The sequence below is a fragment of the Lygodium microphyllum genome, chromosome 12 (assembly GCF_053477565.2).
Source record: "Lygodium microphyllum isolate KBCC chromosome 12, Lygodium_microphyllum_v1.1.10, whole genome shotgun sequence".
Classification (NCBI taxonomy): Eukaryota; Viridiplantae; Streptophyta; class Polypodiopsida; order Schizaeales; family Lygodiaceae; genus Lygodium; species Lygodium microphyllum.
The window spans coordinates 141,328,768-141,472,946 of NC_141146.1; the positions used below are offsets into that span (position 1 = coordinate 141,328,768).

General features: G+C 41.2%; 2 protein-coding genes across 4 annotated transcripts; both read left to right on the forward strand.

The window, feature by feature from the left end:
* The first annotated feature begins 7,760 nt into the window (after positions 1-7,760).
* On the forward strand, positions 7,761-80,928 carry APG5 (autophagy protein Apg5 family). 3 transcript variants are annotated; one of them, XM_087690182.1, is made up of 8 exons: positions 7,761-8,054; positions 24,577-24,617; positions 47,207-47,273; positions 73,043-73,129; positions 79,292-79,379; positions 79,558-79,689; positions 79,871-80,020; positions 80,125-80,928. In XM_087690182.1, the coding sequence occupies exons 1-8, from the start codon at positions 7,950-7,952 to the stop codon at positions 80,481-80,483; spliced, it is 1,029 nt and encodes a 342-aa protein (XP_087546308.1). In that variant the 5' UTR covers positions 7,761-7,949; the 3' UTR covers positions 80,484-80,928. The 3 variants fall into 3 exon arrangements, with proteins under 3 accessions (XP_087546308.1, XP_087546309.1, XP_087546307.1); XM_087690181.1 differs by having other exon boundaries at positions 7,763-8,054; positions 24,493-24,617; positions 80,125-80,921; XM_087690183.1 differs by lacking the exon at positions 73,043-73,129 and having other exon boundaries at positions 7,762-8,054; positions 24,493-24,617; positions 80,125-80,927.
* Positions 29,379-31,133, forward strand: LOC148028363 (uncharacterized). Its single transcript, XM_087689041.1, has one exon. The coding sequence runs from the start codon at positions 30,199-30,201 to the stop codon at positions 31,093-31,095; it is 897 nt and encodes a 298-aa protein (XP_087545167.1). The 5' UTR covers positions 29,379-30,198; the 3' UTR covers positions 31,096-31,133.
* Positions 80,929-144,179: the final 63,251 nt, after the last annotated feature.

Consider the following 144,179-nt stretch of genomic DNA (forward strand, 5'->3'; position numbering starts at 1 on the left):
AACTATCTAGCCCTGTCAAATCCCACCCTCTTGAAGGCCTCAAACCCTCTTACGAGTGGAGATCTATTCTTACACTGGCCTTTGATCTAGCTGCAAACACAGGGGATGACTTAGTCACATGCATTTGACGCTTGGATGCTACCTTCACAATCCTCACTAAAAGCTACGAATGATTCGACCTAGGCCTCCTAGACGACTCTTTAGCAATTGATGTACTCATGATGCCATGTACTTGGGAAGAATCTGAGTTCATATTTGTTAAAGTCCCCATGGTAGTAGCCGAGGAATTGATTGCCACCGAAATTTATCGCAAGCAAGCTCGTAGAAAAAGGCTAATAACCTCCTATAGTAAGAGCAAAGTCTCTACCATAGACCAAGAGCTAGAGGAACTTAAAAGGCTGGTTGTCACACTAACTCCTCCTTTCTATGCAAATGGTATGCTCTTCGTCTTCAATGGGAACAGGAGGGTTTCCCAATTATGACCACTATCGAGCAAAGATGCACCATCAAAACCTCTCAACATGACCTGATTTATGTGGCTTCTACCTCCTTTAGAGTATTGGTCATCACTTGCAATTGACCCTTAGAGGATCATAGCCTGGCCCATCCCTATTTAGATCGAGTCCTTACCAAGGAAGAGCAACGCATTGCCAATAGGATCAACTTTGGTGACTTCCTCATTGATGTCCTCACCTACATCACACACATAGGCATTAGACCTCATGACATGGACTGCCATGCTCACTTGGAATATAGCCCACATTTCTATGCCTAGCTACTACAACAATAAACCATCGCAAACCTGTGCTTCATGCCCTTAACCATTCACTCTCCAATCCTAAGAAGGATTCCTATCATTCCCAAGGGGGAGGAGGTAAGGTGGAAAATAAACATGTCTCGAACCTCAACCAATGGTAAAAGAAATAAAACCCAACTTATGATTGAGGGAAAGTGTCATAATTCCTTTTGGATTGCGTGGACTGCTTGAAGCCAAAGTCTTTATTATGTACTTAAGCATTTCGCCTCTCCATAGCTTACGATCATTATCAGCTTATTGTTTTGCAAGAATTATCTTGAGAAAACTAATGGTAAGTTGTGTATTTGACAGGAACCTATGATGACGGGCCAAGACAAGGCAAGCTTCAATTCATAGAGAAAGAACAAGCAAAGTACAACCTAACAATGGAGATCAGGGCCTTTAAGCGATTCAAGTTCAAAAACATTGTTAGCTTCAATGACTTGGTTATGGAAGAACCAGTCGTGAAGTGGGTTATTGACCAGTGCAACCTCGAAAAGTACATGGAGAAAGTGGGAGGTTGTAGTCTACAACATGTGCACAGAGTTCCTACAGACCTTCGATGCCAATAGGAAACATGGCACCATAACAGAATGACGAGGAGAAGAACCCCACAAGGTCGAGGTGGAGTTGATCTCAAAAGTGGTGGAAAAGGCTTTGGGCCTACCCAACAAGGTTGAGAGGCGATCGAAGAGGGGCGTCTATGGCATACTAGGGGTGGATAAAGCCCTAGTCCACACTAATGATGGCATCAGCCTAGCCAACATCTTGGACCCTAAAATCATGTTGCAGGCAAAGGTGATCCATGCATTATTCTTTAGCCAAAGGTACAATGCCCTAATGAGCAAAATTGGAGTGCCCCTACTACAGAGCCTTGCGGCCAAGTCCCTGGATGAGGTAAACAGGAATGGCTACGTGCAAAAAAAAATCAAAGCTTTGGCAAAGGCACTAGCCACAGGGACAAGACCAACGGGTGGGGAGTCCCCAACTTCCACAGTGGGGATGGCAAGGAAGAAGTCATCATCGAAGGCATCCATCATAGGGTTTGGCGGGGTGTTGACCGCCATAATCTAAGAGGCTATGGGGGAGACAAAAGGTGAAGAGGAACTAGGGGAAACACTAAAAATGTTGCCACACTAGGAGCAAGAATAATCAAGCGAGAGGATGTTAAGCGAGGGCAGAGAACCAAAGGTACCATCTAGCCAAGGAGGGCCTAGGAAGCCAAAGAAGACAACCCCTAGAAAGAAGCATCAAGAGAAGAGGGAAAGGATGACAAAGGAAGAAAAGGCTGAGTTACAAAGGGTGCAAGTAGAGTCGAAGAGGCTTGAGGAAAGGAGGAGAAAAAAAGTGGAGCAATTTAGAGTCGAAGAGGCTTGAAGAAGAAAGGAGGAGAAAAAAAGTGGAGCAATTTAGAGCAATGGTCACATGAAAGCTAGGGATGCTATTGAAGTGGCATAGATCCAACAAAAGTGTGAAGTGAAATATCTTTCCCTCACAAGTTGGTATGATCAACACCTTGACATTGCTTGTAATGGCAATCAATTAATAACCAATGTGGAAGAATGTTGTGTTGTAAAGACCTTGCACCATGACCCAACCCACTGTAGTAGAATTTTGCTTTGAGAAATTCTTATCACCCACAATCTACCTTACCCCTATGAATTGGAGCAACACCCTTATTTAGATAAATACATTCTATAGAAGAATTTCATGCGATGAGTCACCTTGAATCCCCAAGATTGTTTAGCATACATAGTGACCTATAATTGCAAATTTCCATGCAAACTGTCTAACTTGCACATGCTTGCCAAGCTATGATTTAATTCCAAATTTTTCAAATCTCCTAGTAAGGAAGAAAAGTATAAAGGACCAATGAGAACTCCTGCTATCTTACAAAAATGAAAGAAATCACCAAACCTCCCATAATATAGTCTCTTGTTTAGTGCTATCATAGTGGTACCTCATGGAGGACATACTTGGTGAGTGAAGAGATTGTAACTAGAGATTTGAATGGTCTCTAGAAAGAAGTAGTTTAAAAAACCATTGTTAATGCAAAGAAAGTACTCATTGAAGCTCTTGATGCAAGCTTCTTTGATCCAAAAGGGATTATCATCAGCTTTGTCAGTGCACTCATTAGGGTAATCACCATAAGATTAGGACTCTTTGTCATCATCGATGCACCACCTACCCTAGGAATTGTTACACCACAAGGTAAAAGTCAATACTTCAAGAGATACAACGTGAGAGTAATCACAAACAAGAGGATATAGAAAACGGGAGGGAGAAAAAGAAAAAGAACAAAGAGAAAGATCTAGGAAAAGACAAAGGGAGCAATAGGAACAAGAAAGAAGAAATCAAATGTGCAATAGGAAATAAATAAGCCAAAGGGGAAAGAAGAAAAATAGAGAGACAACATAGAGAGTTCATCCACCTTAGGCTCTAATGAAGGGGATACCTCAAAGAAATAAGCAACAATCCATGCCACAAAAAGAAATGGTAAGAAGGAGGCAAAAATGATAAAAGCCAAGATGAAGGAGCACATTGAGGATGTTTAAAATACCATTTTGCAATGATTTATTAAATAGAGACATGAAATGAACCACATGCTTGTCCAACAAATTTAAGAAATCATCATGATAGAGAAAGAGGAAGGTAGCTCAAAGTAAGAAAAAAAGAAAAAGCTATTGAAAGTTCACAAACCTTAACTCAAAAATTCTTCAGTAGTAGCAATAGTAGGCTGATGGCACAAAAACATGCCTTACAACCAAAATCACCAGTTTGGAGAAGATAAAACCCATTGAAGAAATCACGCCCACTTCACAAGGTGACAAGCAACACCATGCATAGTCCATCTCAAGCTCACACAAGCATAGTCTAGCACTGAACATAGTAAGAAATCTAGGCACCCTAAAGCTGCTATGTGATGAACTTTAGAAAGATAAAATGGAAGCACTTCAAAGTTCACAAGTGACATCCAAGAGGCCTATGGAAGGTTCATAATTCAAATTAATCATTAGTTTCTAGGACCTTAGGCATGACTAATAGAAAAAGACTTGGCATTTGAAAAATAAAAGATAATGAACTAGAAGAGCTAAAGAAGAAACAAAAGGAAGTGCAAGCTCAAGTTGCACACCCTAGGATACAGTTAGAGTAGGAGAAGCTAAGATGACTCTATGTGAAAGAGAGTAGGCCTAAGAACGATTGAGCATAGCTTGCACTAGTCTATAATAGATAGCTAATACAAGTTTGATCGACACAGTCACTTGAACTAAGAAGAAAGTGAGGAAAAACTTGAGGGAGGCATTGAGAAAGTTGATGAATAAGCTAGCAAATTCACTAAGTAGAGAGAGTCATCTTAGAGTGCAGGTAAATGTGTATAAGTTTGTAATATCACAACAATAAGAGCTCCATAGAAAGACTATCCATATAATTTCCACCACTGGTACTAATGACATAGTTGAGTTGAAGGCACATTTGAGCTTGGCCAAATGCAGCATTGAGTAATTTGGATTTTGGCCAAGTGCTTAACCCTCCAACCCCATCCAAATTGGAGAAGCACTTAGATGTTGTTTAAAGGGCATTGGGTACGAAGAATAAGGGTTGGAAGTTGTAGGACTAGGAGAACAAGAGCCTCTAGATCAAAGTTGTCCTTTCCTAAGGAGCCATTGGAAAATATGTCTTCCTCAACAAACTTTGTGGAGCCCCAACAATTTTATTAGCTAAGGGAGAGTGTAGGTGATGTGCCTCAAGGACCATGGCCACTAGTGGAGGCACCAAAATTGTAGGAGTGTCGTTTGAAGTTATTAAGTGCACTAAAAGCTCCTACTCAAAAGGTGATTGACCATCTTCTCGAGAATAGGGGATATGAAGATTGGCAAGAAGATCTACATGGACTAGTGAAGAAGTACTAGGAGGCAAAAATAGGTCATAGCGTTTGATTTCAAAGTTTTGAGGAAAAAAAGCTTTGGAAGGCTCAACCCCCAAGAACTATACGATCACGGATTTGGGCAAGTAAGAGTATTGCCAAGCAACGGAAAGAGCAACAAGATTAAAACACCCTTTGGAGAAGGCAAAAGCCAAGATGAGTATTTGGGATTTTAGTCACAAGAAATCTGAAAGCTTAAGCTAGAATGGTAGTATGCTATCCTATAAATTGATAACATCACAAGGTCGGCTTTTTGCTATGTTCAAACTTATGAAAGAGCAAATGAACTTCATTGCTCTTACCCTAGGAAGCATACACAATGTGAATATAATCCGCAATACCATGGCTGGTACAGCTTCGCAAATATTCCCAATATCAATGCCATTGAACGTTGTACTTGTTCTAACCTTGAGACCTTTGATCCTCATTCTATAGGTTCCTTGACCACTTCACTAATTGCCCTAACCCTGCCTTCATTTCACCACTGTAATTGTCTTTGGCTTTTGGTCAAGCTATTAGAGCAAGACCCTATTGCTTATGAAGATGGAGTGTCCCCCTTTATTCTTGGACATCAACATAAGCATAGACAGAGTGGCCATGATTCACCTACATCTACATGCTACACTCTTTCCATCCTACTACATCACACTATAGGAAGGCATGGTGGACAATCAATTTGCTGTTTGTACCCACCCCTTCTACCCACAATCATCCATCAAGCTATGAGACGTAGTAAAAGACTACAAGTTTTTAAGGGATGTCTCAACCATACTTGAAATCACTTCTAGAGGAGTAAAGTGTTTTTATAAAAAAGAAGAGAAAAGCAAAAACTCTAATTTAGACAAGTGCATAGCATGAACACTACACCAGGGGTCCTTAAATAAGGCACATCTAGTGGCCTCGATCAATCGGCTCCACTTCTAACCCCCTACTCCTTTCCCCCACAACACAATCTCGATGCATATCAAGGGTAGGACACCCCAAGCTTCCTAGGATGACTTGTCACCCTAAGACTTCACCCCAAAATAAAACCTCAATAAAACCATCCACTAACTGGGTCCTCACCCCTCGCCCATCCCGAACAATATATAATTGTATGGTGTAATTATATGTGTGTGTGTAATTATTGAAATGTGCAATTAATCTCTCTCACACACACACACACACACACACACACACACACACACACACACACACACACACACACACACACACACACACACACACACACACACACACACACACACACACACACACACACACACACACACACACACACACACACACACACACACACACACACACACATAAAGTTAGTTAATGTAGTAATATTATTGTGTAATATAAACTAGTAGTTATAATTACATTAAATCTACTTTATATTAGTCATTAGTTATGTCTACAATCATATTTATAATTATGTTAATAATATATGTTATTTAATTAAATAATAGTATAACTATGACAATACTTGCTTTATCATTATATATACAATATATATACATATACACCTTAAATGTTATAAGATGTAATATATTAATATTATACATATAATATAATTATATCATTAATGTAGTTATATAACATATAAAACACATCAACACTAGGCAAGTATATAACATACATAACACAATTAAATGTAAATAATATACATTTAATATATGTCGAATATATCATATGTATATAATCATTTGATATAATCATTCATGTATACATGTATATTATGTGTGTATGCGAATTATATGGGTGTGTGTGTGTGTGTGTGCGTGCGTAAGAAGAAGGAGAAGACGTGAAAAGTGAAGGCCAATTGATCCCTAAATGCCTATAGAAGTCCCACATATTGATGAGTGGGGTGGGGGTGGGGGAGAGAGGGGGGTTGAGGAGGAGGAGACATCCAAAGTGAAGGCCAACCGAGCCTTGAATGCCCATAGAAGTTCCATGAATTCGAGAGAGAGAGGTCAAATCAATAGGAGAGATAATGAGCAAGAGATTGTGAAGATAGAGAAAAATAGAGAAGGTGGGGGGCCTTCAATGTATGCTACTTGGTAGTCATAGAAGTACCCTCAGAAGGTTCACTATATGTAAACTCTCTATATCACATGCATTTCAAGTCTATTTAAAGAATAACCTTATCTTTAAATGTTCTCTAAATATAACACATCTCTTTTCTATTTAATTTGTGAATAACACCTTTATTTAGCATCCTTTTGCATCCCCTCACTTGCACAAAGGGTGTTAGTCACAACTAAGATGCGAAGTACCCTAACTGCTATTGATACTAGTGCAAATCATCGATAAAACCTAGGTGCTTTGAGTAGGCCACCATATGACAACCATATATGCATCTCTTATAATGCCATGTGGCAGCCTCCTCTCTTTTTCTTCCTCCTTGCCTCTCTTGGTTTGCAGATTAGAAGCATTTGTGTTCTTTCCTCCTTTGGGCTCTCGCATAAAGGAGGCGGTGGGGATGGATAGGGAGAATGAGAGCCTACTACCCTATTTTTAGGATTTAATGGATGCCCACCCATCTAAGGGTCTCCAACCCATCCTACAAATGGCAAAATAATATGAAACTCTTCACTAGATCGATGACTTAGAAAATTGCCAATCTATACAGAAGTGTGAAATTTCTGGGTAAACGTCTATGTATGGGCAATAATGAGGAACACTTGTCCAAAACTAAAAGCAATTTAGAGCATATAATATCATATAATGAAAAATGATATATTACTTGTAATTGTATTAGATATTTTTGTCATATTATTTGCTTTATATCATATCATGAAGTAGTACAAACATCAATATAAGACATGTATGCTTAGTGCTTATTAGTGCTTACAATTGTAATTGTGGTTTGCATATTTTGGTTATATATTTATGTCTGTAATCATAATAGCATAAAAAGCGTAAATTTACGATGATTGCCTATGGATTTGCAAGGTTCGAATTTGCGGTTGCATGTCAAATCCTAACACTGCCTCTACCCCTTAACCCCGGCCCCTCTAACATAATGGAGGCAACATAATACTACACTATTCTAACTCTTATAGCTGGTCCAAGCATAGAGAGAGTGTGCGTGTGCGTGTGTGTGTGTGGAGACATTGAGGTACAAGTATACGAAACGTGAGAAGAACACTAGCGTGAAGCATCCTGGTCGAATGCTTTAACGAAGACGTGCAGAAAACAGAATAGAGAGAGAGAGAGAGAGAGAGAGAGAGAGAGAGAGAGATGGCATCGGAAGCACGCAAGCTTGTATGGATGGGGTCCATTCCCTTACAACTGCACCTTCACGAGTCCGAAGTCACAACCTTACCACCACCTCCTCCTCACCTGGTATGTGGTGATCGCTCTGATCCTTTCTTCTTTTCTCACGCTTCCTGTTAGGGTAAAGATTAGTGCGGTAGCGGGGGTGCAGACAATGGCTAGTAACCTCGGGAGTGCAGACAATGGCTTTTGTTTCGGGCTAGGAGACTTAAATTTAGTACATTAATGACTTAAACTTAATACGTTAATGGCTGAATAGTTAAATTCTTATTGTAAGTTCAATTATCTAGCTGACAAGAAAAACCTGCAAAAGCATTGTCCTCAAGCTCTTTACAGCTGGCTGCTCAGCCGAATTGCAACAGTTTGAGAAGCTTGCTGCTTTTACAATGTGTGCTGCCATGAAGTTCCAGTCATTAAGATGAGGGAGAGCTCAGGCTCATTAAACTGAACTTGTGAGTACATTGGGTTTGCAAGCTCAAATTTGATGGGTCTATTGATAGGCACTAGGCAAGGTTGGTCGGGAAGGGATATGCTAAGAAAAAGGGCATTGATTATGAGGAGACATTTGCTCTTGTCATGAGGATGTGTACTTTGAATGCCTAGTTTTGGCATTATTAAGTTGTGCACATGTGAGGTGCTTGTGAAGTGCAAGCTAGTTAAGTCACCGTGATGGCTCAAGTAACCCAAGTCAATAGATGATATTGGTAAAAGTTGTACAAAGTTATGCCAGGTAGCTACTTGTGGGTACTTGGTGTTAATTTGGGTCCCAGGCCATTAATTGAGCCATTAAATGTCCAGTGGTGACATTGTGTGACTAGCCATTAATTAATAAATTAATGATAATCCAAGGCCAATTAATGTTGGGCTTGTTAAATGTCCCACGAGTTTTAGCATATTAATTATGAGTGGGCACTAGCTAGTTCTTAGGTAGGGTGAAATGGATAATTAACTATTTTTCAGAGTTTAAATTCTTAAAATTAAGTAATTAAAGTTGAAAATTACAATTAAAAGGCTACCAAGTGGCAAAAGAGGCTGCCACGTGTCAAAATTACCATGCAAGCCGAGAGAAGGTTGTTTGGGGGTTGGCTGAGGGTCATTCTAGCATTTGAAGTTTAAGAAGAAAAAGAAGCTACCGTTGGATGAGCTTTGAGAGAGGCAATAGTTGATTGTGTAGTGCAACAAGACAGGGGGAGTAGGTTTCCTTCTCCACCTCAATGATGAGAGGGGGTGATATAGGAGGAGTGCTTGTTAATTACATTGGAGTTTTATTCTCCTTTCAAAGTTGTTGGTGCCATTAGAATTGCCATCAGAGCTACTGTTCAAAAGATACTCCTTTTAGTTAATTTGCTCTCTCATCCTTTGACATTATCTCAACAATTCTCAGGATATTCTAGCCATTGGTGAATAGCAAATGTTGTTGAAACCCTAATTTGCAGCAGCCATTAAGGTTTCCATAGCCATCTTTGGATCCGTGCCCAGTTATTGAAGACCCAGGTACTTGGTGTAGTAGTTGAAGGCATTAATCTATAGCTAATCCGGGGGGTAGTCCATTCCCAAATTATTGTGGCTTGCATGCGAAAGATTGAAGATGCATATTGAGCCTAGATTGTTGTACAATGAAGGGGCAATTGTGACCAAGTAGTGCTAGTTATTAATGATAGCTATATGTATTGAAGATTGAAGGAGATCAACTGATATCTTATTGTACTTCAATCTTATAGCAATATAAGATAAAGTGCAAGGGGCACTAGTTGTTGGGGCCAAGTGGTTGTCAAGTGTCCAAGATTAAGTGATAAAGCATGTATTTCCAGGTTTGTGTATTTAATGCTTGTTGTAATTTGAGGTAAATCATGTTATCACCACCATTGCCAAGAAGGAAGGCTGGTTTCATAGTTCCATTGTTGGGATACATCAACTCCTTTGAGTATGTGGACCCAAGGCACTTGTGTGCAAGTCAGAGAAGTTGCATTGTTGCTGAAATTGTGATCAATTGAGTGCATTACAACAAGCATGTCTTTGTATAATGAGATGGGATCATGCAGTGATGATGTCTCTAAGTCTAAAAATGAACATAATGAAGGGGGAATTACAATGCGTGATCTTAGACAAGGCACAAAGTTTGGGCAGCAAACTGAAAATGTGGGTGTTGAGTAAGAAGTGGGTTTCTCTAGGCCACAAGATGTTGATGATCAACAAGGAGATGAAGAGTATGATGACCGGTTTAAGGCTCGGTTGAGGGCATACATCTTTGCCCAGTTGGCCAAGGATCCACAGCTCACGAGATATTTAAACTCTCTAAAGAAGGACAATAAAGGGCAAGAAGAAGAAGACGTCCTTGAAAGCTTTGGGATAGCAAGACGCTCCCAAAGAACGGCCACCGCAACCTCAAGATGTACCAAAAGTTGGTGATGAGCAAAAGCAACTAGTGACAGTGCGGCAAGGCCATCTTGATAGTGCCAACTTGGTGGATTTTGGATAGGAAGGCATGCATGCAAATATGCGGCACTTGGGGTGCTTTGGTGGTGGTACAATATTCCATGCTATAGCTAGTCAAGGATAGTATATGGGGATGTATGGTACAAATCCATATGGTATGCAGCAACCAATGCATGGAATGCAATACCCAATGTATCGGGGTATAGTTAGTGGTGTGCAAAACCCTATATATGGTAACATTGGCATGATATTTGGAGCACAAAGTGGCATGTATCGTAATGCATCTGCATCCCCTACTATGTATGGGGCTCAAGGAACGAATGCTGGTCATGGAAATGCTTCATATGGTGCTGGCTATAATGCAATAAGCTATCTTGATAAACCATGGGTGTGGATGATGAAGAAAAGGTATCAAGAGTATGTAGCAAAGAAAGCAAGAAGAGTGTCTTAGAAGACTACCATGGGAGTTGCCATGAATACGGTGGATCCATAGCCGACTATTCTCTGATTGAAAAGGGATAAATGCGTATTTTGTTTACAAGAATAGAATGCCAATGCATGGGGCAATGCAAATCGTCATGTTTATGCAAAATGCCATTTAATAGTGCCACTTGAACAATGTTCTCGTAGGGGAATTGTTCACTTGCCCTAGCATCCTTTTAAAATCATACTCATCTTGATGATGTGGATGATGATACAAAAATTCAAAGAATAATAATGTCAATGAAGCAATCTGTACAAAATTTTGTCACCACCAAGAGAATAAGGCTACCCCCTGTTAAATTGGAAGGGAAAGCTAGAGGGAACCCCTCTTCCATCAATCTAAAGTAGAAGGGGAGGGTAGCCCCCACATTGATCTGGGGTAGTAAGTATTGAAGAATTGATTTGTTATCTCGCATGATTAGGATGTTTGCAAAATTATCTGATGATAGCAGAGCTCTAGGGGGATGATGCCTAGCTCAACCTGCTCTCTGATGAAGTGGGAATGCACGCCAATATGTCTCATCTGCTGATTGATGATGGGGGTTACCAGCTAGTGCTTTAGGAATCCGGTTGTCGTAGAAGATAACAGTTAGTGTTGCACATAGGAAATAAAGTGCCGCCAGCGAGCTCCTCAAGTACACAGTCTCTATGGTGCCATTCATAGAAACATGAAATGGGAAATGGGAACGGAGATGGTGAGACGGGGATGCTAAACCTAGGGAACGAGGACGTGGAAACGGGACGGCATTTAAAAAATTAAAATTCATGAAATTTTTTTAATATTTCACTCATAATCCATGTGGACTTTGGAGTGTTAAAATCAAGGTATATAATCCACAAGGACAAATCATTTTAAGTTTTAACTTTAAGATATCATGCATCATTCTAAAACTACTCAGCTCAAGAGGTAAGCTATTCAATTATAAAATGTATAATACATATGCCATAAATAATAAAACAATGAACAATGAATAATGAACTAAACTTTAAAGTCTAAGCTGAAAAAATATGCCGATGGTCTCGTTGTAAAAAAATTTAAAAGATTATAAATATGAAGTCTAATCTTTGAAAGAACATACTCATTGCCTCAAAAAAGACAACAAATATAAAGTCTAATCTCCAGACTGAAGCAAAATGAAGCATGCCAAAATAGCCCAAAGGGCAATTGTAAGACTGATATAATGTCGGCATGGCACAACAGCCCAAGTGTCATACTATCATCAATGATCATAATATCATATACAATGTACATGTGTCATGTATCATGAGACTCATGATAAGTAAACTAAATCAAAGATCATCATCATGATTTAAGGCTGCTCTAGCTACTCCTGAAGTGCTAGCCTCATCATCATGTGTACCATGAATTGTTGCATCTCCCTCAACATTAGCATGTGACTTCTCTTTTTGCTGCATCTCCCACTCTGTGAATGGATCGAGCTTTGTTGTCATACTGAAACCAGCCTTCCTTCTTGGAATGGGTGGTGATAACCTGATTTAAGAGTTAATTATAGCAATAAATAAATGCATATAAAATAAAATACACACTTTACCATAACATTCTTGGACAGTAGACACCTTGTTGGCCCCAAAATTGGCGCCCCTTGCGGTATTTCTTTAGCTTTCATTCAATTGAAAGGAGTACAACTCGAGATTCTTCAATCTCCTCCTGCTAACCAATTGCTCTTGCTGTCATAAATGACCAGCAGCCTTTTGGGTCGTTTGCCCCTTGATTCACCCAGGACTTCTTCTCCAATTTGACCCTTGGCTGGCCAAATGCTGCCCCAAATCAATTCGGGATGGGCTGGCCCTTGAAATCCCTTGATAATCTTCAATTATCAGCTGCTGATTTCAGTCCCTTGAGCCTTCAATCTCTGGCACGGATCTCAAGGTGACTGCTAAACCCTAATTTCTGCTGTAAATTAGGGTTTACTGCAGAAATTACAGATCAGCCCACCAAAAATGGCTGAGATCTCCTCCAAATAGCTAAGAATTGCTGAGAATGGCTGAGCATAGGCTGAAGGAAATGAGAGAATGCTGTAGAGAGAGAAAATTCTGAGATTTGTTGTGAAGAACTGATCAAAATCAGCTGCTGCTCTGCTGTACCAGCCCCAAACGGATGCATCAACAACAATAGGAGCATCAGAGACTGTGATCTTCAGGAGAAAGTGCATCAACAACAATTACCAGCTTCCCAAGGTCAAGAATATGCAATCTCCATCACCAAAATGGTCTCCAATGACTGGAAATTGGCCCCAAAATCTGGCAGCAACAGCCCAACACCTCTTTCCAACAGCTCCAAAATGAAAAAACGAGATTTTCCTCTCCCTTCAACCCTATTTAGCCTTTCCCCCACTTGCATGGGAAAGTTTTGCCAAGTGGCAGCTTTCTTAATCCATTTTTAGTAATTTCCAGCCATTTAATTAATTTTTAAAATTAATTAATTTTGAAAATTAATTTAGCCCTTAATCCATGCCCAAAAAATTGACCTTGCCCATCCAAAAATTAATTGGCTAGGCCATTTGCAACCCAAAGTGGTCCCATGCATTAATTGACCCTTGGACAAGCATTAATCCATTAATTAATGCCTAGTCCCTAGTGTCATCACACTGACACTTAATGGCCAATTAATGGTCCTAGGGGCAAACCAACACTAAAATTCACCTAGAATCTAACAAGTGTAACTTGTTACAACTTTTGCCTTTGACACCCATCTTTTTCACAGGGTCCTTCGGCCTTTAATTGTGAAAAAGTAGCTTGCACCTCACATGTGCATCTTTTAATTGCACATTTGATTAATCCTTTTATCAAATGCCAATTAAACATAAGCAAAGCATCAAATTTTCACGTCCTCGTGACACATATTGTTATATAACATTCTTAAATTAGCACTAACGAATACTAGATCGTTTGCCCTCTCCACATCAAGATAGTTCCTCTTCTTTAAAGCAATGTGAGCGTATGTACTCCGCAATTGTTCCAAACAAGAGGAGCTAACTAACTGACTCAAAATATGGATGGCTAGTTGCTGCAACCCAGGACTATCCGAACCATAGTCCTCCCACGACAAAGCTGCCCTAATCTTACAGCGATGCTCCTGTGCATCCCCACAACCCAAAGAACCCTGAAAGGTCCTATAACATGAAAGCTGGTCTCTGATCTTTCGTCTAGTGCCATGATTAGGCACTAGACAAGACAATATAAGTCTCCATGCATCCATAACCTCAGTGTCATTCTCCTATCCCTTGCCGTGCAACTCAGGATTCACAACAAATGCAGTTGCATGCATGGGTGAGCTATAAGAGTTTCACCTCGTCACAACTAAATGGTGTATCTCCTTATATGCCTCATCATTTGGTGCCAACTCCTGTAGCTTTTCATTCAGCCTATCCATAGCCTCATATACCTTGCCAATGTAAGGTTGCATAGCATCCATAACCCTCAATAAATATACAATAGGTGATACCATAGCATCTATCCGCTTTACATCATCCCAAAAAGTGGAGTTATTTGCTTTCTCCAAGTATAAGATACATGTAGGAGTATCTGCCAACGTTGATGAGGTGAACTCATCACTAAGAAATAACTACCTCAAGGCACCACTGCATTCTCTTAATCTACCTAGCATCAAGAAGTTAAAGGCAAATTTGGTATCAGAGTATTTTAAAAGTGTCTTCTTCAACCGTAAAGAGAATTGATGGTAAAGAAATTGGTGATTCAAAACAAAGCTAACCATTTGAGCTCCTTGCTCTATGATGGGTGCAATCCATAACAGGTTACCAATATCCTTTAGTAGGTTGTTCAAGCAATGAGCCATACAATATGAAACCGTGATATGCGGATAATATCCCTGGATAATAGCACCTGCTGCTCTATTTGCGGGCTCTCCATTCGTAACAAATCCCACAACATGCTATGGGCCAATAAGCTCAATACCTATAACCCACTTTGCTGTAAGTATATCTGTTGACTTTCCTGTCCTCGATGCATCATGTGAAGATATGAAATACATTTCCCCACGAGAATAAGCAACCATACCATGAATGGATCGCTTGCGTGTATCACTCCAACCATTAGCAATCAAAGAAACTCCATTTTTACCCCACAAGCTCTTTCTAGTCACTGTTGCTTGCTCAACAAGGCGCTTTTCCTTGTCGAGCAAAGTGGTGTGTAAGGTCTTTGATGATGGAGGTACATACTCAGGGCCATACTCACCAATCTTCTTGCATATCAATTTAAAATACTCTGACCTGGCTGCATGAAATTGAATGTGGTCATGATAAAAAAAACTTGCCATTGATGTATCCACCTCTTCCTTCTTCTTGGGATCCCAACTAGCATCAAGTGTGCTCTGTCTATGTGCAACATGTGTCATTGTTGATGCCATGGCCGATGCAATGCTTGTAGTAGGTGTGGAGGTAGCACTTTTTGATACTGACCCTGCTCTAGACACATCTGATGGGGATGGTGTCACAAAAGTTGCAAGGTTAACTGCAACACGTCGTGGCCTAGATGCAAGATAAGCTTGTTGACTTGCCACACGGTCACGAAGCTCCCTTTACTTCTCCAAGGTCACATTCAAACAAAACTGTACCTCTGAATTTGACTCAAGTAAGAGATGAGCTCGGACCTAACTATGTAGAAAACGGAACAAGTGGCAATTGGTATTCCATATTCTAATATTTAAGTAACTTTGAAAAATTAAAATCAATAAAAATTCGAAATAGAAATGCTCAGCTCATTGGATTACCTTGTTTGCTCCACTAGTTCGCTTGTATGGGCAAAGCTTGCAAGCCCATGGTTGAGATCCTCCACCACTCAATGGGCGATCAGCATTTACTTCTTCCCACCATGACCAATCATTAGACCTTCTTCCTTAACCACCAGCTCGACCAGCGGGGCGGGAAGATGAAGCCATTTCAGGCTGAAAATTGAAATAAAAATGGCTCAAGAGAAGTGAGAACTCGAGTCTGGAGAGAAGGGAGAAGGCTCAAGAGTCAAGAGTCAAGAGTCAAGAGAGAAGGGAAAAGGAGAGAAGGGAGAAGGAAGAAGAGAAGAGGCATGAGGAGAATGGGGAACTTGGAACTTGGAGAAGGAAGAAGAGAAGAGAGGTTGGAGGTTGGAGGAGACGGGGGGACTGGCGGCTGGCTGCTGGAGCAATTGGGGGACTGGCTGTTGCAGTAGATAGGAGGCGGGCGGGATGTGCAGATAAGAGGCGTGTGGGAGCGTGCAGTCGATAGGCAGGCAGAAGCGTGCAAGTCCTAGGATCGACAAGTGGGCAGGAGCAGCAGGTGGCCGAAGGTAAGTGGGATGCCACGTGGCGTTCCCTAACCCGTTTCGGACAGAGAATGCAAAAGGGAACGTTTTGGACAGGGAACGTTCCACAGTTTTGGAACGGGTGCCATGACAGCTTCGTGCCAGGGATGGCAATTCGGCGTGCGAGGGGGTCGTTCCGGTTGTTTCCTGTTTCTGTGGTGCCATTGAAGAGGTGCTTGATACTTTGTCTTATAGATGGAAGCAGCTACCATCTCCTGGCTTGACCATGAAATGGCAGCTATGCCCAAACACTAGATGTAGCCACCATGGGAACATCAGGTGTTAGGATTTCTTGCCTAGTAAGAATTGATATAACCCTACAAATCCCAACCATGACCATAAGTGAAACACTGAACATATCTCAACACATGCAAACAAGTAGTCCAATGTGATATTTTTGGTGTATTGAAATATTGACTAAGCAAAGACACAGAGTAAACTAAATCTTGTTAGCATTCATGTGTCTTGTGTGGTCATCTCCTCCTTGTGAGCCTCAGTTTGAGCCAGGACGAGGACATTAGGAGCTTTGACATTGTCTTTGTCTGTCATTTTATGTGTTTTAGACACTTTAGATGGAGGGCATATTAGTGCATTTCTTCTTGTGCACTTTTGGCTATTTTTTGATGGTTTGATCACATTTAGGGTTTTCCCTCTTTTTTGCCTATATATAGGCAGCCTGTCCTCCCACTTTCATTATCTATCATTGATCCTTCGTGATCAGCCAGCCCTCCTCATACGCTCATCCCTTGCTACCGTATGGCGCCCACATTGACACATAGAGTTGCGTGTTGGGGCTGACTGTTGCAGCTTTGTACCTTCAACCATTGCAGTCACATTGTTCCTTCTCTTTCCTGCGTTGTCTTTGTCTCCTCTCTGTGTTCACTTTTCTCTTTCCGTTGCGTACTCACATGGTATCAGACCCACATGTGAGAGCTGGAGATTTGGAAGAGGAGCACTTTGTTCCGGTTCTAGTCATCTTCATTGCTAGTTTTGGGGAAACAGACTTGCGTTTTGCCTTCTGACAAGCTGGGCAGCCTATTGTCAGATTTGCATTTTGCAGGCAGCCCCCCTCCTGCACACGTGCAGCAGGTTTACACCTGTGTTTCAGGCAGGCAATACCCTACTCTTGCTGGGCGACATGTTTTCTCTGCTGGGCGGTAGCTCCTCGTGTTGGGCGGCACTTTTTTACTGCTGGGCAGCAGCTCCTATCTGCTGGGCGGCCCTTATACAGGTTTTGCTTGCGTTTTATACAGGTGACCCCCCTCCAATCTGCATTTTGGGCAGTCTACAGCCTAGATGACCTGTTTTTAGGGAGGTGAACCATTGCCACATCGGCGTTTTTGTACTTGCAGGGTAGTCTCTAGCTTTGGGCGGCTTTATACACCCTGGGGAGACCTTATCTAGGTTGGACAATGCGCTTAAGGCTGGGCAACATCTTTTGTGTACTAGGGGTGTGTTTTTACAAGTGAACAAACCTTACACTATATTTTCTATTGGATGAACTCTCTCTTTGCCAAGTGGCCTCTTTCTTGTCTGGGCAACATGTTTTTGACCTATTTTGACTGCATTTATTGCAGCCGTATATGCGTTTTGCAGATCTGCCCCTATGCAGCTTATGGTGCCTTCGATAGTTTCTCACTATTGTCTCATAGTTGGGTTCGAGGCTTGGCTCACCCATTCATGAGTGGGGTTTTTTGGAGTGATCCATTCGAGGCCTCTCCGTTTCTATTGCCCTTGGGTGGCCTTCCATTTGATAAGATGTTTATATGGAGAGGGGGTCTTGCTCTTTGGCTGGCTTTCTTTATCAACGGACTACATCGGCCTTGGCACTCTTCTTGCCACCCTTGCTACCTCATCTCCTTTGGCCTTCTGCCACATCCGGGATTTGAGAGGGGATGTTAAGTAGTCGTGTGTCTTGTGTGGTCATCTCCTACCTATGAGCCTCAATTTGAGTTAGATGAGGACATTAGGAGCTTTGACATTATCTTTGTCTATCATTTTATGTGTTTTAGATACTTTAGATGGAGGGCATATTAGTGCATTTCTTTTTGTGCACTTTTGGCTATTTTTTAGTAGTTTGACCACATTTAGGGGTTTTTTTTGCTTTTTTCGCCTATTATAGGCAGCCTGCCCTCCCATTAGAGATGTGGCCATTGGCCATGTCCGATCAATGCAAAACTGTTTAACTAGCTAAAGTGTATACTTTTGCTGAGATCTAACTACCTTTATCCCAAAAAATAAGACATTTGAGTGAGATCAATCATCACAAATGTAGAACTAAATTGGGCCTTAATATCTACAATGGTAGTAGAACTCGAGTGTGTTATGTGTAAATCATCAACATATAATAAGATGTAGTTGATCCCTCCGAAGTAGATCGAATATGTAAGTTTGGGTCATAAAAGATAGAATAGAAGCCATGGGTTCATAGAAACTCATCCATTTTATGGAACCATGATTGTGGTACTTGCTTCAGCTTGTGAAGAGCTTTTCGAAATAAACAAAAGACCTATCCTTAAGGTTTTCAAGAGAGAAGCCGAGAGGTTGCTCCAATAGACTTTCTCCTTCACATAACTTTTCAGAAAGATGCTTTTGACGTCCATCTGATAAATTGGTCAACTATGAGCGGCTAGTGTGACTAACTGACAAGATGATGTCAGCTGCGGTATGTATGCAAAGGTCTCCTCATAATCTGTGCCATACCTTTGTCAAGAACTTTGCACTACAAGGCAAGCCTTGTATTTATCTAGAGTTTTATTAGATTTCATTTTGGTCCTAAAGATCCGGTTAGTCCCAATGACCTTTTTGTAGCTTGGACAATTCACCAAGGTCCAGATTCCGAATGCTCTCAAGTTCCTTTTCCATGGCCTCACAACATTGGGGATGCTTTAGGGCCTCCTGCGTGTTAAGAAGACTGCTAGGGTTTGCACTGAGGACACATAGAGTGTACGACCACGACAGAAACACAAAGACATAGACACAAACACAGAGGGCAAAACTCAAACCCTAAACACAAAACTCAAAACTCAAACCCTAAACGTAAAACTCAAAACTCAAACACAAAAACTCAAACACAAACAGAAGAAGGGAGAGAGAGAACACAACTCTGAAGTGAATGAATGCTGTAAATGAATGTAAGAGTGTACATTGTGCTCAAGTGCAGAGCAATGTCGGAGTGTGACGTCCACCGAAGACGGATCCCAAGTCTATGACCACCAATCGGAGTGTAGGAGCGCTGAATAGTGAATGGCAGCAGGCTGGTCACCAAAACGCAGCAGTCTGGAGGCTGGAAACTGGTAAATGCAGCAGTGTACCACCGATCGGGGGCTGGAAATTGTGCACAGTCTGTTGTAAACAGCAGGCTGAAACTGTGTCTGAGAGTGTCAGGGCCTACAATGCTGAAAATGCAGGCTGGTTGACCTTGGAGATGATGGACAGCAGGCTGAACAGCAGTCTGGGACAGTTTGGAGCAGTCGCCAGCAGCTGAGAGCTGTCGCTTACAGCAATGGACAGGCTGAAGATGATGTGGCTGCAGTCGATGATGGCTGGACAGCAGATGGAGGCGGGCTGCAGGCTGGAAACTGGGCGCCAACAGCAGCAGAGGGTGTGTGAGCTGGTGTAACCTGCAAAACAAGGATGATCGTTGAATGGGGGCAGCCTGTCTATTTATAGATGTGGAAGGGCACCCCAAAAATTAGGGTTTTCACTAAACTTTCTCGAACCGCTTCCCGTTTTAGGGTTTCCACTGAACTCTCTTGAACCGCTCCCCGTTTTAGGGTTTTACTCTAAAAGAGCATTTTTAGTGTGTTTTGGGGCTGTTTAAGAGGCTAATCAGCAAGTAATGCATATTTTAGCTCAACACTGCCAACTCTCTAGCTCATAATAGTCTATGTAATCTATTATAAAGAAAAACACAAATGAGATAGTAGGTGCAAGCGAGACAAATCTTCTCTGGTCCTCCAAGAATCTAGAGGAAGGATCCTCGAATCTCGCATGGTTTGTTGGTATTAGTAAGGTAATGGATCCTTGGAAAGAGGCTTAGATGTGGAAGACTCTACAAGCGGATTAGGAGTAGGTAGTGGACCTGACTCAGATGGGACTATCCTTGATGAAGTAGGTTGAGAAATTGGCCCAGAGGCCAGTGAAGTGGACTGCACTATATTCCTCTCATAAAAAATTGCATCTCTTTGGGTAAGTACCTTGTTTGTTCAAGGATTGAACATGTGATAGGCTTTCTCCTCGGAGGAGTATCCTACAAAAAATCAAGAGATTAGCGCGGGGATTGAGCTTTCCTCTCTTATCATTAGGCATGTGCATTTAAGCATGACATCGAAAGGCTTTGAAGTGAGAGATAAGAGGCCGAGTGCCAAAGAATGCCTCAAAGGGGATCTTTTGAGGAATTGCCACCGTCGAGCACTAGTTGAGGATGTACACATCAATGTACATTGATGTGTTGATAGCCCTAGTCCATAGGCACTTCAGGAGCTTTGCTGTGAACAGCATAAAGCATGCCATATTCATCATAGTCCAGTTTCTATGCTTTATGATTCCATTGTGAGAGGGGGAGTTGGTAGAGGTGAGTTGGTGAGAAATATTGTGCTCATGCAAGAACCTAGAAAACTCATGGTAGCTGCTATCACTTCTCATGGTTCTTATGCGACGACCAGTTTGATTTTGTACAAGACGTATGTGAAGCCGTTAGATACATGCTTTGGGAAATACACCCACATATATCTTGAATTGTCATCCACAATAAGAAAGAAGTAAACCAGCAAAAGGAGGCCAAACAACTACATAAGATTATAAAACACACACCTCAACTTTAGTAGAAAGTGCAAGTGGGTGCTATGTACCAGTGGAAAGGGATCACGGTCAGTATCACAAAGATCTAAACTGGAGGAAGGCTTCACAATTTGCTGGGCCAAAGAGTCTTTGGAGAAAGTGGGCTCAAGTGCTTCTGGTTGCGTACTAGAAGTAGAGGGCAACTCTAAGCGGAAAGGGTGTTGAGCTAAAATATGTATTACTTGTTGATTACCCTCTTGAACAGCCCGAAAACACACTTAAAAATGCTCTTTTAGAGTAAAAACCCTAAAACGGGGAGCGGTTCGAGGGAGTTCAGTGGAAACCCTAATTTTTGGGGCGCCCTTCCACATCTATAAATAGACAGGCTGCCCCCATTCAGCTTCATTCCGTCTGTGCAGGTTTCTCACTCCACGTGCATATTTCAGCCATCAGCCTCCTCCCACGTGGTTGTCCAGCCCTCGAGACTGCTGCCACTCCATCCGTGTTTGCTCTTGCTGCTGGCGCCTTCATCCATGCTGACATTAGCTGCTGGTGACATCATCATTTGCTGCGATCTGATTATATAGTTATCGCTAGCCACATTAGACATTGTTTCAGCCTGCTGTTTACAGCAGACTGTGCATAGTTTCTAGCCTTCGATCGGTGCTACACTGTTGCGTTTACCAGTTTCCAGCCTCCAAACTGCTGCGCTTTGGTGAGCAGCCTGCTGCCATTCACTATTCAGCACTCCTACACTTTGATTGGTGGTCACAGACTTGGGATCTGTCTCTGGTGGACGTCACACTCCGACATTGCTCTACTCTTGAGCACACTGTACACTCTTACATTCATTTACAGCTTTCATTCACTTCAAAGTTGTGTTCTCTCTCTCCCTTCTTCTGTTTGTGTTTGAGTTTTTGAGTTTTGCGTTTAGGGTTTGAGTTTTGAGTTTTGCGTTTAGGGTTTGAGTTTTGCCCTCTGTGTCAGTGTCTGTCTCCTTGTGTTTCTGTCATGGTCGTACACTCTGTATGTCCTCAGTGCAAACCCTAGCAGTTTTCTTCACAAAGGGGACTCATAAAGTTTGTCCTCAAGAGAGACAACACATGCTTCTCTACTATGGCTATGGCATTTCTGCTCTTCCAAGAGCGACAAACCTCATATGGAAACTTGCGAGGGTTAGGTTGGAGTTCTTATTTGAGGACAAGTTCCCATAAACCTTGGGAATCCAAAACATACCTCATCAAATTGGACCAAGTGGTAAAATTTGACCCATTAAAATGAGTCTTGTTTGAAAACGCATGCTTGGTTGATGAGGATGAATGGGATGTTGGTGGGGGATAGGTAGGTGGTGTAGGATATGGAGGTGGATAAGGTGGTGGTGGATAAGAGAGTGATGGATTAGGTGGGTAGGTGGAAATAGGCTGTGAGTGCCAAAGGAGTACTGATTGATGCAAAGGCATTGGAATATGAATGTTTCCACAAGGTGCCGATGTTGGAGGTGGAGGCACTAGGACAGGTGAGCCTTGTCCAAATGTTGGTTGGGGAATAGAAGAATGACCAGCCAGTCCACTAGGTAATGCCATGGAGGCAAACTGCGGTACCAACTGGGGCACACTTCGGTATGTTTGGGATGCACTCCCAAAGGGATAACCTAAAAGTGTATGTGGGGATGCCGAGCTTCCATCACAGGTACGTGGTCTGGATAGATGTAAGGAGGTGTTCTAAAGGTCGTGCCTAAGTGTGCGGAAACCCTGAAGGTGGTGTGTGGTGCACTTAATGGAGGTTGAAAGCAAGGTGCAGTGGAATATGGTGGGATGGGTGGGAGCCCAAAAGGATTTGTGATTGGTGTGGAAGTGGGAAATAAAGTGGGTTCCTTTTGTCCATTGGAGGAACCTACTTCTATTCTTTCAGATAGTTAGAGTGCTGTTGTAGTATTAGGGAATCCAGTGTTTCATACTCGTACAAAACACATTGAGATACATTATCACTATGTCAGAGAGATCACATGTAGGGGAGATCAACACAGTCTTTATTTCTACATAGGAGAATGTCGCATATATTTTCACCAAGGCATTGTTGTGTGAAAAGTTTGAGGAATTTCAAAAGTCCTTAAACTTGATATTTTTTGGTGATTGATTTACTCCTTGTACATCATCACACTAGCACTGCAGGGGGGGTGTTAGAACTTAGAATTAGTCAATTCTAGGCAGTGTCCAATGCTTTAGTGTGTAGTGTGGACACAACTAAGTAAGTTATGCCACTACTTTTTAGAATTAGTTTAACTTTGGTTGAGTTAAAGATAGGTGTAACTTACTTTAGACCTATTGTAATTTCATTCTATCATTCTAGTACTTGCATCTATTGAGTGTGGGATTGATGTCCACTCTAGCTCATGAGTCATTGCCTTGTGTTCAAACTCACACACACACACTCTCTTTCTCTCTCTCTCATATATATATATATATATCCAATAGTACCCAATGCTTTAGTGTGTAGTGTGGAAACAACTAAGTTGTATCACTACTTTTAGAGCTAGTTTAACTCTAGTTGAGTTAGGTCTAACTTACTTTATACCTATTATACTTTCATTCTATCATTGGAGTACTTGCATCTTTTGAGTGTGGGACTGCTATCCACTCCAACTCACTGCACATGGGTGGCAGAATGATGATCAGGGACAGAATGGTAGTCCCCTAAAATGTTCCAACCTGCTTCATCGAATAGAAAAGATTGCGTACCCTGTTAATTGTACAATTTTCTACTTTTGCCTACTGCTCGGTATTGCTACTGTTCCTTGTTCCTGTTAATGCAAATTGTTGTGCATTTGTTTCTTGGGTATTTGGGGAACATCCTTTCTCTTCTGCTGCGAGAAAGTTTGTGCGAGGGAGGGAGGAAGTTTAAGTATTTCATCTGTCGACTAAAGCAATCCTGAAACAAATTTCTCCAGGGTAAATTGCATGCTCATACAGCACGCTTGGGATCTAAGTTTTTTGAAATGTTGATTCTTGGAATTGGATTTAACTTGTAGACTCTAGTTTTCACTGAATAGTCATGCATAGTATAGGGTGCATGGGTCGCTGATCGTGATGCAAGATGGGCTGAAGATTTTGTATCTTTCCATGGGATTGTCTTGTATTGGTTACTGAGTGATGTGTGTGCTTGAGGTGAATTGTAACTGATTCTGGTGAGTATATGTGGGCTGGTGTGTTCACTTTTCTATATACAGCAACCTTAATCCAAGTGTTAAATGGAGTGCCATAATATTAGAGCACTTCAATCCAGTTGTTCAGCATAATTGTTCACATATCTGTAGTGATTTTTTCTCGTCATAGGAAACATTTTGAGATAGAGTTTGGGCAGTGCTGGCTGATATAAGCAACAATAAAAATATCAAGATCTATCTATTATACTCCAAGCTTATGATTTCTATGAAAAAAGCAAGTTTAAATGTTATGATTTGGTTGCATATTCATGCAAGCACTCTCTGCAGATTCTTGCACCTCGTAATGGATATTTCCCACTGCTTGTACCACTTGTTAAGCCACAATTTCAAAGTGCTTTGCCAATTGGACAGGATACTGGCTGGTTCGAATATAAAGGTTTGCCACTAAAATGGTAGGTGGCCTTTTCTTTTCATTTTTCTCACATGTTTCATAAATCTTGGGCTGGTTCAAATATAAAGGTTTGCACTAAAATGTAAGTGACCTTTTCTTTTGTAATTTCATTACATGTTTTACATATCTTTGGCTAGAAGGTTAATATGGGGTCATAGAAATGCGTTGGGTGTTATGTTTTTGGCTTGTTTTTTGGCGGGTGGGAGAGAAAGAGAAATGAAATGATACATTAACTTTTGCAAAAGGCCAAAATGACCTATGAAACCATGAGTTACAATCATCTGTGTGGCGGTACAACTGTCTGAAAAAAGAACAATAAATGAGAATGTAATAAGCCGAACAAGTAGACTAAGGGCTATAAGTAAAGAGAGCTCTAGCTGACAAGTGAAAAGTTCCAGCTTATATGATCTCATGGGGATGTAGAAGGCTTGGCTCTATTGTCAGAGTGAAGCAATGCAGAAGCGAATGACCAAGAGAAAGAGTGAATAGAGAGAGGAGAGAGAGAGAGAGAAAGAGACAGTGACCTCTTTGTTACTGCACTTGGTCGGCTCCTGGAAAGTGATGCTCCAAAAGGCCCGTTGGCATCCTGTGGGGGACCGCGTGCAGACTAATTCTTTTCAGCTGGAATTGTTGGCAGTGTCCAGATTACTTTCATGGGAAGATAAACATCAGCTTAGACCAAGATTTAACCGCATGGCCCGTTTGGGTGTGACTTCGATTGCGGATGCTACCCTTTCTTCTCGCAATGTCTTTGCATCGTTTCGGACTGCTAGGAGACTTTTCAGGATCCCGCGCGGATACCGTGATTTATGGGGGAAGCTTTCCTCGGAACTTCAGGGTAGGCAACTCTTTCCTGCCCTGGCTATGGATCGCCCCTGGCAGGACTGGGACCTTGCAGGCCGGTTGAGTCTGGAAAAGGCCTCTACTAATCAGGTGTATCATCTTCTCATTAAAGATCACCAATGGCTGGGTGTGAAAGTTAATAAAGTTTGGGGCCTGCGGAAATCACTGTCATGGTGGCAAGCAACGCTGATGGAGGGATGGCAAAATAAGACACCGTTCAAATGCAAGGTCTTTCTGTGGCGGGTAATGATTGGTGGTCTTCCTCTTGCCTCGGCCCTTTCCAAGCGTCGAATCTCGAATGGCAATTGCTTCTTCTGCACCACTTCGGTGGAATCGGCCCGACATCGTTTTCTTTCTTGCCCGCTCGCCAAGAATATCTGGTCACTTTTGTCGCAAATCTGGCACGCGGTGGTGGGGTCCTCATTGACTCCTTTCGATTGGGTTTTTGTGCGCCCGAAGTATCCCACACCGCCACCGTTAGACATGAAGATCTTATTCCATTTTTTCAGATACTGGGGATGCTGGCACATTTGGACCACCCGAAATGCTTTTCTCTTTGATTCGGCTTCTAATGTCCCGCGACATATTGCAAGGCTTAAAGGGCGCTTGCATTGGCAGCTAGATCTCATCAGGCACTCTGACTTGCTCCCTCGGGAGGATTTGCATTCCTAGCATTTGGCAATTGCCTCTGGGTCCTTCCCATGATTGGTGTAACCTTTTAGTACCCTAGTCCGGGGATTTCCCACACGTTGGCCTACGGCCCTCGTGTCTCTTGTACTCGTGTAATCATGTAATCTTGTACTTATTTCGTAATTAATACAATTACCTTTTACGAAAAAAAGAAAAAAAGAAAAAAAAGAAAGAGACAGTGAAACATAGAAAATCTGCAGTGAAGAATGCTGTATAAGGATGCAGAAATATACATAGGTGCAGAGAGAATGCTTGTGTATGTCTCCACCTCAAAGATCTTGGTCTCTATCAGCCCCGAGGGTAGTCTCCACAGTCTGCAGCTAGAAATCTAGGAGCACAACTGTAGAAGATGGCTGAAATTAGGGCCAATAAATAGGCCAGCCAAAAAGACCTAGAATGCAGCCAATTGGTCAGCAAATTGGCAATACATGACAATCCTTGCTCTAAAAATATGTACCCATGTAAAAAAAAACAAGTAGATGATATAGGGTACCCACCAATTATCCCAAGGTATACTAAATAATATAGGTATACTAAAGATGGGTACCTTCATCTAATGGATTTACATTTATGTAGCATCTGTAGGGTACCTTTTCTATGCAAGATATCCTTTTGATTAGAGGGTTACTTTTGTAGGGGTAATGTATGGTGTCAACGGGTTACATATAGTGCCAATATGTGGATATTATAGAGGGTACACATTACTTTGCACACAATAGATTACCACATGTATATGGTACCTTCTCTTACCAACCCTCTAACTTATAATATTCTTTTTATATAGTATCATTAGATGGCTATAGCACATTGTAGCAAAAAAGAAAAGGTAAATATGTATTCCTTGAAAGTATGAGAGGACCATGTAATAATGGAGAAATGGAAGATTACTGTGGTATAATTAACAATATTTTAAAGATTGACTATAGAACCTTCCACATCTTTGCATTGGATGTCAAGTGGTTTAAAGAACCTTTATGCAAAGGGATAGAAGCAAATGTGAAGAGGCACCCAAGTGGAATCATGGCCATCGACTCTACAAGGATTTGGCAAGGAAATAAGTACAATATAACTTCCTTACCACCTTCAACTATCTCAAAGGGTGCCTTTCCTGTGGAAGAATGCACTATATTGTTATATGCATACTCAACCAGAGGCAAATACTGCTCCCATTTTGCTTTGTGCTCTGACACATAGCACTTCAATAGATCTAAGACAGTCGAATCAAAGTAGTGCCCATATTTTCAAAGATTCCTTGCCAAAACAAACTTGTCATGTGAGGATCACGATCGCTGACAATAGACTGTGGCATACCATGGTACTTAAAAATATTATGCATAAAAACTTTTGCCATCTGATCTGGTTTTATCTTCTTCCGGACAGGTATAAAATGAGCTTGCTTGCTAAACCTGCAAATGATGGTCCAAATTCCATCATTTCCTGTCGCAGTTCTAGGAAGATCAAAGATAAAATCCATGGCAATCCTTTCCCATGGTTTGTCAGGTATGGGCAATGGTTGTAACAATCCAGGTGCACTTTTGTCTATCAAACTTGACTATCAAACAATGCATTGTCTGACAAAGGCATCCACATCTCTTCTCAAGGTAGGCCAATAGAAAAATGTCTCAACCGCCTTGACAGTAGCTTCAATGCCACGATGGCCAGCGGAGCATGACTTTCAAGCATAACTTTTGCTCGTAATGGCCTAGTAACACAGAGCTTTCCATGCTAGGGTACTTGGTACTAGGTATTGGGTACTACATACTAGTGTACTATGGTATAATGTGTTAGGTAATAGGTACTAAGTTAGTAAATATACTAGATACTCAGATACCATGTGCTACATATTAGGTAGTATGTGCTAGGGTATATAGTATTAAGTATCCTAGTACCCTGCACATAGTATTATAGTAGCTAGTACATAACTATAGCACCATAGTATCCTATGGTACCCTAGCATCTATGATACTAGGATACTAGGATATTATGTTTCAGGTAGTAGGTATTATATACTAGTCTTCTATGATACTATATGCTAGGTACTAGGGTACTATAATACTATTGTAGACTCTAGGATACTATGATAGTGTGAACTAGGTACTAGGTACTTGATTCTAGGATACTATGAGGCTATGTACTAGGTACTATATATTTGGTACTAAATACTAGGGTACTCAATACTAGATATTGGAAACTAAATGCTAGGGTACTCAGTGCTAGCTATTGGGTACTAGATATAGTGTACTATGGTATTATGTGTTAGATAGCAGGTACTAAAGACTAGGTACTAAGTATCTAAAAGGGACTATGACCAAGGTATTTTGTGCTAGGTACTAAACACTACCTTTTAGATATTAGCATACTATGGACTCAATACTAGATACTACAATACTATGGTACCTATTACCTTGCACAAAGCATCATAGTACTCTAGTTTCTAGTATCTAGTACTCAGCACACAGTATCAATGGTTATTCATCAAATTGCTACCCAAGTTATGGCAAAATTTCTAGCCTAATTTGAACTAAGTGCTAATATCTAATATAGCAAAGGGAATGATAAAGCAATTACGGTTTTATACTTGGCGTATCCAAGTCATTGGGATCCAAGGGATTGGCTTGAAAGTGCCCATTTATCCACCATATTTGGTGTGTTCAATCGCTAGGATGGCACTCGTTTTGGTATCTAATGCCTTGAATGTGCTCAATAACTTAGGTGTACCCATGGTCTATTGTGTCCCCAATGGCTCTGATGTGCACATTGGCAAAAGTTAGGACAAGTTCAAGAGTGTGTAGAATATGGTCCCTCATTCATAATTAAATATAGTGGGTGCCAAGGCACTAGGAATATCCAAGCCATTGGCACACACACAACACTAGGCACATCGATGATAGTGGGTACATGGATGATAGTGGGTACATCCAAGCTACTGGGCGTATTCATAATTTAATATAGTGGGTACATGGATGATAGTGGGTACATCCAAGCTAGTGGGCGTATTCATAATTTAATATAGTGGGTGCCAAGGCACTAGGAATATCCAAGCCATTGGCACACACACGACACTAGGCACATCGATGATAGTGGGTACATGGATGATAGTGGGTACATCCAAGCTACTGGGTGTATGCAAGTCGTTGGGATCCAAAGGGATTGGCTTCCAAATATCAATAGTTTATTTTGTCCCAAATGGCTTGGATGTGCTTATTGGAAAAAGTCAGGGTAAGTTAATGATGTGCCCAATGCCATGGATGTGGTGATTAACTTGATGTACCAACTGTCTATCGTGTCCCCAACAGCTTGGATGTGCACATTGGAAAAATCTAGGAGATGTTGATGAATGTGACAAATATGATCCTTCATTCATAACTTAATATAGTGGGATCCAAGTCACTAGGAATTTGGGCGTATCCAATGCATTGGGATCCAAGAGATTGGCCTACAAGTTTCTAATTGATTTTATTTATCCACTATATTAGTGTGTTAAATGGCTAGGATCACACTCATTTGGTACTTAATGCCTTGGATGTGCTCACTAACATAGGTGTACCGATAGTCTATCGTGTCTCCAATGGCTTGGATGTGCACATTGGAAAAAGTTAGGGGAAGTTGATGAGTGTGGCAAATCTTGTCCCTCATTTATAATGTAATATAGTGGGTTCCAAGACACTAGGAATATCCAAGCCATTGGGACACACGCAAGACACTAGGTACATCCAAGATACATCCTATATAGTGGGTACATCTAAGCTACTTGGCATATAGAAGTTGTTGGGATCCAAGGGATTGGCTTGAAAGTCCCCATCTATCCACCATATTTGGTGTGTTCAATTTCGTTTGGTATCTAATGCCTTGGATGTGCTCACTATCTTAGGTGTACCCACGGTCTATCGTGTCCCCAATGGCTCTGATGTGCTCATTAGCAAAAGTTAGGACAAGTTCATGTGTGAAAAATATTGTCCCCCACTCATAATTTAATATAGTGGGTGCCAAGGCACTAGGAATATCCAAGTCATTGGCACACACACGACAGTGCTCCGATACAAATCCCTATGCGGAGGGTAATGTATTGGGTGCAAAGTATTGAGTACCCTTCCACTCAGCAAACAGAATATAGCATCCATACTTTGTCTAATGACTCGGTTAGACAAAGTTTGGCTGGATATATGCACTGTCCTCTTGATCAGCTTGGAATCTTTCACAGGTTACTCTTGACAAGCATGGGACATTTTCCACTTGGTCAGTGGTTGGGTGAAGGTGCCACAAGCAATGTTTTTGTTGTGTGCATCAACAAAGATATCAAATGTGCTGTTAAAGTAGCCAAGGAAGGACACAGTCTTTCTTCAGATGTCAAGTACCTTACAGATTTGAATGGTATCAAGGGAATTCCTTCGATTCTTACTGAGTATTCACAGCCAAGCGCTGTGTTTATGACACCTGTGTGTCAAAAATTTGATTTGAAGCTTTTCTCCAGGAAGACTCTGCTGGATTGCCTGGGGAACCTAGTTGATACATTACAGGCTGCGCATGACAAGTGTATAGTAAATTGGGATGTTCGGATACAAAACATTATGGTTGCTGAGGACCAGTGTTTCATTGTAGACTGGGGGTATGCTGCTTCTTCACAGGAACTTGCCTGTTTTGCAGGCACTACGAATTTCGCATCCGACAGGGTTCTTAGCTACCTGGAGAAAGGTTCTTATAAGTTTATCTTTGACAGTTCTGATGATTTGGTGTCATTAGTACGAAGTCTATATGTGCTTTCACGGTTGACTCCGGAGCTGCAGAGGACTTTGACTGGCATCAACTGTGATTGCTATGCAGAAATTCGCAAATTCTGGCAGGAAGAGATTCAGGGTTTGAAATCGTGGGCTATGGCTGAAAAGCTTGCTGCAGAAGGCAGATATGCTGACCTCAAAGATTGGATACAGAACAATGGTTGTCTCTAGTGTTTGAATGATTCGTGGAACAAATGATCCTTTAGATGCCTTGTTTGACATGCTACACGCACACACACACACACACACACACGGGAGGATGGCATGGGTATCCTGATGTATACTTGGATAAGAATAAGATTTTGGATCTACTATGGAATCCCCAATTCTTGTTCACAATTCTTGTTTGCCTTTTTATAAAAAGAGGGGTAAACTGTTTTAAGGCTTTTTACTTGGAGTCTTACTTGGGAGTAAGACTCCGTGTAAAAAGCCCAATAGCTGGCAGTGAGTACCCTAGCATTTAGTTTCCAATATCTAGTACTGAGTACCCTAGTATTTAGTACCAAATATGTAGTACCTAATACATAGCCTCATAGTATCCTAGAATCAAGTACCTAGTACCTAGTTCACACTATCATAGTATCCTATAGTAGCCTTGTCTTTAGTACCTAGTGCCTAGTACCTAGCACATGGTGTGATATTACCCTAGTACCCTAGCACCTGCTACATAGTATCATAGTACTGGGTACTTGGCACTATGATACTAGAGTACACACTATCATAGTACACACTATCATAGTATGCGACAACAGTACAATCCTCTGGAGTCTTTTCAATTCGAGGACAAAGTACCCCATGACCAGGTACCTGCTCCTCCTGACCAGTAACAGTAGACCGAGTCTTTTCAATTGGAGGACAAAGTACCTCATGACCAGGTACCTGCTCCTCCTGACCAGTAAGACTGAGTCTTTTCCATTGGCGGAGGTGGCATGTTGATGGGAGGCAGAGGCAGCCTAAGGCACCCCTGTGGAGTCATTTCCATTGGCTGCACAGCAGTAGACCGACCCATCTCTTCTAGCACAGCAATAGCTTCTGATTTCGCGACATCCCCATACACATTGTCTTCCTCATCACACCTGTTGTTAACAGTAGACTGACCAGGTACATGCTCCTCATGACCAGTAACAGTAGACTGAGTCTTTTCCATTGGAGGTACATCAACAAATTTTCCCCTAAGATCCTCTTCGCATAAATCTTCATGACCATTAGATGTGCCCACATGATCACCAAAAAATTTGCCCCGATAAGATGTGCCCCCATTAAATTTGTGGGCACCAGAAGGAAGATCATCAAGATTTATACCACTATCATCAGAAATGTCCGCATGCTTTTTGACTGCATCAATAGAAATGTCCGCATTCACTTTGAGTGCATCAACAGAAATGTCCGCATTCTCTTTGACTGCATCAACAGAAATGTCCACATTATCTAGCTTTACTCTTTTACAATGTTTCTCAAACAGGTCATTTACAAATGCCTCAATCCTCTTTAAACTAGCACTCTCGTTAAGCCTCATCTTTTCGTTGCAAACACCCTGCATTTCCATGCATTTTGCCATCATCCCAGCACATGTATTGCTTAAAAGCTCCCACCTCTCATACATCCCCTCCCAATTATCCGCCATCTCTTCCCAAACCCTTTTGTTCGTCATGTTCCTGATGAGAGGGCGATTGATCAGGAAAATCATATATCGATTGCTTTGCAGCTGTCTGGCCGTTCCTTTCACCACCCAAATTTGCTGACGGGGCCACAAAATTTTCTTTTCCTCCGAAAAAGAACTTTGTGTTGTTCTTGTTACTAGGGGCTCCAAATCTACGAGGGCGATTCGGAGCCACAGAGTTTTCTTTTGTGTCCTTCGATGTGGCCACAGGATGCTCATTCTCACAATATGCCCGGTAGTGAATCTCACACTGGGAGAGCAGTTGTTCAGTGACCTTATCACCTGACTTCATCTTTGGATACACATACTTCCCTTCATGTGCTGATAACATATGCTCATTGAGCTTGGAGACATGATAGAACTTCCCTGGGCAATTATACCTACAGCGAAACAAGCCTTTTCCGTGATCCCTATTTGTCTGCAGAACCTTATGCAGCTCATACAACAAGGCCTTCTCTAACCCGTCAGCCATCCCAGAACGCAGGCGCAGAACACAGGTGCAGAACCTTACGCCCGTGTAAAGCTAACAGTACATTCCATTTTAAACGAGGGCATACATACAAAAACACACACACACACACACACACACATATATATGTGTGTGTATACATATATATATATATATATATATATATATATATATATATATATATATATATATATATATATATATATGTATATGTTTGTGTGTGCATATGCATATGTTAGGTGTGTTTGTCCACCTTAGCTTTAGTGAAACTGGGCGGGAGGATGGTGTGACACCTCAAATGTTGGGCGTAGCAAATGATTGGTTCTTTTTAGAGGGGAACCCCATACCCCTCTAGACCGACAAGGGAAGCGGGGCAGCCTGTTTTGCATGTTGCCTTCGACTTATAACAGCAGGTAAAACGGGAGTGGAGGGTAAGACAAGGCTACTATGAGAGTGTGTGCTAGATACAGGGCACTAGGTACTAGCTACTAGGGTACTTTGCTACTAGGTAGTAGGTGCTAGGGTACTAAGTGCTTTGTGCTAAGTAATAGGTAATTGCATGTCCGACCTGCAAACTGCTGTTGCCTAACATGTGGTAGCTGTCACATGGCACTCCTGCACCAACCGCTACTTGGGAACCTTGCTACCTGTTCGGGGAATGACGAGCTGTCTAGCTCTAACACCCCCTCTGAGATCCTACACCAATTGCTGCCTGGGAATCCTGCTACCTGTCCGGGGAATGACAAGTTGTCTAGCTCTAACACCCCCTCTCAAATCTTGGACATGGCAGAAGGCTAAGGGGTCTGGAGTGCTGTCGAAGTAAAGCTTGAGGAAGTGCCTTGGTAAACAAATCTGCAAGATTGTCCTTTGTCTTGCAATAGACTAGGGAAATGGTCTCATCTAGAATCTTCTCCTGAATGAAATGGTATTGGATCTCAATATGCTTCGCCCGAGCATGAAACATAGGATTCCTAGCCAAGGCAATGCAACTCTCATTGTTGCACTAAAGAACAATAGGACCTGTAAGCAGACAGCCAAGCTCCTCTAGGAGCTTGCGAAGCCACACTATCTCATAGAGTAGAAGATGCTGTTCGATACTCTACCTCATTGGAAGATAGGGCAATCGTGGATTACTTCTTGTTGCTCCATGAAACAACAACAACACCCAAGGTAAACAATAACCTGTCATGGATCTCCGATGATCCATATCACGAGCCCAATTGGAATCACTTCATCTTGTAAGTACCAAGTTCGTAGCACCTGTACCAGCGGGATAATAGGTCCCAAGATTAGGAGTCTCACGTAGGAACCGGAAAATCCTTTGAGCATCCTACCAATGCACCATCTTGGATTCACTCATGAACACGACCGGCACACCTACAATATAACATAAGTCAACACGAGTATTAAGAAGCTAGATCAAGGAGCCAACCAACTATCTATATCGGGTAGCATCCATCAAAGGAGAATCGGAATGAGCTGTAGCCTTCTAATTCGGATCCATAGGAGTCGTAAGAGACTTTCATCCCTCCATCTCACACATAGTCAAGAGCTCCTGTACATACCGTTGCTGGGAAATAAAGATTCCCTTGGAGTCTGATAGATCTCGTGACCTAGAAAGAAGCGAAGAAGTCCCATATCCATCCTCTCAAACTTCTCATGAAGTGCTACCTTCGTTTGCTTGACCATTTGAGTATGGTCACTTGTCACACTCAAGTGGTCCACATAAAGGACAAACAACACACTACCTCCACTTGAGGTGTGTACATACAGGTGGGGGTTGGCTTTGGAACGCCAATACCCCAATTTTTGTTGGAGAAACGAGCCAATCTTCTCATTCCAAGCATGAGGAGCCTAGAGTGCCTTCCGCAACTTGTACACCTTACCATCAGAAGAAGCGAAGCTTGGAGGCTACTCAACATTGATCTCCTCCTTTAACTCCTCATTCAAGAAGGCAGACTTCACATCTAGTTGATAGACCGGCCATCTCCTATGGCTAGCCAAGGTAAGAACCTCAAGAATAGTGGTCATCCAAGCTATAGGGGCAAAAGTATCAGGGAAATCAACACCCGGGCATTGTGCAAAACCTTTAGCAACAAGGCGGGCCTTGTGCTTGTCCAACGTGCCATCACTGTGGTATTTGGTCTTGAAGATCCATTAGATGCCAATGAGCTTCTTATGAGGAGTCTTCGACACAAGATACGAAGTGCCATTCCTCTTAATCGACTCCAAGTCCTGCTCCATTGCTTTCCGCCAATGATCATGCTGTAAAGCCTCCTTCACGGAGGTGGGCTCCTGATCGTGCAGGACACGAGTCATCAAACAGTAATTAGTGTAAACAAGCTCGGTGTGGTGTGCTTGGTTCCTCTGAGAATGCTATGGGCCATCTTGCGGCTGCCACTCCTTAGGGACCCTTTCAATCCTTGCATCACAAAGAGTGTCACGATCCCGACAAGGAGAAGGCCGGATCTCGCCTTGTCGCTCACTATCGGTTGAAGTTTCTGGAAGGTCTATGGATAGCAGGGGAGCAATCGGTGAATTTGGTGGCTAAGAACTAAGCTCCTCATTCGAAGAAGAATCCTCAAGAGGCACATGCTCTAGGGAAATAGTCGTTGGCGCTCAACTATCACCAGGATCTCCAAGAATAGGGTGTTTCTTACCTCTCTTTGAGGCTGGAACTTCCACGAACCGAATATCATGGCTCGTGTAGACATTCCGCTTGACAGGATCATACAATCAATAGCCTTGAGGTTGCGAGCTATAGTCCACAAACACCTATCTTTTGGAAGCTGCTTCAAATTTGTTACGCCGTGTCTTCGGAATGGGAACATAGGCATCATATCCAAAAACCTTGAAATGTATTTCATGCTAATTGTGGATGATTACAGTAGGATGCCATGGGCTTATTTCTTGAAGCTGAAGTTGGAGGCTTTCTCCAACTTTAAGGATTGGTTGCTCTTTGAGGAAGACCGATCAGGCCGGAAGCTAAAGATCTTATGATCAGATAAGGACGGAGAATTTATCTCTAATGAGCTTTCTCATTTTTGTGTAGATCATGCTATTCACCAGGAGTTTGCCAATACAAACACCCCTCAAGAGAATGGCATCTTGGAGTGGAAGAATCGCACTGTGATCGAGATGGCCCATACCATGATGAAGCACCGTCACACACCTCAATGTCTATGGGTTGAGGCTATGGCTACTACAGTTCATATCCTTAATCGATCTCCTACTTCCACTGTTGTCGGTATGACTCCTTATGAGGCGTAATTTGGGTCTAAGCTGGCCGTCAACGCAGCATGAGAAGTCATCAGGGTCGAATCCTTAACCACCTCCAAGTGGAGGAAAGCAGCTAATGAGGGAACAACCACCGCTCTGGAATCCTTAGAAGATTTCTCCTTCTTCTCCTTGTTGGGGCAATCCTTCTTCTAGTGACTTGTTTTACCACAAATGTGACAAGTAGACTCCTTTTCTTTCTCCTTCTTGGATTTGTCCTTCTCCTTATTTTGGTCCTTCCCCTTCTTTTGAGCGGGCTGACCAACCAAGGCCTTAGTTTTAGAAGCATTGGTCCCTTTCAATTGCTCCTCTTGGTCCAAGACCATAAGAACCAACTATGTTGGGATAAAGGCCCGTTTGACCTCCATACACATTATTTAGCTATATATGTGAATGCACCCTTATATGTCCTAAGTATAAATACATTTTATTCTTTGTGTACCAACACATTGTTGGTACACTAAAATCTAATCGTACTTTTACTCTCCCTCTTAGACTCTCTCTATTTGTCACTCTCACTCCTCGAATTGCTGCACATTCATAGTTAACCTCCAACAATTGGTATCAGAGCACATAGTGTACACTTCCCGAGATCTGACGGGATTAGCTGACGGAGTTGATGACCAGCAGACAGGTGGAGTTTCTGGCGACCAGCGTGTCGGGCAATGTGGCAAGTGAATAGTCCAGGCGGCAAGTCCAGCGGGACGGCAGGGGACCACACGGTACAACACGGAGCAATTGGGCGATAGGGCAGTCGCATGATGGGGCAGATGACTGGCAAACATGACCAGCGCGGGGCTGACGCAATGCGTAGCTGATGGGCGTGGCAACTGACGGGAGCCACACGGCAAAACAGGCGTCGCCAATCCTGATGGGTCAACGGATCCATCATTCCGTTTTTCTATATATAAAAAACCATTATTTTCTTTAAAATCCCTTTGAAATTCCTTCCTCTAACCGGGGTTCATGCAGTGGAGGCACAGATCTTAGATTTGTGCAAATTCGAGCTCGGAGATTTGGTGCTTTTCTCGGGTTTTATCTCGTCCATGCCTGGCAGTGACATTCAGGTCAGAATTTGCAGACGTTGCGTGTGGTGACCTTAATTAAATTGGGAATTTTACCAAATTTGTCAAAATTTTGCTATTTTGAGTAAAATTTCTTGACATTGGATCCCAGAAATTTGGGGTTTTTCATGTATCGGTAAAATTTTGCTCAACTAGGTCAGATTGGCTGACATTTATGCACTTTTGGACCTGAAATTTTGGGCGTTTGTGTAGAATTTAGTAAATTTCTGCATTTTTGCCCGTGTGGTGGCTGGTTTATGTACAAACAGTAGAGATTTATTTCTGGTTGAGGAAGAACAACAATGTGCTTGCTGGTTCAGCTTGTGCTTTTGCAGTTTAGGGGCATTTACTCTTGCAACTTCTTCCAATTCTCAGACATCAAGAGTTTGATGGAAATCAAACGGTTTGATGGTCATGGCTTTGACCTTTGGAAAGACTATATGTGGGGCATATTGTTTCTAAAGGATTGTGAGGATGCTTTGCAGGAAGATAAACCCACACTAATGTCTGATGCAGATTGGGCCAGAGTCAATAAAAAGATTGTGGCTTACATTAAGATAGGTGTCACTGATGACATCTTGACAGACATTAAGGGTTTAGATATAGGTTATGCAAAATGGGAGAAGCTGAAAACTACCTATGAGATCACCACAGCTGTTAATCAGGTGCATTTAATGTGCAAGTTGGTGAATATGCGAGTGGATGAGTCAAAGCTTGCAGCAGCTGAGCACTTGAGTGCATTTACAGGCATTTAAAACCAGATCAAGGATGCAAATTTGGATTTTGATGATAAGTTGAGGGCAATCTTTTTGATCATGACACTGCTTGACTCTTGGGAGACTTGGGTGGTTTCTCTCAGCAATAATCCCAATCTCTCATATGATGGGGTGAGGGGCTCAATCTTGAATGACGAAATTAGATGTATGTCTAGTGGAGAAGGCATAAACTCAGCTTATAATGTGAGAGGCAGGACTAACAAGAAAAATGCAAATGCAGGACAGAGAAACAGGAGCAAGAGCAAAGGAAAGGAAAAGAGTGACATTACTTGCTATCATTGTGGTCGGAAGGGCCACAAGAAACCTGATTGCAGGTATTACAAGAAGGAACAAGAGAGAAAGAAGAATGTAGGAGATAAAAAGGAGGAGGATAAGACAGATGCATTTGAGGCAGCCAAAGGCAAGGAAAAGGCCAATGTGGCCTCTAGTGTGGTGATAGAGGAGCTTTTGGATACAGAGGCTGATGTATTATGTGCAGTGAAAATTATTCGCAATCATAATGTTGTGTTTAATGAGGTAGAATTGCTGAAATGTACTTTAGCCTCTAATGAAGATATTAAAAAGGTCAAATTTTAGAGTTTGCAGCCACCTATTACTTCAGAAAATGAGTCATGGTGCTGTACCACAAGCTGAAAGTGATGATCAGCCGGTTATTTTTGAGCCAGATGATGATGGACAGCAAATAGGAGTACAAGGAGGTCATGGACAGTAAGATAGATTTGTTGATTATGAAAATGCACGTGCTGGTAATGAAAATGAAGGTGTTGTACAGGATTAACAGCATGCTGAAAATGACTTACAATAGCCAATAAATGTTGAAAATAACATACCTCCAGATGTAGACCCGATTCCTGAAAATGTTGATCATTGGGTACGTAGGTCTACACGCATAAGAAGGCAACCACATAGGTTTTACCCCTCCTTGCATTATGTGATGCTTATAGATGAGGGTGAGCCTCTTACATACAAAGAGGCCAAGTCATGCGAATTCAGCAGTAAGTGGGAGCTAGCTATGCACGAAGAGATTAAATCTCTATATTCAAATGATACTTGGGATCTTGTGTCGTTGCCCAAAGGAAGGAAGCCTCTTCCAAACAAATGGGTGTATAAAGTAAAGACAGTTGATGGAAAACCCAACTACAAGGCAAGACTGGTTGCCAAAGGGTATGCATAGAAGGAAGGGATTGACTTCTAAGAGGTCTTCTCACTTGTTGTGAAGATGACCACTCTATGTGTGCTTTTTGCTCTCACTACTGTATTGGACTTAGAGCTATATCAAATGGATGTGAAAATAGCTTTCTTGCATGGTGACATTGATGAGGAAATCTACATGAAACAACCCGAGGGCTTTGTAGTTCTTGGAAAAGAGAAAATGGTGTGTAAACTAAAATGCAACATGTATGGGCTGAAGCAGGCCCCACAGCAGTGGTACAAAAAGTTCGACACTTATGCTATCTCATGAGTTTACATGCAGCCATGCAGATCATTATTTGTACATGAAAAAGGATACAGATGGCAGCCCCATCATACTTGTTTTGTATGTGGATGATATGTTGCTAGTTGGGAAAAGAAAGACTAGCTTGGATGCTCTCAAAAATCAGTTGAAATCAGCCTTCTTCATGAAAGATTTGGGGAATGCAGAGCATATTTTGGGCATGAGGATTCGTAGAGATAGAATGCAGAAATTGCTATTTTTATCTCAAGAAAGGTACATTGAAAAGATACTGGACAGATTTAACATGGCTAAAGCTAAGCCTTTTGGGGTACCCTTACCTCCTTATCTTAAGCTTAGTAAAGCTAACAGCTCAAAAGATGACGTGGAAGCAAATACTATAAAGGGAGTCCCTTATGCATCAGCTTGTGGCTCTTTTATGTATGCTATGATTGCTACTTGTCTAGACATTGCTCATGCAGTGGGAGTTGTTAGCAGGTTTATGTCGAATCTTGGCAAAACACATTGGGAGGTTGTTAAGTGTATTCTTCGATACTTCAAGGGTACACAAAGAAAGTGTATTTGCTATGGGCAGGGTGCACTCAATTTGCAGCGTTATTGTGATGGAGACATGGCAAGTGACTTGGACACTTGTAGGTCCACTAGTGGGTATGTCTTTACAGTTGCTGGTGGGGTTGTTTCTTGGTGTTCTAGGTTGCAAAACATCGTCAAACTGAGTACCACTGAAGTTGAATACATACGGAAGCTTCTAAGAAAGCTATATGGTTGAACAGACTTGCAGAGGATCTTGGCATGTCTATGGATACTGCAGTTTTGGGATGTGATAGCCAGAGTGCTATGTATTTGGCTAAGAATGCCATGTATCATTCACGCGCAAAGCATATAGATGTGCGATATCACTTCATCAGAGAGATTCTGAAAGATGGTCTCATCACATTGACCAAGATCAAAACAAATTGGAAAGTAGAGGCTACAAATGACAAGTGTAGGGACAATTGTCTCTTCAAAATGACACATGTTCTCTTCTAGATGCCACATGTCACTTTTCTAAAAAAAGAAGCTTCCAAGCCCTCTACCCTTAAAATCTCTCAAATGGTTAAGAATTTGAGATAGCTATTGGAGACAAAATTATTTCTTGCAAAATTTCAGATCCTTTGACACAAATAAAATTTTCATTTGAGCAAATTCGAAAACTAGTAACCTCTTAAGTTTTAGGAGTCGCCAAATTAGCTTCTGGAGGGCTTCATTGCGTAGGTTTACCGGTTTATGTTTTGTTTTCTCGATCCTAAGCATTTGGTTTCACTTTTGAAACCACTTATTATATGGGTTCTAGTCAATGTGATTGACTAAGTGTAAAAGTCTTAGTCATTTGAGCTTTCTAGTTAATATGATCGCTTGACTAAACTTTTAATTTCTCTTGGGCATGTTGTCAATGATGACTCAAGTATAATTATAGGGTGTTCTAATCGTTGGCTACCCTTAATTAGAAAAATGAACATTTAGTATCGTCAATTAGTGGAGGACTTTGGATGGCTCTTCGGCACAGTTTTTTGTGCCTCCTTCGTGGATGTAGTGACAGCTGCAAGAGTCCTGAAGGTATGGGTGGCTGTGAAAGATACAAAGAACATACCTAAGTTTCTGGAGATTGAGGCAGACAGACACTCCTTCAGGGAGCAGGTTATTGTGACTGGGCAGCTAGGGTAGTGCCTGCGATGCCATGACTTTGGGCATCAGAGAGCAGATTGCACGCGCTTTGGAGCCAAGGCGGCTCCACCAACAGGCACGTAGGTGGATACTGACGGTTTTACATGGCCAGCATTGACAAAGAGGGAGATGGCGCCATCAGTCTCTTAGACATAGCCACGACAGCAAAGAGTAGGAGGGCGAGCGATAGACCCCCGGCAGAGCACCCCGTAGCACTCCCCTGCTCGTCCCACCTAGAGGATCACACACCTCCACCTCCACCACCCACGGAGACGTCATAAGCTAACCCACCCGAGATCCCACAACCCCCACACCCACCCCCTTCTCGTGGATTCCCTCCCGACCCTATCCCACAACCTTCCCCTTCCAAGGCCACCCGCCATCCCTCGATCTTCCTCCTCTGATCACCCCACCATCCCTCGACCTTTCTCCTCCCCACCATCTGCCCCGCCAATCAGTCAGTACATGTGGATCCCCCCTTCCCCTCCCCCCCCCTACTCACAGAGGGTGACAAGCCTTATACGCCAAGGTCCCACATGTGAGCATTATTTTTTGAGCCCCTCCACAGTGGAGAGCACCGATGGAAGTGATCGAGTGGCCCCTTGCACAGGCTATCCACTTCTGCTAGTGTATAGAGTCATGCCTCTCAGCACGGCTGATAGATGCCCTGGTGGTATTGCCTGGAGCATCTATTATCCCCATGGTCCGTCCTAGAGCCACCATGGGGGAATGAAACTTACCTTCCAGGCTTGCAGCAAAGCGCATTCGCATGCCCCATAGCTCTTCTTCTCCATTAGCAGCTTCCACACTGAACATATGCCTGTTCAGTCAGTCACAGGCTTCCCTATTAGTTTACATCTAGCATCATGGAATGTGAATAGCCTCCACTAGTGTGGGGCACGTGGTTCCAAGAAGTTGATTGTTCAGCAGGAGTTGCAACTTGCCCTTCCTGGATGGATTGACATCATACTTTTGCAGGAGCACAAGTTCACCTCCATTCATGCCCATCGGGTAGGGAAGGTACTTCCAGGCAGCTCATATACCTACTAGGAGTACTCCATCGATGCCCATGGCAAGAGTGGAGGCGTATGCACCTCTATTGGCTCGAGGCTTACCGCCTGTGTGCTTGTGAACATGGGATGATTGTGGAAGGGAGGGTCCTATGCAGAGTGGACATGGGGGACTCATGCCTTGGAGTTCTCAATGTCTACACTTCTACGGAGGTTAGGGCACGCAATAGGTTCTAGATGGAGATTGTAGTAGGACTTCCAGAGGTGGACTTTTGGATTGTTGGAGGAGACTTCAACAACTTGGAAGCCTTAGAGGACCAGCAGGGCAGAGGCAGAGACTACCAGGGTATTGCAGAGGAGGAGTAGGAGGCATGGGAAGTCTTCCTCCTCGTGGTAGGAGCACGTGATGCTTGGCGGGACCCAACTTTTCATAGGAGGGAGAGGTCGCTGGACTTCTCTTGGGGATACAGACGGTTGGGGGGAGCTCTCTTGGAACGGCTAGACCAGTTATATGTGGGAGAGTGGAGGTGCTCTCAAGGAGGCCAAGTAGGGCAGTTGGCTGGCACCACCTTGTCTGATCATTACCTGGTTCTCATCACACTTGATGCTCTAGCTTCAGCCCTTGACACGCGATCCTGTTGGATCCTTGACTCGATCTATAGGAGGGAGGAGGTGGATTGAGCAGCTCTAGACAAGGGAGTGTGATAGGAGGGACTAGATTGCAGAGGAGGTTGTAAAGGTCTTAGCCGAGTCGAGTAGTATCTGCCAGGAGGTAGCCCTTCAGGCCAGGCAGCAGAGCTGGGAGGAGGAGAGAGCACACCGGCGAGACCTAGCAGCCACGCAGAGACTACTCCAAGAGGCACCAGGGGATCCCACTCTCCACACGTAGGAGGTGTGTGCATGGGCAGCCCTCGCCGGTCTGGAGGACAGGCGCTCGGAGTTTTCCTTCCACACCTCAACAGCCTTTTGGGAGTGGAAGGGGGACACGATGTGCAGGGAGTTTTTTTAGGTGCATCAGCCTCGCAGCTTAGGAGACGCAACCTCCGTGATCAATATGGGAGGATCATCTCTGGCCTAGATGAGGTGATGGAGATTGCAACTGACTACTACGAACACTTGTTTCAGTAGGAGGCAATCTCAGCCAGAGGACAACGTTGTAGACAATAGGCCTGGGATTGCATTCTGTCCCTCATCAGAGAGGAGATGGGACACTTCCTCCCAGACCCCTTCATAGATAAGTAATTAGCGGAGGCTTTCCATGCACAGGATGGGCAGAAATGCCCGGGTGAGGATGATCTTTCTAAGGCCTTCTTCACTACTTATTGGGAGGTGGTGAAGGACCCCCTACTGCTGGCCTTTCAGGAGATTTTCAGCTCAGGACGGATGCCATGGAGTCTATCGGTAGGTCTTGTCAATCTTCTCTCCAAAGGGGGAGACTGGTTGGAGCTATCCTAGTGGAGACCAATCACCTTGTTATTAGTGGCCTATAAGGCACTGGCCAAGATGATCGGTAGGCGACTTTGCTCTGTGCTTTCAGACATAATTCATAACACATAGATAGGTTTTGTCCAGGGGATAGGAGCATCCTAGATAATGTTTTATTAACCTTCTTTGAGGCAACCGAGTGGGCCCGGCACAATGGTTAGGGATTGGATATACTTCTCTTGGACTTTGAGAAGGCTTACGACAGGGTTGATTGGGACTTCTTACAGGGTACCATGGTGAGGTTGGGCTTCCCCCAGGCATGGATCTGTGGGGTTTCTACACTTTACAGATCGGCCACTAGCAGGGTTCTCGTAGATGGTAGGAGGGGGGAGGAGTTTTGGTTGGAGAGATCTGTCCGGTAGGGCTATCCCCTTGCCCCATATCTGTTTTTACTCTTTGCAAAGGCGATGTCCTACTTCCTTCAATCATGTGTGAGCAGGCTATGTGGCCTTCGACTTCCGGTGAGGGAGGATACAGTTGCTAGATTCAGAGTGTACAGATGATACCGCCCTTTATATAGAGGATGATGAGCTAATGTTGGAGAGAGTGAGACTAGCTCTGGAGGGGTTTTGCACTGCAACTGGAGCGAAAATCAATTGGCAAAAGTCGGTTGGTTTTCTTACAAACCCAGACTCTAGCATGGAGTGGGGCATCCACTTAGGGTTCAGATGGGTGTGCAGGGGACGTCTGATACCTAGGGTTCTAGGTGGGACTCGACATCACTCCTGCCGAGTTTCTTCCAGTTCTCGACTCTATCAAGTGGAAGCTAACCTACTGGAGTATGGTTTGCCTTTCCTTAGCGGGCCGAGACCTGGTGGTCAACCAGGTCCTCCTAGCGACGGCTTGGTACATTGCCTCGTGTTGGTGCTTCTCCTTGTCTTGTGTGGTTTAGCTTCGCCGCCTAGTGTGGAATTTTCTTTGGGCTAGCTCAGACAGTTCCAGGGATTCTCGGGCCAAGGTGGTGTGGGCAACCATCATCCGGCATCGGTTTGAGGGAGGGCTTGGGATCATAGACCCAGAGTTCTAGAGCCTGGCCCTTTTGGGCAAGCTAGTAGTCCGTGGACTCACACCAGGAGGGCAGACCTGGAAGGTCCTTTTGCAGGAGAGTCTCTAGGAGTGCAGGTCGAGGCTTGGTGGTGGTTGGAGGCCATCCTTGAGATGGATCTTCACGACTGCCCAGATCATGCCACCCAGATCTCCCTTCCTTTGTAGCCTACTTCATGTGTGGTACGGCCTCCGCAAGGCCCTAATTCAGAGGCCCCCAGGATGCCAGGAGGAGATAGACTGCCAGCCAATGGTCTGCAACCCCCAGGTCAGAGATCGGAATGGGATACAGATTGGCGAGCGTCCCCCACATCCAGTGGGTTGGATGGGAGGCTGGCCTTGCTCGTACTATCAGGAGGTGGCGAGAGGTGTACAGGATGGTGGATTAGGAGGTGTTGTAGCGGGCATCAGGTTGTTAGCGAGTAGAAGAGAGATTGACTCAGTAATCCCTCAGGAGTGGCTTGATCCCCCGATTTGAGAGCTGGTGGAGCCTGGTGAGGTGTGGGCCGCTAGATTCTCATCGGCAGGTATCCCCCTACAGGTGATAGGTAGAGTGGGCGGCGCCCTGTGGGATTTTCTTCACCGTGCAAGATGGAGGGTGTTTGGTCCTTGACAGAGGGCAGCATGATGAGGAGATCGTTGTCCTTCCTTGGAGGAGGATTTGTGTGGTTGGTCTCCAGGGGAAGACCTAGCGTCTGGACCCTTATGTGCTCCGGGAGGAGTTCCCGGAGTGGCACCTCTGGATATGGGAGAGCAGGCCACTTGATGAGCTGGAGTGGGACGCCGGAGAGTGGCTATGGCCGGCCACTGCGGTTGCCAAGAAGCCACTGAGGTTCTTGGAGTACACACCTGGGATTGGTAGACATGTACTGATGCAGGAGGACATGGATTGGGCGCCTTTGCGTATCAGATACTGGGCGGAGCACAACATCACTGATGCCTTTCGTCAGACTTTCTGGCGCCGCCTATGGGAGAGCTGGAGGCCGAGGAGAATGTCGTATTTCCTTTGGATTTTGGCACATGGAGGTCTGGCGTTTGGGAGTTGGCTGGCCTAGATGCAGCAGGATGGAGGGTGTAAGTGCAGCAGGATGTAGCGGGAAATGGCTGAAATTGATTGTTGATTGCTTTGATTATCCCAGATTGTTGTCGCCTATTGCTAGGGGAAGTGCCTAATTGCTATCGCTTGCATTGTAGGCATCATAAATGTTGTCGCGTGTAGCAATAGGGTCTCCTGTAGTAATTGTCAGCCTCGTGAATGTTTCCATAGCAGGAAAATTAAACCAGGAGCTCTCTCTCTCTCTCTCTCTCTCTCTCTCTCTCGCATAGCCTCCAAACTTATGGAATGGCTGAGACCTAGCCCCCAAAAATGTTTTCTTAGTTTCCATGGGTATTTTTGCCAAGTGGTAGCCTTCTAAACCCATTTTCTAGCATTATCTAGCCATTAAATTAATTTTTAGAATTAAATAATCTGAAAATTAATTTAAGCTCTTCTGACCTTGTCCAAAATTGGATATGCCCATCCATAATTAAATTGGCTAGGCCATTTGCAACTTGGAGTGGCTCCCAACCTCTGTTGATCCTTAGGCTGGTATTAATTAATAAATTAATGCTAGTCCCTAGTGTCACCATTGAAACTTATTGGCCAAACAATTGTCCTAGGGTCAAAATTGACACCGACTAACCACCAAAACCCAATTGGCATAACTTATCACAACTTTTGCCTTTGACACCCACTGCATCCTCGGGGTCCTTAGCCTGTTATCATGAAATAACTACCATGTGCAACACGTGCTAAACAACCTTGCACATTTGATGAATAGCTTAATCAAATGTTATCAACAAGATAAAAGCATCTCAAAATTTCACATCCCCGTGGCATGCCACTTAGATATAGGCCAATTGGGGCCAAAAGTGGCAAAACCCTAAAAAAAAGGCCAAAAGTGCCCAAAAAGAAATGCACTAATGCGCAATCCATCTAAAGTGTCTAAAACACATAAAATGACAGATGAAGTAATGTAAAAATGATTATTCAAAATTTGACCTTGTTGTCACTATATCTGAAAATTAACCTTCCATGAGTTTTTTATTTACTAAAGCTCACTGGTAACACACACACACACACACAGAGTATATTAACATCTCTAAAAGGCCAATGTGGCCTATGAGAGAATTCTATGTAGGTGTGAGTTTGGGTCAATGCTGATGTTGAGGAACTATCTAAGCAAATCTTAGCAAACTGTTTGTGTTTTTCTATGTTGCCTTTAGTGTTGAGTAGTAAATAGTGGTGTTTTGTATGCTCTTGAAGATGAAGCTTTCTAAAGTTCATAATTGGTGCTGACAGGCATTTTCCAATCGGAGTTCTTTTTGACCTTTTGTGTGTAGAACCTGAGAGGCCATGGAATCTTACGGTAAGCCATTAGAACAAGTGTCTGTTGTTTGCTGGCTCGGTAGTTTCCCATTCATTTTCAGCAAGCAGTTGTTTGCAAGCAACTTCTTAGTAGCTAATTTATGTGCTTAAAAAAAATCTCGATCTGATTTCAGTAGAAGTACTCATGTTCCTATTGAAGATAAGACTATCGACCAGTAAGAAAGTTCCATTTCAAGGTTACGAAGACCAAGACCTGTTTGCGTCTAGTAACTTGAGTAGTGAAATATAACTCAGCATTATTTTCTTTACATAATAAATTAGGTCCCATTCTTATCTGTGTATTGATCAAGAACTGTAAGTGCAGAATGCAAACACGTCTTTTGGAAAACTGTTCCAAAAGTCCAGCATTTTACTTATGACTTGCCTTTTAGATGCATTATCTTCTGTGGCTGTTCTGCCCAAGTGGGTCTAGTATTCTTTTTCTTTGCTACCCGAATATCTCTCACTGGTTTTATCATTACTCTAGCAGGAGGTCCCATCTCTTGGAGCACCAAACAGCTCTATCATGCATAGAATAGGCCAACTTTGCCAAAATAGAGCAATTTCAGCAAAACCCCCAAATTTTACCAAGTGTTGGTGTGCAAATTGTGTGGAATTCAACCTACATGTACATAAAATGACCAAATGTTGCACAGATTTTGCCCAAACTGCAAAAACCCCAAATTGCACGGGATCCAATGTGCATCAATGTCGAGAAATTGTAAATTTCAACCCAATTTGTGCATGTACATGAAAAGCCCCAAATGTCAGAGGCAAGATTTCACAAATTCTTGCAATTTCTGAGACAAATTTGCTTGTCCTGCATCACATTCCCCAAATCTGGGAGAAGCCCCAAATTTTCTGGCCAAGATTGCATAGATTTTAGTGAAATTGACTCATCCAAGAAAAATCACTTGCATTTGAGAATCCCCAAAAGAATTTCTGAGGCTTGTGCATTCAATGTCTGCAATTTCTAGTCCAGAGAACACTGCAATGTGTGTCGGGCACACAAATTTGGGAAAACCCCCAAATTTCCAAGACATAGATTTGCCTTCTGTGCTTGCAGGTGTGAACACCCGGTAACAGGAAGAGGAATTAAAAAAAATTTGAAGGGAAAAAAATGTTGGATGACGGATCCGTTGACCCGTCAAGGATGACAGCGCCTGTTTGTCAGAGTCAGCTGCCGTGTTTGTCGTCAGCCCTGTCAACCCGCCATGCATGCCACACAGTCCTGTCACACAGGATAGATGCCCATCAATCGCATGATGCAGACACCTGTCAGTCCCTGCTGGTCGTTGCCATGCCGGTCAGCGCCCCACTGCCAGCCATCGCCTCATTCGCCAGTCCAATAGTCGTTCGTCAGCTGGAGCCTGGCATTGTCGCACTCTCCACAGCCCGCCTTTTGCAGCTCACGACCTATTCAATGGCTGCCTGCACGACCTGTCGCCCACGAACTCACAACCTGAGCTTGCTTGTTAGGTCCTGCTCGAACTCCGAGAAGTACTAACGCCTTAACCACAACTTTGATACCAGTTTGTAGTGACGGGTTAGGCACGAAGATCGAGACAGCAGGCGTTAGTTGCGCGCGGAGAGATAGCAAGAGTGAGAGAGAGCAGATCAGAGAGTGTGCACGTTTTTAGATACAATGACGAGTGTGTACCTTTAGGTTTTTAGATAGATATACATGTGTAAGTACAAGTGCTAAGGGTGTGTTCACACCCGAGCACATTTAAAGGCATGAGGGCCTTTATTCCCAACAAGAAGACCAACCTTGTGTATGGAAACTCAAGTAACACATTTTACAATGCCTCCAATGTAGAGACTCCAGTCTGCTTTAAGTTACTGTTCTCCAAAACGTAGAAGTGCTATGTTGCTACAGATGGCCTTCCAAAACACAGGTATCTCTGGCTATTACATGTTGCTGTCCAGCAAAACCAAGCAGGGCTGAAAGTACTCCAATGTCATAAAATGCTAAACTAGTGCCACTGAATGGGAGCAAACAAGACCCCGACTGTTGGAGAAGTCCATTGAGCTCAAAATGCAGCAGGTATGCTTGATCAGGGCCGAAAAATTGTTGCAGCAGGTCTAAAACAGCAGCAAAAATGTGGCCAAGCACAGACTACAGTAGATGCCTTGAGACAGTAGAAATGCAACTGGAGAGGAGTGCGCATGGAAAAAATGCGGGGACCATGGCAAAATGCAGCTTTTGTAGGTGGCTTTCAGTCAAAAAGTATGGTCCGATGCTGCAATGTAAATATAGATATTGTGTAAGGCTTTTTGTTGGGGGTTGGGGGTGAATAGCCAAGGACCCAAAGAGGGTGTTTGGAGGCTGAAAGTGCAGAGACTGCACAGGAAACACAGATGGCTGTGCCAAATTGAACAAGTTATGAGGAAATGGTGTTGATACTATGGCCCTTGAGACACTGCTTTGATACGATGTTGCTGAAGCAAAAAGGCACAACAGAAAACATGAGCACGATGAATGATGGAGGCTGAAATAAGAGTCCTTGCATCTTTCATAGTCCGTAGCTGCAATGAGGGCATTGGGAATGTGAAGATTGGAAGGATGGGAAATAGAATGACTTGAAGAGCTGTCATCCAACTGACTAGCTTTCCTACATAGTTATACGACTTATTGTAGTTGGCACTAAATGTGTTGTGAAATGTGGTCAAGGCCATGGCCCCAAATGACATGGGCAGGTCAAGATATTGGCAAAAGATGGAAAAAACTGGACCAAATAGGATAAAACGATCATGATTGGACCAAAAATCTTAATATCCCTGATTGATGTAGTTGTAGGGCTCACTAGGAAATGAGTATGGTAGCTAATAGATGCTACTTGACATTTCTATGCTTTGGGATTAGAGGTATGGTCATCTTTCTTTCTCTTGATTAAGCTTGAGCATTTGCAATGAATGAGAGGAATTGATTTACACAAGTCGAGAAGTTTTGTGGGGACATATATGCATCAAGTGCTAGTTTTTCATTCCTTATACCCTTGAGAAAAATGCGGTGGTTGAGTCGAAGAACCGGACCATGATATTATAAAATTTCGTCATTCCAAATTACCAAGAAGGCTAGTTGAGTATCCTCATGCTTGGATTCTCCTTTGGGTATCCGTGTTCATCTAGTGTCTTATGTAAGTCGTAAAAAAGATCTTGGAACAGGGTGAATTGATTATCCCGATTGAGGAAGTCTTGTGTTTGGAGGATATGACTAGTAATGTTCCACTCAAACCCACATTGATCCTTGACTAGTAGGACTAAGCAATTCCTTTGGATTGGTCATATGGAAGAATTGCTCGAAGGTAGAGATTACATAGGAAACTATATGCTTGCTCAAGATTTTCTTTCTTTACTTTGTCCTCAAGGATATTGATGAAGGCAATAATCATTTATAAGGGGGGAAAGTGTTGCATCCTTGGACATTAGGATGGGCATGTGAAGAAAACTGCTAGGGTTTGCACTGAGGAAACACAGAGTGTACAACCATGACAAAACACAAAGAGACAGACACATACACAGACACAGAAAGCAAAACTCAAACCCTAAACACAAAACTCAAAATTCAAACCCTGAACGCAAAACTCAAAACTCAAACACAAACAGAAAAAGGGAAAGAAGAACACAACTCTGAAGTGAATGAATACTGCAAATGAATGCAAGAGTGTACAGATACTCAAGGGCAGAGCAGTGTGTCGGAGAGTGATGTCCACTGGAGACGGATCCCAAGTCAGTGACCACCAGTTGGAGTGCAGGATGGAGAGGATGCAGCAAACACAAGTCTGAGGAGGTCCTGGAGCACCAAATGCAAGCTAGATATATGACAAAGAGGACTGGCAGCTATCGCTTGGTGTGGAGGAGCTGTTGCTTGATGGAGGAAGTCGCCTGATGATGGAGATGGGTTGCTAGCTGTCACGTACACATTGGAGAAGCAAACACAGCAGCAGGTGTGGCAACAGTCTCTTTGGGGCTGGACAGCCACGTGTGTGTGGACTGATGGCTGAAATCTGCACTCAAGGTTGTGAAACTTGCACAAACAGAATAAGGCTGAATGGGGGCAGCTTATCTATTTATAGATGTTAAAGGGTGCCCCAAGAATTGGGATTTTTGGGGGACTACCGAAACTCTCTCAAACCGTGTCTCTTTTTAGGGTTTTTCATTAATTAATTGTGTTTTGGGGTTGTTTAAGAATGCTAATAAGCTGAAAAGTGTGTTTTAGCTCAACACCCTCTCTCAAGCCCAAAACGGAGCCGAAAGATTAGGCCAACCACTTTGATTTTTACTGACTCCAAGGCGTTCCATTCCAAAGCAGCCAGGGTATTGGACAAAAGGTACACGTCGGTTGCCCAGTGGCCTACCAAGACTACAGAGGTGATGGTTATCTTACCAAGGGAGTCTAAGTAGTCACCCCAGAGAGGACAAAGCATTTGACAAAGGGTGCACGTTGGCTGTCCAGTGGCCTACCAAGCCCTACAAAGGCGGATGGAACCACATTGAACTTAAAAATAAAAATAAAAATAAAAGTGAGAGTTAAATTTTATGGGATGTGGTTGATTGAGTAACAGTGACCTAGAAGACAAGAGTAGGGAGGGTACACCCAACACATCACAAAACAGTACAAGCTTACCGCTCCGCTCAAGGGTGTCGATGATGAGGAAAAATATGATGAGGCAGTATGGTGGTGTGGTGTTAACAACCGCTGGTGGAAATAGCTTAGGATCCACTGAAGTGGTGCTCTACACAATGAGATGCAAAGTATGCTACATGCTGAAGAATGCTCATGCAACAGGTGCCACTTGGACAGTGTTTCTCATGGGGAAATTGTTCACTTGCCCAAGCACCCTAGTACAAAGATGATGAAATCATGCAATGCAAAGGGTAAGGTACAACAGGGGGAAGAAGTCGATGTCGAAGACACAGTGCTGAAGCTTATAGAATACCAAGAAGGGTAGGAACCCCCTCTCAACCTGGATGTAGATGTCGAAGAAGGAAGAGGAGCCTGATGTCGGTCTTTGTGGAGTGTTGAGAACCATAAGGAACGAAAGAAGATGAAGTAGATGAAGCACCCCACTAGAAGGGCAAGGTAGAAGTCATTGCCATGATAGCGAGTGAGATGCTGCACGATCCGCCTCGGGAGGGGAAACCGCCATGCTGGAAGAAGAGCAAACACTCCTAGGATGATGAAACCATGAAAGGAACGGTGCACATCCCCACGTCTCTAGCCTAGGTAGGACCAAAGCAATCTGCAAGTTAGCCCTACATTGAAAGACAAAACCCTGCAAAAGAGGTGAGAATCTGCAAATACAGAGGTCAGTGGTGAGATGCTCTAAAGGAAAACATAACAAAAAGAAAATCTAACTGAAAAGACAATGCAATGAATGTGTATGGGTGTGAGTAAATGCAACGGAAGACTTAAGAATTGAAAAGCTAAGGACAATGAATCCTATGGGCCTGACTCTAAGAGTGAAAAATGGATGCTAGATTGACCTAGGGTATCCTAAAAGACCTAGAGACATGCTAGTCTAAGAAGGTGTCTACCATCACGTATGTCTAGTAGTAGGGGTCTGCCAAGGGAACGCGTGACGAGGTGGAGAAGAAGGTGAGATGGATGCATAAAATGCAACGGGATCGGGATTTGCAGACCAATCAGCTAGTCCCTCAAGAGTAGTGAAAGAGACTACCTGCTGAGGTTGTGCTTGGGCCACATGTCCAATAGCAACAGCGAGTGCTAAAGGAGCAGATGAAGCAGGAGCAGAAGGCATAGTCCCATTGGACTGTGCAGTTGCAGCGATCTGTTGAGGCTTTTTAGGTGGAAGACCTTGGGCCTTGGAGTGACACTCTTCGTCCACATGGCTTGCTCTCTGTCAGTGTGTGCAAAACCGATTTTTCTTAGGGAGTTGCTACCAGATAGGTCTAGATTCTTTGGTTCCATCTGAGGAAGAGGAGTCACCCTTTGATGGGCTTGCCTTCGCATCTTGCGAGTTCTTGCTATTGTTGGTTTTTCCTCTCAAAGAAGAGGCAACTAACCCCCTCTGCTCTGAGTAAGGTTGTGATGAGGATTTCTTGTGGACTTGATCATGCAACCTCGCGTAACGCAAGAACTGGCACTCAAACTTGTAGAAGGTTGGCAATCGAGATTGTGAGATGATGTGCTGAATAAAATTGACGTATTTTTCGGGCAACTTATTCAAGAAGAACGTAACTTGATCGTTTCTAACTTTGGAGAGCCAGTAGTAGCGAACATGGCGAGTAACTGTCTATATTCAGCCAGCTTGACTTTCAGATTATCCCCTTGTTTAATAGAGAACTCTTGAAGCTCAAAGTCGAGATTGATGCGCCGAGTACGATCACGAGCCGCATAGCAGTTGAGAAGGTGACTCCAATGCTCTGACGTAAGCGGGAAGCGCTGCAACTGAGAGTGAAACTCAGGAAGCAACCCCTACATCAGCTCAACATTGGCTGTGGCATTGCGGGTTCTCCATTGATGGATGGAATCAGGGTGAGCTAGTTGAGGGTCCGACATAGGCTCTAGACCAATGACAAGGTCCCAAAGACCCTGAGACTCAAGCACTTGTTGCATGAAATTAGACGAAGTGGTGAAATTTGACCCGTTAAAACGTGTCTTATCTGTGAATGCATTCTTGGCTGTTGCAACAGGAGTGGTAGTGCTCGGAGATGGATAGTGTGAAAAAGTGTAGTGGGGGTAGGATGGGGGAGTGGAGTACACTTGGGAATGGGCCCCAGAGTACCCACCAGGCATGCGGGTAGTGTACAAGGTGGATCCATAGGTAGGGATGGGCTTACTAGGCATGGACATGGTAGCTGTATGAGTAGCCCATGGTGGAGGTGGGATGGGAACACATGGAGTAGAAGATGGAAATCCTTGCATAGGTGTAACCCAAGGTAAGTGGGATGACGCACCATAATTGAGGCTGGAATCCCCTGCGTCTGAGTGGTCATGTGAGAGGTGAATCTGGGAGTAGTGAACGGGATGCCCATCATAGCCATCCCAGGTGCTATGGGTATGCTCATTTGCAGAAAGGTGAGAGGCATTGTGTTAAAGGGTGGCATTCCCCCTAACAAAGTACCATGGTGCAAAGAGGTAGAGAATGGGGTAGAGAAGGTGCTAGGAGCGGAGATGGAAGATCCAACTCCTAGTGTGTGTGAAGCGGATGTAGAGTGTAATTCGAGATTTTGGAAGGATAAAGAGAGATGATCAATGGTGGTGGCAGAAGAGGGTGGGATGGGAGGGAAGTGAGAAATGTGTGTTACATGCTCAAATGAAATAGAAGCTATAGATGTACTTGAATTCCGTCTACTTCGTGAGTCCCCTCTATTAAAGTTCACATCTGCAAAGCCATCCGGATCCTGCATCTCAAAAGAAGAAACAGACGAGGGTTTTGATTCATTTAACTCAAAAGGGTTGTACAAATTTGACATTGGATATGGCTGAAATGATGAAGATGGATCGCCAGACGCTCCAAATGTTGTATGTTCTCCATGATTAGAGAGGTAGGCAGCCTCACCAACCGGTTCGAATGTGGTAGCAAAGCTTGTAGGAGGGGTGTAAACATTACCGTGTTTGTTGCGATAATACTCCTCAAATCCTCCTTTTTCATGTTAGTGAAATCTGGTATAAGAGTAGAAAAAGAAGGTGAGGGTGAAAGTGGAGTGTCGTCCTCCTCATCGAGTCCATAATGCCGTCTTAGGGCCTCCAATGATGGAGAAGCCTGATAGGACATCATAGGAACTGGAGACGAAGGTGTCTAGGACATTGTAATTGTGTTACGAGTTGTATTATTTGCCTCGCACAAAGACTAGCTCTCCACAATATCCGCAGGATACTCTTTATAAGAGCACCGGCTCTGATACCATGTGAAGAAAACTGCTAGGGTTTGCACTGAGGAAACACGGAATGTATGACCACGACAGAAACACAAAGAGACACACACAGACACAAAAAGCAAAACTCAAACCCTAAACGCAAAACTCAAAACTTAAACACAAACAGAAGAAGGGAAAGAAGAACACAACTCTGAATTGAATGAATACTGCAAATGAATGCAAGAGTTGTCAAAAGATGATGTACCAACGAGACAATAGGGTTTGCGGGAAGGAACACTGAGTGAACTCGACAAATATGAAGAAGAGAAGAGAAGAGAGAATAAACTCTGATGAATGGAATGATGAAGATCTGAATCATGGAGTGAAGGTGATACAAGGGAACAAGGGTGCCGTAGCACAAGGAAGATGATGAAGACAACCACGAACCACGAACCGCAATGTCCTCTTGAAGGGGTGTGAGGGTAGTAGAGAGGTTGGAGAGAAGAGGTGACGGACTGAATGAATCAGCCGTGAGGAATGAATGAGAGAGTGGCTTATAAATAGACACAGTCAATCTAGGATGGCACTCCTTTTTGGGGCTGCAAACCCTAAACGCAAAACTTATAAATGCAAACTGCGGGTGAAGGGTTTCTCAACACCCCGTCTTAGACCCATAAAGGGGAACAAGAGAAGAGTGAGATGGAGATGCAATGCTACATGTTGAAGAATGCTCATGCAACAGGTGCCACTTGAACAGTGTCCCTCGTGGGAAAATTGTTCACTTGCCCAAGTGTCCTAGTACAAAGATGATGAAAATATGCAATGCATAGGAGGAATGTCAGACTTTGTGTGGTATTGAGAACCATAAGGATATGTCCGTACTCAATCTCGGAGTTGGCTCCATGCTGACCAAGGGCCGAAGAAGATCCACCCTGTAATCTGAGAATACCACTTGAAAGGAGACCTTTGAAGATAGTCAGGAGATTGGATAAGCTGTAGAACGTGAAACTCAACCTTGGGAGAGAAACCACTAGCTTCGTGACTCCATGCTGGAAGGAATACGAAAGCCTAGCCACCAAGTCGCTGTTGAAGACCCAAGGGCCCCGATCTAGGTAGACCCTCTAGATCCTAGGTATGAGTAGAGGAAATGACTGCTCAAAGGAGAGCCACTCTTGGAAAGTGAAAGTTGGTGGTGTGTGAAGAACTTCATGGCACACAAGGTCCATCTCTGAATTTGAAGGAATAGAAGTAGGAGCCCCCTTTGAAGCCGAAGAAGAACTGGAAGCTCCCTCTGAGGGCGAAGTAAGAAAATTCCCCTCTGAATCCCAGTCTGAGAGAGAGGGAATCCAACCACTCATGGCTCACGAATTGTGAAGCATCAGATGATGAAGGAAGTGCCGTTGGTCGTGCCGAAGAAGAAGCTGGAAAACACCCAGAAGTGGCCTCTCGAACCAGAGTGGAAGAGGGTGGAGAAGGAGGCTCAGGATGAGCCAAGGGCGGGGAACAACCGCGGGCTCTCAGGAGAGTGGACTGTGGAGATGTGGGCCGTGGAAGCCACTATATCCGGAAGAGGGTGGGGGAAACCCCCGCGTAGTGGAGTGGTTTGTAGGAGGGCTTACTGCCTCATAAGGTCTTAGAGCCTCCGTGTGCTCGAAAGGACTTAGTGTACGTTGGGTGCAGCTTATTGCCTTGAGCATAATACTTTGATAGCCGATGTAGAACGATCTCTGTGACCGGGAAAGGAGAGGTGGCACAAGGAATGCTTGGTGGAAGACGCATATACTCCGGAGGGGTGGGGAGCAAAGGTTGATGTCGACAGTCTTCGGTGGGATGACCGTTCGTGCCGTAGTAGGAGCATCCAGTAGAAGGGCAATTTGTTGCTGGAGACGCCATGGTACCGGTGTGGTAAACTGGATAAGGGAGGGTGGGAGGGAGAAAAAGGATATCTCCCAATGCACAATAGTAAAATGTGGCAGTAAAACATCGCAGTAAAATGCATTAGTAAAATACTGCAGTAGAACGCAACAATAGAACACCACAGTAGAACGTCGCAATAGAATGCCATAGTAGAACGTCGTAGTAGAACGCCGCAGTAGAACGCAACAGTAAAACGTGGTAGTAAAACACAGTAGCAGAAGAAGAGAAGTGGATGCCGAACCCGCTACTGGTCTTTGCCTTCGTTGGAGCGGAGGATCTTTGCTGCTGTTTGAGCAGATCTAGCTCTAATACCATGTCAAAAGATGACATACCAACGAGATAGTAGGGTTTGTGGGGAGGAACATTGAGTGAACTTGACAAACATGGAGAAGAGAGAAGAAACTCTGATGAACGGAATGATGAAGATCTGAATCATGGAGTGAATGTGATACAAGGGAACAAAGGTGCCGTAGCAGAAGGAAGATGATGAAGACAACCACAAACCACAAACCGCAATGTTCTCTTGAAGGGGTGTGAGGGTAGTGGAGAGGTTGGAGAGAAGAGGTGACGGACTGAATGAATCAGCCTTGAGGAATGAATGAGAGAGTGACCTATAAATAGGCACAATCAGTCCAGGATGGCGCTCCTTTTTGGGGCTGCAAACCTTAAACACAAAACGTAAAAACACAAACTGGGGGTGAAGGGTTTCTCAACAAGAGTGTACAGATACTCAAGGGTAGAGCAGTGTGTCGGAGAGTGACATCCATCGGAGATGGATCCCAGGTCTGTGACCAACAGTTGGAGTGTAGGATGTAGAGGATGCAACAAACACATGTCTCAGGAGGACCTGGAGGACCAAACGCAAGCTGGACATATGACGAAGAGGACTGGCAGCTGTTGCCTAGTGTGGAGTTGTTGCATGATGATGGAGATGGGCTGCCAGCTGTCACCTACACACTGGAGGAGCAAACACAGTAGCAGAAGATGTGGCAGCAGTCTCTGGGGCTGGACAACCACGTGTGTGTGGACTGATGGTGGCTGAAATCTGCACTCAAGAGTGTAAAACCTACACAAACGGAATAAGGCTGAATGGGGGCAGCCTATCTATTTATAGATGTTGAAGGATGCCCCAAAGAATTAGGGTTTTTGGGGGACCACTGAAACTCTCTCGGACCGCTCCCCTTTTTAGGGTTTTTCATTAATTAATTGTGTTTTGGGGCTGTTGAAGAATGCTAATCAGTTGAAAAGCATGTTTTAGCTCAACAGGGTACCCCTAGCATTGGCCATTGACCATTGGCCATTGGGTCACTAGTGGCACATGTAACCAACCTTCCTTCCGTGGATGGGTGGTAAATCCCTGATTATAACTTAATTACAGCAGCAAATAATAAATGCAAATCTGAAAATACAAATTTACCTATTGATCTTGGACAATGCACACTCAATCGGCCCCAAAATTGGCGCCCCTTTTAGAATTTCTTTAGCTTTATTGAAGAAGAAGTTGATTTACAATGGGATTCTCCCAATCCCTTTCGGTATTCCAACTCCCCTTGCAGTGATGAATCATCGGCAAGTCTTTAATTCGATTTGCCTCTTGATTCGGGCAATCAATTGGTCTTCACCCGCTTTGATGGAGATGGAAAATGCCCCAAATTCAATTATTTGCTGGTTCCTCCACTTGAATAGGCTGAAAAACAGCTTCAGCCCTGTTGAATCCAAGTTTGGGAGCTTCTAATTTTTGGCATGCTTCCCAAGGCTGCTGCTAAATCCTAATTTCTGTTTGCAGATTAGGTTTTACAGCAAAGAAATCTGAAATTTCTCACCCTCCAGGGGCCCAAATGCTGAGATCTTCGTAGCAAGGTTGTAAAATGGCTGGGAGATGATAGGAAAAGCTGTAGAGAGAGAAGATTCAAAGTTTTGTTGCGAAGAATGATTGAAAATTAGTCAAATGCAGTTGCTGCCCTGCCACAACAGCTTGTAGATGCAAAGACCTGAAGGAAATCAGTCATTTACTGCTGCTGCCCTGTCCCAACAGCCTGTAGATACTGTCTCCTGCTGTTGATTGGTCTTCTCCTGCCCTTGGTAGCCTCAAAAGATTCTCCAATGGCTGCAAATGAGATCAGCAGCCTCCCCTCCCTCTCTCTTGTAGGGTGAATTTATTAAAATGCTTCTCTCTGGCCTCTAAAGACTTTTTTCAGTCTTACATGGGCATTTTTGACAAGTGGCAGCCTTCCCAAGTGGTTTTTCCAGTATTTTCCATAATTAAATATTAATTTTCAGCCTTTAAATACTGAAAGTTAATCTAATAATTATTTCGGTGCCCTGAAAAATAATATGACTGGCCAATAATTAAATTGGCTAGGAAACTTCCATTTCCGAGCGTTTGTACGCCTTCTTTGACCATTAGATTGGCGTTAGGTACCATTAAATGCCACTTTTCTAGTGTCACCAACTAACACTTATGGCCAAATGAATGACCTAGGTCAACAACTGGCACCAGATACTACCAAGTATCTGTGTAGCATAACTTAGAGCAACCTTTGCCTTTTACATTCCGTGATTTCTTCGGGTCTCGGGCTCGTAAATTTGCTTTAATCCCAGTTTCACCTCACATGTGCAACATTTACTTAATCATGTGATTAAAAATTAATTCACATGTTAAGTGAGGTTTCAAAAATACATGTCCTCATGACAACCCTTCTGCTTGAAATCCTTGCAATCGTCCTCGATTGCACTGCCAAATGCATCCAAAAGCAAAGTACTACACTGGAATTTCCATAGGGCATCATAGTCAACACAACATTGTGCAGTGTTGTTCAACCATTCCTATGCCCAACATATGCTGAAAATTACCAGCCAACATAACATAGCATAAGACTCACAAAGAATCTCATAAACATTGCTAGATTATCATGTGACACGTCCATTTTTCATAAGTTCAACTCATTTGGCAAAACCAACCCATAGCATAGCATAATCAAGCATAAACCATGGCTAAAACATCAATGGCATAATAACATATGTTGTTGTCCATGGAACTAGATGTAAACCATTGAAAAGTGAGCATAATCTGATCATAAACTGATCACCTACTGATCTAAGAACTGATTACAAATTGCTGCAAATGTGACCCCAAACTGATCACAAACTCATTGCAAAAACTGACCAACAATTAGTGCAAAAACTAATGCACAATTGATCCAAAAAGTGACCATAAACGGTTCTCAAGCTGATCAAAAACTGAGCTGAAACTGATTAGAATTTTTGTCTCAAAATTGAGGTAAAATTCGTGCTACATTGATCATAAGCTGATGCAAAAGTATAGTTCTAGTGCTCGGGTGAAACTCATACTCATCTGGATACATCTCACAGTGACTAGTACACTAAGTAGTGATCTTATGGCAAACATACTGTTAGCGCAGTACCTTGGATGCATACTGAATACATCCGAGATCCACTACATACGGGAGTTGTCCATAATTGGAGGAGTGGAAGTGCTACCTCCCCCTTGAGTATTAGGCAATACTCTGGACCCTTGCTTTGTTGAACCTAACGGAGCCCGAACTAAACTTGGCTCTAATTGAAAGGCATCTAGGTAAAGCTGTAACAACTGAGGATGGTCTGCCAAGTCACCCTCTTCCATCCATTTGGCATCCATTGGTGAATAATTCTAAAATTTCACCGAGTATCTTCTGAAAACTTTACCTTTGACCTTTTCTTATGTGCCAAAATCTGTTTAGGTACCAAAATCTCATCTGGCTTCTCAACCTCAGGCTCAATTTCAGCAGACATATCCTTTGGCACATCACCATGAAAAGGCCTCAACAAACCAGCATGAAAGGCATTGTGTATCCGCCAATGTGGAGGTAATTTCAACCGATAAGCCACATCGCTGATCTTCTCCAACACCTAGAAGGGCCCATAGTATCTTATACTCAACTTTGGATACAATGTTTCTCTTCCTTTCATCTTTTTCAGCCTTGCCTTTTCAAAATGCAGCAATACATAATCACCCTCTGCAAATTGCAAAGCAATTCTGTGGCGATTAGCTGCCCTCTTTTGCTTTTCTTATGATTTTTGAAGTGCATATTTTATCTTTGCATAGGCTACATCCAAGTTTTCCACATAACGATCAGCCTCAAAGATCTTATCCTTAGTTTGCAGAATAGGTGGTATCTTCTTGCCACCCTCAACCACCTCAAATGGAGCTTTGCCCGTAGAACTATGTACTGTGTTGTTGTAAGAAAACTCAACCAAGGGCAAATACTGCTCCCATTGTGTCTTGTGGTCTGAAACATAGCACCTCAAAAGATCTAACACTGTGGAATTTGCTTCCTCAGACTGACCATCTGTCTGCGGATGGAAGGATGATGAGAATTTCAACGTTGTATTCATATTCTCAAACAAGCCCTTCCAAAATAAACTGGTCATCCAAGGGTCTCGATTACTAATGATCGACTCTGGCATACCATGATACTTAAAGATGTGCTGCAAAAACAATCGTGCCATAGGATCAGCCTTTATTTTCTTCCTCACCGGAATGAAATGGACTTATTTGCTAAACCTGCAAATGATAGTTCATATCCCATCATTCCCTGCAGGTGTCATAGAAAGCTAAAAAATAAAGTGCATTGCAATGCTCTGCCAAGGCCTATCTGGAATAGGCAAGGGCTGCAATAAACCCGGCATCTTTTGCCTATCATGCTTTACCTTCTGGCATACGATGCATGTCTTAACAAACTGTTCTACATCATGACTCAAAGATGGCGAATAAAAGAAATGCTCCACTGCCTTGACCGTGGCATCAATACCTTTGTGTCTTGTATACGGAGGAACATGACTTTCAGTGATGACTCTAGGCCTTAACTGCTTTGTGACACATAGTCGTCCATGCATCATCAGAAATCCATCTCTTAGCACAAAGTGTTCATGCCTTTGGCCATTGCAAAGCTGATCATAAACATTAGCAAAGTCCAGATCAGCAACATATTGCTCTTTCATGGCATCCAACTGAGTGTGATAAACCATGCTGACGGCTGAAATTTGTGGCTTACTTGACAGTGCATCAGCCACAACATTCTTTTTACCATCAATATGTACAATGTGAAAATGAAACATAGAAAGAAAATTTGCCCATCTCATATGCTTCTCTGACAACTTTGTCTGCGTCAGAAAGTACCTCAAAGTTTGATGGTCTGTCTGCACTGTAAAATCAGCCCCGAACAAATAATGTTTCCACGTGGACGGTGCATGAATTACAGCCAAGAGCTCTTTCTCATAGACCTGCAAACTCTTTTCTGCACCATGGAGAATTCGGTCTCATAGGCCACAACTCGGCCATCCTGCATAAGAACAACCCCAATGTTGTTATCACATGCATCACATTGAACTATGAATGACTTCCTTAGATCAGGCAACACAAGCACATAATCTGAAGTCATCTTTCCCTTCAACTTTTCAAATGCTGAAATTTCCATTGCTGTCCATCTAAATGGCATATCTTTCTTCTGCAAGGCATGCAATGGAGATGCAATTTCAGCAAACCCGCGTACATACTTTCTGTAGTAAGAACATAAACTTAAGAAGCTGTGGATCTCATGCACATTCCTCAAAGGTGGCCATGATCGTATTGCTTCAACCTTTGCAGGGTCCATGCGAATACCATCAGCCATAGTTACCTGGAACGGGAATGGGAATGGGACCCCCTGGAATGGGGGAAATATCTAAGGTGGGGAAACGGGAACAGGGGGAACGACACATGTCTTAAGTGCCCCAAATATGCCCATGCCCTGCATGACCAAGTTGCCTCAAAGAATGTCCCTCTAATTGCCCCAATACCCCTCAATGCTCCAAATTGATCCGAATGTCCCAAAATTGACTCGATTATACCCATAGCTCCAAATTGCTCTGAATTGCCCTAATTATTCTAGTTTCCCTTGAAATTGGACAATATAAATGGATGATTGCCTTGGAATTGAGAATAGGCTTAAATTTGATTGTGATTTGCAAGAGTTCATAATGCATCAAATTTGAACTTTGCATGGACTCTTTGATTGGCTCTTGTGGGTTGTCTTGACACTTTGAATATTCAATGTGTGTGTGAGAGAGAGAGAGAGAGAGAGAGAGAGAGAGAGAGAGAGAGAGAGTTAGTGTGTGCACATTAGACGATGGAGATGGGTGAACATGTGGTAGGAGTGTGATACAAGCAAAAAGAAAAAAGGTGAAAAAATGTAAATTTTTGGTCAACAGGCTTGGAATGGCCGTTCCAAATAGGGAACGGTTGGGGGAACTGTAGGGAATGGCCTTGGGAACGGCAGGAAATGGCAGGGAACGTTTCTTGGCCGTTTCATCTCCTCCAAGGGTCTGGAACATGTTAAATCGTTCCTATAGGCCGGAATAGCCATTCCCTGTTTCTATGCCATTAGCCGATACAATATACCCCAAAAAGCGGATTTCATGCAAGAAGAATTCACTTTTCTTGTCATTGCATTTCCCCCTTCACCATGTGATTGAACAAGGAGTGATGCATCCTCTCTGCTTGATCCTGTATCACCATGTGAAGACATGCTTGTTGTAATTTACTGCTGAGAACAATTTCAGCAATAATGCAATAGTTCCAAGTTGCAATCAAGTACCACGGGCCCACCAATTCAAAGGATTTGATGGTATTTGGGCAATGGAACCATGTAACAAACCTTCCTTCCTTGGATGGGTGGTAAATTCTTGATTATAACTTAATTACAGCAGCAAACAATAAATGCAAATCTGAAAATACAAATTTACCTACTGATCTTGGACAATGCACACCCTATTGGCCCAAAAATTGGCGCCCCTTTTGGAATTTCTTTAGCTTTATTGAAGAAGAAGTTGATTTACAATGGGATTCTCCCAATCCCTTTCAGTATTCCAACTCCCCTTGGTGTGATGAATCATCAGCAAGTCTTTAATTTGATTTGCCCCTTGATTCAGGCAATCAATTAGCCTTCACCCGCTTTGATGGAGATGGAAAATGCCCCAAATTCAATTATTTGCTGGTCCCTCCACTTGAATAGGCTGAAAAACAGCTTCAGCCCTGTTGAATCCAAGTTTGGGAGCTTCTAATTTCTGGCATGCTTCCCAAGGCTGCTGCTAAACCCTAATTTCTGTTGCAGATTAGGGTTTACAGCAAAGAAATCTGAAATTTCTCACCCTCCAGGGGTCCAAATGCTAAGATCTTCGGAGCAAGGTTGTAAAATGGCTGGGAGAGGAGAGGAAAAGCTGTAGAGAGAGAAGATTCAGAGTTTTGTTGCAAAGAATGACTGAAAATCAGTCAAATGCAGTTGTTGCTGCCCTGCCATAACAGCTTGTAGATGCAAAGAACTGAAGGAAATCAGTCATTTACTGCTGCTGCCCTGTCCCAACAGCCTGTAGATGTTGTCTCCTGCTATTGATTGGTCTTCTCCTGTCCTTGGAAGCCTCAGAAGGTTCTCTAATGGCTGCAAATCAGATCAGCGACTTCCCCTCCCTCTCTCTTGTAGGCTGAATTTATTAAAATGCTTATCTCTAACCTCTAAAGAAGTTTTTCAGTCTTGCATGGGCATTTTTGACAAGTGGCAGCCTTCCCAAATGGTTTGTCTAGTATTTTCTATGATTAAATATTAATTTTCAGCCTTTAAATACTGAAAGTTAATCTAATAATTATTTCGGTGCCCTGAAAAATAATCTGACTGGCCAATAATTAAATTGGCTAGGCAACTTCCATTCCCGAGTGTTTGTATGCCATCTTTGACCATTAGATTGGCGTTAGGTACCATTAAACGCCACTTCTCTAGTGCCACCAATTGACACTTATGGCCAAATGAATGACCTAGGCCAACAAATGGCACCAGATACTACCAAGTACTTGTGTGGCATAACTTATAGCAACCTTTGCCTTTGATATCGAGGCGAAGTAGAAGAAGAAAGAGAGTAAGAGCTGTGAGTTGGCACAGTAATCGAGGAGTTTTAGGACTCAGAGCTGAAGAGTGTTTGACAGTGATAGAATGAGAGCGAGTCGTCGAATGGGTGTGTACCAATGTGGTACACACAAAGAATGAAATAATATATTTATACTTAGGGTACGGTACACTTACACCCGTTAGGGTGGGTTCATATGTGTGAAGTAATATATACACGGGAGAGCTCGTACGTAAAGGGCGCGTAAAGGGCCTTTACACCCAACAACATCCCACTTAAAGGTCCTAAGCGAACCTTTAACCAACTCCCACAAGTCGAATGCAATGCTTATGTGGAGCCTTTGCAAGACTTTTAGTGAGAACATCTGCAGGGTTATCTTGTGATTTGATCTTAGTCAGGGTGACTAGACCATTATCCAGAACCTGTCTGATAAAATGATACCGAACATCAATATGTTTGGTACGTGCATGAAACATGGCATTCTTAGCCAGGCATACAACGCTTTGGCTATCACATCTAAGTACAGGTGTTTTTGTGGGCAGCCCAAAATCCTTGACCAAACGACCAAACCAAGTTGCTTCTTTTGAAGCCTCAATGGCTGAAATATATTCAGCTTTAGTGGTAGAGAGTGCTACTATTTTTTGCAATCTAGAGCACCAAGAAACCGCCCCACCTGTCAAGGTAAAGATATACCCGGTAGTAGATTTGCGAGTATCCAAGTCACTTGCCATGTCTGCATCGCAATACCCCTGCAGATCCAACGTACCCTTGCCATAGCATTTTCTTTGTGTGCCCTTAAGGTATCGTAAGATACATTTCACTGCTTCCCAATGTGCTTTGCTAGGATTGTACATGAACCTGCTTACAACTCCCATTGCATAAGAAATGTCAGGTCTAGTCACAACCATAGCATATATGAGTGAACCCAAGTTGAAGCATAAGGGACGCCCTTCATGGTATTGGCTGCCTTGTCATCTTTTGGGCAATTTGCTTTGCTAACCTTAAGGTAGGATGGAAAAGGTACACCAAGAGGCTTAGCATCAGACATAGAAAAATGATCAAGTACTTTGCTGATGTACTTTTCTTGTGATAGAAATAAGAGTTGTTGCTCTTTATCTCGTGTGATACACATGCCCAAAATATGATCAGCTGCACCAAAATCCTTCATAGAAAAGGTTGAATTCAGTTGCCTTTTCAATGCATTAATCTAGCTTTTATGCTTACCAGCAATAAGCATATCATACACATAAAGCACAAGTATAATAAGGCTTCCATTATCAGCCTTCTTAATATATAAGCAGTGATATGCACTACTTTTAAAACCATGTGAGAGCATGAAAGCATCAAACCTTTTATACCATTGTCTAGGAGCCTGTTTCAAACCATACAAGCTTCTCTTAAGCTTACATACCATATGCTCCTTTTCATGTATAACAAAGTCTTCAGGCTGTTTCACGTACAGCTCTTCTTCCAGATCATCGTGCAGAAATGCAGTTCTAACATCCATTTGATCAAGTTCAAGATCCATAGATGCTAAAATGGCAAATAATACTCGAAGAGTGGTCATTTTGACAACAGGAGAAAACACTTCCTGAAAATCAATGCCCTCCTTTTGTGTATAGCCCTTAGCCACAAGTTTTGCTTTGTATTTAGGTTTGCCATCCATACATTTGATTTTATAGACCCATTTGTTAGGAATGGCTTTTCTATCCTTGGGCAATGCAACCAAATCCCAAGTATCATTCTGATACAATGACTTCATTTCTTCCTGCATAGCTAGCTCCGACTTTTTTCTTTAACTCACATGATAAGGCCTCTTTATACGTAAGAGGCTCATCTTCATCTGTGAGCAAAATGCAGTCCAAAGGAGGATCAAACCTTTCTATAGGTCTTCTAACACGTGTAGACCTTCTTACCCAATGATTTGTGTTATCAGGTAGTGGATCCACATCCAAGGGAATGTCGACGGCCTCATTGTTTGGTTGCTGAACTGCATGTTCAGGTTGCTGTAATACAATTTCAGGCTGCTGTAATGCATTTTCAGCATGCTGATTTTGGTGCTCAAGCTGATGTTCGGCATCCCCTTGCTGCCCATTTTCATCTAGCTCAATAATGATACGCTGATTGTCATAATCAGCATCAAAAGGAGCTGAATTTTTAGTGGCTGATGGCTGCTCAAGTAACTGATCATGCTGAAATTTAACTTTCTTTTTGTTTGAGTCATTAGATGTGACATTTTTCAGCAGCTTTGACTCATTGAATATCACATCTCGACTGCGTAGCACCTTTTTGATGCTTGGAACCCAAACTCGATAGCCCATTTCCCCTTCATCTCCATAACCCATGAAGATGCCATTATGAGATTTCATGTCAAGTTTGGTTATGCTATCAACAGGTGCATGCACATAGCATTCACAGCCAAAGACTCTTAAGTGGTTATATGAAGCAGGTTTGCTAGACCAAACCTCTTCAGGAATGCCATTGTCAAGTGCATGATGTGGAGATCAATTGCAAATATGCACCGCGGTTTTAAGTGCCTCTCCCCAAAACGATTGCGAGAGATTAGCTGTGGACAACATGCACCGAATCTTCTCACATAACGTGCAATTCATTCGCTCAGCCACACCATTAAAAGATGGATTATAAGGAGCTGTAAGCTCTCGTTTAATCCCATTGTCACCACAAAACTTATTGAATTCTTTAGATACATACTCTCCTCCATTATCTGTTCTTATGCATTTTAACTTTAGGTCTTTTTGAGTATTAACCAATGCATAAAACCTTTTAAAAGCATCCAATGCCTCACTTTTCTGCTTAAGCACGTAGACCCATAGCTTCCTAGAGTGGTCATCAATAAAAGACACAAAATAACGGAAACCACTATGAGTTTTTATTGGCATGGTGCAAACATCAGAATGGACTAAATCCAAGATACATGCCTTCCTAGAGGCTTCATGAGAATAGGGACTCTTTACATGTTTACCAAAAATACAATCATCACAAAAGTCAAGCTTTGAGCTTTTCACATCAACTCTTTAAAGTGAAGAGAGTGCTTGCAAACCCTTTTGGCTCATATGCCCAAGACGCTTGTGCCATAACTCCACGTGTGACTGTACTTCAGCAATTGCAATAAACTCTCCAGGAAGTGCCTTGCAGTAGAGATAATACAGAGTCTCTTTTTACCACCTCTAGTGACTAGCATAGATTCTTTCTGTATTTTCCACATGTCACCACCAAAAGTAGTGAAGTAACCTTTGCTGTCTAGCTGTCCAATTGAAAGCAAGTTCTTTTTGATGCTAGGAACATACCTAACATCATGAAGAATCAATTCTTGACCATTTTCTAGATCCAGGTGTATGGTGCCCATTCCTTCAATATCACATGCATGATTGTTGCCAAGGTAGACTTTTCCAAGATTACCTTCTGCATAAGTAGAAAAACACTCCAAAGATGGAGTTACATGAAAAGAAGCATCGCTGTCAACAATCCACGATTGTGACAAACCATCATGAGCTGACAACAAAGTATCTATCACATTTGTTTTAGTGATATACATGTCCTCCACTGTCATACCAAGCAGATCTAAAAATGCAACTAGCAAATCATCATCTTTATCATCTTCTATCTCCTCAATAACAACACTAGATACCACATTTACTTTTTCTATGTCTTTAGGGGTAGAAGTATCATCCTTATCATTCTTTTTGCCTTTTGCATTAGCCTGCTTCTTATGTTCTTGTTGCTTTTTAAAGTATCTGCAATCAGGCTTTTTATGCTCTTTGCGATCACATTGATAACAAGCTACATCTTGCTGTTTTTCCTTGCTTTTGCTGTGATTTTTGTTTTTATTTGCAGCATTATATATTTTTTCAGGTCTTCCTCTTATATTACAAGTTGATCCACTGTTTTTCCCACTTGCCTTACGTCTAATCTCTTCATTCAGAATAGAACCACACACACCATCAAATGTCAAATTGGGGTTATTGCTCAATGACACAACCAATGCTTCCCATGAATCTGGCAAAGTCATGAGCAAGAAGATAGCCCTGAATTTAGGATCAAAAGCTGGCAAACCTACATCCTATTACTGACTAAAAATACCAGTGAAAGCATTCAAATGCTTTGAAGCAGGTTTGGACTCATCAAGCTTTAAGTTAACCACTTCTACATGAGATGTACCTGATTGACAGGAGTTGTATTCTCCTAAGTAGCCTTAAGCTTTTCCTAGTCTACATAGGTAGTATCAAGCCCTTTTATATCAACCAAGGTGTCATCTGTGACGGCCATTTTAATGTAAGTAATGGCATTTTTATTCATTTTAGCCCAATCCTCATGTGACAAAGCAACAGACTTATGTTCTTCTAAAGCATCATCACAATCCTTTAGAAAAAGTATACCCTGTATATGATCTTTCCAAAGATCAAAACCATTTCCGTCAAATTTACGAATCTCAAAGAGATTCTTTGTGTTAGATGTAGATGCACTGCCAATCATTTTCAACAATACACTATTGCAATAAGGGTCTGAATGCTTTCAGTCAATAGCAAGGTTTCTGAATTATAACAGCAAGTACACACTCTTGTACTTCCAAAGTGTCCAAGAAGCAGATGTTTAGCTGCAAATTTCAGTTTCAAGTACTGATTACAGCATGTGCACGAATCAAATCTGATACATTTGCATTAAGGATAGCTCCCACTTCAGTAGTACATCACCAAAATTCCCAAATGCAATGACCCAAATGCTGTATTTACCATTGTTTCACTGCATAATGAGCATTCAGCAATCAGCAATGCATGTACCAAGAGAAACTGCCCTTTTTCAACATTTGAAGCATTCAAAACTCTAAGGACTCCCACTCAGCAATGAATTTGCCGCAAATTTCACTGTCCAGTCTCAAAACAACTCAAAAATACATCACCAATGTGAAAAGCCCTAAAATTTCTGCAGTGAATCTGCTCCAATCGCATAAATACATCTTCCCAAGCTTCAAGTACGGACTAATGTTGCAGAAATTTCTCGATTTCTGCAAAAGCCCCAAATTTCAGGGTCCAATAGTGCACAATTTTCAAGAAATTGGCTCATTCAAGCAAAAAATTTCATTTGCATTTGAGAATCCCCAAAAAATTTCTGAGTCCTGTGCACTCAATGTCTGCAATTTATGGTCCAAAGATCACTGCAATATGTGTTAGTCACCAAATTTGGAAAAAGCCCCAAATTTTTAGACACAGATTTGCACAGATTTGCACTCCGTGCTTGTATGTGTGAAACCCGGTAGAGAGGGGAAAGGAAACTTTAAAAAAAATCAGATTTTTTTTTTCAACGTTGACCTGCCGTCCCATCTGCTGCCTGGCTCCATCAACCCGTCACGCGTTGCCCATCTGACGTTGTCGTGTGGCCTGAACCTGTTGACTCCGCGTGCGTTTGACGCATCTTGCTGGTTATGTTGTGCGCTAGTTCTAGACACTGATCCGGGTCGCGTGAAGATCGCGAGTGCCTTTTGCCCTCATGACAATCTGTCGCCGATCGCGCTCTGGTCAGTCCATCTGGTTCTGATGACTGTCTTTGCTTACCTGTCGTTTGCCTTCGGTGTTACCTGTTCCCCGCAGCCCGCCAGTCTATTATGTCTACAGCAAGCATTATCACAGATGCTGCCTATTGATCCCAATGATGATGACTGCAATGTCTGTAGTGACTGCCAGCCTGCACCGTCGTGCTCTGATACCAGTTTGCAGAGGCAAAGCAGAAGTAGATAGAGAGTGAGAGCTGTGAGTTGGCACAGTAATCGAGGAGTTTTAGGATTCTGAGCTGAAGAGTGTTTGACAGTGATAGAGTGAGAGTGAGTTGTCGAATGGGTGTGTACCAGTGTGGTACACACAAAGAATGAAAGAATATATTTATACATAGGGTACAGTACACTTACACCCGTTAGGGTGGGTTCACGTGTGTGAAGTAATATATACACGGGAGAGCACGTATGTAAAGGGCGCGTAAAGGGCCTTTACACCCAACATTGTGATTTCTTCGGGTCCCGAGCTCGTAAATTTACTTTTAACCCCAGTTTCACCTCACACGTGCAACAATTACTTAATCATGTGATTCAAAATTAATCTACATGTTAAGTGAGGTTTCAAAAATACATGTCCTCATGACAACACATCCTACAAGTTGGGACGATTAAAGGGCCTTTTGTGTAAAAGGGTCAGGGCTGTTCTATAAATCAAACCTATGGCTCATTTGCACACTTTATTAGTAGAGGCTTGGCCCATTTGTTGGCTCCCAATCTCAAGTGGAGCTTGCTCAGTTCTATGGTTGGGAGGTGAGTTGAATTTCCATCTTGTTATGTTTCTTTCTATGCTTGTGTGGCTAGTGCCACGTCATGTTTGCAACCTCTATGTGGGCATTTTAGAAGCACTAGTTTGCTATGGCTTAGATGCACAACTATTGGATAGGGTGGATTAGTCTTTCTCCCATTTCTTTGCATCTCAAAGTTCTAAGTTGAAAAGCTGTTTGATGTATCTTGGGATCCAAACTACCTCCCATTTCTTTGCATCTCAAAGTTCTAAGTTGAAAAGCTGTTTGATGTGTCTTGGGGTCCAAACTACACAATGAATCATGTGGTCAAGACCACATGTAAACATTGATAAGGTCTTACTTTTCCTCTTAGATGTGTAACCGGAAATGTATTCTGCTTCAAAATCACAAATCATCCTCCAAGGGAGTAAGGTGTTCTAGCAATGTGAATCTAGACCCAGAGGTGTCATAGAAATTTAAGCCACCTATATCCACATCTAAGTTTGTGTCACTAGCTAGCTAATGTTATGCTTGTGCACATACAACACTTGTGAGATGACTTGCTGCAAGGGGTACAATGAAATATGTTTGGGGACTGATGCAAAAAGTTTGAGTAGGAAGGGTTCTACTTTACTTTTATACTTACTAAATGATAGCTATGGTTAAACTATTGAATTGAAGTCCTTTTGGATTGATTGCCAAAGCTTGCAAGTAGGTTGTCATTTCCTCACTTTCAACTTGAAGAGCCACATGCTGAGCTTGTTCTTGCTTGACCATCAAGTGCTTGCTGACACTTTGCTGTCATCTTTACACTACTCCTTGGTTTTCTCTTGTTCCAAGCCTCCTAGGGTGCGCTCCTCCACTCTATCCTTAGGGTTAGCTTGGCACTTAAAAAAGTGTTGTTTAAGGGATGCTTGTCATGGGTCATTGGTCATTGGTCATTGCTTAAGCAATATTGTGGCATATGGGATGCCATATCTTATAAGTAACCCTTTTTTTGTGTTGTTTGTTCAGTGCTATATGCATCGTTTCTGCAAGGCATTTGGTGTCTCTACAGCCCTTGCTTAAATGGTATCCCATAGCAATGCACTTTTTGACGGCTTGATTTTCATTAAGAGAACTCACATGTTACATCCCAAAGCCCACCAAAGGGCCATGGCCTTCTTTGAGCGTTGGAGCTCTGATACCATCCTTATATGTGTAAGCTGGTACCGGTGGGCACCTTGGGTCTCTTTAGTGAACCTTCTTTGAGCCTTCTTTAGAGAACTCACATGCTATGTTCCAAAACCCACCAAAGGGCCATTGCCTTCTTTGAGCCTTGGAGCTCTGATACCATCCTTATGTGTGAGCTCGTACTGGTGGGCACTTTGGGTCTCTTTAGTGAACCTGCTTGATTAATGCTTCAAAGATTTTTGAACAGCAGAACTGAAATGAATAGTGAAGGAAAGAGCGAGAACTCCTAATGCTGAATTGGATCCCAACAAACCTCTCCTCCCCTTCCTTGTGTCTGAGATGAACTTCTTTAATTTGGTGGAGAGTCAATTACAAGATTAGAGCGACCTGTTGATGATTGGAGTGGGTGAAGAACTCAAAGTGTTTTTTAGGCTACCTTACAACATGCCACACTCTTGGGATTTTAAGATCAGGTGATCAATTCCAGTTGCTTTTCCTTTTGCATTTCCTTCCAACACATCCAGGCAGTTCCTTTGAATTTTGCACAGTATTTATGTTCATGTTGCTTGATATCAAAATTTTTTGTGAGAGGATCATGATTCTTACATCCTTGAATGTTGAAAGCAGGTGCATTTTAGAGGATATCCCCCTGAACTTCTTCCATATGATGGAGAGGATGCTATTAAATGGGCTTTCATAAACTCTTTAAAAGAGGTGAAGTTCTTCTGTCAAGTGCTGTAAATGTGGTTTTCTCAGATAGACATATGTCTCCTTTGTCTGGAACTTGTGTCTGAAGCATTACAGACTTGTTTTTTCATGTGCTTCTTTGCTGTTTGTTTGGAACTCATGTCTCAAGTATGTTGGAGTTGTGAAACATAGCGATGTGTCGTGTACTTTTCTTACTTTTTCACTTACAGTGGTTAAACAGTCTTGGTTTTCAGCACTACTTTGTCACTCTTTCTTCAAATTCCTGTATAATTGCTCTTTGAAGAAAACCTTCATAGATACTCTAGAGACAGTCTAGCTGCATGACATGACCTCTGTGCATAGTTTGAATTACAGAGGTATAAAGGCCACATCCTTATGGTAGTATGCACACAAAGGATTTGGAAGGGTTTTTTTCATTTGCATGGTATCCATGATTCTGGATATTGGAGATAAAAATGGAACACCTCAAGGAACCTACCAAGGTTACTTTGTTGACTTGCTTCCCGTTTCCTCAGGGTTCACTTGTAGCATTATGTAAGCGTCATAGTGAAATACATGAAAACGAGTCGACAATCTGACACCTAAATATGCCTTCTGTGGTGTAATATCATCCAAAGCTGATGGGGGACTGCAATAACCTATTGCTCTGTCAAACTGTTAGTCTCTCTTGCATGCACGCAACAATGTGCCCTTGCCCATCTCAACAAGTGTGTGGTTCTTCCAAGGTGTAGGGAACAGAGAATAGTCCTCAAATGCGCTACTCTTTGCAAATGTCCATTCTTATTGCAAAAACACCCACCATGATTGCTTGTCACCTTCTTCACCACATGACAATCTTTGAAAAGGCCTCAGAATTTCGCTTTGAAAAATAACAAGAATATTAATCACTGAAAATTGAAATGAACTGAACTGGGAAAGATGGTGTGGCACATGTAAATCCATGTGCACAAGAGGACATGCGTGCTGGCGAGCAGTGGGTAGCCTCCTTGGAGAATGAGGTTCTAGTGGAGACAAACCAGAAACCATGGAATGTCTTTGAATCTTTTGTAACATGGAATGAAGTTGACTGCTCTTTATCAACTGCAGAAAAATAAGATGTGAGCTTGTATTACTAAAATGCCTTTGAGTGAAATATTATTTGTAGCAAGATCATTCATCTCACACAATATTTTGCCTAAAGTGGCAATGCTAGAGGCTGAAATGAGTTTCATGGCCATTATGGGTACACACAAAACATCTGTAACATCTGATGGAACCATCTAAATATTCAATTTGAATAGTTCCTTCTTCCAACACTTTAATATGTTTACTGTCACCATAGAATATCTTGCCATGGACAGAACTCTGTGAACCATATGCAGTGCTTACATGTGATGGATAGTACAACTGTAAACAACACAATCAGACGCTGGCTGTCAGTAGACAGTCTCGGAAAGTATAGAAGTAGCCTCTTTAGTGTCATTGATCTCATAAATACCAATGAGAGCATTAAAAGAGATCAGAATCAGTAGCATTTGACATCGCTACTACAACTAGCATAGGCTTTGTCAGGTTTGACCTCCTATCTCAGTCAAGTGTCTCAGATCAGTCTCAGTTGGCTGTTTTGGGCCCAGCATGCATTTAGAATGTTGTCTTTTCTGTCCATCTCACACACACACACACACACACACACACACCCCCCCCCCCCCCCCCGTTTGTGTGCTAGGTTTTGATAGCCTTTTGGCCAGAAGGCCTGATGTATATACTTTTACTTATTTAATTTAAGGTTCTTTATGAAAAAGAAAAGAGATCTGTTAATGTTTGGAAAAGGCCAAAATGACCTATGAAACCATTAGTTACAACCAGTTGCAGTGTGATCCAACTCTCTGAAAAGTCAACACTAAACTACAAGCTAAAAGCTAAAAGATCATAGCTGAAACTATCACAGCTGATCAAGGTACTGAGATGTCAAAATGCTGGTTATAATAACATGGCATGGGTGTAGATAATTATTAACACACAAACATGGCAGTAGTATACAGAGCTAAGTATACACGGGTTGGATGTAGAATAGAATGTGGATAGTATACAGAGTTAAGTATACACAGGTCGGGTGTAGAATAGAATTTGGATACATATCATTCTAAGAGAGCCTCATCAGTGGCTGCACCATGGCCTTAGTCTCATCCCATGTAGAGAAGAATTCGGGGGGACTTGGCTCTAGCTTGAGCACTAATCTCTTGTATCCTCCTATGTGTGTGTTACCTGTGCATGAGTCAAGATCTAGGATGCTTGAATTGGCTAAGTTGGACTAGTTGATCAAGTACTATCCTTCGTATAGATGTAGATGGGGGCTGTACTGGGACCTCCTTAGTACTCCTTGCAAATACAAGAAGAGACTGCTTTGAAACTGACTGGGAACTCATGCAATAAAATCTGTAAGCTATCTTTGGATGGGCTCCTAGTGTATTGATGCTTTGCTCCTAACGAGTGTCTCTCTAAGCCAGTGTATTGCAAGGAGAAAGAGGTCAAGACATTGCTGATTAATGTAATCCATAACTCTTGACAGTGGCCCAAACCCATTTCTAAAGAGACACTGAAAAACACTCCCAACACTTGTAGTAGGCTGGACAGCTGCAAATGTAATGCTTCTTTGTTTCTGGCCCTAGTAGGGAAATTTGGCATGTGCTCCTCAAGATGTATGGATCTAATATGTATATATGCTAGTCTCAATCTCTAGTTGGTGTGAAGAGGTGCACAACTAGCCATAGCACGTGTGATCTTGTGAGAGAGGTGGGTGTCCATGTATCTTAGACGAACAATAAAGCCATCATAAAGTAAAACATGCCCGTGATAGAAAGCCAGCTTTGTCCCAACTCGTGCACTCGTGTCAGCCACATCCTAGTATTCAGCTGAATAAGACCATGTCTGATTATCTTGTGTTTGTGAGTGGCTTAGAGTGAGAGAAGGTGCATCAAGGGAATGCTGAAGCCTGAAAGGGTGGTAGTCTACCCATGCCAAAACCATGTAACTCAAACTAAGATGACAATTGTGCATATGAAATTGGAATTTGAAAGCTGAAAAGAGAGTAAACCACACTATAGCAAATACTTAATTTAGCTTAACAATAAATTCAGCAAGAAAACTCCACATACAATTGGAGCTAGTGTGCTCTTTCACAACACATGATATTTGTCAGCCCCAAAGCTTGGTGTATTTTAGCGATTTCTTGCAACACAATTGATCCATGGGTGCATAATGACCTTATCAACTTCAATGTTGGCCTCCACCCAGCTATAGAGTGTTTAAAAATATGAATGATTACTTCAGCCTATCAAACCCTAAAAATGAAAGCCGACATTTGAACCCAATTTTGCTAAGCATTTTGCCTAGATAATAGTCTTGCATAGTTCCCATGTAATCCTACATTGTTTCTCTCATAAACAAAGGGATTTCTCATGATGAAATTGTGAGAAATGCACTTTGGTTGTGGCATAGTTGTCTAGAAAGTACATATTGCTTGAGATCTTGAAGGAGAAGAGAGAATCTCAATCGATAGTGCTATAATGACATGTCTTTATGATATTTACATTAAAAACAATAGCATATCTTGTTGTAAAAGGAGTTACAAAGCTGCCCAATGTATTCCCCATGCCAAGAGGAGAAGATTGGTTGCTATCCGTACTCCATTTATGTTGTTAGCTCATATTTCCATGTTTAAAACTTGCAATATCTATAACAAAGAGGAAAAGAATAGTTGTCTTAAAACTTGGGCTTCTCGAATGAGAGAGGAGACTATGGATAGCCAATATTAGCTCTCTAAACTTGGGCTCCTCAAATGGGAGAGGAGATTCCGAATAGCCAATATTAGCTCTCTAAAGCTCTTTTACCTCATTTATGTTTTAGCCCTTTTTTTTCACACGTGTTGGGGTAATAGTTTGGTTTTCCATTTTTGGACAAATTTGAGTAGTAGCCTTAGTTGCATTTGTGTATTTAGCATATGCAAAGATGGCACATGATAGAGTGAGTTATTTGGGATGCTTTCTATTGATGACAAGTTGGATGGTACCAACTATTCAACTTGGTGGTATATGATGAAGTATATATTGGTCCCGAAAGGGTTTTGTGGAATTGTCAGTGGATTCAAAGTTATGCTCAGTATGCCCTAATGTATCTGCAAAGGTATGGCCAGCAAGCTGTAGTGCAACCACATGTGCAATTGCTTCTACTTTAAGTGGTTATACTGCTATTTCCAAGTTCTATCTCTTTAAGAATTATTGCTGCAGCTCCTCCTATTGCTGATCAAGTATGTTGAGATATGTGTGATCCTCAAGCACACTCTGATTGCTCTTTTGATCAAGAAACTCATTATTATGCACATCCACTCATATTCACGATTGTGAAGAGTGCTTTAGATAAGCTCTCATCTCTTTATCGAATTAGAAATGAGGCATATGTTGCCTATTTGAGTAAGTAACTAGATTCTGAGAAGATGCATGGATGCTTATCTTACACAGAGTACATATTGATATGAGAAATTGAACATTGACGAGGATATATCGGAGAGCTATCTTGTCTTTACTATGCTTGGCGGATTTCCATAGTCTAGTCAGACATTTGCTACCAACTTGCGAGTGGTTTCTTAGGGAAATGAGCATCAATACTCTCTTGATGAGTTGACCACATTCTATTGCAGGAGAAGTAGAGGCATCTCAACCACTCTACGACTGTCTTGGATGATCAAGCCTTTGCCTCCTCTCACCATAGAGGCAAAGCAAGTCATTAGGTTCTTCATCTAGCCATTAGAAGAACAAGGGTAACTCATTGTTCTCTTCTTCACAAAAAGAAGAGGACTAGTAGAGAAAGAAGAGATGCATTTGAGTGTCGCAATTGCAAGGTTTTGGAGGAGAAGAAGAAACAAGTTGGCTAATACAACTACCACATCTAGTGCTCGTAGTGCTTGCAAAAGCTTTTAGTTCATATGCTTTTGCAGTGCCTTTTTCTTATGACTCCACCATACATGATGTAGGCCTTTTAATAGAGGACAATGATCATTGAGCAACATTGGTATTTTGATAGTGGTGCTAGCAAGCACATCACCTCATCGAGACATCTTTTCATTTCTTTGGTTGATGCTAAATAGGGGGGCATTGTTACATGTGGTAACAATGCAACTTATATAGTCAAAGGCATTGGAAAAATCCTTGTCATTGTATAGTGAATGGGGATATTGTCACCTTAGAGGATGTTTTGCGTGTACCTTGCATTCAGAAGAACTTTGTAATCAGTGTGAGTCATCGCTATAGCCTACTAGTGGCTTTGAAGTTTGCTTCATTGGTCCATGATGTGTGGTTAAGGACACACATGATGATGACATGATTGTCATCACTGGTACTCTTTGTTGTGGCTTGTACAGACTTGATGTTTTTGATAGGCAGCCTTGTTTGGATGCTATGGTTGTGGATGCAGCTGCCTTGCTTACTGTTGAGTTATGGCATGCTTGGTTGGGCGCTTGAATTTTAACAGCTTGTCATACTTGTACAAGGATGATATGGTGCATGATTTGCCCAAAATGCATGTGCCTAGTAAGCACATATGTGAGGGATGTTTGCTTGGCAAAATGCATAGATTCAGCTTTTCCAAGGACGGAAGTGTGGGTGCTACACGGAATTGCCGCTTGTGCATAGTGATGCATGCAATCCTATGCATACTCCTTCTTTTAGTTGATGCATCCACTTTATTACCTTCATTGATGACTACACACATCACACTTGGGTGGTTGGATTGAAGGCCAAGTCAGAGGTATTCTCGTGCTTTCAGCATTTTATTGCCATGGCTGAAAACTCCAGCGGTTGCAAATTGATTAGTCTATGCATTGATAGAGGAGGGGATTACATGTCAAAGGTAGGGGCATTATTCATGAGTGCACTACGCCTTATACACCACAAGAGAGCGCAATAATAGATCTCTTATGGAACTGAAGCAGAAACTTTAAAGACCATAGGCTTTGTCATCAATTTAGAAAGATTATTTTCCTTCATGTATTGGTAGTGAATGTTTAGGGCTCAGATCTATAAGAGAAAAACTATATTTTTAAAAGAAACATGGGGAAATTAAATGTTGCTGTCACCATTGGATAGTTGATTTAAATGTGTGCTGATCCTTTTTCTTGGTTTTTGCTATGTGTAGGCATCTTACTTGATGTATGGAAGTGCGAAAAGTGTCATGAATCTATCTCAAAGTGACCAGCTGAACCTATGGCGATCTGTTATTAAAGGTTATTATTAGAGGAATGAGGAACTTAAAGAATTGTATTTGTGACGAAGGCTGTAATTAGAGGAACTTTGAAGTAGTCATATCTGGAAAAAGCACACTAAGAAAACCGATTCAATTAGCAAAGATAGTACCTGTTGGCAAATCCTGTTTGCTTTTTATTTGAATGCAAACATTGGCAGGTGACATGGAGTGTTATGATCGCATATGCTTTAAGTTGACACCTAATGTGAGCACAACTTCGTCTCCTCTCAGTCATACATCTTCAGAAAGTTTGGGTGATACAGAGATAATTGCAAGCAAGACACAGGTTGGTAAGTTCTGATGCCAGTCATGAATTTTGCCTTTACAGCAGGCTTTTGGAAGCATGAGTTTCCATGTATGTGCTCCCGTATGGGCATGTGGCCTAGTTCTAATCCTCCAATTTATGGATGTATCAGCTATATGGGTTCATTTGTTCTCCAAATGAAAAAAATGGAAAATTTTGTCTTTCAGGTGGGGAGACCTTGCCTCTGAAAATACCTATCCGACTTTACTTAAGAATCATAAAGGCTGAGGACAAGGAAACACTTGGTGTGCCTGTAGTTGGCACATGGGATGATATTGTGTACATGACAAGGCCTGCGAATGTGCATAAGGAGGATGGTAATGGGCCCTTCCACTAACCTAAAGAAACCCATTGGCAGCTGATTGCACTTTGTATATGTGAATAGCATCTGAAGTTTGTTGTTTCCATGTTTTCCATTCAGGGACAGCCACAACTCTCTGGGATGCACTTACCAAAATGGCACCGCAGTTATTTGCGTGCTCACAGTCTGAGGGAACAAACAATGATGGAAGTGCTTTTTGTCCATTGATTTGGGAAGATGAAATGGCAGGGCAGAAATGTAAGACTAATGAATCAAAATATTTGCAAAAGGTTTTCCGCTCGTCAGGACAGAAGCCTGTTTTCTCTAATGGCATCCTCCGTATCCAAGGGATTGAGACATCTCCCGATCTACCTGTTTTTTGGATAGGACAGAATTTGTCTGGACCAGATCAATTTGTACATATTTGTATAACAATTATTTCTGACCCAAGAACATGGGAAGACATACAAGCCAATTGAGTAGCCGATATGCATACAGGGCCATGTACGCATAATGGCTGCATTCTTTCATGTATCCTCTACATTTAAGAAAAGCCAATTCAGAAACGTACGAGTGCTGCTGGCTGACACACAACCCCTTGCCCAACCCCCAACCCCCACACCCCCAAAATAAAACAGAAAACTGTCAATTGGTAGTGGTAGCACGCACTTGATCTTGTCTTTTTGGAGGTAAATGTTTATCACTTGTTGAAATGTACCTCAACTAGGCTCATAGGAATCCTCTCTTATTTGGTGGAAAAAAGGGGAGATGTACTTAGCCTATGAGGGATGTCTTTAAGATCTATGTGAGTTGAACCTCCATGTGACTATGATGTCATCAATGATTTAAGCAAAGCAGCTTGTGTGTATGGAAGGCAGAGCAAGAGATGAGAGTACAAGTGGAAGTAAGAGGATGCAAGAGCTATAGAGGTCGAATCAAGAGAGAACAAGATGGTATGTGAGAACTCCAATAGTCATAATGTGGCATGTCTTTCTATTTTATTCTTATAGAAATAATAAAAAATAAATTGATAATAATGGCGAGCATTGTGTACAAAGTAAATGTAGGCTGCTAGGCATGTGTAAATTTTTAACCCCCAAATGTGTCTATATAATAGGCTCTTACTTACATTGTAACTCTCTCTCTCTCTCTCAATTTATCTCAATCAACAAGAATATGATTTTCTTTTGCAACTAGCTTGTATCCATCTTGCTTTCTCTTTTCATGTAGACACATATTCACTTGCACATGCACATCATAGCGCCTAGAGGCACTCTCCTCCATAGCCAAGCTTTCAAGCTCATGAACATGATTGAGAAACAATCCAACATATTATCAGAGCCAATCTCAAACTCTTCCTCTCTAAGCTTGAATGCATTCTCCCTACCTCTCATAATTATCCAACAACTCCATAGGTATCTTGACATAGATAAGAGTAAGTTGGTCATAGCTCACAATATAGGGCAACATACAATAGCCTATTGCTTTCATCTTAGAGCCATTACTATCTTGTGTAGCTTTGGAGCATAAGGCTTAACATTGGATAGTTACATTCAAGTAGATTTGTAGGGACAATCATATCCACCTATGTAACCGTCTCATTTTCTTGGGATTGCTGAAGCTATAAGGCATTGTTTTGGGAGTTTGGTAGCTCATTTGGAAGAGCACTTCAAGACTCTTATTTGACCTATGGCAACATTGTTGTTGGCGGTGGAGCATGAGATTACAATTTGTAAGAAGATAGTAGATTGGCACAATTTTAGGTTGTACAACATTACAAACAATAGGGGATGAATTGCCTTAGATCCATAGAGGGGCAACAAGTTTGTGACATGGGCTACCTCTAGCTAAAAGGGTAGACATTGCTTTGCATTGTATGGAGAGAATGTGGCAAAGGAAGCCATATTCACTAAGTTTTACTTGAGTTGTTGATTGAGATTAAAGCTTAAGAGTTAAAAGTTGAATTTGTTGGTATTTCAAGTATGTGATCAAACAAGCTTATTTCTCTTTAGTAACGTTGAAGCAATAGATTGACCTTATCCAATGGAAGATTCTATAAGTTAACTACAACACCTTTCTAACTCTTGTCAAGGTCTACATATTTTGGATCTTTTACATAAAAGTGTGCTTGGATTCCCTTTTTGTAGAGTAACATTATGTGCTTGCCATTAAGCATAGGCATCTATGCTTCGTCTCTCTCTTCGAAAATTGGTCACTTTGAAGTTGAAGTTTGGAAGATTTTCATTGAGTCATACTACAAGAGCAAATTCTATGCAATTTATGCCATTAAACATGGTAAATTGTCTAGTCTTCTATTCCTGATTATTCAAGATTTGGGAAGCTCAAGATTTTCTAAGCAAATCAATATATGAAATGTATGGAGTTTCTTGGTTCTCTCCCACCATCTAGGATTTTTAAAACAAATAGACATTTGGAATGTATTGTGTTTCTTGGTTCTCTCCATAATCTACGATTACCAAATCATAACAAATATAAAAACATAAATATATTTGAAAGTTTACTTCAAGAATATAAAGTGGAGTTGTCATAATCATACAAACCTATCCATTAGAAATAAGTTTGAAAGTTACAGTCTTTTTCTTAATGCAGTCATTTGTTGAGATTTAGTTTCGTTGACCCATGTGAGATGTGAGTTGGATCCCATGTAACTATGAGGTCATCAATGATGTAAGCAAAGCAACTTGCCTACATGCCTATATAAGGAGCTCTTTTCCACATTGTAACTATCTCTCAATCTATCTTAATCAATGAAAATATGATTCTCTTTTGCATCTAGCTTGTGTCCATCTTACTCTTATCTTTTCATCTATACACATCATGAGCACCTTGAGGTACCATCCTCCATAGCCGAGTTCTCAAGGTAAGAATATGATTGGTTACAAAATTCAACAACAATAGGGTGGAATAATTATAATAAGGAATTGAGGAAGAAATAAAGCATGAGAATGTAAGTAGGGAGGTCATTAGAAAGATCTCACAAGATAGTTGCATCCTTAAGAGAGATCGTGGCTATTCTTTTCAGGTGTATGCATTTGGTCATATGTTGCATGATCTTATTAGCAATAAATAATGCTAAGGCAAGCTCACTCTCTTAAGAGATTATCATTGGGGTTGGATTGGAAGATTAGGATGTGGTGGCTAAATTATAGTCCTTAGTGATAAATAGGTTATTTTTGAGGTTCGAGGTCACTATGATTTCACGAAATTCTTAAGTCTAGGAATACTCGGTATGTAGTTTTGAAGTGTGTCTCGCTTCTTTTGGATGGTCAGTTGGTATAAGTTGTGCCATGGCAAGACTGTAGTAGCCTATGGTTGAATACAAGGGTAGTCTTTGTTAAGCTTGCCTAGTTTGAATTGAGGTTTTAATATCCCTTCTCAATATTGACTAGTTTTGTTGGTGGCATAAAATTGAGGAAGATACAAGGTTGGCATCTTGAAACTAAAATGGGGCATGTATGTCGTCGTGATATACCACTGAGTGCAGATTTTTCCTTGTTTTGATCCCGAAGGTCAAGTGACTTTCCCATGGATTGCTTTATAATGTTAACTAGTATCAAGGAAAATCTTCATGTGGATGGGAACTTTGTACCTTGTCTTGAATTGAAGCATATGGAAGGGTTGTCTTGGACCTAGTAATTATTGTCTTGGACCTAGTAATTAATACATAAAGTGTGGGAGCAGAAGGGTGTGGTTTCCCACATATATGCTCTAGTTATCCACGAATGAGCTTTGGTTGATAGGATGGGATGCACTTATCATTCACAAAATTATGAGTTTTAGATGTGAGTGCAATATTAAGGTTGTATTAGGAATGCTAAGGTCATCTTCTCTAAGTAAAATGCAATAGGGGATGTAGTGTATGCTACTGGCTTTTCTTATTTATACAAGGATCGTCATGTTTTTATATAATGGTCATGCATGTGCTCACTAAAGTTTACAATTGTTGTAATTTGTAGTTTATGCCCTCACTAGTAATGCAATATGTATATGGTAGCTTCCTTGCAATACAATTGATGTGAGGATGAACCTTACAAGGATCTATGCTTTCAGGTTTACCATTGCTCATTGCATAAGTTAGGTTTTGTCATGTGAGATATCAATCTTTGTGAATGTGTGCTCGTGTAACCACCTTACTATTATTAGAGACAATTGGGATAATGAAGTGGGTGATGCTTGGCAACATTGTCTTAAAACAAGAATCTGTGCCAAGACCCATTGGCCTTAGTAGTCATGAGATTGTGAAATATTCCAAAGATCAATGGTTCCATTCTCATTGGTAGCTTGTGAAGCCACCTTGTACAATGTAAAAGAAAGAAAATGGCTCCACTTGGTCGGTCACCAAGTAGTCAAGGGTTTGAGTACACCTTGGCCACAAGTACTGATGTGAGACCTAGCATTCAATTAATACAAAATCCTTTAGTGTCTAAAAGAAGGATGATTATGGTTACATTTTTAGGTGACAAAATTGACATAAGCATCTCAACACTAAATGTACATTGGTAGAAAATATATCATTATGTATGTGTTAGAAATGTCAAATGATGTTTCTAATTAACTTTTCATATAGTATGGGAAAATCTAAAGGACTCACTCAATCATTTATTAGAAAGTGTGGATGTTTGGTGTTGTATGCATGCAAGGTTGGCGTTATTTGCCTTCTAGTGAAGATTTGGAGAATTTTGAATTTTGAGAGGTATTTGTATTAATATTGGGAAATATAGAGACATATCTTTTGGGAGTTATTTGTATCCTTATTGGGAAATATAGAGACATATCTATTGGTTAATTCTATCACAGCCTATGGAGATCATGGGGACTTTAGGTGGTGAATGTTTTGCCTTGTTTGTACAATTAGTAATTAATTATGGGTTGACATAGATGATGCTAAATGATGATGCCATGAAGTGCTTTGAGAGGAGTGTTGAGGCAAGGTGCTCACTTAGCCCTCTCTTATTTGCCATGGTCACTCATTCTGTGCTTGCTCCTCTCATGGATAATTTGGCAATTGATACTTCTTTCTAGGGGTTCGGATTGCTCTATTGTATTCCAATTATTGAGTGTTTGATTTCGTCTAAACACTAGTTTGATAAGCCAACAAGAGTTATCCCTTTTAAAGGGTCTTAAAATTGTAGATTTTGAAAATATAAATCTATGTTCAATGCCTTCCATGTGGTCTATTAATTAGTCTATGTGTACCTTGTTAATCTTGCAAAAACATGAAATATGGCACCATTAGGAAACACCAATTATGTAATTCTTGTACTCCATTGTGTAGCAAAGGTAGTGTTAGCGAGTATCAAAGAAGCGAGATTGCTTGTGAAGTTGGTGTGTATGCCTTGAACTTTGCCAAAAACTATGCAAGAAATAGTTGTTATCATTGGAATCCTCATGTTTCTTGAACCAAGTATCCAAGAATCCATGTTGGCTAAGCTCATAGTAAAAGTTGTTGTAAACATCATACATCTCCCTAATGTAAATTATACGATACATAATAATACAAGAATGTTTTTTCTATGCAAATTGGGAATGTATTAATTTTATCAATGGATGCTAGGTGTTAATCTTCTAAGAATTTGGTTTATGAAGAGAGGATTAGTTCCAATTTGCATTAGTACTTTCTCTAAACTCATATACACTTGCATATTTAAATAATATAAAATTTATCATGTTACATGAAGACTTAAGGGTTTTAGATTTTTGCATTTTAAGATGAATCCATCGATTGGAAGATTTTCAAGTTCTTGTACCAATCGTAAGAAAATGTAAGTTTAACTTGACGTAGTTTTAGATTGAAAATCCAAGAAGACTTTGGACTTCAATATAAATGGTCCAATTTTATGCTTGAACAAAGCGTTCTAGTAGCTAGATACAAGTTGTCTTAATGTTTGCATTTTAAAGTTTACATGTTAGGTCTACTAAAAGTCTATAATACATTAGAAATTTAACTTAAAAATAGCTTTGGGGCTAGAAGTTTTCTTTTAGTTAATTCACATTGCATAGCATTCTTTTCTTATAGTTATTGATGTAGAATTTGGATAAGGCTTTGTTCATGTATTGGGTTTTTATCATATTTAGATTGCATGAAAGGCCTATTCTAGTATTGCGCCATTAAGATTTATGGGCTACTCCTTTGACTATTCCAAGCCTCCCAATGCCTACTTGTTGGCAGCCTGCACTTCTAAATACTTAAAACATAAAATGTTTTTGACACATTAGAGAAAAAAAATTAAAGAATATGCCAAATTTTGTCATAACACAGTTTATTTTTACTTAAATTTCATGCCTTACATATTAAAGCTATATTTACAAAATATTGAGAAATTCTAGTAACATAATTATGAGTTAAACTTGAACCAAACAAGTGACCCAAAGAGCTCACATCAATACCAAATAGCCTTGCTTGATTACACATAACTTTTGCTTGTGGTAGGGTTATGTTGATACTCATTTGTATTTTTGAGTATGTTTGTAGTGTTTTAAAGGGCTCTTAACCAAGTGTTGGCTTAGTTTTAATGGTAGGAGTGGCTTGTTCTTGTGTTAAAGCTCGATGGATAATAGTACACATTCTTATATTGGAACTAAATTTATTACATAGTAGTTCTTATCAAAATAAAGTAGTATATATGCTTTTATGAAAATATGAAGTGGTAATTCTTACAAAGTTGTGTTAGAATGGTTACTTTAAAGTCTTTGTGCAAGTGTTAACTATTGGATTGGAATGCACATACATAGCTTAGAGAAGAAGATTGAGAGAGTACAACTCAAAATGTATTGAGAGGTATCCATAGAAAGGATTTACAAGACTTACTATGATCTAAAGTGAATAGACATATATATAAGGCTAAGGAAAAGAAAACCTCCTAAAGAGGGAAAAAGGTGCCCCAATACTCCTAAGCATATTCACACACATCACTACTGTAATATGGTTCCTAGGAGAGTAATGTAGTAAATAAGAGTGGCATTCATGTATAGGGCAGTGCTAAGCTTGGTGGATAGATTACTTCATAAGGGGAAGTACGCCCAAAGTGTTGTAGAAAGCTTCAAACTTCCCATGAGGCAAAACCTTTGTGAAGAGATACACAAAATTATCCTATGTTCACACATAGACTAAGTTGATCTCTCCTTGACATAATGCATGGAACAATGGACATTGTTGGACTGCCAATGTGCTTTGACTATTAGTGAAATTGGTTGTGACAAATGACCATCTAACACTTGAGTTAGCCAAAAGGCGTCTGACCCCAAACATGGTCAACTATAGTTGATGACTTGTACTTGGCTTCGCATCTAGAGTTACCATTGTCAGCTACTTCTTGCTCAATCATGATATGCGTGAGCTACTAAGCATGCAACAAAAAGCACTTGTGGATACATGAGTGTCATAACAACCAACCTTGTCAAAATTTGAAAAAGCATGAGAATCTGGTGCTATGGATCCCTCCTTTAGGATAAAATAGGCCCAGGTGTGCTCAGATCCACTCAAATCGCAAAATACACTTCACTATCTACTAGAGCTTATTGCATGGGCTATGACCTGCTCATTAGTAAAATTACAAATTATATGTCCAAGTGATGAAATGCATATAGAAATCAAGCATCCAAGAGCACGCTAATAGAGAAAGACATCAAACAGTCTCATCGATACCATGGATGCTTAGCTTCAAGTCTATCTCTATAGGAGTTGCAATAGGTTTGCAACCCTTAAGACCAAGTCTCTACTATAATATGCCAATATATGATGATGCAATAGACCCACATTTGACATGTCAAAAGATGAATTTAGCTTAGCCTTAAAATTCGTAATATGTGTCTCATTAGGACTAGTGAGGAGCATGCCATCAACACGAAGCACAATGATTAGAGGCACATCACCCTTATGGCTGATAAATAAGGTGCCCTAAGCTAGACTATATACAAACCAATGTGTAGTCAATTTTGTACGTATCTTCTCATGCATAGCCCAAGGTGATTGCTTCAAACCACATAATGCCTCTTTGAATCTACATAATTTTTTTCTTACCATTTTTGCACAAAACCATGAGGATAAAAAACATATGATTTCTTATATAAATAATCCTTTAAAAATGTAGTTTTGATACCCAATTGATGTGCACTCCAACCATATGAGCTTCTAATGCACAAATGCTATGAATACTTGTCATATGGCAAGTCAAAGTGAAGGCATCGTCAAAGTCAATGCCCTTCTACTGAGCATAACCTTTTGCCAACATGTCTTGTTTATACAGATCAACACTTTCATCTAGCTTGCGCTTTAACTCGTAAATCCACTTGGTCACAAAAACCTTCTAGTTAGGAGGCAATCACATAAGGACAAAGTATCATTTTTTATAATACATCATAGCTTGCATAACAACCATCCAATTTTTTGACTTTTGTGCATGTTCATCTAAGTTTGTGAATTTTGTGCCTCTTTTAAATGACTCCTCATTAGAGAGACCAAAAACAACCAATGCATACCAACATGATGCATAAGAGGCATTATGAGGGACCAACCAAGTACAACTAGTCAATGATTCATCCAACTTACCATCATGCAATGTTTGGACTAGCCAATTTGGCATAATCCTAGACTACTAAATCTCCACTCTTATCAACTAGGGTATCATTCACATTTGCATAAAAAATAGGTTGATTTATGGTTGAAGGGACGAACCCAAGTGAGAGCATGAGAGCAAGTGAAAGCACTGGAGATGTGAGCTATGGCAGATGGAGCAAGAGAGTAATAGAGAGAGACTCTACATGTGGGAACTCTAATAGTCACAATGTGTGACCAGCCTCCCTTATTCTATTAGTCATCGAAAGAATAAAAGCTGAAGTGATAGTTATAAGCGCCCGCCACCTACAGTGTATAGGTGTGTGGGTACTACTAGTGGAATGAATATATGGGTGGCATAGACACGCGTGTCTTTACCCACGACAACCTTCCACTTAAAGGTAAATGCCTCTAGTGAGGAAAAAATAAGAACAAAGTGACAAAGTATAAATGTACATAAAGTACAATAGGATAAGGAAATATATCATCTCATCCAACATCCATCATCTTCCTAAGGAAGGCAAAATGCTATATTGAGAGACTTTTAGTGAGCAGATATACATGATATTGGTTAGTTGTTGAGATCTTAACAAGATTGATAGACTTATCTTCAATGATCTCTTTGATAAAGTGGTAACACACCTCAATATGCTTTGCCTTTACATGGAAGATCGGATTCTTGGCCAACTGAATGGTACTCATAGAATCTGAATGTAGTGTAAGGACCATATTAATAATACCAAGGTTTCAATCAACCTAACCATAGAGCCTCCTTGCAAGCCTTAGTAGCTGCAACATACTCTGCCTTTGTAGTAGATAGGGACGTGCATTTTTGCTTACAAGACGTCCAAGAAAGAGCACCTCCAACAAAGGTGAAGACATAGCCATAGGTGGACTTCTTGCTGTCTGGACGTCTTGCATAATCAGAGTAAGTGTATCCCACGACTCTTGTATCCTAGGCACCATAACATATGCACATATTTGTGGTGCCCTTAAGGTACTGCATAATACCCTTCACGGCTTCCCAATGCTGCCTACCAAGTATAGCCATATAGCGTGCTACAACTCCCACTGCAAAGGCTATGTAAGGCCGAGCAGTTATCATGGCATATATCAAATTGCCCACTACAGATGCACAAGGGATCTTGGCCATCTTGACTTTCTACTCATTAGACAGTGGATAATTAGCTCAACTCACCTTCACATGAGAAGGTAAAGGATAACCAATATGCTTATGGTCCTACATATGAAACCGCTCAAGGACATTTTGAATGTACTCCTTTTGTGATAAGTAAAGGAGCCCCTTAGAATAGTTGCATGTGATGCATATCCCATTGATATGTGAGGCCCTGTGAATGCATGAAAGCATCAAACTTGTGGTACCACTCCCTAGGTGCTTGCTTAAGGCCATAAAGGCTTTTTCTCAACTTGCACACTAGGTGTTCCCTCTCTTTTTTCTCAAAGATTTTAAGTTGCTGCATATAAAGCTCATCACGCAAGTCCCCATGTAAGAAAGTTGTCTTGACATCCATATGATATAGAAGTCTAGATCTAGCTGTACAACCAAAGCCAATTCCCAGCAGCGTAAGGTAGTCATCTTGATTAGAGAAAAGAAGACTTCATCGAAGTCAACACCATGCCCTTGCTTAAAACCCTTAGCAACGAATCTAACCTTATACATTGGCTTGGGGCATTTAGAGGTACTCTTCAACTTGTACATCCACTTGCATGGCAAAGCACACTTTCCACTAAGCAAAGGAACCGAATCCCACGTATGATTCTTTTGTAGTGAGTCATACTCTAACTACATGGCCCTCTCCCAAGAGTGACTATCACCTCTGCTCATGGCCTCATCATAGGTAAGGATGCACTAGCATCTGCCACCATAACATAATCCATGAAGGGCACAAATCGATCAGGCTCATGTCTATCTCTACTAGACTATCACAAAATAGGCTGGGGGCATGTACATCCTATCTAACATCATGGTCATGGGCCACTAGAGCACAGGTTGTCTAGTTGGCTGTACAGTAACAGAAGGCTCCTCTTGAAATATCACCATTCGTACCACCTAAATTTCCTACTCATGCTACTTATGGATTTCCTCTTCATGGAAAACAACATCATAGCTATCGATGACCTTCCGAGCTTGCGGACTTCCTAGGCAATAGTCTATCTCACCTACCCCATAAGCAAGAAAGATGCATTTCATAGACTTAGAATCGAGCTTATTGTGCTTGTTCTTGGGAACATGGTAAAAAGCCTTATAACCAAGACACACAAACGAACATAGGATGAAGGTTTTCTAGACCACAACTCTTTTGTAACTTGATAGTCAAGAGCAGTGCATGGGGAAGGACTAATCAAGTGTATGACAATAGTAATTGCATCGGCCCAAATGTACTACAATAAGCTTGCGTGGCTAAGCATACAACAACCTCGCTCTCGAATCATCCTATTCATGTTGCGCTTAGCCATACCATTTTGGGGTGGGGTGTATGGGGTAGTCATCTGATGCTTCATGTCCCTCTCATCACAAAACTACTCAAAGACTTTAGATACATAGTCACCCCCGTTGTTAGATCATAGACATTTTAGTCTATTCCTGATTGGTTTTCAATAAAAGAAAACCATCGTTGAAATGTAGCCAAGACTTTCGACTTTTGCTTTATGGGGTATGCCCAGACCTTATATGAGTAATCATAAATGAAAGTAATGAAATACTTTGCACCACCTAACAACTTGCACGGGATAGGTTTGCAAACATTAGAATGAACAAGAGCTAGAGGCTCACCCATACACATAATGCTAGACTTCTTATGCAAACTACATTGTACAGAATAAAGAGTGCCAAACTTAGCATCTTGTGCCATGACAATATTCTCACTGGTAATCTTCCATGAGGAATCCCCAAAGGATACAAAGTAACATGTAACATCCAAAAATAAGATTTTAGTCAAAGCTGAAACATGGCATATATCATGCAAAGAGAAGATGCTACCTAAAGTAAACTGCACAACCATCAATCTCCAATACCAATTACTCTTGATGAGATGTAATATGAAATAAAGCCCCCAAATCAATCAGCCAATGCTGAGCATAGGTGGACAAGACATCAATCAACTACGAAACATCAAGAGAAGAAGCTACAAGTATGTAATAATTCTTTTCTTACACTTTTCCCTTTCCCTTTTCCTTGCATTTATCATCACACATTTTATGGCACTGTGGCCGAATATGATCCTAATTCCTGCAATAATGACAAGTCAATGTGGATTTACAGCCAGCACGAGACGTACTGAGACTGTCCATATGACTGAGAATGAGACTTTTTAGAGTCTCTTTCATAGTGGTCATTACCACTCTTAGAATTATTGCCTTTGACTATCAAAGCATGAGAGTTATGAGAAGCATCAAGATTCTTTCTATTAACCTCATTCAATAATGCATCCTCTACATCCTGAAATGTCAACCCATCAGCATGCATATTTTTACACATAGCAATACAAAATTTTTCCGACGATTTAGGCAATGTAACCCACAAGAATAATGGTAGAATATTTTTCTTAAAGTCAAACCATTATATGAAGACAAGTGGCTGAAAATAGAATGAAACTCACTTAAGTTGGTGGACATAGAAGTCTTCTCCTTCATACAAAGGTCCGTGGGTTGCTTCAGCTGATATATCTAAGAGATAAGGCTATGCTTATCATAGACATTACGAATCTTGTCCTATAAATGCTTGGGGGTCTACCCTTCAAAGACAACATTATAGTAGACCTACTTAGAGAGTGACAAAATGATTGTATATTTACATAACTCATCCAATTCATCCCAATTCTCTGCATCAAAGCATTTGGACTTTATCCCTCATGTCTTAATGGCTTAATCAATAATTTTTGCACCAAACTTTCCATATTTGTTCCTTTAATAGTTGTAATAAGTGCCATCTACTAGTAGTTTGTTAATGTTAAAGTTAGCACTATCATTTGATCCACCAACCATCATCATGCCAAGAAATGAAAGCATGGTACAAGTAGGTAGACTACGATAATTTTTTTTAAATTAGTCCCAAAATTACATCCAACACAAGGACTAAGCAATAAAAAGTACCAAAATAGTGAGCCATTTACTAATTGCAGTTGATGAATTACCAAGACAAAGTGTTTGCTCTGATAAACAATGCTAAAAATTGCAATTACGGCATGCTAAAATAAATATAGCAGTAAATCCAAAATCGTGTGGGAAAATTGACAAAGAACCAAGCTTCCATTGCTAGGAATATCCAGGGAAACAATTGGGATATGTAGAAGCAACTAGCAGTGAAGATGCATACAATTGATACCGAGATCTCTCATACCTAATGTGTTAGAGAGAGATACATCCAATGGGCATAAACATCATGCATGTAGTAGGTCTCAAGCATAACAGAAGAGAATTGTGAAATGCACAACTATTTGAGCAAGGGCAATAAATCTCAATATGTAGCCAAGCAGGATGAATACATCACTAACAACACACTGACAGAGGTAGGTGCCAGCTCCAAAGCATGAACTAGATCAGCCCAGTCGGCAACAACTGCATCCAAATAGCATTTAGAGAGCATAAAAATGAAATAAGTATCCCACAGTCTCAATGAAATGAGCTCAATAGCATAAATCCAAATGTCAATGTAATTGTCCAAGTGTTAGTAGCTCCAATTAAAGCAAAATTGAATTATAGACGGACGAGCAGTCAAGCTCAATACATGAGGTACATAAGCATTCAGAAGCTAATATGTGTTAAGACCATACATTTGAGAGTGACATATATAGCCAATCCCCAAGCCAATAAGTGGAATAAATGAAGTAATCAAAGCATAATGCCAATGCTCCAATATATTTAACCAATCTCAAAGTCGATTTCCAAGGCAAACCATAAGTATGTCCAATCGTATCTCAATGTTAAGCATCCATGTCATACATCAAGACATCCACTCAAGTACTTGAATAACCTTTCAAGAGCAATATGCATACAATTTCTTTGAGACAAGAGTGTGTTGCCTTGTATTGATAGTAGTGAAATAACCTCTAAAACTGAGCCAAAATGAGCTCAATAAATCTCATAAAGCATCTCAAGTCATGTCTAAGAATACATTGAAGGTTCAACATCAAATGAGCACCAAGAGACATCAATAAGAGCTCCAAAACTCTAGGAAATAGGTTGTTTGAGAGGTATTACATCAAATTGTCATGTACATCAATCAAAGGACTAGATTATGGAAACTCAAATCCAATGCCACATGCTTAATACCAATGCTACAATTGTCAACAATGAATGCCAAGCTTCCAAAGCGTTCAAGGACCAATGGAATGGGTATAAGCTACCGTAGACACTTGTTATGTTGCCGAAAAAGTCCATGTGGAGGTTGGAAAGTTTGCAAGTGAATGTGTTGAAGCCTTAGATAATGGCCAAGTATCCAAGAATGCAAATGAGCTACTAAATCATAGGGAGGGATGTGTCTTGGAAACAAGCATAGCCTGTCCCCACCTACTATTGGAAATGGTAGGGGGGAGCAATTCTAAGCTCAATGGAGCATAAATCAATGCTTAATGGGTCCTAAATGATATATACCTGTTGTCAAGTTGGGTAGAGAGTGAGCAATAATGGCTACCTCTTGAAGCTGAAGCAATATCTTCCAATGAGAGAGACTGTGTGTGTCATAGGTATTCATCACAAGCTAAGAACAATGCCGAGGAAGATCTTGAGTGCAAGGGCTCTAATACTAGTTGAAGGGAGGAGATCAAATGAGAGCACGAGTAAGTGAAAGCACTGGAGGTGTGAGCTATGGCCAAATGGAGCAAGACAATAAGAGAGAGAGACTCAAGATGTGGAAACTCCAACAATCACAATATGTGATTGACCTCCCTTATTCTATTAGTCATTGAAAGCATAAAGAATGAAGTGACAAGGATGGGCACTTGCTACCTATAGTGTATAGGTGTGTAGGTATTGTCAATGTAGTGAATACATGAGTGGCATAGGCACAACTCCCTTTATCCTCTACAATAGTATACTAAGAAACCTATTAGGCTAAAAAATTGCCTCCCTTGGTGCTATATCTAATTGTGCACCATTGAAAAGAGATAACAAAGTGTCTTAGATATTCTATGAGTGTATATCTATATCTTTCATACATGAAAGTAAAAGATAAACAACATTTTCCACAAAAGCAATATCATGGCTTATTTTATGGATGGTATAACTTATAATCTTTGGTTTTATTACTATATCAAATAAAAATACATTTCATTTTTTTTATCATCCAATTTATTGCACTGTTGTATTGGTACTAAAGCATAAATCAAGCAACCAAAACACATGAGTGAGCAATATAAGGCTTTTTGCCAAACGAAGCCTCATTTACGGACTAATAGACTACAATGCCTTTATGGAACATCTATTAACTACATATGCTACATATAAAATAGTCTTAAGCCAAACACTGTGTGGCAAAGCTTGACTTTTAATCATGCATCATGCCATCTCAATAAGAGATCTTTTCTCTCCCTCAGCAACTATGCCATTTTGTTGTGGTGTACATGGCATTATACGCTGGTGTTTTATCCCACAATCAGTTAGATATCCATTAAAAATTTCATCCATGCTAACAAATTTCTTGAAGCACAAAATCACTTCACATTTAGCTTTCAAACCATATATCCATGCATGCCATGGAGTAATAATCAATGAAAGTCACGAAGAACAAGTAGTAGTTTCTAAAAGAGGGTGTCTCTATTGGACCACAAACATCAATGTGCACAGGTTGAAGTTTGCACATTGAACCATGTTTTGGAAATGAAGCACGTTGCATTCTACCAAATATGTAGCCTTTACAAATGTCTTTTCTAGGTGCCTTAAGAGTAGGCAATAAAAATACCATATCACATTTCTGCAGTAGCAAACTAACTAAATTCAAATGTCGAAAGTGTACATGCCAAAGTTTTGGATCTGAAATAGTCTATGAAATTGCAAGTGTACATGACATGTCTTCCATACATTTACCATGGTGAACTTGAGATAATAACTATAATGTTATGAAAGAGATCATGAATGGTACATATGTCCATCAACAAACTTTGCAATTAAGGCAACCTTGGCAAGTGTAGAAATGGACAACAAATTCTTCTTGATATTTGGTACATACAAAGAATCCATGAGTGAGAAATTATTACCATTAATAGAAGTTAATATAATTTGACTAAATCCTTTAATAGGATAAGAGGAGGTATTGGCATGGCACAATACTATCCTTAGGAGGAGGTTCAAGAGAAATGGGTATACTGTATAGAGAAGTAATATGCCTAGTGGCACCATTGTCAAAGTACCTTACATTTGAATCCATAATATACATTTAGTAAGCATGTAAAAAAGGCTCATAACTATATTGCATACTAACTGCGTACTTTGTATCCTACACAATATTTGTGGATTTTGACTTAGAAGGATAGGCATTTGCAATAGCCATACTAGCCTTTTTCTTCTTAGCCTCTTTCACATCCAGCTTAGAACAGTCCTTAATTACATGTTCTTTTGCCTTACAATACTTGCAATAGATTTTAATCTCATTTTCCTTCTCACCCTCAATAGCCTTCTTTTTTTGAATAACATTTGTAGATTTTTACTTACTAGTATACAAGACCGCTTTCCTTTACTTTTTTGACTAGCCACAAAAGCTTGATTTACAACATACATAATGGACTTGTTTTACTGAGATTGTTCTTCTTGTTGTGAAAAACTATCAACTCATCAAATGACAAAGCATTCATATTGCATTTCATCATAAAATAAAGAGTACATGAAAAACTATGATAAGAATTAGGAAGACCATTGTGAATTGTTTGCACAAGAGAATCAACTAGCAAAATCTCATATGGTATCTTTAAAAAAAAACCATCCATGGACCCATCTTTATCCATATGTTCACTCTCTAATTCTTACACAGATAGGCAATACGGGCCTAATTTCTTCCTTGATACAAACATGCAAGTATGCCCCAATCATTATTAGTTGTCTTACATGAGTGAACATGTGGGATCATGGTAAGTGTAACACACAATGCAATCAAAGTATAAGCCTCTACACCTTTGCCATCCCAACAAATTTTCTCAAGAGTAGATGGTGGTGGTGCTCTAATATTAATTGAGCAAAATAACACAAACCTAGAGCACCCTTGACAACACTTGTTTCAAAATTTTTTGCTCCATTTCCAACTTCTAAACCACCACTTGAACATTTTTCAATTCCATATGTTTCAAAACCCCTTTGCAACCAATACATGATGCATAAATATAAGTACACATTGGATAGCTAGTTTTTCCTCAACAATCAACATGTAGAATGTGCCATTGTTGCCAGCCATGGCCATTCATTGCACTTGATGCAAAAGTTGCATGTGCAAAGGAAAATATGCACAAAACCATTCTATGCCATGTAGCATGGATAAAGGAGAATGTTAGAGCTCTTATTTGCACAATTGATTGTTGTAAAAAAATTTGCATAAAGGATAAAATAGGAGTTGTAGCGTTGGCAATATACCAAATGGAAGCCAAAACAAACCCATATAAAAAATATGATGACATACATAGCTTTGAGAAGAAGCTTATGAGAGCAAAACACAAAGTGTATTGAGAGATATCAATATAAAAGATTTACAAGACTTAATATGCCCTAAAGTGAATGGGCATATATACAAGGCTGTGGTGAAAAAAACTCCTAAAGTGGACAAAAAGATTCTTGGTAGTGTTCATACACATCAATATCAAAATTTGATAAATAAGAGACAAAGGTAATATATTTAAAGTGGAACCCACAAACCTTTGACACAATTTGTTAAGATGAGCAAAAAGAAAAAAAAACCGTATTGGCACATCCTTTAACCCCACAAAATTTGACATCTCATTAGAGTTTTTGAAATTGTGAACATGAAATAGTACATCATGTATGTGATTGCTTGTCTACGTGAGTGTCATTTGTAAAGTATACTAGAGATGTGGCACAAATCTATTGTGTTGATAAAAAAAGATGAGGATCATCCCATTCCTTGTTGCACAATGTGCATGCCTTTTTGCAAAACAAGCTTAAAAAAATAATACTGCATGACGAACTTGACATTCTTGGTGTCCAAGAATCAAATGCAAATATTCTCCTTTGTTTTATGAAACCTTCTATGCATAGAAATGTGTTCCAAGAGAGAACTTCAAAATCTCGTTGATTGGATAAAAAATGCATATATGATATCATTATAAATAATATTCACATATCACTTACAATAATACAACTCTGTCCTTCACCTCTCAAGCTTCTTCCTGTCCTTCATGGCTACTAGTCATCTCTCTCCTTTTTTCTTGTCTTTCTCTCTCCATTTCCAGTCTTTCTCTCTCCTTGTCTAGACTTTCTCTCACCTTTGCACTCTTCTTTGCTTTTTCCTATAGTATTCTCTCTCCTCTTAGTTCCCTTCATGTCATAAAAGGAGTTAGCCTTTCTTTTATGGATGCTTGAATGCAACATATTTTTGGAGATCAAAAAACCGAAAAATGAAAATGCCGATATTTCTCCACATGCTACGAACTCACGAACTTCAAAAAGAACGCCAACAATAAGTTTTATACAGCACGCTTGAAAGAGGGAGCCTAGAGACAAGTAGCTCACAATAAGTTTTTACAATATTTCGTCTTCATCATCTTCAAAGTTCACACGCAGCGTTATACCCTGGCAGAAGATACCTTGCCCTGGCCTCGCTCCTCTGTGTGCATCAATGTTAGCACTAGGCACACATGATCAATAATACATGTACTTAGAGTAGAGCAATAAATAACCTTAACCAATAACTATTTTTCAATGATTTTATAGTTGTTTTACAAGGAAGAAAAGAAAAATAAACTAGGCACAATGATGCTTCCTTACCACCTCTTCAAGTGAGAATCTCAAGCATGCTTCACATATCTAATCATGAAGGAAATGGTGGGTTGACATCAATTCATCACTAGTATAATTTGACATTCAATACAATAAATGCTCTTTTTGTATCTTGACTTGTAGACTATATTAAATTGTAATATTCTATACAATTACTCAAATTTCAATGTGACATCTTGGCTTATAACCTCCACATTGTAAGCCTACATTGTGTGAAGCATGCTCACTCAAGGTAGCACACACTAAATGGAGGTTATAAACATGATATAGTTGTGTGTTCTCTTAGTTGTCTTGTTTGTTAGTCCTTTTGTGGTGTTAGATGATGAAGAAGATGTCATCATATTAATATCAACAAATATTGATACGAGATTTCACATTTCCAATAGTAGTCTTTTGAAAATTTCAAAAATCTCATGAATACTCTATCTCATGAGGGCTTCTTGCTATAGTTGACCTATGACATGATGAAAAATATGCAATTATGAGATTATGAAGACTAAAGATACTTTCATTGTTCAATACAAAAAATTTTCTCATTGACCACATAAAGTAGAGAAAGTTGACTCTCATCCAATTCTAGAGGACATCTAGTGGTAGACCATTATCTTCACTCAAAAGATTTTCTTTCCACCTTTCAATGGGTGGAAGTACTCAATATTATTTTATAAAAGTAAGAGGACTTCAACATTATCTTTGCAATTTAAAGAAATGTGAGGGAGTAATTCAATTTCTATTTTACACCTATCCATTCCCCAATCCTAGTCTAGAAGCCCTCTTTCAATCCAGACTAGTTTATGTAGAATAAACTAGAGAAAGGTAGGGTGTTTGGTCGAGATTGTTGAAGTCTAGATATAGTGAGATCTAAAGGACCATTAGGCTTCATTCTAGTTATACTCCCCCTTTCACATAATTTCCATGCCAACTTAATTATGAGGGGAGTTGAAGTAATTGGAGATAGGTTTCCATCCGAAGGCCCTTTAGTTAAGGGGGCTTCTAAGTTGGATTACTCTATAGTTTGATGGGTCCCAGAGGTTGATTCATCCATAAAATAGTTTGGCCTTAGAATTCTTGGTAGTTACTTGCTTATGGTTGCCACAAAGTCACCCCCCCTATATAGGTTTGCACCCCCTTCTCCTATGGGCCAACTACCATGAGATTGTCCCACCTGCACAATTGCTATGACATCACATGGGTAGCCTATCATCACCCTACTATACTATTCACCATCGTGCTAAACCACACTTTCCCAACATAGGATAGTTCCATATTGCAGAATGACACATATTGACCATGTCTCTTCTCTCTCTCTCTCTCTCTCTCTCTCTCTCTCTCTCTCTCTCTCTCTCTCTCTCTCTCTCTCTCTCTCTCTCTCTCTCTCTCTCTCTCTCTCTCTCTCTCTCTCTCTCTCTCTCTCTCTCTCTCTCTCTCTCTCTCTCTCTCTTTGTGTGTCTTCTCAGTGCATGATGGTTCTAATTTTAAATAACATATGAAATGCACGCTTTATTGGAAACATATGTATCAAATTTAAGAAGTTCATTTACTAACCCTATTTATTATTGCAATTTAGGTTACTTTTGGCAATAAGATACCTCAAAAAACCTTAGCTTATAGCCGTATTTTGGGATAAAGGGGTGATTTTTGGTATGAATAATGGCCAAATCTTTACATTTTAAACATTGATAGCCTTTCTTTTACCTTTGTGGCTAGATGGGGTGGTGGGAGGATGGAGGTAGCTAGGGATAGAGGTAGGTATAGGGGTTTATGTCAAGATAGTGGGATGTAGATAGAATAAGTGGGGGTGGGTAGGAGTGGAGGGGATTAGATAAAATTTGTGGGTGAGGAAAGGTTGGTGTTTGGGTAAATTCCAATGGCTTAAAACTGCAAGGGAACCCCTTGTACATGTACACACTATACAATCGATAAGTGATGATTAAAAAGAATAAGGGTACATTCATTTTCTACCCACAAAAATCTCTTTTGTTCTTCTCTCTCTCAACCCTCTTACACTCCATAAGGAGCTTGTGCTTGGAGCAAGGAGCACAATGAGTGACACTTTGTTGTTGTGAAGGTTGAGGATTTGAGCTTCTTCTTTGACATTGATGCTTGTTGTTTGTACATTGATAGAGATCAAGGAGGTGCTTGAGCCATTAAGGCCAATTTGGAACGACAATAATATCCCATTTTGGCATTGATTCACGTAGCCACTACTTGTTGGGATTGAAGCAAAATAGCTTGGTTTTGCATGCTTGGATAGAGATCCTAGAACATGGTTTTGATGTATGCTAGCATAGGGCTTGCTTGAGAAGGGGGAGAGCTTGTGTCGTGGAAGTAGAGAGCTCAAGCTTGGGCATTAAGAAGACACTCTACTTGTGTTTTCAATAGAGAAAAGAAAAGAGAGAGAGAGACTTGATGGTTTGCTTAGATCACAATATCTATGGACTATTTTGTTGATGTAGATACATGAAGAGACTATTTATGATGAAAATGGCATGTGTTGATGCATTTTGGTAATTCAGTCTACTTATGCCATTTTTCCATGGTTTTTAATGTTTTGGAAGCTATAGGATACCTATTTCAACATAGAAACCTTGTTGGAGGAAGGTTCGAACATTAGCCAATAGTGTTAATTCACACTTGGAGTCTCTCGAATTGCTCTTCACTGTGGATTGCACATAGATATTAACAAAAATTTCATCTTGGAGATTTCTCATGGAGGTTTGTGCTCATCTTATAGTGATTATGCAAGTTGAAATCAATTTGTGAAGGAAGTTTGCATGTACTTAATCTCTTATGGCTTTTATACTTTAGAAGATAGCTCAAAATACTTGGGAAACCTTGTAAAAAAATCATATGCCTTTGGGAGGGCTAAAATATCATTCTTGCACTAGTTTTATGATGGTATTTGGAAAACCATTGTTTATCTTTTTGGGTATCGCATTTCTAATTCATCGGTCTATTTTGAGTTTGTAGTTGGGTATATCTTGTTGTTTTTAGTGAGCAAACATACTTTTGTCATTATGGCTTCTTTATCATGTTTTGAGAAGTGTTGTTCAATATTGAGAAGATTAATGGAACACAATTTTCATATTAGAAAGAGCAAATATACAATGTATTGGTCTAGAAGAACTAAGTAAAGCTAATTAAATGTAGTGGGATTAAGCTCGAGGACATGAATCCAAATGTATGCAAGGAATTGGATGACCTAGCGTGCTTCACTATTATGATAACACTCTTAAAGTTTGTGTATTTTAATATAAAAATTATGAAATGCACATATGGTGTATATGAAAAAAGGTTGGTGACTTGTATAAACAAGAAAGTGCAATCTCACAAGTTTATTGATAGCTAAAAAGATTCATTGATCTCAACATGGAGGATAAGGCTTTGATGTATAATCACCTCAATGAGTTCAACACTAGTTTTAGCAAATTGACATATCAAAAGATTGTCTTTCATGATTCAATGAAGGCCATGTTTTTCTTAGTCACCTTGCTTGAGAGTTGGGATACTTTTAGGATTGCCATTAGTAATGTTGCACTTCTGGGTGATCTTACGAGTGATAATATTTAGAGTAGCTTACTTATTGATGAGGAGATGAATGTAGGTTCCAAAAGCTCTAGTGTACTTATGGTGAGAGGAAAGTCAAATGGCATGGAAAACTCTTGTGAAGAGGCAAGCCAAGAAGCAAGTCACATAGTAAAAATGATGTAGAATGCTTCTTTTGTAACAAGGAGGGACACATAAAAAAGGATAGCTACTACAAGTGGAAAATGAAGCAAAAGAGAAAAATGAAAATGAAGCTGATGAAAATATAGAAATTACATGGCACACCGGAGAGAATGCGAGCAAGGAGTAGAGAACACACAACAAATATGAGAAGAATAGAGACTACTTTAATTTCAAACCAACTGATACAAAGATGGCTATGTCCACCCATACGCTTCCACTATGAAGCTTAGATGGTGATCTAGATAGATGATAGGCGAAGAGCTCAGGGTAGCTAGAAGAACTCTGACTGGGTGAAAGATAGATTGATGATGGCTTTAGAGGGATCTTTCTTTTATAGCTTGGGAAGGTAGTCTGGTCAGCATATCCAACTATATTAGAACCTTCCCTAGTTGGCTAGGGAATATTCCATGTTATATTCCCTTTACTTTTGGACCCCAAAATAGGGGCCCCTGATAACTCTCACACCTTGCAACTCGATGCATTGTGCTACGAGTTGCTATCAATATAACTACTCTATCTAACCCAAAGACTAGATCCATAAAGATCACCTTTTTGCCATCTGGTCACATAGACATCATCTGACATACAAGTCAGGACCCACCCAATGTCCATGCTCACACATGGCTTCTCCTCATAATGGGGGCCTTATAACTTTGGGCACCATGGATCATTGGTGGCACCTTATGAGGGTGGGGTATTGGGCACATCTAACACCCCCCCTCAATGTCCACCCATAGGTGAACTACATTCTCAATCCAATGCCAAGTCTTTAAATATAAATTCAAAGGAGATCCTTCATAAGAGATTTGGTGAAGATATCCTATCCATTCTCCTTTGTTGGATAGTAGACCTGCTCTACTATCCCATCCTCGATCAAGTCATGCACATAGTGACATTGAATCTCAATATGTTTGGTGCATGCATGAAAAATTCAATTTTTGGCAATGGTGATGCAACTCTGATTGTAACATCTTAGCATTGTTGGATCTTCATCCTATACTCCCATATGCCTTAGGATCCTTCTTAACAATAGTGCTTCACATGCAGTAAAGCAAGCTGCCTTGTACTCTACTTTGGTAGAAGACAATGCCACAGTTGGTTGCTTCTTATTGATCCAAGAGAAAATTCTTGAACCTAAAGAGAAACAATATCCAAAATTTGATTTCATGGAATCATTGTCACCTACCCAATCTGAGTCACACTTCCCCCATAAGAGCACTTTCGAAACTGTATGTGATACCATAGTCAAGAGTTCCCTTCAAGTATCTGAGCACTTGTATTCCAGCTTTCCAATGACTTTCTTGTGGTTTGTTTTAAAAATCTTGTGCTTGTTTATCTATGTTATGGAGTTTATTGGCTTTGTATACTTATTCAAATTGTTTCAAAAATATATAGGATCACCTCCCACCATATACTTCTGAACTTGCTTCATCACAATGTGGATTTTCGATTGGCTTCTTGAGTTGGGTGTCACTCCTAGTTGGAATAGGATAGAGGAGGGCAATAAAGAAATATTTTATTCAATGATAGACTTTTCTAGCAAATTTTTAATTAAGATCTCAAATGGTGTGAAATCTGCTTCAAGAGCTCTCTCCCTATCAATAGTCTCTCCTAGTCATATTATTCCTATAAGAGCTAGGATTTAATGGACTTGATCTAGATTAGCCTCTCTCCTTTCTTATCCATTTTTTGTGATTATGTGAACTTGGACACTTGTTTTAGTGAGTTTTTCATAGTCCTCTCTCTTCTTCCAAGTCCATTAGTATATCTTATGCTATCCTTCCTACATGTTGTATTCTTATTTATTGGTCACATTGCATGATCAACTAGCGAATATCCATTGGAAATTTGATCGGGTTGAAATTCAAGTTTTTTGCACTTGAGCTTGAGCTTGATATTGTTGGTGGCTCTTCTTGCTTGAGCAGGGTTTCTACAAAACTGATGAGCTAGGTTAGGGGGACAGAGGCTCCCACAGAATATATGTCTCAAGGGTTTCTATGACTCTTGCTTGACTAGGTTTTCTATGAGACTAATGAGCTAGGACAATGACATAGAGGTTCCTAAGGAAGGCATGTCTTACCCTGGCATGGATGGAGTGTTCTAATTGATTAAGATGCCAAAGTGCTTGGGATGATGTAGTGCTTGGGATGATGTTGCCTAGTCTTCCCTCTTCAACTAGAAAGGCATGTAAACTTCTAATGTCTCATTCACTTTGTAAGCTTTGGGTTATTTTTGTAGCTTAGTTTTTTCTAAGCTTATTTATTTAGCAATGGGGTGCATTTTCTAGAACAGTGAAGTTTCCTAATTGGCAATGTTTTCTCTTTCATTCAAGGCCTAAGGTTCTCAATCTCCCTTTATTCTAGTCTTGGTTCTTAGATGATCATGCTTCACTTGGGTTCGCTCTCGTCCTTGGTTCATTGTTTTGGCTTGACAATGTTTAATGGGTTTCTTTTTAGGTATTATCCCTATGCAAGTGTAATGTACATAATTAAGATTTAATTTTTTGCAACCAATATGTTTTGATATAGATAGATTCACCTATGTGCTAGTGGTGGTCAATTAGGCTATTCACTTTCCAATCAGTTCATGAGGTGTACAAAATAAAACTCTCATATAATCATTAAATTCTCACTCACTATTTGACAATTTAGGCACTCCTATAGGAGTCATATAGTCTAACTAATATCATGAGTGAATTTAGAGGCTAATACATTGTGAATGGAGTAGGGTAGCTACCTTTAGAACTCGTAGGTCCTCAAGGTGACCTATGTGTCCAAGTAGTGCAAGTAAGGCACCTCTTGACATGTTTTCATGGAGATCTATTGGTATGGAACCCCAAAGAGTGTTGTAGTTGGTGGTAGTTCTTGTAGTAACCCAAGGTATTTGGAAGGTATGGCTCTATTATTAGTAGTTATTTGAAATAGAGACATGGTTCTGACTTCTTTAGGCCAAGAGTTGAGAATATGAATGGTCTCAAGTTGACAACATAGTTCTGTTATGCTTCTTGAGATCTATGATAGGTTGACCTAAGGTGCAATCTAACAATCACACTTGTAGACCCAAGGGGAAAAGGATACTTTTTTATTAGCAAGGATCACAACCATAAACTTCATCGAATTTGGGAAGAATATATATAAGTCCTACTAGTAACTTGCTAAAAAAGAAGAAGTTTCAATGTTTTTGAGTCTCTTGATGTGGTTGCTTCTGTAATCCACTTTCCCTAAGAGGTTCGTCTTACATCTTGAAATAGGGTGGTGTGGAATCCTTAGGTTTCTAAGTCTAAGTGTGCTATATCAATGTGGTAGCATGCACTTGCACGTTAATTTACTACAACACCTTTGAGGTGTCCAAGAGATCTTTGTCTAGTCTTCCAAAATCATCATTTCTCCCTCTAGTCAAGAAAATACTATGTTCTTCCCTTGCATGACCTTTACCTTTCAAGAGGCTTTAAGTGGACCTCGCTATTTCTTCTCAAGCAAGTTTGGGTTGAAAGGGTTTGGGTAACTTAAGGCAATGCCTTTACTAGGGAATCAGTTCTTTCATGGAGTTCCCTTAACCCTTAATGGCTTCATCTATCTTTTCAACCCTTGTTCTTGATGTAGTTCAGGCTAGGATATGACGTACTACTAGGGATAAAAGTTGTGTGTCCAGGGTAAGTTGTGCATGCAAAGAGTGTATGCTTAGTGGTGCACCCAAGTGAGCTAATCTCAATGTATGTGGTTTGAGAGGTGCAAGATAGGTGCCCACTAGGTGCTAGTGAGTATCTCTATGACAAAGGTCACTATGTCTCAACTTGAGAAAGCTCCAAAACGTCAACTAGAGGTAGGATGTCACTACAAGTCAATCTAAACTTTGTGTACTTGCCTCAAATTTGGTGTCCAAGTCAAGGAGAGGATGGCTCTATGTGCCAATAGTTGGATGTCCACTCGAATGGTAAGATATCTGTAGCTCAAGTAGATCACAAATTGAGATAAGGGCTTGTTGTCTAGCTTTAGATGGTGTGTGATAATCAACTTGAGGTGACTTTAGAGCAACTCAAATTAAACTTAATTGAATTGAAGGACATGGGGCCTCAAGAGAGTGACTTTGAAAGTCAATAATTCAACTTAGATGTGGGCTTGGGCGGTAGCTCAAAAGTGGAGAGTATGTGCAACTTGAGGTAAGAGACAATGTACCCAATTGAGGTGATCAAGTCATGAGAAATCCAGATAGATTGACATACAATTAGTCATCAACTTGAGTGGTATAATCATGAAGCTTGTATCTACGTGACTTGTTTGGACTTGAGATCATTGAACCATGCATGTTAAGGTATGTTATATGTTGTACCTTGAGATATGTATATGAATGTAGATTGAGGTAGAGTCCTAAGGCTCAAGTCAAAGTAAGTTGTGTTTTGGTCTACTTGAGATAATTGTTTATCATGTGTGGAGTGGGTCAACAAGTGTAGACATCCTCAAGATGATTGTGTTCATGGACTTGTGGTATCACAAGTTGAGGTGTAGCTAAGGGTTGATCAAAGTGGACCAAGTTGCAATGATCAAGCCAAGCCCCATTATGTGCATGAGTTGAGGAGCCTGGCAAGCACACTCAAGGGCAAGCAAACTCAAGCCAAGTTGGCCATGATCCTTGATTTGGGCCAAGTGTGCTCATCGTCACGGGCTAAATAGGCCTTGCTTATGAAAGAATTGGTATGTGAAGGGACCTCTCTGAAGTTTGAGGTAATGTGGTGGGACCGAGTCTACACTGGAATGGTCAATGTGTGCACATGGGCATGCACATGCCTATGGTTCCACATGCCTTCATTACTATATTTATCATTATCATTGTTGAGAATGGCATGTTTTCTTTAAAATGGCCATCTCGATTGTGTGTGTGTGTGTGTGTGTGTGTGTGTGTGTGTGTGTGTGTGTGTGTGTGTGTGTGTGTGTGTGTGTGTGTGTGTGTGTGTGTGTGTGTGTGTGTGTGTGTGTGTGTGTGTGTGTGTGTGTGTGTGTGTGTGTGTGTGTGTGTGTGTGTGTGTGTGTGTGTGTGTGTGTGTGTGTGTGTGTGTGTGTGTGTGTGTGTGTGTGTGTGTGTGTGTGTGTGTGTGTGTGTGTGTGTGTGTGTGTGTGTGTGTGTGTGTGTGTGTGTGTGTGTGTGTGTGTGTGTGTGTGTGTGTGTGTGTGTGTGTGTGTGTGTGTGTGTGTGCACATGCAAAATTAAGAAAAACTTTTTCCCTTCAACCCATTCCCAAGCTTAGTAGTAATAGTAGTGAGGCTTACTTGTGGAGCAAAATATTTGATTGAAAAGTGCTTCCCCCCCCCCCCCCCCACACACACACGTGCGTGTGTGTGTGTGTGTGTACACACATGCAAAATTAAGAAAAACTTTTTCCCTTCAACCCATTCCCAAGCTTAGTAGTAATAGTAGTGAGGCTTACTTGCAGAGCAAAATATGTGAGATTGAAAAGTGCTCCCTATCCTTCTTCCTTTCATTTTGCTAATGTTGATAGTAACCCTCTTGCTTCTCTACTACCTTGTTTCTCTTATTTTATTTTTTTCTTTTTCAAAACAACAAAAAAGCACATAGAGAATGTGCCCTACTTTTCATTTTTTTGTTGAAGCACAAAGGCAACATTGAAAGCCTTACTTTTTGTCTTATTTTTGCTTCTCCCACAAGGATTATTGAGACCAATTAGATTCAAAATTTGAGAGGATTTTTGTAATATTTTTTATTTCTTTTCCTAGACCTATCCTACCATGACACAATCAATAAAACTACCAACTCAAGTGAATCAATAACCCCACGATCCACTTGCTCCTAATATGTTCCACACCACATTTCAAAGTGCAAGCTCCTATTGTGTTATGTAGCAAAGAGAGGGAGTGCCTCAATCCCTTATCCTAGAAACAACGGAACCAATCTTGCCTCTTTGGAATTGCAATAGTGGGACATGGGATGAAACTCTTATTTGTTCAAGAACTTCAATCAAATCAGATATGGCTACGTCTCACATAACCATTGCACTCCTTTCTCACAGATCGATTCTCTTAGGCTTCCAACCTTGAAAGCAAGAAAACTTTATCAATAGATAGATGTAGCAAACTTACAAACTTACATTTGTGTTTTAGTCAAGATTCAAAAGCTTGGTGATAGCTCCATGATCCAAGTGTGGCTCCTTTGAATGTGCCTTCATTCCATATACTCCATGCCAATCCACACAAGCTCCATGGATAGAGAAGAGAAACCATTCCTAAGGACACCAAAAGATTCTAGGGTACTTTGCTACAACTTCAAATGGTCGGAGCCTATAGCCGAATCTACTTTTAAAAGGAACCATATATCTAGTATTCTTCTATTTTTCCAAGCTAAAGTCAACATGTTTAAACCCAACACATTGGATGCGGCTATTTCTTTGGTGCAAGATGCCAAAAAGAAATAAATGGCAACAACTTTCAACTTTTGCAAGAAATTATACGGGTAACAACAACTCTCATTTTAATTCTTTTCATGCTTCCAACTTTCAATTTGGAAAGAATCATCCTAATTGCTAACCTTTTCCCTCACCTTAAAAGTTCCAATAAAATTTTTAAGAAAGAGATTAGGGTTTGGGAAGACCTATGGGAATTCCATCCTTTTCTATCTCCTTCTACTCTTATGTGTCAACCTTATTATCCTCTAGCCCCACATCGTTGCCCCTTCCCTCACTCAACCCCACCTACATTTTGCTATCATCATCTATCACCCTCTACTCTCGCCCACCCATTGTACCCCTCCCCCCATTTACCCCTAGTTACCCCCACATATTTCTGCATATACTATTGTTAACAAAGAGGGAAGCAATAGTGAAATGCATGGTAGAAGCTATGGACTACAAGAGGGTTGATAGAGAGAAGAACACAATAGAGTTCTGTGGATATAAAATGAATGGTAGTCTTATTCATTGTTATTTTCACTTATATATGACTGTACAATCTATACGTATACAAGGTATACCTACCCAACTCGAGGCCATTGGCCTTTACCCACCTCCCACATAAAGGCCAATGCACCTTTATGTAAGTGTAAGAAGAAAGTGAAGACACTATCCAATACCCATCAACACTCTATAATATGCAAAGCACTCAAAAGGTAAACTCTTTGTGAGAAGATATGGAGGGTTATCATTCATATGGATCTTGACAAGCTTAATCTACTTGTCCTCAAGTAACTACTGATAAATTGATACTTCAACTCAATTTGATTTATCTTTGCATGAAAGATGAGGTTTTGCGCCAAACTAAATGGTACTCTAACCTTCATAATGCAATGTAGGTACCTCTTCTACAAAGCCTAAGTCTCCCACTAGACAAATTAGCTTACTTGCAAGCCTTAGTGGTGGTGTGGCTACAACATGCTCTACCTCAATAGTGGTAGATAAATTTGTACATGGTTGCAATCAAGAGACCCAAGAGACTACACTACTTGTATTTGAGATAGCAATATCAAACATATGTAGACATTAATGATGGGCCACCTGACTAGATAGGTTTGCATGTCTACACTTAGCATGTTAGTGATCATTATGATCCTTACATGGACATTGACTTATCACTTATTATATTTGGTTAGTTACACCTACCTATAGCTAACATAGCTATAGTGCTAGTCTATTAATATAGTTAGTTATACATTGCTTGACTTAGTAGGACACTTTTCTTTATGTTATATCTTACCTATACCTTGTATACATTGTATTGTGTGAGAAAAACTGACAAGAAAATGTTTTGGCCTCCATCTCTCTTTTTGTGTTCTTAAGTGAGCTTTCACTTGTGTGTATTGTGTACTTAACATAGTTGTATAAAAAAATTGGATATTTTAGATTCATTGTTCAACTTAGAATATTACATTAGAAACCTAAAGATAGCGATCAAGAGATAAGCATTCAAGGTGGATTGTAGGTGTGCATGCTCATTTTTATGACATGTGATTAGTGATATATAAGAGAGGAAATTAGGGGATGTGTATGTGTGTGTGTGCAAGTAATAGAAAAAGATCAAGAGTAATTTTAGTTGTTGTGAAATGCCTCGTATATAGGCTCAATACATCAAGTGACAAGTCAAGCTTTGCTTACATCATAGGTGAGGTAGATATCAATCCCCAAAAAACCCTCTATCTAACATTCCACCTATGTAGGCTCCCTTTTCCACTACTTTAGAGCTAGTTTGCATGTTGTTTTCCATGCCTATCATTTAGCACTTGTTGTTATGATCTTGAACCATAACAACACATGTGCAATACCACACTATTTCCAATATCCTCCCATGGCCAAAACATGGCATCTTTTCAGCTCACATGGACTTAAGTTGAGTTGACATCGATTGTCACATGGAAGGACTTGAGTTGAAATATTGGTTATCAAGCTAGTATCCCTACAAAGCATTGAGTCTAGCATCTTGGCTACTAAGCTACAAATCACTATTTCAAGCACACTAAAATAGGAAGCTACTAAAACATTTAAGCTTTCATCAATATCCAAGCTATTAGGCCCTTTGCAATTTTTTATGGTGTTTGCTAGATTGAGTTTGTTCAAACTCTTCATGTTGATGGAGTCTTCACTTAAGTTTTCTTCCTTTTGGTGTGCTTATTTAATCTCCATGACCATTTTTTTATTTTGAAATTCCACCATAGAAGTCCAAGCAAAGTCGAGATTGATTATGCTCAATGGCAAGAACTCCATAGAGTTTCTTCTTGTAGGGAGACTCTAGTAGAAGATTTGGAACATGCCAATCACTATGATGGAGAACATCTTCAAGTTGATATGGACCTCATAAAAATCCAATTTGAAATGATTAATTCTCCAAGTGAGATTGTTAGAAATTATGATATACTATCTCCCAAATGGGATTTCCATGGAAATTAGGCTTATTAGAAGACCTCTACTTAGGGGTGTCTCCAAGAGTAAAGAATTTAGGAAGGATTTTTGATGGAGAGAATCAACTACCGTGTTGTCCTTCCTTGAGAGATATTTGATTTCAAAGTCAATTTCTTAGAGTACTTCAATCTATATTCTCTACCTCATTTTGAGATCTAGCTATCTAAAAATCTACTTGAGGCTCTTGTGATTAGTCATTCACATGAGCGTGAATCTTCTTCCAAGCAAGTAATCAAAGCGTTAGTACATGAATGACTACTAAAATCTCATTATCATGAGTGGCATGATTCTTCTCACAAGGTTTGAGCTTGTGAGAAGAATGTACTACTAAGGGCAACCTTATTGGGTAAAACACACCCAAGTGCTACTATGCTAGCATCAATTACAATATAAAAGTCCTAAAATAGGGCAAGTTTCTTCGAGATGGAGATAGTAGTGAAGCATTGTTTTAGCTCATCAAAGCTTTCTTGCTTATGTGATATCCATATTATTTTTGCTTGCTTATTGAGTAGCTCAATTAGAGGTGAAGCAATCACAAAGTGATCCTTATTGATAAATAACTTGTTCCATTCTATGAGGCATAGAAATCCTTGATAAAGATCTTGTACCATCATATGAGGCCTAGAAACCCTCAGATTTCTTTAACACTCTATAACGAGGTCAATCTTGGACAACTTGCACCTTCATAAGATCAATTGCTATACCTTCTTTTGGGACAATAAACCCTAAGTACTCAATTGTTCTCTTTGGAATAGGCTAGGACATCATCAAAGAATGCAAGAATGAATTCATCAATGAATGGCTTAAGAATATCCTAGACTAACCTATTAAAGATAACAAGAGCATTAATCAACCCAAAGGACATCGTAGGGAATTCATAACATCCGTATCTAGTCTTAAAATCTGAAATGTCTTTCTCTTTTATTCAAATTTGGCAATACCCAGATCTTAGGTCAATCTTTGAAATTATCACAATGCCTTGCAACCTATCTAGCAGCTTATCAATTTGGGGAGGATACTTATTTTTTACCATCACTTGATTCAAACCCTTGTAATTAATACAAAGCTCGAGGGTTCCTTCATTTTCCTTTTGGAAGAGAATAGGACTACCCCAAGGTGAGTTTCTAGGATATATGGATCCATGATCCAACCATTGTTTCAACTACTCCTTCAGTTTGATTACCTCAAGAATAGACATCTTGTATGGTATTTTTAGGACTAGTTATGGTCCAAGGGTTGGCTTAATTGCATGATCTACTTCTCACTCAGGAGGTAACTTTATTGATTTCTCAAGGAAAATATCTCCATACTCACTTGGCCATGAAGGTTCATCCTCATCTTTGGCATATTCTACCTTATTGAGTTTGATTAGGTATATGGAAGTCATTTCCTTATTCCTTTAATAAACCAAGATTTATTTGGCCAACTAAATTCTAGGTTTACCTAACTTTCCTTGTGATTAAACTATTGAAAAGATTTTTTCATGTAACTCTACCTTCCCCCCACAATGAATGTTTACCTTATTAGGAACTAACTAGTTCATACCTAGGAGATGGTCATATACTCCTAATGGCATGACGCTAAATTTGGCCTTTGTTCATGTCCTGCTCCGCATCTTGCTTCATGCCCATGCCCTCAATTGTTGAAGTTTCCTCTTCTTAGAGGATTGAGAGGAGTATTGGCGGTGCCATTCATTTATTTGTTGGGACATTGAACTTGAAGAAGTGGCTAGGCTAATTGCATTTGAACCCCTTGGCTCATTTCCCCTATTACCATCATTGCTATTATTGTTGTTGTCAACGTTATGATTTTCGGTAGTGTTGTTAATTTAACTTGTCTCCAATTGTGGTTTCCTTGTTGATAGTTTGCCTAGGGCCTCTTGGAATAAGAAAACCAATTATCATTCTAATAAGAGTTGAACCTATTTTTCTACTAAGAAACAATAGCTACTAGTGATTGTGCCTTCATCTTCCAAATCAATAGGCCTCGTCACCTCAAGCTAACCATTGAGAGGTGGATTCAACCCTTGGTAAAAATGGGCCACTTTTTGCTACTAGTGATTGTGCCTTCATCTTCTAAATCAATAGTCCTCATCACCTCAAGCTAACCATTGAGAGGTGGATTCAACCCTTGGTAAAAATGGGTCACTTTTTGCTGGGTCATCGTCATATGGATGCATATTTCCGAAACATCATAAAGTTTGATATGCATGTGATAGGTATTGGCCTTGGACTACACCCTTGATCCGTGCTTCTCTAATGAGAGTAAGGTGTGCAATCATTGCTTTATTGGCCACATTGATCCTTACAAAGCAGAGAAATAAGCTTCCATCTACCCAATCCAAGTTTTGACATTGACTTTCATCTTTGCCTTTTCTCTATTAAATTCAAGAGGTTTAACCTACTTAAGAAGCAACTTCCTCTCCTAATCTTCTATCAAACTAGTAGCAACAACTGGGGGTACTTGGAGGATTTTGAAACCTTGTTAGTCTCATCACCAATAACATTGTAGATTTTACTTATTATAATGGATAAATAATCTTGACATGTTGGCCAGATTACAACACTATAACCTTAAGATGTCTTACTAAAATAGTAAAATTTGCCATCATATTCATATTCATAGGCTTGTATATCCATACCATTCTTATGCTTCATAGAAGTTATATGGATAATTAATAGAATTTCCCTCAAGGCCCATTAAAGTGAGATACTTGATTTATTGGTTTGATCTCAAGAGTATTGGTTTCCCCTATCACTTGACTTTTGTCTCACGCCCCTTTGTAATGTCTATATTTTCTAAGTTGTAATATCAAGTCATGAGGGAAAAATACATGTTATTTTCTTTGTCCAAAGGGCGCACTAAATTTACCATCCCTTATTTATCTAAATTTTTCCAACCCACTTCTTTGATTTTTGGTCAATGTTATTGCCAATGAAATTATCATATTTCTTCTAATTTAATGCGTGCTCACCTTCTACTTGCACTCTGATCTCTTTACTCTAATTTTTCTCCTTCTATATCTCTTAAGATTATTAAATTACAGATATTCTTTATGTTTCTTTGAATAATGCAGTCAAACATATCAGGTATTCGATTATTTTTAATCGATTATTAGTGTTCTATTCTAAATTACAATAGTAATGCTCTAGCAATCACCTAAATAATTTATGCTATAATTTTATTGGTGACCTTGATAGTGAGAACTCCATTAATATTCTTTTAAGCTATTTTTCACTTAAAAATTAATATATTTACATATTTTAATAGTTTTATTTTTCTTTACTTAATAAGTTTGTTAGAGAAGCATTAGGTTTTCCTTTCTTTATCCATAGATTATTTCCAGACTAATTATTTTGTTATGCTTTAATTTAAGAAAAACACCCCCCAAAAAAAAAAAGTTGTTCATTGTTTGGAGCAATTTCTTTGCATGATTGTGTTATTGGTTCTCGATGAAGGCCCTGCAATGGTCGTCGCGGCATGTCCATGGAAGGGAATGAAGGGTTGGAGGATCAGGGAATGGTGGTCTCCCAGCGCACACGCAAGCTTGGAAAGAAGAGATCACTGAGGAGGTGTGTTCTTTGCCTTTTCCCTCTCTATACCTGTCTTTCATTCTTCCCTTCGTCTTCTTCCCTCATCACTCCGGTAGCCTCACAACACACACTCTCTGTCTCTCTCTCTCTGTCATGGTCTCATCATCCCCACATTGGCATTTCCCACATCAGAAAGGCTCCTGTGCTTTAGTTTCTCTGCATACCAAAAGACGCCCATTATCACCCTTCAAGTGAAAAGCCTACAGCTGAGAAGAAGCTTAAGTCTCCATCTATGTCTTTGAAAACCTGTTTTAATTCACTTGTGGGCAAATTCACCCTCCATGTGATGCTAATTCTGGTTCTATCAACATCCCCCATAGTGTGGATTTTCTTGATCCATTTGGTATTGAGGACATGTGAAAGCTATCTACCATTTATTACTGGACGGCAATGATGGCTACTTCTCTCAGCTGCTGCTGGGCGATGAAGTCCCATGTAGACTTGGTGGTCCTGGTCAGTTCATCACAAAACTGGCAATCCGTACTTATCTTGAAATTCCCCTCCAAATCTATCCAGTGCTTGACTCTGTAGGCACCCATCTTTATCAGGGAATGAGCTCTCCTCCCTAGTTGTTCCCCCTAGTGGCAGGGTGATTTTCCATGTCCAAAAGACATTTTCATCTTCTCCCAAGCATTTGTTCTTTCTGTCAATTTCTCCCAACTGCACTCTTCTCCTATTATATGAGTCCAGGAGGCTCCTGACCACAAACTCACCCAGGCTTTTACTTTAAAAATCAATCTTGACCTAAAGATGTCCTTACTGTTTACCTTCCACCTACAGCAAAGATCCATGTTCTTGTGAAAGACCACATCTTCCATGAGAGTTGCCCATGTCAGGATGTGGTGCTAGAAATTCATCAAGAATTTTTCCCTGGAGGCATCAAGCTCCACCTCCATTAGTGGTAGCTGTAGTCCTCCAGTCTCAAGAGAGTTCTTTAACTTGTCTAGGCTGATTGGTGCTGAATATCTATCCTTTCCAATCTTCCCCTAAAGGAAATTGCCAAGCATAGAATCCCACATTTTGGAGACTCTCTTGTTCCAACTCATGAGCGGAAGGTAGAATCTGACAGCCAGGAGTAAAAATAAATCGATGAGTTTGAGCTTAATCTGTAGGGGCTAGCATGTGTGCTTCCAGTTACAGCTAAATTTCTGTCTCATCATATCCATCACCCACATAGTTCTTTGTAGTTCACTAACACTAGAACTTATTCGAAAACCTAAGTGCCTATAAGTCTCCCCTCTCGTGACTACTTTACCATTCCAGCCTAGATCCTCTAATCTACCTTCTGTAAGACTGTTCATCTTTTACTTGTGCAGCCTGCAGGTTGATCTTGAAGCCTGCGCCTCTCTCATACATTTCTAGCACGTGCATTGCCTTCTCCATGTTGGTTTTACTAGCTTGTAGCATCATCAGCAAATCATCTGCATACCCTTGCCTAGTAAGATGCTTCCCTCTGTTTCCAATGCCCTGTAATTTGCCTTTTGTCCCAAGTTCCTCCATCAGGCAGAAAAGTGGGTGTGTGGCGATGGTGAGAAGCAGCGGGCTAAGGGGGCAGCCTTGCCTCACTCCTCGCTTTATGGTGATTGGCTCAAGCAGGTGCTCGCGGTCAAAACCGTATTATGTGCTTTTGCACCACCAGCTAGCATGTAGGGAAGTTTGCAGAGTTTTTCATGAAACCCATCTTCTCCATAACCTTGTTTGTGTACTCTCAATATACTGTATCGAAAACCTTCTCGATGTCAGTACACAAGAAAATCGAGCCTCGGATTATGCCCTCTTCCCAATGCCGGTTGATCAGCTTCGTGAGGCCTTTGCCCATCTTGGGCCAGGATGTTCAATTAGTGTTTGATCCACAGTGAGACCGCCGGCATGCGCCGAGGATTTGCCCTTGCCAAGCGAGGCCAAGGTAGCTTCCAATTCTGCTTCTGTGCTAAGCTACTCTGAAGTTTGGTGTTATCCTCTCGCGAGATTACTTCCGAGATAGGCTGCAGGAATTCGTGCAAGAAGTCCATTGAGGCTGTCCATAAAGTTGCTGAAACAATTAGTGCACTTCTATGCTGTTGCTTTCTGATCGGTTGTCTCTGTTGCTTCTAAGGAATCATTCTCTAGCTCGTTTCTGTCTTCCCTTTGCCTCTTACGGCCGGGTTCACACCATCAACGACATAGATATATCAAAGGTAGCATGCTTTTGATGTGGCATCTCCCAAATGGTTGAGACTTCCCTTCTCTTTCCGCCAAACCTACCATCTTTCTACCAACCCTTCCCTCTCGAAAGAGCCTTGGCACCAAGAAAATACCTCTATTTACCTTCTTATAATAGCACACGAAAATTCTTCTTCCTTCTTTCAACCATTGAACTAATTGATTTAAAAAATGCATACTCGCTCACAGTTGGAGTATCTAATTCCTTGTCCGATTCACGTGGTTTGAAGGCTGCAATCCACGGTTGTTTTTTCTATGGATGCGCCGTAAATTTTGGAGCACAAATGATGTGATACTTAATTGGCAGGAATATGTCCATCAAAAAATTATCATGCAAAAAGACCTTGGGATATTGCATAGCGATCGGTTGTCATTGATGTTGGTGAACATGAGTCTAGGGAGGAATTAATTAAACTAGCTACTCAAACTTGATGATAAGTTCATCGATGCATCTAATGCCTTGTCTCTTTGTATGAATAGAGCTAAAGATTGGCGAGAAGGAGCTACTAATATCATATCAAATGAGGAATACAACCAACTTCAAGAGAGTCTTTGAATATCCAGCTTTGAAAGATAATAAAGCGATTATGTATAACTCAAAGATATCAAGGAGAAAACAATTAACTTATGGAGGTCAAGTACACTTGAAGGTGATAAAAACCAAAAGGTAAAATCAAATTAAGTGAAAATGCATAGTCGTGCCCATAATTTTTATGGAGTCTTATTACATCTTTAGTTCTTCCTAGTTGGAGATAGCACATGTTGAGAACTTCTTTGGAAGGGCCAGAGGATCAAGGAGTGGTAATGCTTCCAAGGATAGTGTTGTTGGACATCACTTGTCTAGTTTTGATTATATATGTTTTTCTTATATTTCATAACTTTGTAGAAGAGGCAGCTTGGCATACAATGTATAGGCCTCTTCTCTACTCAAGGATATATTTTGATACCAACAAATTAGTACTTTTGAAAAAGGCAACTAGCATTAAAATTTTGGTTAGGGTTCTATCTTTTAAAACCCAATTCAAGAACTCCACAAGAGCATCGAAAGAACAGATACATGCTTAGTAGTGTGGTTTTACCATATAGACTAGGCTATTGTATGTTGCCAAGGGCCCTTACTCTTGTTCAAAATAAGGCCTGTGAATTTGAACTATGTGTTGTATATTAAAAAATTAGCATTTATTACATGTCAATTATATTCAATTTTCACAAATTGTTTTTGCATTTCACAAATCTATGCTTTCTTGAGATCCACCTAAATACTTTTAACTATGCTCCATTCAAAGATAGATTTTTTTTTTCTTCTCAAGGAACTAACCCTTTAATATGAATATAATCTCCTAAAACACCTAGAAATTTGTTGACTTATGGAAAGTCTACTAAATGCCCTTATTCTCTTATATCTAAAGTTTTTGAACCATAAGCAAGGGGTACATAAGATGAAAAACATAAATTCATATGGAATCCAAGCATACAATCAAAACCAATTTTAGCATATCTCATCCAATCATGAGGATTGAAAAATGGAGGATGTTTACTAGAAGAAGGATCCTCTTGATAATTATTTCCATCTACCCATAAAACTATATGCTTCCTTGTTTCTAATCATAGTATGTTAGTATTTTCCTCGTCCGACAATGCTTCATTATGTAGTCTTCTCTAAGGTCAATACACTTGATCCATCTAAATACTAATCTTACACTTGCATGTGCATATATGGTTTAAAGAGGTATTGATATATATTATAGCAAAGTACAATCTACTAGGCTAGAATATAATAGCAAAGGAAGGAAAAGAAGAGGAAGAAATAAACATGGTTTTGGTAGGAAAATCTAAGCAATACAAGATTTCAAAAGTTCCAAAAGGAAAAGGGACAAAAAAGTGGGCCCTAAAAGAGAAGCAAAGAAAGCATGCTTGACATATGAGCTTGCATAAGAGGGTGACCTGAAAATGAGAGAGAATATAAAAAGAAGAGAGAGAAAGAGAGTGCAAAGGAGAGTGAGTGAGTGAGTGAGTGAGTGAAGGGAGAGAAAGAGATGAAAGCCATAAAAGCTATGGAGGAAAAAGTTGAAGATGAAAAAGGACTTGTTTATTCCTCAATGATGAAAAAAATAAGCCTCGTATATCTTACATACCCATGCCAATGAAAGAAATACAAGAACACTAGAAAGAAAGAGAGAAAGAGAGAAAGTGGAAGCCATTAAAGCTATGGAGAAGAAAGATGAAGATAAAAAAGGGCTTGTTTATTTCTCAATTATGAAAAAAATAAGTCTCTTACATCTTATACACCCATGCTTGTGTGGGTAATGTATCTTTCACTTACTTCCCCAATAATAGTGCCATTCCCACTTCTTTATAGCTTAAAACCTATATGTATGCAGTAGTTATCCCTTCTCTCCTTTATATCTCCTAAGAATAGCAAAAAAATATTTATTAAAATTAATAGACAAATATATATGATCAATGGATTTTATTTATAATTAGAATAGTATTTACACATTATTTATCAAACCTTAATAAGCCTAACTTTTACTACCTCCAACATTAATTGTATCACAAATTATTAATCTTTACGAATTATATATATAATTTACTTATGAAAATTTAAACACACTTTAATTACACTAATCTTCAACTAATTTTGGGTTCCTTATTCTTTCTTTGCATGACTTGTATCCCTTTCTTCACTCTTTTTATTCAATATTTGAGTTTAATTGTGCCCAAATCTCTCTCTCTCTCTCTCTCTCTCTCTCTCTCTCTCTCTCTCTCTCTCTCTCTCTCTCTCTCTCTCTCTCTCTCTCTCTCTCTCTCTCTCTCTCTCTCTCTCTCCATATGTCTATCATTTTCTTATCTCTTTCCTTACACTGCTCTAACTCTAATCTACAATGACAATAAGGTACATTGTAACTATGGTATACAAATCCCTCAAATTCACACCCAGACACACAAGAAAATAAAGAAATAGGGGCTTAACCTTATGCCTACCATGGGAGCAAGAGTGAGAGAGGGAGAAAGAGAAACAAGATTAGAGAAGGCAAATAAAGGAAAGAAGAGGGAGAGTGCCTACCTTGTGGAATGCCTTTGAACCTTCATTGTCCCTTCACTTGTGTATTGTAGGTTTATTGTTGTATATAAAGAATAAAAAGGTTTGTCTCACTTTAGCTTTTTCTAAAAATTAGTAAGTTGCAATATTTTTAGTGTCATTAAATTGACTTGATTTTAATGATGCTAACTAGTAGCGACGGTAGTGGAAAATACATTGATGGATTTAAAACACAATAATAAATAAAATACAAGTTTTAGCAATGTTGACTAGTAGCAATGATAGCGAAAAAACATTGTCATATTTGAAATAGAATAATAAATAAGACAAATGTTGCTACTATAATCACAAATTGTAATTAAACTATGCAATACTAATAAGAATTCCCATTTAAATAAACTAAAAGTGTGTAGCACTTTTCACATGTGTGGAAGGAAGAGCATCATAAACTTACTTTTGGTATGTCCTCCATCTCGATACTATCAAACTGTGATGGAAAGGTTAGCACACATGCGCACATACACACGCACAATGCTTAATACACACAAGATACAACATTTTATTAGTCTTTTGACATTTATATAGAATAGTATGGATTGGATATTTACCCTTCCATACTAGAATTTTAACCATTCATAGTCTATTAACAAGCTCTTGGCCAAGCATGCCACCTTCACAATATGTCCATTAAACATATACAATTTACACGTGAGAAATCGACACTTGAATTTGGGGGTTAACCAAAAAAAAAACATTGAGTTGCCAAAAATGGTTGGGAATATAGTTTGGTTGATAACCCATGCTTCTTCTCTTTGGTTATTCTTCTAACTTCTCCCTTTCTCATTCGTCTCCTATGTTGTAAGGTGGCAAAAAATATAGGTGTGTTTAGTAAGCATGTAGTTATAATTTCTTAGCTTTGAGCTAGTGTCACTTGCCGCTGTTAACCCCAACACGAAGAAAGCAAAAGGAAATAAAAAATACGCAGAGTAAAGGTGAAAAAAGAGGTAGCCCGACTGAAGAAAAAAGAGGAGAAAAGGCCAAAAGTGCAAGGACAACCTTAAAAAGTCCAAGGCAAATGCAAAAGGGGAAAGGTGCATTTTTAATACAAAGGCGCACCCTGAAATCGTATAAAAAAGTGCCAGACGGTGCAAAATCCGGAAAGCTAAAACAGAAGACAAAGACAAAGGCCAAGGCAAAGAGAAACTGAAGACAAAGGCACACAAGGAAAAGCGAAAGTCAAATCTATTGTAAAAGAGCGCAAGCGCATCATGGTTTAATTCAAGGAGCGCCGGGCTCTCACCCGCACGGGCTCTCACCCGTGCAATTTGTAAATATAGACGGGCGGTGGAAAGGAAGCTAGGAAGATAGAAGGACAATGGGAAAAAGGGCCTAGGCTACGGCCGGCCATGTAAAAAAGGGGAAAAGGGGATGACCGCCCAAAAGGGATTTAGGGTTTTGTATATAAAGTTGAAAAGTGAATGAGAAGCTCATTCTTGTGTGTGGCCAAAAGTAGCTCTTCTCTACTTCTTCTTCTTCTTCTTGTTCTTGCTTGCTTGAGCTTGTGCTTGAGAGAGGGAGTGTGAGAGTGTGAGGGAGTGAGTGTGTGAGGGTGAGGGACCGAGGAGAAGAAGCTCTCCATCTTCTCCTCTCTTCTTCTCTTCTCTTCTCTTCTCTTGTCTTGTCTTGCTCGCGGCAATGGAGCTTGGAGCGTGGAGCTTGAGGATGGAGCTTTCTTGAAGCTTGCACTTGGATCGTGGAGCTACCGGAGTGTGCAGGAGAGGAGGTAACTCAATCGGCGTGGAGGTAAGCTCACTACACCCGTAGATATGGATGGCACGTCGGTTATGTGAGAGGTAGCCATTAGTGCTCGGCTTGGAACGCTTGAAACAATAAGCGGTCCGTGGGTCTTGGCGGTTGAGCTTGAGCTCCCACATTTTGGTTCCGTTTGCCGGGACCAACGGATTCAAGCCTTGAGCGCTTGCGCGCTTCGAATCGAGCATCAAAGTAAGGGTTTCCCCGAACTGGTGCTTGAGATAGGTAGGAAGTGAGGGGGTTGAAGATGGTATTCGATCCCCTTGGTAAGTAGGTTTTTTGCTTTTTTGAGATTTATGTGTGAGATGGAGTAGTGTAGGTATTTACCTTGTGATTTGGATGCATTAGAGTAGGAGAAAACAAAGAAAAACAAAGAAAACAAGCACCAGGGTTTACTGTTGCAAAACAGGGCAAAACAGGGCAAAATTTGTGCAAAAATTGGTAAAACGCTCACTAGTGATGCCTAAGATCGGCAAGTGAGTGATTGGGGGTACCAATACCATACCCGGGAATGGGTATAAGAGCCAAGAGGCCAAGGGAGAGCTCATTTGTGACCATTTCAGTTTGAGAGAGAGAGAGAGAGAGAGAGAGCCATTGCACGACCCACTCCGATCTAGTCATTGACGAGCCTACTGCGCTAATCAGGTACATAAATCCCTTCCCCTATCACCCTAGATAGGATTTGGAGGTTTGTGCTTGGAATGGTTGGGTAAATCACAAGAATCGAGCAAGATCGACATAGCGTTGTTTCCGTCGCGCCATGTTCGGCCCGTTCGAGTCACGTCGACTCTGGGCCGAGTCCTAGCATCGACCTTCGGACCGTCTGAGTCAAACCATCCGAGTCAACCCACTCGGACCATCCGAGCCAAAACTTTTTGCCACATGGCACATTCGGCCTTGGCTTGTCCGAATGACCCGTCCGAGTCTCAAATTCGGCCCTCGGCCCTAGTGCCGTTCAACCCGTCCGAATCACCTTGGCCGAGTTCGCCACTCGGCCTGTCCGAATCGAAACCGTCCGAGTCTATCCCTGAGATTCGGCCCTCGGCCCTGTGCCATTCGGCCCACCCGAGTAACCTACTCGGACCCTGCAATTCGGACCAGCTAGGCCGAGTGGTGTAGATTTTTATCAAACTTTCAGAAATTTGAACCGACCCCCGGCTAAAACGCAGCAGCTCGAACTGTCGAAATCCTTCGGGCGCTCAGAACTTGATTCTGACTCACGTAATAGAAAAAAAAAACCGTAGCGATAGCCACTTAGTAGCCAGAGGTAGGCAATTGCGAGACACAGAGACTTAGACGCAAACCGCTGAGTTGTAAAACCTGATTGGCCAAAAACAAACGCTGCAACATATTAGAAAGATGTTGAACCCACCAAGACGACCAGAAAATTGACCAACAAACCTATCAGGCCCAAAACAACGCGAGAGTGCATAAGACGCTTAAGAAATTGGTTGCTGCACTCACCCTGAATTTTCGCACTTCAAGTACACTTAAGGAAACTGAAAGCCTGATTGAGCACAAGTGCACAGGAAAAGACACACACGTTGAGTGGCCATAAATTGGGGATTGTATTCAATAAAGGAACTTACTCAGATAAACCACTCAAGGACCCCACCATTAGGAGAGGATCCCCACAGAGCGGGCCCTACCCCCTCTGCACCTCCCCCAAGTAGGTTGGAGAGAAAATGTGCATCGTGATAGGTCCTCCAAGTTGGACCCTAGCATAGCAATAGCTGTACACGAGCATGGATTCTTCCTTGCAAAAGAGCAACCAAAAGCCCGTGCCCAAATAGAGACAAACAGAAACCCTAGAACCTCAATAGGCCTATCTAGCCAACAAGGGCAAAAAGGCCACACTGCAAAAACACATACGTGTTGCATTCGGACTGCATCTAGTCAAAGCGAAAAGCAACAACATCACGCTACCATAGCGAGAATGACTAGATATGACAGTCCTGATGATAGATGCTCCTTGAATAGCACTACACTGACGATCCAAGGCACCAGTGGAGAATCCACATCTGGTCGTATAGTTGGGGGCTCAAGGGCATCTGTCAGAAGGCTTAAATTTACAAGCCAGGACCCGGAAGATGAAGACATAGTACCACCTGCTTATCTTAGGGTCAAACTCACCGCGAAAAGAGAGCACACTATCGATGCTCTGATTGATGAAGGAGCAGATTTTAACATCTTGACCTATGAATCATGGACCCTACTAGGCCAACCAGAGCTCACATCGACTAGTGCAACTCTTAGCCCGTATGGGGGACATCCACAAGCACTCATAGGGAAGTGCAAAATCCTTGCGACAATTGAAACAGAAAGCTTGTCTATCCTATTTCATGTTCCTCCAAATAGTGCTAGCTACGGGAAAGAAACCCTCCTAGGAAGACCCTTCAAAAGGGTGACCAAGTGTGAGGCTGACTATGTAGCACAGAGGATACACCTGACACTACCGGGTGTGAGGATAGTCACGACCTTTAGCAAGGGTGACCTCATCGAACCTCGAGGGAAAGGCAAGCAAGGTGCTGACATAACAGTCACGCCTGCTGACGAGAGCGGGGACTTGTTGGAAGAGTTAATACAAGCATAGGTTGAACAACGAGAACCAGTGAGTGAGGCCATGCCGGAAACAAGAAGGTCAGGAGACAATGCCAAGGACGGCCTTTGGACTTACAAATATCGTAGAAGACCCCAAAATAAGCCCAAGCCTTATAGACGTAGACATCGATGGAGGGTCAGCACAACGCCGCGATGGATATCCAAAGCGTTGCTACGTGCTCAAGGGTACTACGCAGGTAACCGATGGATTTGGCCAGAGTGCATCAAAAGCAATGAAGCACAAGAGGAAATCTAAGAGAAACTCTAGGTCTCGAGGCAAGAAACCAGATATTATTATTCGAAGGAAAGAGCCTCAGCCTAGCATGCTAAATAGACAGATGTCATATGTAGCCATTGAGCATGCACAAAAATCATGTGCCCAAAGCGTCTTTGATTTCCCAAGGGGAGAACAAGCATCATAGGCACAACATTGCTCAAGGCAAGGCTGATCTCTCAGCAAATCAAATGGCACAATCGTCTAATATCCTTGAGCAAATCATTCAGCCAGTGCCAAGTCCACCTAAGAGTCCTAGATCTCCTACATCCTCTTTTTCCAAACGGACACAGGAAGCACAACAGCGGTTGTCAAGGGAAACTGCTCAATTCCAATCTCTATCTCCATCTAAGCTTCCAAATGTCCAAGAGGTGGGACATGATGCCATTTGTAGCTCTCGACCCAAGGATATGCATGAGCAACCTAATGTGACTAGATCAACTCATGCTCGATCTACACAGATGAGTGCTCAAAGGGCAACAAAAAACACGGCCACTTCCGATCACCCTAGGGACTTGACACCGCAATCCACCAAGGGTAGCCAGCCCACTAAACTAGCTGCTACTACTTCCAATCAAGGATCACAGCAGTCACAGCCCTTGGCTGTGACAATGCCCCTTGTGGAACGTGTCCTTAGTAGTTTACCGGTGGAGGAGGTGTCGCAACCAAATCCCTCGACAACTCCAGCACTTTCAAAGTGCCTAAAGCCTAGGCTGGAGGAGTTAAACACAAGGGAGTTGGCTGAAGGGCTAGACTCTCTGAAAAGGGAGGTAGTTGTGCTCTCACAACCCAGCGAGGCTATTCAGCAGACCACGGCCATGTCCTGTAAGGACACACTAGAGAAAGAGAATGCTGAGGCCCAACCAAGCACATCAACGGTTGACCTAGTCCAGGGTCCTGAGTCATTGAGTGATGCACCTTCATTGACCAAGAAAAAGAGGAGAAAACATCAAAAACAACAGCAGCTACAGGTGGTTGTGGACCCCAAGAGCATTGAGACCAAGAGCGAGGGAGAGCTGGGGAATAAAGCATCAAGTCCATCCACCAATGAACCCGGATATTGATGTCTCTCCTAATAGTGGTAAAACCTCAGTCACACATGTGTGCTCTGAAAAATCAAAGCAGTCGTTGCCATCAACAGTTGCTTTCAACGCTCAATCCACCGACAATAGAACTCACATCGACCAATCAAGGGTGGATACAACGTCGTCACAACAGGATGACAAATCTATACCAGTCACATCCGAGAAGAACCATGACAAAATATCAGCAAAACCTCAGGAAAAACGCACAATCCCTGAGAGCATAAGGAATCCTAGCGTTGACCAATCTTGCTCATCTAGGCCTGAGCCCCCAGCTATGCTAAAGCCTAAGGAAACTCTTAGAACTTTGCATGAGATAGCAACCGAGCAAGCCTTCGTTAAACATAGAAGTGTCACAGAATGCTTAACTGAGTTGGATGCTAAGCTCAAAGTGTTCGCACGTGTCTACGTCCTTGTGGACATGGGCGCATTCCCTAAGGAGCAGCTCGAAGAGTACTTACCATTCCCCTTATCTTGGAAAGAGCAAGAACATCTTGACGAGCACTATAACAAGCTCTTACATGAACGCATGCGACTCATCTCTGACGAGGAGGCCGACGAGCTGCGCTTAACCATCACATTCAATGAAGTGCTCTGCCGACCAAATCTCGTAGACATAGAGCAACTAAAGCGATTGTCAGCAGGCCAGAGTCAATTTGAGCAGCGTTGGTGTGAATGCCGCGTTGTAATGGCCGAACTAGGGGCTCAAATCATGACAGTCTCTGAGCAGCGGTTGGCCAAATGGCGATCCCAAAGGGACCCAACCTATGTGGCACCAACTTCCCTTCGAGTGCTGACTGCTATTCGGGGTATAGACTTGGCTGAACCTAGCCAAGAAAACTCTCTCTTGGATAAGGTTCTCACTGAGGAGGAGCTACATGTTGCCAGTAGACTCGGACAAAGGTCCATGCTGCTTGATGTGGCAAAATATCTATCGGTACTAAGTAAGCTGCCACGAGTGCTGGATGCGTGTGCCACGCTCCAGTACAACCCCGAGTTCTACAATTGGTTCTTATCCTCGTGAAGTGACATGGACTCATAAATATGTATATAAATAAACACTGATTTTTGTGTCACCGTGTATAAACAATATCAACACACACAAGCAATGATAGTCAAGTGCAGGGAGAAGAGTGGGGTCTGACAGGCTAAGCCTCTCAAGTCCTCCTCTCATCACGCATTTAAAAGATATGTGACCATCCCCACCTCCAAGTGAAAGGCATGCAACCACATTACCGCCATAGGAAGCCTTGATCAACAACTCTCATGGTGTAGACAGGGTGTAGTCCCTTTCTATACACCTTCTTCCCTTTCCGATCTATCCTTCCGAGGAGGAGCCTTGCCTAAATCCATGACCGCCAGCCGACGTAACTCGGCGTGAACCAAGATGTGCTAATGGCAGGAGGCTAAATATACATCACGGGGGCCATCCCTCTATAACAAGCACTGCATGCCCTATCCCTCCCCTTCTCGTCCTATGCACTTGATAACCTGCACTATAATCCCTCTACAACAAGCACTGCATGCCCTATCCCTCCCCTTCTCGTCCTATGCACTTGATAACCTGCACTATAATCCCTCTACAACAAGCACTGCATGCCCTATCCCTCCCCTTCTCGTCCTATGCGCTTGATAACATGCACTATAATCCCTTACATATGAATGGTCTTATCATGGGACAAATCCTAATCCTTGATTCGCATCTTCTAGGTCCCCCGCAAGGAAAACATGGACAACCAAAGGCAACTAGCTTACAAGGACGCTCTCCGCCAGCCGATGGGAACATGCAGTACACGCCCCTCCGCCAGTGCGCTACGTGCCCACTCTTAAAAGGTATGCCAAGAAACGTGTCCCCAAGAGACACCGCCCCGGACGAAGGCTGAAGAATCTGCGGGCCAGGGGAGTGGACGCTCAGGGAGGCACACAAAATGTGGCAACGCCAATTGCACAGACCCCCAACGCATGCTCGGGCACCAGGTGTTCACGAAGTGAAAAGGCGGCCAGGGATAGGGCAGAATTTAATGAATTGTTTAAAGACATTCTGGAAACGGTAGCGGCCCGGGACTACACCATTCATGTCCCGGCCAACATGTTCCCTGCCCAAACCCACGGGCGCCCCGCACTAGCAGAGCCTCAGTCGCCCAACCATCCAGACTCGCCCCGCCTCGTACAAATAGAGTAGCCCTATGTTGTATAAAAGGCTTATCAAATGCTACATGGCCATGACTTTTTGTTTTTAAATGGTTAAGTGTTGACATGTTCCCCAACTGTACAAACATTTCATATCTACGTTTAATATATTTCACGTCTTTAGCAAAAGAAAAAGCTAATCAAGCGTAGGTGATAAGTATCTAAGTCAATACCATGGAATTCAGATAAGTGATGTTTCCTTGCGTTGCACTGGTTTATTATAGTTGTAGCATATACCATGCATGTACTCTCATGAAGTGACAAGTGGATGCAGGATGATACAGGTCCTTGTGTGAAAGTATTCAATGCCCGATCACCGCAAGACCATCGACCCCACAAAGAGCCGCGACAAAGCCACGCTGCCGAAAGCAAAAATCACCCTTGCCGACCGCCCACATCGCATAGCCCAAAGCATATTCATGGGCTATGCTCTCTTTCTGGGTAAAGATCTATAGTTGGCTCACGGCAGTCGTTGCCTCAATTGTACCAGCATCGCGTGTGTCACAAGGAGATTTGCAATGTCTCAAGTGGATCTCCCCATCTCAACAACTGCTTCTCTAACAATGAGGCTAGGGCTCAATCATCACTGTAATATCCATTTCTTGAGCCTTCGAAGCTTGACATTTTCCAACCCACTGAAAGGCTGATAACCTCAACATATTGCAATGGTTGTACTCATGCAAGTCAAAAAAAAAACAAACAAAGAAAAGAAATGAATGAAAAGAAACAGCCACAATCACAGCACAGCACCTAGGGGTGCTCAAATTAGGTAAGTCCAGTGACCTTGATCGACTGGTTCCGTCCCTAGTCCCCTAGCCCTTTAGCATCACCCACAATTGTTCAGGGCACATCAAGTGTAGGACATACCTAGGGAGCTTGTCTCGCCTATGGGTGGACCTGTCACCCTGACCCACTTGCAAAATTTCCTCTTGCACTCTGCCTTAATACCATTGCAATCAATTGTGGTAAGCACCGCGCGATTGGCCATGAAATGTACACCGTCCCCATCAAGCAAGTCCAATAGCTCCCAGCTACCGAAAGTGCAGTGTCCCTGTATTCAATTATGCTACGTCGTGCAGTCACAACGCAAAAGATGTCTCCTATACCTTCACGTGTACTTCTTCTCAACATGGACAACTTTGCTACATCAACACATTGTTACAAGAAACTAGCCCGCGGTCTTCTAACTATGTAATATCTAAGTATGCATAAGCACTCACATAATATCTGCAATGAAGTATATACACAGTTTGGGTCCTCAAGTGCAGGATAATACTCTCAGCTTGCTTAGAGTTCGACCTATCTCCCACACTAATCAAACTATGTCTTGTGCACGATAAAAAGGACTAGCACTACCCCTTAGGGAGAGACCACATGAGAGGTTTTCAATTGCAGGTATTGAAGACTCCAACGAAGGTGTCGTTTCTTTCCATCAACACTCAACTCTGAATTCCTATCCTTATCACCCTGTAAGCCTACCAAGAATCAGCATGTACAGAATCCCCAACAAACTGCCACTTGTACTCTATTAGTGCAACCCCCCAAAACAACAGCCCTACCACCAACTCCAACAACCCTTCCACCAGCCACCTTGGCCATCAATAGGCCCCCATGACCTTCTTTCACACCACCACCAACACTCCTCCACGGAAACCACAGGCGTCCTTATCACCCACGTCTTCGGTGCATGCTATAGCCTGCTACCGCCGACGGTGAGTGCCATGGGACTGGCACTCGTCTAGGAGGGGGTAATGTTAACCCCAACATGAGGAAAGCAAAAGGAAATAAAAAAGACGCAGGGCAAAGGTGAAAAAAGAGGTAGCCCGACTGAAGAAAAAAGAGGAGAAAAGGCCAAAAGTGCAAGGACAACCTTAAAAAGTCCAAGGCAAATGCAAAAGGGGAAAGGTGCATTTTTAATACAAAGGCGCACCCTGAAATCGTGTATAAAAGTGTCAGGCGGTGGAAAATCCGGAAAGCTAAAACAAAAGACAAAGACAAAGGCCAAGGCAAAGAGAAACTGAAGACAAAGGCGCACAAGGAAAAGCGCAAGTCAAAACTATTGTAAAAGAGCGCAAGCGCATTATGGTTTAATTCAAGGAGCGCCGGGCTCTCACCCGGGCTGTGCAATTTGTAAATATAGACGAGCAGTGGAAAGGAAGCTAGGAAGATAGAAGGACAATGGGAAAAAGGGCCTAGGCTACGGCCAGCCATGTAAAAAAGGGGAAAAGGGGATGACCGTCCAAAAGGGATTTAGGGTTTTGTATATAAAGTTGAAAAGTGAATGAGAAGCTCATTCTTGTGTGTGGCCAAAAGTAGCTCTTCTCTTCTTCTTCTTCTTCTTCTTGTTCTTGCTTGCTTGAGCTTGTGCTTGAGAGAGGGAGTGTGAGAGTGTGAGGGAGTGAGTGTGTGAGGGTGAGGGACCGAGGAGAAGAAGCTCTCCATCTTCTCCTCTCTTCTTCTCTTCTCTTCTCTTCTCTTGTCTTGCTCACGGCAATGGAGCTTGGAGCGTGGAGCTTGAGGATGGAGCTTGCTTGAAGCTTGCACTTGGATCGTGGAGCTACCGGAGTGTGCGAGAGAGGAGGTAACTCGATCGGCATGGAGGTAAGCTCACTACACCTGTAGATATGGATGGCGCGTCGGTTATGTGAGAGGTAGCCATTAGTGCTTGGCTTGGAACGCTTGAAACAATAAGCGGTCTGTGGGTCTTGGCGGTTGAGCGTGAGCTCCCACAGCCGCCTTCATCTTACCTTTTTTGCTTCAACTTTTGGATTTTGTACTTATTATTTTAGAGGTACTATAATCTTCCTGATTTCTATGATTGAGTAGGGTTGTAGTCCTCTTAACAAATAATAACAAGATGTGTATGACATGTATGGGAATGAAATGCAACTTTTGTATTGTATACATATGCTAATATTGAAGCTTGTCTTACTTCACTCACTCAAATCATGATTTTACACATTAATTGTAGGTTTTCCTCATTCCTAAGCAAGTAGATACTATATGTCTCCTAATTGTGGGCCAATCCATTAGCATATATAGCGACGCCAATAACGACGTGTGCAAGTAATTGTACGATGCTAATAGCGACAGTAACTGGGGAAAAAAAATTTGTGGCAGGGCCTTGCCACATATTGCACTGTGTGCTTTATTTGGGCCATACAAAATAGTTTCTGCACTGTGTACAATGCTCGTGTAAACAAAAAAAAAGTGTACTTAAATCATAACATTTATACATGAAATAAATACATGATCGCATAATGAAAGCGACTGGTACAATCATGCTAAGATATCACTACTACATAGAAAATGTCTACACAGGTCAAACGACCAAAAAAGAAGGATGTGTGAGCTCCAGGGATCCAAGGGCGAGCTATACATCCTCGCCATCCGAAAGCTCATCCTACCGCAAAGGAACATTGAACGGACTCTGCAAAAAAAGAAACAACTACACATCAGTCTACCATACAATAATGCATTCTAATTAAACATGGAAACTACGGACAAGAAAGATAAGTGACTTACAGGGCCGCTACATCTACACAATCGGTTGATCAATGCAGTGAGACCGTGCGTATCTGCATATCGAGTCTCAAGGCCGGTCGGATCGTGATTTGTAATGGAGTGCTGCAAATAAAACAAAATACTAACTGTTTAAAACATGATTGTCAGTACAAAGGATATTGCAAAAAAATAAGTAAGCAAAACAAAAGAAAAACTTACAAAGTCCTCGACATATGTCCCGTGGCCACCACTCCCAAGATGATGGACCACTCCAGCCTCTAGTCGTGCCCTCGCTGCCTCGCGCTATTGACTCCAATGTCCTGGAGAATCCGTAGCCTCCTCCCTCAGTCGATGCCAGTCATCCGTGTCTAGCCACTCGGGCTTTGCAGCCCCACTCTTGAGTGCCTTGCGTGCATTCGATCCTCTGTGTGACATATACGCACACATGCAGTCCATCATCCAGCTCATAGAAAATCTATCTGTTGTGGCTGGAATCGAAAACTCCTCATGCAAGGATGCTATATGTAGTCCTTGCTCCCCTCTGGTATGTTTTTCCAATGATTTAAGACGTTGTGCCAAAAAACTTCTTGGCACAACTCTCTCATGCGAGCCATCACCCTCCTCCCCTCATCATTCATGATGATGGCTCTTGACCTATCATTGATAAGATAGGCATATCCCTTTGGGGTATGCCTAAGATGGGTCCTCTCCCACCTATGACCATGGTCTTAGGCATATCCGAAGACCCCTGTACATTTGGTGTACCGATCGGAGTAGTATCTATCGGTGTAGCATCCATAGGGGTGCCACCTACAGAGACGACTGAGCAAAATCTGGAGTAACTGGAGTAGACGTCCCCACAAGTGTGACAAATCCTAGAGGTGAAGCAACTCTAGCAAAACGACGAGACGGAGACACCGCATCCGTACCTCCACAGCAACCACCTGAGCCACTCTCCCTGGAACCATCACGAGAGTGAGGAGTAGCACCTGTATCCCATGTCGACCATGGACTCACCACCTCCGAATCTCTACAACATCCCCCTGACCCTAAAGCACTCCCTCCCTTTGGCCCAAGTCTGGAGCGTCGACCTCATCTGATCGAAGCTGAAGCATCTAATCGCACCGAAGTAGATCTAATAGAGCGGCCTGACGATGTCTGAGACAGCTCCTAGTCTGCCATGTCTCTGAATCTCGCCATCTAATCTGGAGACATGCGCGTGAAGATATCCTGCAACTCCTCATCGCTCATCCCTCGACTCATCCTGATGATCTAAGTATCCAAAAAGGTCACCTGCACACACAAAAAATGATGTTAGCATAATCAATTTAAATCGTACGAAGCACGATAATATAAATCCTAAAAAAATTATCTCACTTAAAATGAATATCTTATGTATCCTTATAAGCGATTAGTCAATGAATTGAGTAAGTGGATGCTCCAAGTATGAAGTATCCTATGGTCCCATGTCAATCTCCTGACACAACTCCGCATACACTGGAAGGTTGATAGACATGTCACCACAAAAGGATGAGTCCACCTCGTTCTCAAAGAATTCTTGGACTCCTGTATTTCCATCATTGTTAGCCGAGGTTGGCTCCTCTACATGCTCCAAGCTTTCGGTGGCCTCTACCCCTTGCAATATCGACCCCTCTATTTGCATAGTGTCCTCATCTATGCTCGAAACATCGCTTTGATCATATACTCTCACACTTCAGGGAGCTGAAGGTATAACATACTATTATCGAGGTTGTCAGGGTTTAGATAGAAGATTACATGTTCACAAACATGTACAAGAGAGATTAAACTATTGTGACATGTACCATGTCGTAATACAATTAACAAACAAATGAGTTCATGCACATGTTCACAATGGGCCGGTTCCACAAAGGTGTCGTGTAAATGCGTCCATATTTTTTCAGAATCTATTTCGAGAAATCCAGATGGACCTCGTCGAACTATTGCTCCAGCTCCTTCAAGTACCACTTTGAACCACTGCACATCTAATAGTATCATGGAGAAGCTACGATAATCCACCGTAATAATACTTTGCAAGTTCCCAAAATACTCCATCTCATCTATAACCGTGTTTGGATCCGTTGCTCGTCGTCGGCTCTCGTGCTTGAACCTTGCCATGATACCACAGTCCATTGTGGAGCGCATTTTGTCAATACGCTCCACGCAAAAATGCCGTCCGCGCGACCACGCTGCACTATATATTTTGTACTGTACATTGAAACACTCAAATTATTTGTCTCATATAAAATATAGATACGACAAATCCTAAACACGTCATCACCTTTGGACTACATCCCCTCGAGAATTTCCACTCTTTAATTGAGACCTCCGCCCCTTCACGAGATGCTGTGGTCAAAGCTCCATGCAACCATCGCGTTGACATGAACTGCAGCATCTCCTTCATGCCCTCGAGATATCGAATCGGTCGATGGCACGTACTACGTCGAAATTCAGATCATGCTTCCTCTCGATCTTGCCTAGCGATCTGGTACACCTGGCGAGCCACATCTCCATAGAGGCATGGTGCAACATACAAAAGCGATTCGCCTTCTCCTCCATTGCAGCATCTATTCTTTTTTCTACCCCATTTCCAACCACCAAATCTCTGGTCAGAGCATTTTGTTGTCTGGATCCACCATTAGTAGCCATTGTGAAATATGCACTAGCGCCTCAAACACCAACCAACTTTCAGCCATGCTACCTTCTGGCCGAGCTCGTTGTCGCACAAAGCCTTTCAGGGTTTTCATGAAGCACTCCAAGAAGAACATCCATTGCGTATGGACAGGTCTAGCAATCTCCACTTCATCTACAAGATGCACAAGAAAGTGGATTTGTATCGTGAGCATACTGGTAGGCCGGTATTTCTTAAAGAGAAAGACCATCTCCACTGCTCCCCGCCTTGCGGATTCAATAGAGGACGTCTTAATCTCCTTCTGTGAGATCCATTACACTAAAGTCGACAACCTATAAATGGCCTCGCATATTTCTGGAGTAAGGCATTCTGCGATCACGATCGGTAGTACAAACTACCACAAATGAGAAAGCATTATGAACAATGGCTACACTCCAAATAGAAAAATGCGCACGCCAATTACAATCCATTCATAGTACAAACCTGACATATCTTATGCCAGTCATGGGATTTTAGCCCTGATAATTGGTTATCTTTAGAAAATGCAAACCTGAGAGAACGCATCATATCCGTCGGAGTGAGAATAGACTTGACTATTTGCTTCACAATGCGCTCTTCTTTAGTGGACAAAACCCAAGGAGCGTGAGGTAGCTGCACGCGACCATCATTACTTGACTGCGGCCAAAGAGCCTCCATCTTGTCTACCTCCTTCAAATCCATTCGTGCCCCTGCAGTGTCTCTCTTTCCTGTGATGTGATCCCATAGCAAGCTGCGCACATTCTTGAAAATATGCATGGGATCCAACAAATGGTTGATTTGTAAGTGGGTCCAATATGGCAACTCATAGAAAACTGAGAACCGTCGCATTCTGTTTGGATGTGACTCCGCATGGACCATTTTCAGCTCGTACCAGCAGCGGCATTCATACGTGTTGGAGGTCGTCCAAGAAAACCTTCTCTGAGTTCATGACCCTCTGGCAAGAAAGCGACGTGTCCTTGATATACCATCTTCTTCATGGTTTGTGACCTTCGGGAGTCTAACTGTGGCTTGCACAATGGACATGCATGATAACCTGAGGTAACCAGACCTGTTCTAACACCTCTATCCAGTAAATACAAACTTGAAAGAGATAAAATATAGATATTACCAATGAGAACGGAAGCCTATTTACCTAAGCACTCTCCGAATCCCGGAAAGTCACACATCGTCCACATGAGAATGGCTCGAATATTGGCGGATCATCGACCATCACGCTTGCTCATATCTTGCACGGTGACCCCCTCCTCCCACAAAATCTTAAGCTCATCAACTAATGGACAAAGATACATGTCCATATTTTTGACTTTGTAGCGGTTGGGGATGAGTAAGCTAAGGATGAGATGTCCTTTCTTCGTAGAAAGCCATGGAGGAATATTGTAGTTGACAAGGACTATAGGCCACACACTGTAAGAAGTTGAGCGCAGACCAAATGGGTTCACGCCATCCATTGCAAGACCGAGCCGAAGATTCCTTGGCTCTCAAGCAAAGCCTAGGAAGGTAGAGTCAATGTGGCTTCATGCGCGTGTATCCACTGATATTCGTTGAACTCCATCTGTGGACCTATTCTGCACATGGCACATTGTCAAGCTCTCCATGCCGAACGTACGAAAAATGTGGTTTATGCGAGGAATAAGCGGAAAGTGTCTAAGAACTTTTTGAGGGATGGTCTGCCCTTGCAAGTCCTGTCAATACTTGTGAGCACCACACTTTGGACATGTCTCCATAGTCTCGTATTCTCCTCGAAATAGTATGCAATCGTTGATACATGCATGAATGTTGTTGTAGTCCATGCCAAGCTTTCGTAAAACATGTCGTGCATCATCACGAGACTCAGGCATGGTATTTGCAGGTGGTAATATATGATATTTTAGTAACTTGAAAAAAATCATAAAACACCTTGAAAAAGCACAAATGTTTTTAATGATAGTGTCGAAAATAAATCAAGGAAGCGTACGTACAAGGTACCTGAACAACTCGGTCACACTCGCATCGCTCCACCTGTATTTTGCTTGCACACTTAGGAGTGCAAGGAGTGTCTTCAGGCAAGATACTCGGCACCCATCATATAATAGTATGGATGCTTCCTCTCTAAGCGGATCAAAAGTCTCGACATCCATGGGAATCAATGCATCGATCATTGCCTCCATCTCAGGCTCCAAGATTGTAGGTAGGTCTGGAAGGCTATCTGTCTCCCCTGGTATTAACGGTATAGATTGGGTAGTACCTTCCAAGTGTTGGATTGGCTCAGGCACTCCATCCATCGCACGCCCACGAACTCTTCTAATTGGCCGCAAAGGGTGCACTCCTCCTTGGGACAAGACGTCACCTCCCTGGATAGAAAATTTGCCAGCCACACCCAATCTTCTTGTATATGGTATTCAATTAGCTTGCGAGTACAATGCATGATTGATATTAACTTTTCTTATCGTTTGCTGAAAATCCAAGATCGTCTGATCAATGATCTCAGATTGAAACTCGCCGAAGTGTCGTACGTGTTCTATAGACAATCGACATTTTCGTCTAATTGCCAGCTTACATTGAGAGCAAGGACACGTTGATTAAGATACGCCTCGCGATTTTGAACAACAAGACCTTCATCATTTTTCATTTTTTCTACGTTATGACAAACAATTTGTTTTTGTTATCATTCTTTTTTTCTTTCTTAAATTGTTTGAGAAGGGATTTCTTCTCTTGTAACTCAGCAAAAATTAACGTATGTAAAGTCTCCATCCACCCACCCACAAATTAACATATATATGTCGGAGTGTTTCCGTCTCGTGGTGTTGCACCGGACCTCGCCACCACTCTCTCTTTGTTTTTTATCCATTCATTGTCTCCTCTCCTTCCATCTCTCTCTCTTTTTCTCTTTCTTTATAATGTTGTATGTTTATTCACTCTCACCCTCTCCCTCTCTTTCTCTCTTTCCCTATTAGGTTTAATGTTTTTTCTCTGTTTTTCTCTCTCCTCTCCCTCTCTCATTTTTTCTCTCTCTCCTCTCCCTCTCTCGTTTCCTCTCCCTCCCTCACCCTCTCCCTCTCTTTCTCTCTTTTCCTATTAGGTTTAATGTTTTTTTCTCTTTTTCTCTCTTCTCTCTCTCTCTCATTTTTTTCTCTCTCCTCCCCCTCTCTCATTTCCTTTTCTCTCTTTCTCTCCCTCTCTTGTTTCCTCTCCCTCTCTCACCCTTTCCCTCTCTTTCTCTCTTTCCCTATTAGGTTTAATGTTTTTTCTCTATTTTTCTCTCTCCTCTCCCTCTCTCATTTTTTATCTCTCTCTTCTCCCTCTCTTGTTTCCTTCTCTCCCTCTCTCATTTCCTCTCCCTCCCTCACCCTCTCCGTCTCTTTCTCTCTTTTCCTATTATGTTTAATGTTTTTTCTCTCTCCTCTCCCTCTCTCATTTCCTTTTCTCTCTTCCTCTCCCTCTCTTTCTCTCTTTCCCTAATATATTTCCTCTCCCTCCCTCACCCTCTTCCTCTCTTTCCCTATTAGGTTTAATTTTTTTCTCTTTTTCTCTCTCCTCTCCCTCTCTCATTTCCTCTCCCTGCCTCACCCTCTCCCTCTCTTTCTCTCTTTCCCTATTATGTTTAACGTCTTTTCTCTCTCCTCTCCTTCTCTCATTTTTTTTCTCTCTCCTCTCTCTCTCTCTCATTTTCTTTTGCTCTCTTCCTCTCCTTCTCTCATTTCCTCTCCCTGATCCCTCACCCTCTCCCTCTCTTTCTCTCTTTCCCTATTATGTTTAGTGTTTTTTCTTTCTCCTCTCCTTCTCTCATTTTTTTCTCTCTCCTCTCCCTCTCTCATTTCCTCTCCCTTCCTCGCCCTTTCCCTCTCTTTCTCTCTTTCTCTATTATGCTTAATTAAAATCTAAAGTAGAAGACAAGGCCAAGGCAAAAGTGAAACGGAAGACGAAGGCGCGCTAAGAAAAATCAAGAATCCACCAATACACCATCTCATGGATCCTTTCCTCATGAAAAGTATCAAGGTCTATGCTTTCATATCTTGGGGGATTCGCATGTACATCACAAACAACATAATATGGTGGTTGTTGGGGATAACCAAAACATCTTGTACCAAAATAAGGCCTTCTTGGTACTACAACAACTCTCTCATGTGTGGTACTATTTGTAGCACTTTTTGATATACCCACAAGGTTTCAAGTATAGGCTCATTCCCAATGTCTAGTAATCGTTCAACAAAGGCACTGTGGTGGAGAAGCTCTCCATCTTCTCCTCTCTTCTTCTCTTGCTCGTGGCAATGGAGCTTAGAGCGTGAAGCTTGATGATCGAGCTGAAGCTTGCACTTGGATCATGGAGCTACCGTAGTTCTCGAGAGAGGATGCAACTCGATTGGGCATGGAGGTAAGTTCACTACGCTCGTAGAGAGAGATAGCATGTTGGCTATGTGAGAGGTAGCCATTAGTGCTTAGCTTGAAATGCTTAAACAATAAACGGTCCGTGGGTCTTGGTGGTTGAGCTCACCTTTACAATGCTAAATAAGATATTTAACTCTCTATATTAATTACAAAGTCTAAAGACATGCCCATGATAACCTAGTTCACACACACACACACACACACACACACACACACATGTATGTATGCACACACAGCTTCTTGAGAAGTTTAATTGAAGTTATCAAGCATCATTCGAACCTTGAACATAGCAAATAGGGCTTCATGACTGGCAAAAGCTTCTCTTCTCTTTAGAAGAGAAATGATTTCTTCATAGATACATCTAGCAATGATTTCATGATAGAGCAAAAAACTAAGAGTTTGTAAGCCATTCTCAAATGCATTCTTTATTTTGGTACAATACAATTTTTAGAGAGGCAAAAAGAAAAAATCCAAATGGGCCATGTTGGTGACATATATATTGGATGAAAATAGTTACAAAGTTCCATTTTGGAAATAGGGAGATTTTTCAATTACATGATTTTTTTTGGGGGGGGGGGGGGGGGGGGAGAGAGAGAGAGAGTTGCACTCAACAACACATGGGAAAATCCTTGTCCTCACACCATGTCTATAGCTTGTACTTAATGATAGAACACATTGGGCCTTGTGAGTACCCTTAGGGTGGCAGCATGTATGGCAAGTTCAAAAGAATTTGTAGAATAGTTCCATAATTAGCTCCTTGAATCAAGGATGAGCAATTGCACCAGCAAAGGGAATGCTAGACTTGGAGGTGTTATAGGTGTCCATGAGATGTGTGGTGATCTAGAGAGAGGGTGAGGTGGTGGTCAAAGTTACATTTGCCTAGAATGGGGAGGGAGGCCATGGCCTTCAACCTTCGATATAAGCATCAATCCTCATAGATTTTCCATCAGTCATGCAACCTACTTAGCATAGATTGTGTCACCCTTCCCAACCTAGGCGTTTTGCATGCTTTTATACTAACTTGGTAGCACATACCAACATGACTGCAGATCTTCAAGTACTCTGGCATGCCCTGCTAGTTTGGATGCATCCTATCGTCCCTTAATAAGTTCTCAAAGGGATCCCAACATGAATAGAAACATCTCTAACACACAGATACCTCTATAAACATATTAGCGTGTTTCAATGCATCATAAACCAAGAAGAAACCAAATTAGATGTACCAAATACTCGCTTTTGTTTCCTTTGCCTCTTTCCTTTTAGTTTTCTCAAGGGGTCACCTCTTGTCCAAAGATACAGGACTTGGGCTTTGTAACTTGCCTAAATGAGAGACCAATTGACTCCTTCAGTATCATCTTGACATCTTGTGAGAGGGAGATTGAGATTTACTTTTACATCTAAAAAAGATATTCTAAAATCAATTTAGATCAAACAAATCCATAAACAAAAGTCCACAAATTTGTCATGTTGCACATAGCATATTTCCACCATCAAAAAATAACAATGCTCAACTTTTTTATAGAACACTATAAAAGTTCCAACTCTATAAAATCTAACCTCGAAGAATGATTTGATATCATCTATCCTTAATGGAAATAGAAAGTAAATATATATATATGGGTCCAACATGCAGAGGAATATCCTTTAAGATGCTAAACCCTAAATTCTACCTACAAGAAGGGGGGGGGGAAGAAGAGCATAATGTCATATTGCCAACAAAAGTGTTAAACATTGCCATGCTAGTTTCAGAAATGATCATAATACCACTTGGAAAATCCTTTCTGTCTTGCCAACAAAATAGCTACATCATTACCATAAACATCTCATGGCCCTACTTCTAATGTTATTATGTGTAGAATACTACAATCATTGTTTTTACTAACAACGTCTCGCCTTCCAAAAGGCTGTCATAAATTATTCTTTTTTCTATAGTGATAGCTGGATTAGAGGGGGGAGCAAGGGGGAGGGGAAAGAGAGACCTTGAACTTGCATTTTTCATTTTTGAATGTAACCCTAGGCTTTCTCTAAAAAAGGGCTCTTCAAGAAGTTTATTTCTTATAGAAGGGTTTTTTCAAAAATTTGCCCTTTGATAGATACATATTCTAAATTTTACCTTTCTAGCTTAAAATCCATTGTATGAGAATTTTTTATAATCATTGTAATATTTACATAAGCCATTTTCTCACTTTTTCATGTTCATTAGTCTCTAAGAAATTGCAATCCAAATCACACAATTATTTTAAGCACGAAAAAACTTAGTATAATAAATAAGCAATTATTTTAAGAATGAAAAATAAAAGTCCAATGATAAGACCTAACAAAATTTGCAATGCCATGATGAAGGCTAGAGCTCAATCAAGAAAGATAGTCAATAAAGAAAACAAGATAGCTTTTCTACAATCATCCATGGTCTCCAATCAAATAGCACCTAACAAAATTTGCAATGCCATGATGAAGGCTAAAGCTCAATCAAGAAAGGTAATCAAGAAAGAAAACAAGATAGCTTTTCTACAATCATCCATGGTCTCCAATCAAATAGCAACATAATCAAAGCACACCTTTACTCATCCTTCCTTACATCAACTTTGTCTCTATCACATTAACATTGCAATGAGTTTCCAATCTGTCCCATGTGGCAAAGATTGCATCCCACTCATATACCTATAGGATCCTCGGCACCATTGTATGAAAGGAACATGAGCTAATTTAAGGTCTCCAATGACAATCTCATGCAATCATTAGGGTTGGTATGATTCATTTTAGAGAAACCTCTCTCACAATCAAGCATGCTTGCACAATGATTATGCATGCATGTTGTAACTTGTTCATCTTCCCAAAGACTTGATCAAACTCATATCATGGCCACATAAAATCAGTGTGCATACTTTGGCCTAGACATGTTCTTATCAACTTTATCATGAAGTCTCCATACTCAAGCTTCCATGCATCGACATCAACAAGGGTCCCAAAATTTTCTAGTAAGGCATTTATCCATATTGCACCCATTGTAAAGCATCCACAAACATCATGTGGGTAATCCTTTGGACCAAATATCTTTGCGGCCTCAAACAACCTTAAATAAGCAAGCCTTGCATATAGTGATGACATAAATTTTTAAAAAAAATTACTTGCCAATTTCAATACAAGCATCCCAAGTAGCCAATTGGCTATATTTATCCTTAGGTCCCAATTGGTTGTTATGAAGATTATGCCTTTCCATAGCTCCAACATTGTTTATTGGAAAATGCACATATCCATCTTTTACTTGTTGATAACTGTTTGTGAGATATTGTGTCTCATGACCAAAGTTTCCCAATAAGAATCGTGCCTCCAAAATATCCATAGTAACCATAAGCTTCATTCCTATTGAAGTTATCTCTACATGCTCAACTTTGAACTTTTTATTCAAAAGATTTAAGCAGTGTAGCACATCCACTAATAGATGAAGGAAAAAGTGAAACTTGAATGAGGTAAAAAGTGTATACAACTATAGATTTTCCCTCATTCATATAGGCAATACAACTAGCATAAGTATTACGATCCTTTTCACCATCTATCATCTAGAGAGCCAACATATCTCACGCACCTTCAAAAGCTCATGAATTGGTAGCTCAAATTCAGTAGCTAAATCTTTCAATTATGCATTCCTCTAATTGCCAGCTTACATTGAGAGCAAGGACATGGGACACACTGATTAAGATACGCCTCGCGATCTTGAATATCATCATCGTTTTTCATTTGGTCTACGTTACGACAAACAATTTGTTTTTGTTATCATTCTTTTTTTCTTTCTTAAATTGTTTGAGAAGGGATTTCTTCTCTTGTAACTCAGCAAAATTAACGTATGTAAAGTCTCCATCCACCCACAAATTAACGTATGTCGGAGTGTTTCCCATCTCGTGGTATTGCACCGAACCTCGCCACCACTCTCTGTTTGTTTTTTATCCATTCATTCGCTTCTCTCCTTCCATCTCTCTCTCTCTTTCTCTTTCTTTATTCTATTGTAGAAAATAAGAAAAAACAACAATAACAACAACAACTACTACTACTACTACTACTACAAACAAGAAAAGAAGAAAAACTACAACTACAACAACAACAACAACAATAAACAAGAAAAGAAAAAAACTACTACTACTACTACTACAACAAACAAGAAAACTACTATTACTACTACTATAATCACGACTACGATGATTACAACCACGACTACGACTACCACAACAACAACAAACAAGAAAATAATAAATTAAACAACAACAACTACTACTATCACTATCACTACCACCACTACTACTACGACTACCACAACAATAACAAACAAGAAAATAAGAAATTAAACAACTACTACCGCTACCGCTACTGCTACTACGACTACCACAACAACAACAAACAAGAAAATAAGAAAATAAGAAATAAAACAACAACAACCTCTCCCTCCCTCCCTCCCTCCCTCCCTCCCTCCCTTTCTCTCTTTCCCTATTATGTTTAATGTTTTTTCCCTCTCTCTCTCTCTCGTTTCTTCTTTTCTTTTCTCTCTTTCTCTCCCTCTCTTATTTCCTCTCTTTCTCTCTCAATACACATGATTTTTAACAAAAATAAGTAAAAGAAAAGGAGAAAAAACAAAAACAAAGCAAGAGGGAACAATGCACTCACTGCAAAGGCCCGAGGATGAATTCGGCAGCTCCTCTTTGCGACGACAACTCCTCTTCGCGACGGCGGCTTCTCTTCGCTCTCCGTACACTTCCTCCTCTTCTTCGTAAACGGCGGTGGCGGCAGTGAGAAGCTTTCCTTCTCCCTCTTTCTCTCTTTCTCTCCCTCTCCATCTTAAATGCAAGATGGAGTTCGCTCTCCCTTTTGCTCTCTTTTTCATTCGTTCACGCAAAATAACGTGCTCAGGTTTTGACCCGTGTTTTTTCGTCTGAGCACCGTCGCTATTTGCATTGCTAGTAACACAAATAGCGACGCTGATATTTTGCGTCGGAAAGCGCTGTCGCTATGCCTCCGTATCCTTGTAGTGCAAATTGAGTGAGCCTTTACCTCCCTCCCAACAGGTGAGAGTGTGTAGGTTGATTGGTGCCTTGCATGTCTATATCATGTCTAGAATCAATTATATGGTTGGTACATAGGGTAGGAAAGTGCTTTGGTAATGTGTCAATTGTAATAAAGTATAGAAGCACATAGATAATGGAGTGTAGAAGTATAGATGAAGAGAGAGTGGAAGGAAGTGGGTTCTACAGAAACCACTTGCAAACCTCGGTAGTCAACAAGAAGGTACATTTAACACAAGACAAGGAGCAATAATAAAGTACGAGGAGCATTAGGTATAGCAAGTGACTTCCAAGGGATCAATGCAACAATTCCACAACCTTGCATGATCACAAGGATTAAATTCACATTCTTTGTCATGAACTTATAGTATCATATCCTTCCTTTTGTAGGTCAAAATTGGGTGGTACCAAATGAGAACTCGATGAGACTAGGGGGGGAGAGAGAGAGAGAGAGAGAGAGAGCATGAGCTCAAATCTCGAGATAGGAATCAACAAATAGGTAGAATGTGCTTAACTTATGTGAGTCCACAAACTACCCTCCCTTTTGAAAGGTGCTTTGTCGACTAGTTAAACTACTCTCTATTTCAAACAAGGCCTATCCAGCGGCAGCAA

Excerpts from the sequence above, each read along its gene's own strand:
- APG5 (XM_087690181.1), top strand. The coding sequence starts at position 7,950 with ATGGCATCGGAAGCACGCAAGCTTGTATGGATGGGGTCCATTCCCTTA. Across the intron at positions 24,618-47,206 it reads AAAGGTTTGCCACTAAAATG|GCATTTTCCAATCGGAGTTC; the intron begins GTAGGTGGCCTT and ends TGGTGCTGACAG. Across the intron at positions 79,380-79,557 it reads ATGGCGATCTGTTATTAAAG|GTGACATGGAGTGTTATGAT; the intron begins GTTATTATTAGA and ends AAACATTGGCAG.
- LOC148028363 (XM_087689041.1), top strand. The coding sequence starts at position 30,199 with ATGCGGAGGGTAATGTATTGGGTGCAAAGTATTGAGTACCCTTCCACT.